Raw genomic sequence first — 144,179 nt, forward strand, 5'->3', positions numbered from 1 at the left:
TCAATCACGCATATCCAGACAACATCGGTTTTTCTCGATTTTCTCCTCGCCTTGGGATTTAGTTTGTTGAATTCCTTATACAATAACCTTTCCAACGATATATGACACGTATTCCTTAGGAAAAGGACGTAAACTAGACTCTTACCATTTCAGAAAATTTAAGTTGTCATTTGGATTATAAAAGAGAGCACTTGCCCAAGTATAGTATTTTTTTTCAAAATTTCCGCACTGCTCACTGACGAGAGACAAATTTAGTATAAGAACTTTCTCTTCATCTATTGTTTGCAAAAAATAATGTAACAATGGACAGACTTTTGTAGTGTAGTAAATAAAATGGATGACCAGCAGGAACTGAGTTCTGGCACAAAAGTACCAGAACGGAGTTCCAGCTCACTTTAAGCCCTGTTCATGACATGGCATTGTAAAGGACTTTCTAGATTTGTATGCATCCATCATTGGTTTCAAATTTGAAGCATTATGCTTAAGTAAGAAAAACACATGTTTCTGTATCTCAATACAAAAGAGGAGCATTTGCACTAGTTTCATTTACAACCTAACAAGACTGTTGCATGGATATATTTAATCCAGGATAACCTGTGTATATAATTGTTACAAGTGCTCAAAGTGACGGGTAACATGGAAAATTTTCCATAAAGCATCCCTCAGTTTGTATAATTTGCACAGGCATCTTCCCACCTACTGCATCATTTCCATGATGGTTCACACAAGCACCCTCCTACCCCCAAGCATTCCACCAGCCCAGCTAGGAATTTCCACTTCAAGCATTGATGATAGGGAGACTTGGGAGTACCACTAGTAGCAAGATATTTTCTATCTTATTTTCCATCAATCTTTGTTTCTATGATTACAATTATTATGAATTAGAATGAAAGGCAATTTATAGTCGATTTGATTGCTGAATATATTAGGTGATCACATTTCAAAAGTGTCACTGAAATTCCCAGGTTTGAGTCCCAACCTGTTCATAGATGTTCTTCGTTGGTGTGTCTCCATCAATTTCATCCAATAATCACTTATCCTCATCATGATTAGCCAAAATGACACAAGAAGAGAAATTAAATAACAATACAACAATAATTTGAAGATAATAAAGGGTGTTCCGTATAGGATGCCGAATTTGAATTGAGTGCTATTGTTTTGTTTCGATGTTGTCAGACCTGTTCTTACCAATGTTGGTATCTGTTGTTATGCAGATTAATGTAGCCTCAATGTTCTGACTCGTTTCTTCTGGTTACGATATGGAACTCCTTGAAAAGAGTGATCTCTTTGCACGGTGCCCAGGAATGGCCGGCAAAGTCATGTCATTTCTTCTTATGACGGTTTGTGAAATCACAGGTGTACGCCAACAAACCACAAAACCTTTTGGAACTGAACGCGGAAATCATATGGGTGATTGGAGGCATCAGGACAGACATCTGCGAGAGGGTTATCAATAATTTTGTGGAGAGTATAAATGCATCCATACTCAGTAGGGGTGGACATATGCCCGACATTGTTTTTCATACATAAATGGGAAATACACTAGACTTCTCGCTAATTCGGCCATTCCTTGCACATATGGGTGCCTGATTGGCGGAAGTGCCGGATTATTGAGAGGGTCGGAAATTCTGTACTACTATGTAGTTTAAACACATAGGGACTATACTGGCTGTACTTTACGTGTTTCCTTTTAGAAACCATAGTATGTACTGACCTACTGAACTTTACTGCAAGAAAGTCACAATTTCAAATACTGTACGTATGTATAGCATTGTTTAACATTTTTAACTAACAACATTGTTGAACAGGATAATTCATTGTTGTGGGTGTCATTTCTGCTTGAGTGACTACAGGCCGGATGTGGGCCGGATTAACGAGAGTCTAGTGTATAACTATTTTCATGATATTTTCCCTACTTTTATTTAATTTTCTAATTCAGCATCCTATACAGAACACATATATATATGTACACCCAACGGCGAAAGAAACAGTAGGCGAATTGTCCACCATCATTTTCATTCGGTCTGAATTACACAATGTGATGAAGACGAATTGAAATAATGACTTCAATAAGCAGAGAACAATGCCTGCTTCGAACCAACGTAGTTTCATTCCTTCAAACAACACAGGATGTAGAATAAAGAAGAAAATGAAAATGGCAGTGGACAATTTGCCTAGCATTATCTTTGCCGTTGACTGTACATGTAATGTATATGAATCGCTAGTAACAATCTACCAGCTGCGACCACATACTATATAAGCAAAGAACAAAAAGATGTATAACTAAGTAAACTTTTCCCCAAAAATATTATAATGTTTAAGAAGAGTGGATGTACATTTTATGCATAAGTGAAAGTCTCAAGAGTAGCACACTTTAGGTTTCACTTACTTTTGGTTGTTTTTTTTTTATTTTTGTTAGTGTAAATTGGAATAAGGGTATGGGGAATTAATTATTTTATTGGGTTATATTTATCAAAGTGCGAACGTAAGAAATTTCAAGGTGACAAAAATTAGCATTTTAAGTTAGATATACATTTATACTAAAATTCTAACAGACATAGACACAATCACCAAAGCAGCTGAAATATTAACATTTTATCCACCCCTTGACAAATTACCATCCTAATTAACACACCCAAAGAACACAAGACGCGGAACCCTTTAACTGGTTTATTGGACTTTGCATACATGACCCCCTGTAGTTTATCCTTATTTCCTGATTTGGTTTCATTTTACGACACTTTTATCCGCAACTTTGGCTAATCACGAAGATGGACATGAATGATGATAATATGAGAGCGATGAAGGGATCATCACAAACACATATGCATGACACAAAAACAAACTCCTGGAAATACATACCTGTTATAACATATTGTGAAGTTTAATTGTTTGGTTTGCAATAACAAATTTCTTCACTCGGCAAATGCATACCAAATGAAATCAGAAAAAAAATCAGAAGTTTATTGAAAATTAAAGTTCTTGTCTTTGTTAATTTAAAAATATTGACTGGATTTAATGAGATCTGTCAAATGTAGTTTGTATATATTTGGAAATAGATTAGTTTTTCCAATGACTGCTTTTTTATTTGCACAATTTATCACATCGTTTGTAAACAAAATACCATTCTTGTTCTAATGTTAGTTTGGTATGATATATTTAACCATAATATTCAAAATTAAGAGCATGCCTAATTTAGAAATTGAAACCAGACTTGAATACCACAGTGTTAAAACAGATAATGGATAGAATAAATATATCCTTTGCGGCAGTTTATCTGGCAATGGCTATGGTAACATGAATGGAATGCTGTTTAAACCTTAATCCTATTTTATACTTTGTACTTTATATTTCCTACCACCTAGGTGGCTATGCATGGTGAGCAGTCAAATCACAGCCTCGCTACCAAACTTCCCTTGCTTGAGATCAAGCCTGCAAATGGAAGTTACTTTGTAGCTATTCCTTAATCTATTTCATGTCATCACCATTTCATCTTCATCACCACTATTAGCCAAAAGCGACAGAAAATCATTGTCAAATGAGAAAAATAAAACTACAATGCATTTATGTTCCCTATCTGTATTGTGACTGTGACCAATAAATGTTAAATACTGAAATATACAATGAACACACATTAAGAAACAATCATGTCTTATATTTGTTGAGAATTGTAAGGAAGAATTCCTGGCTTCACAGCCCACAGTAAAAGAAACAACTCGCCTAATGTGATTTGGTAGTGCACCATTAAACTTAAACTCTTATTATGCACCATTTCATGGTGTTTCACATTGTAGACATGCACACAACATGAATGGGCATTGTCTAGGCATAAAAATATAACATTTTTTAGTGGTTTTTATTTTTCATGCAATGTTTCGTCTGGTTTCCCAGAACTTTATCAAGCTAACATCAAAATTAAATAAACACACACACATGGCTAGCCATTCTACACTTCTACATAGTGTGCTACACTGAGCATCAGAAGAACTTTCCATGTACAATGTTTTCACATCAAAACACAACAGTGATGTTATTTTTTTACTTAGAATTAAATTTTTTAGTGGTTTTTATTTTTCCTGCAATGTTTCATCTAGCTTCCCAGAATGTTTTCAAGCTTACATCAAAATTTAATAAACACACACACATGGCTAGCCATTCTACACTTCTACATAGTGCGCTACACTGTGTATCAGAAGAACTTTCCATGTACAATTTTTTCACATCAAAACACAACAGTGATGTTTATTTTTTTTTACTTAGAATTAAATAACAAAGCTCCCAACACACATGCATGAACTGAAGCTAAAACCACCTATCAGTTAAACAGGCATATACTGAACAAATTAGCAAATTGCTTTTTCCAAACTTGAAGCTTACTTCTGCACACGGTAACACTTTACTATACCAGAGATGGATTTCTTCAAATTTACAGGAGAAAGTACTTACGCAAATCATTTTCTGTAGCGTTGTTGATGTTCGAGAATGTAGTTTTGATCCATTTTAATGCGAATGCATGTGGTTTTCTACGAAAATCTATTTCCGACGCGCTATTGCTGCTGCCGCAATTTGCTTTCTGCAGGAGAGCACAATACGCGCTATTGCTTCTGCTAACAGACGATGTTGTCCGTATATGCTAAATTGAACGAAAGGAGTGCTAATGGAACCTAACCTAACCTAGTAGGCATACCTCGTCCCTGTGATGGTTCATGGGGCTATCATGAATTTTTGGGCTAACATCAATGGTTTTTGGGGCTACCCGTGGATGGTTTGTGGGAAATAACGAACAACAGTAAGTACTCGTTAATGTAAGAAACAGACATTATTTTCGTTAGAAATTCATTATTTCACCTAAAGAAATGTTCCGCAATGCAGAATAGTACGTTAGCAATGTAAAAAATTGTGAAATAAATCATTGATAGGTGTCTCTAGTATAGTAAAGTAGTACCCTGCACACATTTCCAATATTCTAAATGAAGTGACCAGGTTTCTAAGCTGCACATGTGCATAATCTACCTAACCTGGCCTGTTATATGCATAAGTGTACTCTTTAGTTGTTAGCATGTATCAAGCTAACGTCAGTTTGCATTTATTTTCGTTTGGGTGACAAGTACTACTACTTCTGCACACCATGGGTTTGGAAAAATTACCACAAGGTGTTCCAACATTCACTGCTACTGCTATGTCACTTGACATAGGTACGAACGTGTACTTAACACATTCCCAAATGCTTTTGTTGTTAGGTTAGACAGGTCAGGTTTAGAGTTAAAAATACTTCTGTAAATACTTCCAATACCTGATAATCATAATGTGATTTGTGGTATTCAGCACTTTCCACTGTCCCATATGTTATTCTCAGAAACTGGTGAAAATAGCTCCACATGCTATCCTCACAACCTGGTGACAGTAGCCTCATATACTATTCTCACCACCTGGTGAAAATAGTCGCGACCTATCTAAATGCATTTTCCACCCTTCTATACAAATTGTTAAAATGATTACACAGTCAAAACTTGGACGCATTTTAGTGTAAAAATAGCAAGAAAAAAATATTTAAAGGATAAAATTAAAGTTATCAAGAATACTGCTTCGTACTTAACGTGTTTTTATTTTCTGCACATTACACCATTACAATATTTCTCTGTTGTATGAAACTAAAATTTAGAAGGTGATAAAGAATTTCATGGTTCACTTCAAATGTCTACGTTTTCGCTTGTATTGATTTTTTTAAACTGATATATGTTGCAATTTTTCCAAAAAATCGACAAACACCTTTCGTCATTATTGTAAACTATTATGTTAAAAATACATACAGATATCCTTCTTGCTTTGATTTGCTCTTAACTCAACTAGCACTATAGTTTGTTATATCTCCTGTTTACAGTACGAAAGTGGCTTTTTTTTGTACACACTACACACAATTTCCACCGTTGTTACATTAATATATATATATATATTTAATGCACACACGCATGTTTGTTGTTTATCAATTCGCATTATCCATTCAATTGTTTTTTGTTGGTGTGACGTCACATCCGCAAAATCAGCCAATCGGAGAGGAGAATCAAATCGCCTATCCTGAACTGAGTGGGATTGGCATATATGCATGTGGATGGGAAGCAAGTTTACTTATGTACAGAAATGGTGTTTATTTTGAAAGTGAAATAGATTGTACTAACTATTGAGTGTATGTTTTAAGGTAAGTTCAGGGAACATGCTATTAAATAGTCGTGTTCATTTTCATTCCGTAAATACGGAATACGTTTTTCTAAATCATCTCAGAAGAGGTGTAAAAATTGACAATGTAGCTGAAGTAACCCAAGCGAGTACAAGCTACTAATTGCGTATACTGAAGTCTCGGTAACAGTTTACGGGGTACTAATCTGGGTACTAGTTTACTATCCTTCGGACAGATTTCTTCATTTTTACAGAAGAAACGGAACGACTTGAGATGACCGGACCCCTCTCCGATTTTCTTCATATTTGGCATACTCACTAATTGAGGCCACGAATCTGAAGATAACATTTGTCGGAAACGTCTAGAAATTGCAAAATAAGCGAAAATAAGGCGTTAGTTTTCGGAATGGAAACCGTCGATTTTCGCGAAATTTTTTGTTTCACAAGGAAATATATATATTCCTGATACTACCACGACACCAAATTTGATAACGATTGTATAAGTCGGAGACGGATTTCTTCAAATTTACAGGAGAAAAGACGAGAAAGTACTTACGGAATTGCGTTCTTGAAGACTTTCTGAAGCCGGGGAAATTGTTTTTTCGAATCGTGCAACTTATTTGGCCTGTAAGTAAGGTATTTTTCGTCATTCGTGCATCTCCGTTGTACGATAGCTCGTGCCACCATTACGACTACGTGAATCAAATGTTCCGTGCGTTCGATCATGTAACCCCCTGTCAGTGTAGCAACCACGCGGTAGTTTTACAAGATGACGTGTGAGCACTTGTTTTGGTTTTTAATGTGTCTCCGGCTTATACTACTGGTAGCGTTTTGTATTTTTTTCAATTTAAGGTAAGACTCTAGTTTACGTCCTTTTCCTAAGGAATACGTGTCATATATCGTTGGAAAGCTTATTTTATAAGGAATTCAACAACGTAAATCCCAAAGCGAGGAAATATTTCCTGAAGGAGTAAATCGAGAAAAACCGATGTTGTCCGGATATGCGTAATTGAACGTACTGAGGAATTTTTTAGATGCTGAAGCGGAAATTCAACCATTGACGTATAGCCTCACGAACCATTTCCGGTAAGGTTAGGTTAGGTAGGGTCACGTATAGGTTACAATAGTTAAAAATTGGTTTCGAAAAAATATGTGTAGCCCCACGCACCATTCTCGGATAGCCTCATGAACCTTTGACACATAGCCCCACAAACCATTTGCGGAAACGTACGTTCTTCAGTTACAAAAACACTTTTTTTAAAAAAAATTGCAATTACTTTCATCAAAAAAACGTGAATGCACCTTCAAGAATGTTCTGTGAAGCAGATGGGTAAGTACGAATGTCAAAAATTCACAAAACGGAAAAGTTATACGTGTCCGGGGACTATCAGATTTTTACCGTTTACGGTACTACTTTACTATAGGGGTGACGTGACACCTATACATTATGGCTATAGTAAATAGAAGAGCCCAACAACGATTCTACTGCACAGTGTTGCAAACCAGCAGGAGGGATTTTCCTGTGGATTGCAACACTGTTCAGTTTTATCGCTTGTCGCTATCTTCCGGAACATGTAAATAATGTGTTTTTCACGAAAAATGGTAAGACTCTACTTTACATCCTTTTCCTAAGGAATACATGTCATATATCGTTGGAAAGGTTATTGTATAACAGCCATTCCAGTTGTCACGGACGTTACAGTTTTACTAATTTAATGCTCTTAACATTAAAATTAAATGTATTTTGTGAACTTTTTTAAACATGAAACACAGTAAATGGTGATGACCTCCCTACAGAAAAAAACTATGTTGAGTAAAATGTATTACTATTCCGAAAACTGAAAAAAATGTTCAGTCACGGATGTCACAGAATTTGTGAACTCACTTTACAGGCTGTGAACTAAAATTTAAAAATCCAGGTTACTGCCTGAAACAAAATTCATTTTATACTCATTGTGTTGATCTGCAAGCTTTACAGGTTCTATTTCTGATCTATTAATTCACAAAAACGAAAAGGAATTGATTTTATAATTGCTTTATTCATGTCACGGATGTTACATGGAATTCGTCACGGATGTTACATCTGACATAATATATGACAGAGAGTTAAGATTTGTACTGTTCTACATGGTATAATTAACACAATTATGCAGTCACACATAATTAAGTCTCTAATTAGAAATCAGAGCAAATAATTTTATTTATTGGAAGAAACCATGGATTGAAGAAAAGTCTTGTGTGGTCATTATCCAACTTGTAATTATTATAACACAAATAGGATTTTAAAGACTTTTCTTAGAAATAAAAATCCTACAAGCAGATTTTGCTTTTGAAATCATAGATAACTCTACTTCCATTTTCCGTTATAGTTGGATTAGATAGAATGCGGACCACCTGCTTAATGTTTATTTATTTTTCATCCTCTTTATTAGGTACGAATAAATTGCCAGTTTTTCCATACTGCTTCAAGAAGATCACACGTAAATCACCACTGTTTCGCAAAACACTTGTCTGACACACTGCAACATAGTTATGGCTAACCTGAGTCTTTCCATGACCAGTGATGCAGACTTCAACGTATACTCAGGTACAATATTCACATTGAGTTCACATAGGTCTAATTCTTCGGTTTTGGTTTGTTTTGAGTTGGTGTTTTAAGTCCACTTTATGCACAGTAAGGCTAATCGGGACTGGACCTACAGTTTAAAGTGGGATCCGAACCACTGTGCCATGTGCCTCCACCGGGTATCGAACCCGGGACCCCTTGACTACAAGGCGACAATGCTACCACTGTGCCATCGGGGAGGCCCTCTCTAATTCTTCAGTTTTCGAGTTATGTCCAAGTTCATTTATGTTGTTTTCAACAGATGCATCATCATCATCACAGTCATCAGAATATGATTTAGATCAATTTTCTTGATTTGATGTATTTCTTGTATTCCTGGTGCCGTTCGCACGTACTCCCATCGTTTGTTCAAAAATACTGAAGTTTCTTCTGTCTCTTGGTTACAAAAAGAACCTCAGTTGACTTACATTGAGCTTCAGTGACTTTGAAGAATTCTTCAGCATTTTGAACAGTACAAAGTAGTGATTTTACTTCTATTGAATAATATGAGCCCAAAGCTGAAGGGTTTGGAGGTGTATTGGTCTTCATCGCTTCTGCTTTTTTCCTCCTCCACTCCTGTACCCTCAATCTAGTCTTTTCTCTCCTCAAATTCAAAAGGTTTTTTTTCTTTTGCACACTTTTCCTTCCTGCCTTTTTAACCTATTTCTTTCTCTATCCTTTTCCAAATATGCAGCCCATCTCTCTGGATTTTCAGATTTCATTTTAGCTCTCATTTTTGCCATTCTAGGAGCAGACTTTGCAGGTGGCATTATCTGCAACAAGAGAAAACATAAACTTGGACCAAATTATAGGTTATTTTATGTTTCTGTTAGCTACCACTGATTTTAAGGACATTTCATTATAACATAAAAAATAAATTCTAGATGGAACGAAGAAAAATAATTTCATTTTACTCTATGACTTAATAAAATCAAGTTCTACACATCAATAATATATTTTATATCTCTCTGAATTATACCAGTAATAGGTTATGTAACATGGACTATAGTTCATAAAGTTAGACAACCCAAACCTAAAAGTATCAGTGGTGATAGAAATGTAACATCCGTGACTTGTAACATCCGTGACATCTATTTTATTCTTATTTAAACTCAGATAATATCTTTAAGATGGTAGGATGCAAGTATTTTACTAGAATGTCAACATTATCTACTTTTGACAAAAACAAATTTAGTTCAATTCTGTATTTTTAAAAAAGTATCTTCTTTTTGTCACGGATGTTACACCATGTACATCTAATTACTGTTTTACATTTAATTCATAAATTTACTCACCTTGGTCTCTGAAATTCAGTGTGTAGACTCTCAAAACATAAACTCAGCAGTAAACTTCCCAAGAATGGAGTTAACAGTTGAACTGCATGTCTATAAGGGAGCTGCCAACTTAGTGAATGCTACTGGCCATGTATTGCCAACTAAAAGCAGCTATTTCTTGTAACAATAAAACATATCAAATATATTATTTTTCAAAATATCTCAGCAGAATGCTTAAATGAGAAGTTTTATCTACTCATTTCATGCAAATAGAACATATTTTTCATTATTAATTTTTTTGGTATAATTCCCTCTTTACCCGGAATGGCTGATAAGGAATTCAACAACGTAAATCCCAAAGCGAGGAAAAATTACCTGGAGGAGGAAATCGATAAAAACCGATGTTGTCCGGATATGCGTAACTGAAAGTACTGAAGAAATGTTTCGAAGATGAAGCACATATTTAGGGGTGATATGAGTGCTAATGGAACCTAACCTAACCTCGTAGGCATACCTCATCCCCGTGAATGGTTCGTGGGGCTACCCTTGCATGGTTTTTGCAGCTAACGTGAATGGTTTGTTGGGCTACCCGTGCATGGTTTTTGGAGCTAACGTGAATGGTTTGTGGGGCTACCCGTGCATGGTTTTTGGGGCTATCGTAAATGGTTCGTGGGGCTACCCGTGAATGGTTAGTGGGGCTATCGTGAACAGAAAGTGTAAAAAGAAAATGTTACTTACCCGAAGAGATGTCGGCTGTCTGCAAGCACTGTTTTGAACGATGCACTAAATTATTACTGGGGATAAACGTATTTTACACTATCTACAAGTTTTTGGACCCTGTTCTTCTTCACACACCATAGACACGCACAACGCACCGCGAACACAAAAGCAATCACCACGCAAATGAGCAAAACACACACATTCACAACGCTGCAGTGTTGTTAACTCCCTTCGGTTACCACCAAAAGGCAATAAGGACTTAAAGTAGAGTCTAGCCCGAAAAATATATCTCCGACGCACAATTGCCATTGCTGTTCCTTCCTGGGTCTACGTGAACCTGATGATGATGACGTAATCTCCTGTCAGTGTTTCCAACGATGTGGTTGTTGTAATACATTCTCGATATTACTACGACCCAAAATTTTAACTGTTTACCTAACCAAACCTAACCTAACTTTACTGTGTATGGTTTGTGGGGCTATGCCTGATTGGTCCGTGTGGCTATGCGTGATTGGTCCGTGGGGCTTTTTTTGTTAAGAAAATTGGAAACACTGTATACCCACTGATGCTACTGAAGCTGTAGCCGCCATATTGTGTCTTAAGGAAGCGAGAAAAGGACGAACAATAATTACTGTTATTGACATTATTTTCGTCAGAAAAGCAAAATGTAACCTTAAAGGATGTTTCGCAAAGTACAATAGGTAAGTACGAATATAAAAAATGACAAAATAAACGAGTGAGAGGTGTTCGGCCGATCGACAACATTTAATCAAATAAAAACCCTCGGAGCGAATGAAGAATATAGAAAATGGCTCCAATTTCGTTAATTTTTGGTATACTAACTAAATTTGGCCTTCTAATCACGAATCTGTTGTTAAAATGCGGGGGTCACGTGTGAAAATAGGGAAAATAGCTGATATAAGTGGAATTATTTTTTTTTTACAGCTGTATCGCATTGTTTTAGGAACAAAATTTTAACTAAGCTTGACTAACATAACCTTACCGGAAATGATTCGTGGGGCAATCCGTGAATGGTTTGTGGGGCTATCCGTGAATAAATATAAGTTTTGTAGCACTAGCTTCCACACTGCACAAGATGCCATTTTTGTAGAAGAACGCTCGAACACCATTGCCAAACTTACCTCTAATCAAAGTCTGCATTCCACATGCTCTTCTACCTCGTTCAAGTAACGAAGCAACAATTAATGCTCTGCAAGTAACAAAGGAACAGTGTGGCAATGCTGTAGACAGTGCAACGAATTCCAAACATCACTTGTTCATATCATCAAACATGGTTCCTATGTTTCTGTATGGAGAATTATCGCCGTAATCAAGAACATAATTTTGCAACATATATAGACGTAAGTGTACAATTTTTTCACGTGACCCCCAAATCTTAACTCCAGATATGTTACCAGGATTGCATATTTAGTGTGTATAAGAAGTAAGAAACAAATTGGAGACATTCTTTGTATTCTTCATTCTTACCTAAAGTTTCAGCGGTGAGCGGTTTTTCGGCAATTTTGTGAATTTTCAAATTTCAATAACTCAAAAAACGGCAACATGAAAAATAAAAAAAATATTTTCTATGTTTCAGATGATAAGAAACGTGTATACCAAAAATTAGTCAAATCCATGACATCAAATTCCAAAATTTATTTTTTCTTGGTTGACTTGACATATAAATCCCTTCCCTGGTAATTACTTACTGCTAATTTTCTGGAGAATGATTTTTCCCTTTGTTTGCAAGCACCCATTTGTTTACTGGTGTCTTGGATACGGACTGCTACTACTGCCATCTAATTCACATGCATGGGGTGGGAAGGGGTATTTCGTTGATAAATGCTTTCGTTGTTAGGTTAGGCAGGTCAGCTTTATGGCTCTTACCATTAATAAGATATCATTAAATCATTTCGTTGTTAGGTGTGTCACTTTAGGGCTCTTAGCAATAAAACAACGGCCCTTTAGAATATATGATCACGTCCCTCGAACCTACTATCAGTGTCAAAAATATCGAGCCTTCTGTTTATATTCTTCTAAAATTGTACCCCATGGGAGGAAAAAATTCACATATACCTTAATGGAAAGCTTCAAGTATCTTTTTTTTTTTTAAGAAGCATTATCTGAAAATTAATTTTAATTCAATTTTCTTATTATAACGAAAAAAATCACTGAAACGTAGTTTTTTCTTTCAATTTTCAAAAGCTTAACACCATACAGTTCATAATCAACTGTACATATAATACTGAGATTTGGTGTACTTGAAGGTTGATTATTTAGGCACCTCTGTGGAGAAAATCAAATGCAGATCTTTACTAGATGCTTCAAAAATGGGTAATTTAGTGAAACATGCAAACTTGAAATGCATAATTGCAAATTCAATGAAACTGCAAAATACTGTTGCTCTGCAACACATTTGCTGCAAATACAGATATTTCACATGTCTGCTTCAAATATGGCCCTGAGATATTAATTATTATTTCACACACCTAATATGATAGAGGCACATGACGTATGGTGGGGTGCAGCCTATCTCAGACTCCGCGGATTGGATTGCAGGCGATTTTCACAGTGTTGCCACTTTGCTGTGGGAATTGTGGAAGTGCATTCCCAAAGTATTTTCCCAGCATAAAATAATGAATAAAATATTTGTCATATTGCAACTGGAAGCCATAGTTCTGTACTGTAGTTTTTGTTGATTTTTTCTAGTGTTTATACGAACGTCATTTTATGTCTCACATTTAAACAGCTAGAATGAGTGCAACGAGTCAAGTGGATGAGAGAACTGTTACATCAACACATAAAAATTGTCAAAAGATTTGACAATTAGCAGATAGGCTAATCGGGACTGGACGTACAGTTTAAAATGGAGTTCAAACCACCGTGCCATGTGCCTTCACCAGGTATCGAACCCAGGACCCCTTGATTACAGGGCAACAACATTAAGTTTTCACGTCAATTTATATTTTAAAATGTATTTTGAACAAATATTCATCTAAATTGTGTTATATCTCGCAAAATTCTCTCAATGATTGTGTCGAGTCATGGTGGTGGTTTCAACATTTACGTCCCACCCAGCAGTCTCTCGTGACTAAGATGCGTGCTACAGATGATGTTCTTTCTTACATATACAATGTGTCCCCCTCCCTCCCCCCCCCCACACACACATACATACTCACTTGCAAATGCTAGCGTTCGCAGGAATATTTTTTTTCACAGGCAGCTGGAATTGTAAAATGAGTATCTCACAGCTGCTTTCTACAAAATATTTTGCAATTGCTATTTTTAACCTTCATTTTAAAAGCTCTTCAAAGACAAAAATGATAATCAGAAGTCATTTTAAGGGGAGTTTACATTTTACCGTTTTTTTTGTTTTTTTTTTTATACTGCTGCTTTCATTTGAAAGTTTTGATTTTCTCAAAAATTTGAGAGGGGTTGTAGCCCTGTCAGCTCCCCCAACTCAACGTACGCAAGTGCATAGAACAACAAAACTTAACGGATCCTTCTCCATGACTGTTTCATATGCCACGTACCTGACAATGAACCGAGCAAATAATAAGACCGCCTGCAGTCCCTCATTTGCAATATTTTTCATGCATTCATAAGTGGGCAAGCTCGCATGCCTTCCTTTTTAATCGAGGAAACCAAATCTTCTGGCTGGGTAGTTCATTTTGAATTTGTACTTTTTCTTTTTCAGAACACTACTACAATCATAATATGGGCCATACGAAGCAGTATTTGCGATACGTTCCTGCAGGTTCATTCAACATTATTGCCAGCCCATCGTCCAATGCTACATTCGTCACTTTCAAAGGGCAGGAAGGCCGATTTGTTGCTGTCGCAGCTTGTGAGAATGTAATAATATGGGACCTGCGTCTTTCGGAAAAGGTATACTATTCTTGTATATATTATATGTGCAATGCCAATAAAGAAAAACTCTAGAAGTTTTATTCTGCTTAGCCGATGCTCCACCAGGATTGCCAGTGTCGCAAAATGGCTAATGGCCACTAGAAGAAATATTGTGTGTTGGAGCTATCGAGAACTGATTCAATCACAAAGACATTTTCACATGCATTTCAGTAGTAATGCATATGTTTCACCCTTTCAAAAGATTTGCTAGAGTTACAACTGTGAATTGTTAGTGCCTTCAAAACCGTTGATGACAACTTGCTGTCTCGTGCATAGCAAGTTCTTGATTATTGTTTTGATCTTATCCGTGTTACACGTGGCTCCCATGTTGAATCTTTATAATGGGAGTGATGTGAGTAAAACTTCCAGAGCTCTTCTTTATGTTGATGCTTTGTCTGATTTTCTATCATAAATAGTAACATCATAATTAATAATAAAACAGGCACAATTAATGTGTGCCATACCATCTCACCTTCTCACTGTGGTCACTTCGAAACATCTTAAATGTACTTAAACAATCCTTCACAAGTGGTCGGCCATCACAGTCTAAAAGCAACTCTTCTCTTCTGCAGCTCTTCCAGTCCTTGCTTCAAAATGTGTTACAATCTCCAACATTGTAGACACTGATTTTCTGTTATATTTGTTATCTAGAGGTATGTAAGCGAGGAGCTCAGAAATATTCTGCGATGATGTGAAATAAGCATACAATTGTGTTTCCAATTGTGCATATGAGGGTGTATGTTTTCATCTTTTTCATTTTATGTCACTTTCCTACTACATAGTTTCAAACCCATAGTCACTTGTTGCAAGAGCTGGACCCTCCAACATGTCATGTTTGTAATGTTATTTTAAGTATTTACATGTCAGAGAATTTGGCTTGTCAGGGAATTTTGCAAATTGTGTGGAATTTACGTGCATTTTGGAGAGAAGAGGTTGCAAAATTAACAAGCAGTTCACTTCCACTTCTGGATTCGGTTCTTGTGATTCCACTCCCAAAAAAGATTCCATTTAGAAACTTGTTTCTTTCGTTCATATGATTCCCAGTCTTGTGCAAAATTATGGTTCCTTCGAATTTCTGTAATAAATTTTCACTTTTATAATACTAGGCTAGATATTAGAAAGAATATCAAAGTAAAACTTGCAATCCAGATATCTGATTGATAACTAAAGTACATTGACAACATGATCCTAATTATTGGAAAGGTTGGTGAAGATGAGGTTATGATCTATTATTTTATAGATCTTAGTCTTGTTGGCATTTCCTATAGAATTTGTATGTGCAACAAAATTTTCTCCAGATTCTGTGTACGTATAAATGTAAGCAAAAGCAGAATTTTCTACATTACTATAACTCTGCCATAAAATGAAAAATTGTGTTTGGTTTTGAACTTTTTCTGTTGTTTTTATATTTTGTGTGGAGATCTCTTATGGTGAAATATTGTAGCTCTGTTACCTTAGCCTGAAGGCTAGAGGCACGTGATTGTAGCACCCAATGCATTTGATGCTGATTGTAATTTTACATTTTACTCTTCGAATTTTCACATGTTCTTGTTTGTGTAGAATTAATTTGCTAAAAAAAAAGTTGTTAAAGTGAATATTCATAATAATTAACAGATTATATATTTATTTATTTGAGAAAATTTCAGATACAGCACAGGTGGCCATTTTACACTGAAATTGTCAACAATGAGAAAGCAATAATTATAATAAGCATTAAGATAAAAAAGAAATACGGAGAAAACTAGTACTCACTTTTATCCGCGAAGCTGTTTTTTCTTCTTTTTCGATTAATTTCAGTGGCCACTGCCACCATCCTCGTTGGAACTTGCTGCGCTGTTGCTTGGCGTGCGTCTTTTGTTCGTAGTTCTCTGGCTGCCGTTAGGTGCGCTGCTAGGTGCGCTGTGCGTCTTGGTGCGTCGTCTGCTATTTCCGGGCGATAACTGCTGCAGTAGTGGAATCCAAGTATGGTGCGCTTGCCCGCTATCGATGTTTAGCTCGTGCGGGAAGTGCATTATGGCGTGCGTTTCCTTGATTTTGGTGTCTATGAGCGTGTGGGCAGTGTGTTTGACTCGAACCTTTTGAATTTTATGGCTATTGTATTTGATATGTCTAGCAAGACCAGTAGTGGGTTGGGCTTTTTTTGCATCTGCTAGGTGCTGTTGGATTCTTTCATTGACAGATCTGATGGACCTGCCGATGTAATGAGCCAATGTGTGGCTAAACTTTTATCGAAGAGCCTTCTCCTACTGTGGCAAAGAAGAGGATCTACGAGAGGAGATAGCCACCATCACAGAAATAGCCCTGAAACATGGCTACACTGAATCACAACTCTCCACTTGGTGCAGTAAGGCGGAAATACAGGTCAGACACCCTAACCTACCACAATCAACCCATCCACAAGCAACCCAGCCACAACCAACCCCCAGTGACCAATATAAATGGTTTGCCTTCCCCTACCATCCCACCACTTCCAACCGCATAGCCAAAGCCCTTCTCCCATTTGGCATCAAAGTAGCGCACAAACCCAACTCCAAAATAACTGACAAACTGAACAAGCACAAACGGTACTTCCTCTCCCCCCTTGACAACCCAGGTGTATATGATGCAGAGTGTGAATGCAAGGCTCATTACATCGGCAGGTCCATCAGATCTGTCAATGAAAGAATCCAACAGCACCTAGCAGATGCAAAAAAAGCCCAACCCACTACTGGTCTTGCTAGACATATCAAATACAATAGCCATAAAATTCAAAAGGTTCGAGTCAAACACACTGCCCACACGCTCATAGACACCAAAATCAAGGAAACGCACGCCATAATGCACTTCCCGCACGAGCTAAACATCGATAGCGGGCAAGCGCACCATACTTGGATTCCACTACTGCAGCAGTTATCGCCCGGAAATAGCAGACGACGCACCAAGACGCACAGCGCACCTAGCAGCGCACCTAACGGCAGCCAGAGAACTACGAACAAAAGACGCACGCCAAGCAACAGCGCATCAAGTTCCAACGAGGATGGTGGCAGTGGCCACTGAAATTAATCGAAAAAGAAGAAAAAACAGCTTCGCGGATAAAAGTGAGTACTAGTTTTCTCCGTATTTATATACTACCGCGTCTCTCTTTCCCCAATCATGAATAAAAAAGAAAATAAGATAAATAAATAATAATAAATAATTAAGAGTAACAAAACAACATACAAGTGAATAGCAAATGAACAAAAAAAAATAAGTAAGAGATGGCACTATGTGATATTAATTACAAGTATTTCTTCTGATAGAAGACCGAAAGGCAAACTCGGAGGAAAATATATCAATATTTGAGGGGAGATCATTGTATTGTGTGGCAAGTCTATAAAAGAGAGATCTTTTTTGAATTTCCAGTCTAGGTTTTTTTGTATAAAATAACCTTGTATTGCGAGTTGTCCGCATAGGTACTCTAAAGTGGAATTCCTCAAGGAGTGTGTTGCAGCGGATTTTGCCATTCACAATTTTGTATAAGTAACTGAAATCATTCTGCAAACGTCGCTGATAAGCAGTTTGTAAGTTTAGAAAAGACAAGAGATGCGGAGATGAAAAATTGCGTAATGAGGGAACCCTGTGACGGACTATAGCTAGGAAGAAGTTAAAGACTGAATCGATTCTGGAGAGGTGAGTGGGACATGCCAGGAACCAGACGGGAGAGCAGTATTCTATTATTGGGGAGATGAATGATTTGAAGTACAAAGTGAGGGCTGAGATGTCACTAATTTCAGTGAAACGGTATAGTAAACCTAAGAGACGCATGGCCTTTTTTGTTGTGAATAAAATATGTTCCTCAAATGTGAGCTTTTGGTCGAAAACAATGCCTAGGTCCTTATGAGAGGATACTGCTTTGATGTTATTGCCAGAGATGGAGTAAGATGACTTTAACAGATTCTTCTTGAGAGAGATAGTGAGAGTAGTACACTTGTCAGGATGTAATGTAAGGTCCCATGTCAGGCACCAGGAAGTAAATGTTGCTATGTCATTCTGAAGAAGATGAGTATCGTCGGAAGTGGAGATTTCCCTGAAAATTTTACAGTCATCTGCGAAAAGAAGGTAATTGCTAGAGGGAGCTGTGAGATGGTCGGCAAGGTCATCGACGAATAATATGAACAAGAGAGGTCCTAGAACACTACCCTGTGGAACTCCAGAGAGGACTGGAAGAAAGTTAGAAACAGTTCCAGGAAGAACGACACGTTGTTGGCGATCGCTAAGGTAATCTGTGAGAAGGGTGAGAAATTTGCCATGAATGTTGAATCTATTGCATAATTTGTGAATCAGAAGACGATGACTAACAGTATCAAGGCTTTGGCCAGATCAAAGTATATTACATCTAATTGTGAATTATTTGAAATGCATTTCATAGCATGTGAGAGTAAAACAGACAGGTTTGTAAGACAGGAGCTACCAGGAAGAAAACCATGTTGCTTAGAGCTTAAGTACGGAGAAACAAATTTGTACAGTCTGTCTTTGATTACTTTTTCACAGATGATGGACAGAGGAGAGAGTAAGGAGATTGGTCTGTAAGATGAAACAAAATTTTTGTTACCACTTTTGTGAATCGGTGTGATGTTAGCTTGTTTCCAAGCGTGAGGAAAGATGCCTTCCGAAAAACATCTGTTCAAGAGAATGGAGAGGGGATAGCACAGGGATTGCACAGTTTTCCTGAGGAACATGGTGTTGATATTGTCCGGTCCTAGGGCATGGTGAGCTGAAAGAGACGACAATAGATCCTTCACCTCATCGGGTGTAGTGACAAGCGTTGTTAGGGAGGAAGAACAGACTGGTCTTACGTTTGGCAACACTGCTTGGGAAGACGGGGGCCAGAAGTTACCATGAAAATAAGCGTTGAAGAGTTCTGCCCTTCGGTCCCCTATCGCACTTTCACTATCATGCGTAATTTCAGCTGGAATCCTACTGTTATTTTTCCTCGTTTATTAGATTAAAAAAGTTTTTTGGGTTTTCTGGGATTGTTGCAGTGATATTGTCTATATGTTCCTTATATTTTTTTCGAAGGAGATACTTTGAGTGTCGTCGCAGAGCAGCAAAGGTATTGTGCGTGTGTTCACTCGGGAAGCCCTTCCAAAGTTGCCATGCTCCTGTCTTGTTGGCCAGTACATCCCGCACTTCGGAGTCGAACCAACACGGAAATCTACGAGAAGATATTTTCCCTGTAGGCACGTGGTCCGTCACTGCTGCTTGAATGACACCTGTAAATAGGTCAGCTGCCTCGTCGACGGTCCCGTCTTCCAAGATGCACCAGGGGAAGGAGGCGAGGGAAAGTCTTATCTCCTCCCGCGGCGCTCGGTTCCACAGGTAGCGTTTGTTCTGGATGGAGGGGCGATGACCTCTTCTAGGGGGTGGGGGGATGAGAATAGAAACATCCAAACTGTCGTGGTCGGAGGTCAGGAGGTTCTTACGTGGCGTGATACTAATATCGTTTAGGGTGGACAGAACATAATCCAGGTTGCTGTCCTTCCTGGTGTTGAACAAATTATGTTGTTTCAGGTTTAAACCACAGATGAAAGTTTCAATAAACCATGCGTCGTTCGTACACTTCGCTGTTCCATTCACAGGGTCTTGCCAGTGAATTGAGAGGTTGAAGTCGCCGAAAAGCGCAACGTCTCCCAGGGCAACTGCCGCAAGTAAAGAATCTCTACATTCTTCGAGGAGGAACAAAGGACTGTTTTTATGTGGCCTATAGTAAGAGCCAAGGAGAAGCTTCTTGGCACCGGTCACTGAAACTTCCACCCACAGTATTTCACAGTTCCGTTTTAAGTCGTGGCGTACTTTGCTTGGCCATTTTGAGTTAACACAGGTCATAACGCCCCCACCACGAGTCGCACGATCGTTCAGATATATGGTGAAATGGCTTGCGAATGGCAGCTCACTGTCACAAACGTTTTTTGTCAACCACGTTTCAGTAAAAATTAGGCAGTCATATGCCATGAGTTCACATGCAAAAATTGCACAGTCGCCAAGCTTATTCTTAATGCTCTGTGTATTTTGGTAATACACAGAGAAATTTGCCACCGTTTTCACAGGCCCCGGATTCACATGTATGTCCCCGCAGATCAAGGCCATGCAGAGGAGGTGAAAGTACTGGACCGGGGTTCCCTTACCTACCTAGCGTTGTTCCCTGCTGCTGGGCGAAGCCATGGCAGAGACACGCTCACGTGTCGCCGCGAGTGCCGGAAAAGAAAATCTCCTCTGAGCACATCTCCACCGTAATAGTTCATTAGAATCCTTTGACACAGCGGAAGGAATGCTACACTGAAGCCACGAGTACACTATGATTAAACACAGGCCGAGAAAAACCACTGAAAACTCTCGAAACACAGGACGACGATTAGCACCACTACTACAACTTGCCGCCATCTTTAACAAAACGGAAATATCTTTAGCGTTTCACGCAGAGGAGTGACGGAAAATTAAAAATATATTCCTGCGAGCTTGATTGAAAAACACAAGGTTCAAAGCAAAAATCATGATAAACATGTATGGAAAAAAATATAACAGATGCAACAAGAGTCCAGCACACCTCTGGACTTGCCGAATGCATCAAATACAACAAACACAAAATTTGGAAAACACCCTATATCCCTGACACATGGCTCACAACCTGATTGACACAAAAATAAAGAGAAAACGTGCCATCATTCACATCCCACATGAAATTAAAGAACGACCTGTAACCCCTTACTTTTCTGAGTGTGCTGTTTAGCTAAAATATAGTGTCTTTCTTGTACAAATGCATAAATACATAAAATGCCTTAAACACTTGGTCTGGAAGATTTTTTGTTTTTTGGTCTGGAAAAGTCAGGGAATTTTGTTTTCAGAAAATTGTAGACAACCTGAATATGCATCCCAATATAGAATTCAAGCAAGTACGGCCCCCTCTCGTCGAAAATTGGAAACAGCAGCATAAATGGAGCAAAAATTAGTACAGAATTGGGGGGGGGGTCCCTAGAGTAATTGGTTAATGCACCAGTCTGCCGTAGGTTCGATCCCCACCTCTGGGAAAAATTAAATTTGTTCACCTAAAGATGAGTAGAGGTGCTCTCTCTCTCTAAATGTAGCTTTACAGTAAGTGTAATACAGGGTGGCACGGAGCCGACTAACACATTTGAAAGTTGAATATATTAGGCATGAGCGATAGTTTAAAGTGAATTGCGTTGGGGGATGAGAAAAGGATAGGATGCCATTTCATAAGAACACAGCAACAGTCATAATGGAGCATTGAACATCGCATTTTCTGTGTTCGTAGTTATTGCAAAAGAAGTCAGTGGTTAAAGTGCAGCGATTGTTCAGAAAACAATTCATTGTTAGCCGACATGATAACATACCGTCTCGGAATACCATATTGGCTTGGGTGAAGAAATTTGAAGAAACTGGCAGTGTATTGGATGTGAAACATGGAGCTCCAACAACAGTGTGTACACCGGAGAACTTGCAGAGAGTGAGGGAAGCATTTGAACGTGGGCGACAACGCTCGGCATGCCAGCAGTCTCGGTAGGTAGGAAAAGTGTATCTTTAATGCTAAAATATATCAAATTTCACCCATACAAACTGCAGGTTGGTCAAAAACTTTACGACACAGACAAGGAAGCAAGAGTTACATGCTGCACTACCATGATTAATTTGCATTGATGCCGAAGGAGGCCACCTGTCTGATGTAATTTTCAAAAAATGAACTTGTAAGTTGTTAGTAATAAAATTGCATATTTCAATGTACAATTACATACGGTTTTCCTTATTCTCCTTCCTTTCTTTCATCATCTATGAACATATCAAATGTGTCAGTCGGCTCCACGCCACCCTGTATTACATTAAAATTTGGCATGCATAGGTGATGTACTATGAAGAAATTTCAGCGAAAAATGTGAGTTCAAAACAGGACTCAAACCCATGTCATTTCTCTACAAACTGAGCTACTGAGCCAACCCTGGATTTGCCTGACTTTTACTCTGTCGATGTTTTACCTGTGTGGAATTGTATCTGCCAGTGCTACCGCAATGGGTTCTGTTGCCTTGAAACATACTGACTTTGCCTGGTTTCTCCCAGCATAGAGATGTAAATTACATTAAGATTTGGCACACTCACAAGATGTATAATGTACCAGGGCTGGCACGATAAGCCAGAGACCCGGTGTTCGAGTTCTGGTCAAGCCTGCATTTTTCGCTCAAATTTCTGTTAAAAGCACTTGATCAGGGCTTCTCAAACTTTTTCGTTTCACGGTGCCCTTAGTGTTTCAAAATCTTTCCGAGGTGCCCAAGTCAGAATGTAGGTCTATCTAACACTTGCAATGCTCTGTTAGTGTGGTTAGGTTGCTTGTCTTAACTTAAAAAAGAAACGCATTATTTCAAATTCAGAAACATTTTTATGTGTAAAAAGTACTAAATTAACGCATATTTGGAACAATCATAGCTAATACCATGTGTAGACTGTCAAGTAGGTGTCATTTTAGTTAAAATACTGGAATATTTTGCGGCACACCTGTAAGCCAGCCACAGCACACACTTTGGGAACCACTGCATTAGACAATGGACAATGTCCAGTTGGCATGGCATGCTACCCTTTTCTTCTCAGTATCAAAATGAAATGTCAACATTGTACTTCCTCTAACGGCCATAGGTATCCGATCCATTTTTTTAAAACACGTCATTGGGTGTCTTTTCATGTCTAGTGCAAAATGCATAATGCTTTGTATTGTATTAATATCACTTACAATTCATCATTTTGTCATAACGAAGAATCTTCTTTTCCAAAGGCATTGGTACTGGAAGGAGAGAAGCATGTAGTGACTGCCGTGGCTGTGGGTCCATCCGGGAAGAATTTGTCAGTAGGATATTCTGATGGCACTGTCAAAATGTTTCAGTTAGAATCACCAGAGGACGTTATTGTTTTTGCTGGACACAGATCTGCTGTTACCTGCTTAGCATATGATACCAGTGGTCACCGTTTGGCTTCAGGAGCTAAGGTATTGGTTCCTTTCTTACCTCTTTACATTTATTGATTAAGTTGTGTATGGTCTTATTTGAGGAAATAATAATTTGTATTGTATCTAAAGATATCTGTTTGCCGGTTACAGAGAGTTAGATTTAATTCATTGTAATAAGTTCACATTTCATTTTGCCGCATACTTTTTATTCGCGATCGATTTCGCCACCAGACACGTGGCAAAATCAATCGCGAACAAAAAGTGTGCGGCAAAATGAAACTTAGATTCATTAGAATGAATAATAATTTATGTTCATCTCTTAATTTTCAACCTGAATCTTTTATTATTTATTTGCAATTAATGTAGTATGTTTTTTTTTTTTTTGTTCGTCTTATGCATAAAAGGTTGCGAACTTCCTGCAATTTGTGCAATGGCATTACTGTAGCATTAATTTTTGTAACTTGTGGTATCAATTGTTGTATCAATATCATTATAATGAACAGAACTCCTCTTGTATTGATTCAGTCTGTGGAAATGCAATTGTCCTTGTAGAGTCACAGACACTTCTGGGTTGGAATAATTCCATTGAAATTTAATGGGAATGTTACAACCCAGAAGTGTCCATGACTGTACAAGGGAGAATCAAATAAAAACCTTAATTTGTTTTTGTTTCTTACCTAGTAGATTTCTTTATGTTGTCACCACCCTAGTATTTTCACATATAATTTAGATTAGTCCTCTACAATTACATATACTAATGGCTGACAATTTGACTACCTTGCTTATTGAACTATTTACCCGACTCGGAGGCCTTTGTGGGAAGTATAAAAATTAAAAGGTTAATTTAACAATTTATTGATGAAATAACTACTAGAAATTGGTCATATGTAACAGCAGTAACGTTAACAATAGAAATCTTCCAATAACAAATTTAGTATAATATACACATGTCCGATTTACATTAATTTAAATTACAAATACAACCAACCCATTTCATACAAGGCCAAATAGATGTACCGGACTTAGATTGTGTTCAATATTCGATATTATTGTTCCGTATATAATATATTAGTCAGCAATTTTGGATGGGGAAATTGTCAATCTAATTGGATACAAAATATAGAAGACTAGTAAGTATCGGCCAAATCTGAAATGACCATCTGCGTAATGGTAGCATTAAACATCGAATAACTAAATAGTGCACAAATGAAACTAATTAACTAAATGAAGTAATATAATTCTTAAATTAAACTTAAATCTATTATAATTATACTACCAGTACACAGATGATAACTTCAGCTAACCGATTCTACCGGTCCAAGGTAGAGCTACGACAGGTAACCCCAACCGCTGCCAGAGTAAGAGAGAGAGAGAGAGAGAGAGAGAGAGCTCCACAAGCCACGCGAGAGCCCGCCCTTTCCATAGTCACATGATTGGTGACGTATTACTTCTTCGAACAAGGGAAACAAATGAATATCGAACCACACACAATCTGACTTATGTTCCTTTGCGAGCGAGGAATAGCGTTACAATGTAGAGTTGCACATGTTTGCTGCATTTTAGCGCAGACCTAGTGCTGATCTACGTATATTTTCCACTTTGAGTTAGAGCCTGTATATCTTAAAAAGAATAAGTCTTTAGTGCAGTCACTTGTGAGCCACTGCGAAGGCTTTTCTACCCATTTGCCTCCGAACTGAAGCCATTGTTGAACTCTCTCCTCCATTAGTAAACTTGCTGGTGTGGTAATCATTGCTAGAGATATTGAATTTTCATTTGCCAATTTCTGCAAGTTTTAGGCTGACAGAGGGCAAGGAAACACTCCTGTTCACTGTTGCAAGTGTGTATAGGAGGCACCATTTTAAAATAACCAGAATGACATTTTGGAGCTCACTTGATTAGTGTTGCAGTCTTGAGGTTATTTTTTTGTAAATTAGAGGGGTGTAAGGGGTGACCTTCCACGTAGTCCACCCTGGACTGCATTTTGCAGATAAACGAGTCTCTGGCATCTAGCCCTATGGCCACTATGATGTTGTGTGTTGTCCTTATGTGTGCTGAGTGCTCGTTTGCAGCCCCAGCTTTTAACGGAAGTCAGAATATTTTAAGATTTTAGATATGCAACATTAGAGTTGTTATTTGTAACAATAAGGAGCTGGACCCTGTATAATGTGACAGGTGCAAATTAGCCTAAGTGCTGACACACCCAAAATTTTAAAATCAAATTCAAATTCAAAATATATTAATAGTTTACTTGGATTACTGCATTATTTTTATTAGTGTTGAGTTGAGTGTAACTCCATTGTTCCTCCTATTTTGGACGAACCTAGGCCTAATCAAATACAGTAGAACCTCGATTTTACGTTTTTCAGGGGACCAAGCTGAAAGAACTTAAAATGCGGAAAAATATAAAATCGGGGAACATTTTATAACATTTTGCTACGTTGGGACCATGAAGATTGTAGTTAATGATTTTTATTCTTAAAATATAAATAATAGAAATGTAGAATTTTTTCATGGCATTCATGTTGAGAAATAGCCAGCCAGCTACATAGGAAATATGGATCTAAGCATTTATTCATGGGATTATGTGTGCAAGTGTTGGTGAGGACATAAAGCATAGGGAGTGGGCATATAATAAGCACAATATTCTTTTTTTTAATGATACACTTGTTTTTTAGTGCATGTAAATCTTTCCCTAGTTATAGCATATGTTTAATATTTAAAATTGGGATGGGGCAGTTTAACTGATACTAACTAACTAACTCTCTAGCCTTCTTAAACCCGAAGGTTCATGGCTGCAGAAACACAGGCCTTCCATCTGTCTCTATCTTGAGCAAGATCTATATACTCTTTTCCATCCCTACCGATTTCCCTTAGGTCCATCTCGACGTTGTCCCTCCATCTTCGTCTTGGCCTTCCTACAGGTCTCTTACCATCAGGTTTCCCAACAAGAATCCTGTAAACTCCTCTTTCCCCTCCCATTCGTGCCACATGGCCTGCCCACCTAAGTCTTCTTGATTTAATTATTCTAATAATGTCTGGACATGAATACAAATTATGTAGTTCTAAATTATGTAACCTTCTCCACTCACCTGTCTCCTCATCCCTTTTAGGTCCAAATATTTTCCTAAGGATCCTATTTTCAAATACTCTCAATTTATGTTCCTCTTTCAATGTAAGGGACCAAGTTTCACACCCATATAATACTACAGGCAAAATTACGGTTTTGTATATTTTAACTTTTAGTTTCTTAGATATTAAACGAGAAGACAAAAGTTTATGAAGAGAGAAGTAACATGCATTTCCTGAATTAAGCCTACTTTTTATTTCCTCTTTAATATCATTTTCATTTGTTAATATTACTCCTAAGTATTTGAATTTGGAAACTGGTTCAAACGAGTTGTTATCAATAATTAGATTTTGATTATTACCTAACACTTGGTTTCGGCCTGTAAGCATATATTTAGTTTTCTCTTTGTTAACTTCCAAACCTATCTCTTTAGCAGTTTTGAAAAATATTTTAGCATTATTCTTAATTGTATTCACATCATCCCCCAGTAAGTCTACATCATCTGCATATGCTAACAACTGAGTCACACCATTTAATTTTAGTCCTTCTTTAGTTTCTTTTACCTTCCTTACAGCATATTCTAAGGCAAAATTAAAGAGCAATGGAGATAATGCATCTCCTTGTTTTAACCCATCATGAATTGTAAATTTGTCAGACATAGTAATACCCACACGAATTTTACTTTCTGTTTCACTGGTGCATATTTTTATCATACTAACAAGCTTCTTAGGTATTCCAAACTCTACTAATATATTATATAATTTATCTCTTTTGACTGAATCATATGCTTTTTTGAAATCAATGAATAGCTGATGGACATTTTGATTATATTCCCACTTTTTTTCAAGTGTCTGTCTGATGTGAAAAATTTGATCTGTAGTTGATCTGTTGCGTTTAAATCCACATTGATAATCACCTATAATTTCATTAGCATATGGGGTTAGTCTTGTTAAAAGAATGTTAGATAATATTTTATATGTTGTTGAGAGTAGAGAAATTCCACGGTAATTATTGCAGTTCATTTTATCACCTTTCTTAAACACAGGAACAATTATGGATTCTTTCCACTGTTGAGGGATTTCTTCTTTATTCCATATTAAACAAATTAATTTATGTATTTGACATATTAATGAATTTCCACCATATTTAATTAACTCGGCTGGTATTAAATCAATGCCAGGTGCTTTGTTATTCTTTAGCCTTTTAGTAGCATCTTTAACTTCAGTCAAGTTAGGTTCTGGAACTAAAGGTTCTGCTGTGTGTACTTCATTCACTTCTGATTTATCTCCTACATGGACATTTAAAAGGTCATTAAAGTAGTTCTTCCATCTATTTAGAATATCGCTTGGGTCAGCTAGAAAATCACCGTCTTTATCTTTTATCAAGTTTACTTTAGGTTGCCACCCCTTTCTAAACTCATTTACACCTTTATATAAATCTCTGATATTTTTATTTTTGCTGTTTGTTTCAATTTCGTTAATTTTGCTTTTCAGGTAATCTCTTTTTTTACTTCTAAACGTGCGGTTAACTTCTTGCTTTATTCTATTATAATTGTTTAGATTTGTATCATCAGAGTTATTTAACCACCTAAGTCTAGCCTGATTTCTTATTTCTATTAGATTATGACATTCATTACCAAACCATGGCTTACTTTTTCTCGGTTTATGGTATCCTATACTTTCTTTAGCTGCTGATTCTATTGCATTACGTATGTGCTCCCAATTCTTATTTACGTCTGTTTCATTCATATTTTCATCATCATTTAAATCCTGCAAAACATCAAATCTATTTGACAGTTTAATTTGGTAATCTTTCTTAATTCTTTCATCAGTAAACTTTCCTGTATCAAATTTTAGAACTTTTAGATTTTGTTGCTTATGATTTATCACCGAGAGTCTTTCTCTTAATTTAGCAATTACTAAATAATGGTCACTGGCACAGTCAGCACCTCTATGTGTACGAACGTCAATTATACTAGTATGCCTTCTCTTATCAATGAGAATATGATCTATCTGATTATGAGTTTTACCATCTGGAGAAGACCAGGTATATTTATGGATATCTTTATGTTTAAAAGTGGTACTTTTCACAATTAAATTCTTTGAGGTTGCAAAAGTAATCAATCTTATACCATTATCATTACTTAATTCATGAAGACTTTCTTTACCAATTGTGGGTTTAAATGTCTCTTCTTTGCCAATCTGTGCATTACAGTCACCTAACAGAATTTTCATATCATACTGAGAAAATTTATCAAAGACCTGTTCTAACTCTGTATAAAAATCATCTTTAGTATTATCATCTTTATCTTCCGTTGGTGCATGTATGTTTATTAAAATAATTTTACACCACCTACCCTGTAAAACTATCAGTATCAGCTGATCCAGGTATATCGTTTGATTTACCAATAATCTTCAACTATAAATAGCCTGTAATTTAGAGCAAAATTCTTTTATTTTTTAGCAGAAATGGACTGATATGATACCGATAAAGCACTGATATAAAATTTACCAGTAACAGATATTCTACTGAATTAACTCACTAACTAACTCTCTAGCCTTCTTAAACCTGAAGGTTCATGGCTGCAGCAACACAGGCCTTCCATCTGTCCCTATCTTGAGCAAGATCTATATACTCTTTTCCATCCCTACCGATTTCCTTTAGGTCCATCTCAACGTTGTCCCTCCATCTTCGTCTTGGCCTTCCTATAGGTCTCTTACCATTAGGTTTCCCAACAAGAATCCTGTGAACTCCTCTTTCCTCTCCCATTCGTGCCACATGGCCTGCCCACCTAAGTCTTCTTGATTTAATTATTCTAATAATATCTGGACATGAATACAAATTATGTAGTTCTAAATTATGTAACCTTCTCCACTCACCTGTCTCCAAACAGTTAACAAAGAGAAAACTAAATATATGCTTACAGATATTCTACTGACACAATATAAAATTCCAAGTGGTTCATCAAGCTCATTAATAAATGTATGTTACCAGATGAACCAAGCTTTTGCTACATATTTAGACATTAACTTTAAGAAAAAAGTACAAAATGGAGATTGCGTGTTTACATTTATAATATTATGACAAAATAGCAACACTGCACAACTGCAGTCCGTTGAACTATGGACTGTCACTGTAGGTTCGTTGAATAAAAATCTCTATAAAATCAGTTTCACAGTGTAAATGGTCAATGATAATGGATTTTAAAAACAGATGCAAAGAGCTTCAAAACAATACCAATGTTGTATTTGTAGGACTACCCAATACCAAGAGAAAGTTGTTTCGCAAAATTAATTAGAACAGTTTTTTGACAAATTTTAAAACTAAGAATAAGAATTGTGTTTGTGTTGAAAATATTTCTGCGTACACCCTACTAAAATTTCTAAACTCCATAGTCAGTAGTTATAATGATTTCCAACAAGCCTAAAGATCAATTGTATTTTAATCATTCATCAGGCCTATTTTAATGACTTATCATGTATACTTTAATGTTTATATCATTCATATTTTGTTGTACCTCTTATTGTCTTTAGTATTTCCTTTGTACTGTCACACCTTTATCATTCAATCTTGTATTATAAATGTATGACTTTTATGTATTTACATGTATACGTACTGCTGTACTAAGGCCAGCCAGCTGTTTTTCAGCAGGATAATACTAGCATAAATAAAATAAAATAAATAAATTACTATGGGACCACCCATTTTTCCATTTTTTTATTTATAGAATTTCAAAGAGAGAGATCATTTGCAAAACTCGAAAAAAGCGCCTCTTTTTTGTTCTCAAGACGATAAAAAATAGACGGCATTCTCGAAAAAAATTGGTTAGCACAGATTAATGCAGAATTGAATTTAAGCTAAATTTTGATGTAACTTTTTTTTATGTAGGTCCAATGGTTAATTTTTTATTGGGAGTCCAAACTGGAGCATCTATAATTTTTAATCAACAGTATTTACATCTATCCTAATCAACTTTGCACTTATAATGCTTTTAATTTTGTTCACCTGGAGGCAAGAGAAGAGGTGTTCTCTCGAATCATAGTGCTAGAATAAGTATAGTTAAAACACTAGACAATTGATAATGTGTAATTAACATTGCATGCTTACTTAGCACTAGACGTAACACAATAGATATTCACCAGAAATAGAATTAAGCCTCTTTTTAAGACAGTTGATAATAAATGGACCATAGATGTGCCTCGTCCTGCACCATGGCCATGTGGTCATCCTCATTGCCACACCTCCAACCGAACACCATTCACATCTATGCATTCCTGAAATCCCATCCTGAATCCGAAATGCCTGTGATAACAGCAGATACCTTTGCTATGATGTCATCCAGATCTCTTGGCTTTTCCACGTACACGCCATGATATGTCTCTCTTGACATATCTCCACAGCCAAAAGTCACACGGAGCCAGGTCTGGCAACTTTGCAGGCCATGACATGGGTCCTCTGCAGCCAATCCACCTGCCTCCTGAATCAATGCCATCTTGGAATCACCTGATTGCTTGTAGTTACGTGATCCTCTCAACGTGCTGTGTTGCCAGGGAAAACTTTAAAGACTGCTGCACAGTACAAGCTTTATTTCACTGAAATATCTCTGTTCACTACAAAGTTATAGTGAATTTAAATGTTGGAAGGAATTTAGCAAAACCCTGTTTATTAATAATTGTGATGTAGCTATTGTTTTTCATGTATAATTTTTACAGGATACTGACATTATTGTTTGGGATGTTATTGCCGAAGCTGGATTGCAGCGGCTCACTGGACACACAGGGAATATCACTCAGCTGGTGTTCATGAAGAAGCACAACATACTGGTGTCCAGCTCCAAAGATTCTTATGTTAAGTTGTGGGATTTGGATACATGGCACTGTTTCAAGACAATCGTTGGACACCGAAGTGAAGTAAGTAGTATTTTATTACACGATAAGTAGATTCTGGACTGTTATAAAGTGGAACCCCGATATGAAGTTCCTGGATTTTACATTTCTGTGCCTTATGCATTCAACCTTGATGGTTCCAACATAGGAAAATGTAACAAAATTTTCCTCAACTTTTACATTTTCCCACATTCTAAGTTTTTCAACTTGGTCCTCTGAATAACGTAAATTCGAGGTTCTACTGTATATGTTTAAGGTGTGTTTGTGGAAACCAGATATTTTTTTTTCTTTTTTTTTTTACAGAGAAATTCTATTATCGCTGTTCAAAATAGTCCCCATCTAGTTACACTTATGCTTGAGAAGTGTACAGATACTGTGGGAAAACAATTCTTTTGGATAGGTACAACCACTGATGCACCATTGACTGAACCTTGTCATCCCGGAACTGCCTTCCCCTTCAGTGCACCCAAGACAATGAAATCCAATGGCATGAGTTCATGTAAGTAGGGAGGGTGGTGTGGAATGTACTCAAACCTAGGCTCCTTAATGTTGTTCTGACCTCGCATTCTTGTGGAGGAGACAGACACACTTTTCAGAACTTTAGCTCGTCTTGAATGATGAGATCAACACTAATGTCCAATAGTGATGCTACCTACTTCTGACGTGCTGGTTTTCCCTTATCACATTCTCAACGGCTGCAATGTTGTTTCCATGACTGCCGTGAATGCTCGATCCCTACAAGGGGAATCCTCTACACTAGTGACGCCATTGTTGAAATTCTCAGTCCATTCATACACTTGTGTATTGTATCATGCCAAAGGTGTGACTCGAACCCGAGACACTTGCCAAAAGGGTCCGGCTGAAATGCTGGAGGTAGCTTCTTAAAAGCAAATTTCACCAGCGACCTTCAATGGATCTGAAAAATCCGCTGATACGAATTCTACCAGTCTTATGCTAAAAAACACCGTTGGCGGAGGACTCGGCTCGCCATTATTTCTAACGACCGGAAATTCAATTCCACATAAATTGTTCGAGAGAAGATTTCTCAGCCCAGTTGTACTCAGAAATTTATAGCGTGAATAGTCCGTGCCTCCAATCTATGGGCTGATTATCAAAAAGAGTTACCATGGAAAGCAGTTCACGAATCGGGAGTTACCATGGGAGTTGCGCTATCGAAACAAGTTTATTTCATGAAAGTGCCTTTATCTACGAATCAGCGAGACGATCTTCGCATCGAGTTCTGCAGGTAAACGAACGCTCCTATATCCTTTTCTATCATTCTCACAACCCCGCCAGACCAGTCAATTGAAGTGTTTAAATCGAATGTTTAAGTGTTGTTCTTATTTCACAGGGGCTAGCCCCTTTTGCTTAGTTACATGTTCCCGTTGTTTCTCCGTGGCAGTACCCCAGACTATAAGTTTACCTCTCGCAGCCAATATCCCCTCTCACTAGGCTCTCACGTAGCCTGAGAATTGATCCCCCAAATCTACTTAAGATTTATATGGTATGACTCATACACCAGTCACCGTAATGAATTCTTGTGTATGACTTGTACACCAGCCACCATAATGAATTCTCATATGATGATGAATCTCTACAGGTTTCATGCCTTCACTAAACTAAAATCTCATAACACTCATCTGCTTTTGTTTGATGCACTGTTGCAACACCCCCATGTTGACAAACTGTTTCCCAGGTTCCTATGCATGCAGCAGTGCAGGCATACCAACGACGGCTTTTGGTAGTTTAAGGTCACCACCGTCTCTGCATACCCTACACACATCTGTCATACATGTGATTTTTAATACACGTTTTCCTGTTTCCCACTTGGGTGTATAAATATATACTGTATATATAAAATTTTCTGCACTTTGCCATTTTATGAGAGAGATAATAATTACAGTAGAACCCCACTTTTACGTTCCTGGATTTTACATTGTCATTTTAAGTGTTTACATCTTGGCCCTTGATAAATGTGAAATTGTGGTTCTGGTAGAGTATAAGCAGGAGTAGAAAAATACATGGTGCTTGGTCACCATGACACCTTAATTTCCAAATTCAGTTCTAAGAAAAAAATATTTTTTTAATATTTCGAGTTCACATATGGAAATTCCGCATTACCTCTTTTTTAAGTACTGATTACAGCAAAAGTTTTTTTTTTTTTTTAATGTTTCTTTGTTTACTGCATAACATCCCATTGTAAATTTTGCACTATTGGTAACCGAATTTTAAAATCATTGTGGTATAGTCTGTCATATATTAGAATATACTAGCTGATTACTTGTCATTGCCCGGAGCCCAGGTATTTATTAATCCCAATCTTCTAATAGACAGGAAAATAATGAATTTTAACTATAGTGTAAAATGTAACTAATTTTATTTACAGGTATTTAAAGGTATAATTACAGTATACAAATTATGAAGTAAAATCTTTTACAAATTCACTATAATATTAATTTAACTCAAAACTTGGTTATAAACAACATTTTTAGTTTCACCTCCAGGAGCAAGAATAAATAAATTGAACGGCATTGAGAGTGTCACTATTCATCTTAGCAACCCCGGAAGCTATGGATTCCACACTAATATCGGTCGTTTCCGATTATTTTTACATGTCACCCCCTTCCCACCCCCACCCTTGGGGTGCAAGGGGTGTCTTACCCCCACAGTATTTCTTTCCAGATTGTAAGTCATATGTGTACCAAGTTTGGTTGAAATTGCTCGAGGTGTTTGAGAGCTAGGTCATTTTTGACAAGGACCTCCCCGATGGTGCAGTGGTAGCGTCGTTGCCTTGTAATCATGGGGTCCCGGGTTCGATACCTGGTGGAGGCACATAGTGGTTCGGATTCCACTTTAAACTGTAAGTCCAGTCCAGATTAGCCTTACTGTGCATAAAGTGCACTTAAAACATCAATCCAATCCAATCATTTTTGACAATTTACTTTTTCACCCCCTCTCACCCTCGATGCAGATAGGTGGTGAACTTGGAGTTGAATGGCATTGGGAGTGTCACTATTCAGCTTAGCGAACCCGAAAACTATGGATTCCACACTAATATCGATCATTTTCGATTATTTTTACATGTCACCCACTTCCCACCCCCACCCTTGGGTGCCTGGGGTGTCTTACCCCCACAGTATTTCTTTCCAGATTGTAATTCATATATGTACCAAGTTTGGTTGAAATTGCTCGAGGTGTTCGAGAGCTAGGTCATTTTTGACATTTTACTTTTTCACCCCCTCTCACCCTCCATGCAGATAGGTGGTGAACTTGGGAGTTGAACAGCCTTGGGAGTGTCACTATTCAGCTTAGTGATCCCGAAAACTATGGATTCCTGCTCATTGTGAATATGCATTGTAATGTTATCAGGAATTCATGTACAAAATTATTTTAGTTAATGAATCTTGTGAAAACCATATCCGAGCAAGTGTCGCTATTTTTTCTTTACAGTGTATTCGAGGATGAGGGTACTTGAGTAAATACGGTATATTGTTTCTTCCTTAGGTTTGGAGTTTTGCTCTTGTAAAAAGTGATAAGTACTTGGTCACTGGTTGCAACGATAATGAACTGCGAGTCTGGCATGTTACTGAGGAAGAAAGTGATGAGTCGACAAAGAAAAATCCTGTTAACATAGATACAACAGGCTTCACCGAAGAACTAGAAACTGAAATAAATGTAAGTATTATTGTTCATAAGTAAATCACATATGAAATGCATGATGGATGTGATAAAGCAGGGTGTTTACGAATGAAGAATGTCAAGAAATGAACAGGTAGATCAAGAATGTAAAGAAAAGTTAAGAAATTGTGCTTGTGGTCAAGAAGTTTTGCTATTTTGCAGTATAGTGAATTTACATCGTTATATACCTGGATGGGATTTGATAAAATTGAATATTTGGAAATCTAAAATTGTATTGAGTTGTGGTTAGGATTTGTTCACTTTGTTTCTTAAGAATTATTCATGATTGGGGAAAGAGAGACGCGGTAGTATATAAATACGGAGAAACTAGTACTCACTTTTATCCGCGAAGCTGTTTTTTCTTCTTTTTCGATTAATTTCAGTGGCCACTGCCACCATCCTCGTTGGAACTTGCTGCGCTGTTGCTTGGCATGCGTCTTTTGTTCGTAGTTCTCTGGCCGCCGTTAGGTGCGCTGCTAGGTGCGCTGTGCGTCTTGGTGCGTCGTCTGCTATTTCCGGGCGATAACTGCTGCAGTAGTGGAATCCAAGTATGGTGCGCTTGCCCGCTATCGATGTTTAGTTCGTGCGGGAAGTGCATTATGGCGTGCGTTTCCTTGATTTTGGTGTCTATGAGCATGTGGGCAGTGTGTTTGACTCGAACCTTTTGAATTTTATGGCTATTGTATTTGATATGTCTAGCAAGACCAGTAGTGGGTTGGGCTTTTTTCGCATCTGCTAGGTGCTGTTGGATTCTTTCATTGACAGATCTGATGGACCTGCCGATGTAATGAGCCTTGCATTCACACTCTGCATCATATACACCTGGGTTGTCAAGGGGGGAGAGGAAGTACCGTTTGTGCTTGTTCAGTTTGTCAGTTATTTTGGAGTTGGGTTTGTGCGCTACTTTGATGCCAAATGGGAGAAGGGCTTTGGCTATGCGGTTGGAAGTGGTGGGATGGTAGGGGAAGGCAAACCATTTATATTGGTCACTGGGGGTTGGTTGTGGCTGGGTTGCTTGTGGATGGGTTGATTGTGGTAGGTTAGGGTGTCTGACCTGTATTTCCGCCTTACTGCACCAAGTGGAGAGTTGTGATTCAGTGTAGCCATGTATATAAAAAGGCAGAAGAACTCAACCTCCTAGTAGACAAACTAAATAGCATCCACCCCAGGCTCAACTTCACCGTAGAGCATGAAAAACTTGGTAAAATCAACTTCCTGGACATCACCATCAGCCGTGCACTTAACAAATTCACAACCACCGTCTACAGAAAACCGGATGCAGGCAACCAGTACATACATGCTCTCTCTAGCCATCCCCCTAAGCAAAAAGCCAATGTGTGGCTAAACTTTTATCGAAGAGCCTTCTCCTACTGTGGCAAAGAAGAGGATCTACGAGAGGAGATAGCCACCATCACAGAAATAGCCCTGAAACATGGCTACACTGAATCACAACTCTCCACTTGGTGCAGTAAGGCGGAAATACAGGTCAGACACCCTAACCTACCACAATCAACCCATCCACAAGCAACCCAGCCACAACCAACCCCCAGTGACCAATATAAATGGTTTGCCTTCCCCTACCATCCCACCACTTCCAACCGCATAGCCAAAGCCCTTCTCCCATTTGGCATCAAAGTAGCGCACAAACCCAACTCCAAAATAACTGACAAACTGAACAAGCACAAACGGTACTTCCTCTCCCCCCTTGACAACCCAGGTGTATATGATGCAGAGTGTGAATGCAAGGCTCATTACATCGGCAGGTCCATAAGATCTGTCAATGAAAGAATCCAACAGCACCTAGCAGATGCGAAAAAAGCCCAACCCACTACTGGTCTTGCTAGACATATCAAATACAATAGCCATAAAATTCAAAAGGTTCGAGTCAAACACACTGCCCACACGCTCATAGACACCAAAATCAAGGAAACGCACGCCATAATGCACTTCCCGCACAAACTAAACATCGATAGCGGGCAAGCGCACCATACTTGGATTCCACTACTGCAGCAGTTATCGCCCGGAAATAGCAGACGACGCACCAAGACGCACAGCGCACCTAGCAGCGCACCTAACGGCGGCCAGAGAACTACGAACAAAAGACGCATGCCAAGCAACAGCGCAGCAAGTTCCAACGAGGATGGTGGCAGTGGCCACTGAAATTAATCGAAAAAGAAGAAAAAACAGCTTCGCGGATAAAAGTGAGTACTAGTTTCTCCGTATTTAAGAATCATATTATTTTATGCGTAAAAATATTTTTAAAAAAAAGTAATGTTGCCATCCCCCATCAAGGATTAAGTCTGAAACATTAATTTTTACATGCATTAATAATTACAAAAGTCTAAATCTCTTGTTAAAGTACAGCTTCAATTTTCATCTTAACCAGCCTTGTGGTAGGGGTTTTTCATTGAAAAAAAATATATATTCTTAATTTCCAACCATACCTAATTGGGGGCGATTAAATAAATGTTAAGAAAAAAGGTCGAGAAGAAACAAAGGTCGAGAAGAAACAAAGGTCAAGAAAAACTCATAAAATAGTCAAGAATTTTGGATTTGTTATTTTGGTAGACACCCTGTAAATACAGTTTTAATATGGTGTAGGCAAAATTTCATGATTCTGCATTGGAAATTTGATAGTTTTTTAATATTAATGTCGAAGGCTCACTGCCTTCATTCACTGAGGATACAGACGCTTCTGAAATCACACTTTTTTTTTACCATGACGAGTTTTCTCTGAGCCATGCAGCAGATTGGTATTTAGTGGTTGGGTCATCAGGCAAAACACCTGGTTTCATTGCCGTATGATCAGTTAATGAAGGCCGTGAGTCTTCAAAAATTAATTTTAAAAACCTATCAAATTCGCAATGCAGAAACATGAAATTTTGACTACACAATATAGGGAATGGTTTCCTATTTGTTTTTATCAGATGTTGTGTGAATTTTGCTTTTCCTGTAGCACATATGTTACACAAATTACCAAATTGTATATTTATGACCAACTGAATTCAATTTATGAGCCTGAAACATGTCTTACAATTTTGCACAGCCAGAAAAGGGTCTCAATTTAAATTTAAACTGAATTAAATTATATCAGTCTAATCTTATCCAGTTAATAAAATTGTCACTTTTATGTGCTGTATGGAGAAAATAAATTGTATTTACAATGGACCTAAATTTTCCAGGGCCTCCCTGATGGCGCAGAAGTAGCATCCTCACCTTGTAACCAAGGGGTCCCAGGTTCGATACCTGGTGGAAGCACATAGTGGTTCGGATCCCACTTTAAATTGTAGGTCCAGTCCCGATTGGCCTTTCTGTGCATAAAGTGGACTTAAAACAACAATTCAATCTGCATTTTCGTTATCAGATTTTGCCTTTTCCTCTTTAAACATTCAGTCTTCATGGTCCCGCTAGATCAAAATGTTGTAAAAATTTTCCATTTCCTACATTTAATTTTTTTTTCTTACAGTGAAACTTTGATAGTGGAATTTGTTATTCAGAGAACTGTGCCTAAAAATCTTAAATGCAGAACAATGTTTAATAATTGTATGTAATGAATGTTATCCTGACTGTTATCTGTTGAGTCTGCGTAATAGTAGTAAGATCATCGATGCTGGATGCATGGTTCGAAGAGCTCATTCCACAACATCCCACACATGCTCTATGGGATTAAGATCAGAGGAGTTTGGGGGCCAATTCATATGCTGCATCGCTGTGGAATGTTCCTCCAGCCAAGCAAGTACAGTCCCGCCTCGGTGGCACTGTGCATTGTCATCCTGAAAAATACTGTCCCCGTGTGTGTAGAAGTGTTGCATTGTGGGATGTAAGTGGTCTCCTAACACCTCCCGATACACAACGGATGTCACACGGCAGTCCATACACACCAATGGCCCCAGTCCATGCCAACAGAAGCAACCCCACACCAATGGCCCCAGTCCATGCCAACAGAAGCAACCCCACACCATATAGCCATCCCCACCTGCCTGTACAGCACTCACCATGCAGGAAGTGTCCATAGCCTCGTGCTGTTGGCACCACACATGCACAAGTCCATCACAGTGGTGTAGCAAAAACCATGATTCATCGAACAAACACACCTTTTTCTAATCGTCCACTGTCCAATTAGCATGCTTGTGGGCCCAAGCGAGACAAAGTCGGCAGTGACACATTTTATGAGGAGTGGGTGACGAGTGCATCCTCTGCTGTGGAACATCATGCATGCCAGTGTGCACCACACAGTTGCGTGCGATGTAGGTGTTGTGCATCCACTGTTGTATTGTCCCATAATTCCTGAATGCGGGTGGTGCGTTCAGCTGTCACGAACCATTTGACTCGACGCTCTCCCCGTGGTGTCATCTTTCGTATGCCCTTGCAATTCTGTCTTTTGGTGGTCGTTGTCCCATTTTCTTGCCACTCTCTGTACACCTTCACTACACAGGAACTGTCACGTCCGACCAGTGTCAATGTCTGGGTTATTTGACGCACCTGTTGCTCGCCCATCCACAATCATGCCCTTTTGGATCGTCGTTAAATTCTGACCACCTCTCATTTTAACATATGCTGTTCGACTAACATGTAGCGTTGTGTCTATACATTCACCACGATATCCAGTCGGGGTGGTCATGTGATCAGAGCAGCTGCTGGCCCTTTCCTTGTTTGAAGGGATGGTTGCAATTCAGTGAGCACTCAGTGCATAACCCAAATATAAATATTATATGATGGTAAAAAAATTCTTACTTCACATGCCAGCACCATACTAGTTAAAAACAACAGAAAACACATGAACAGCATGATTAAACACATTTTAAAGGTTTGTCCAAGCTTTCGACCCAATCTCGGAATTATCATCAAGGCTGGTTGAGAGATGGTGAAGAAGACACAGTTGTAGTTTCACATACGCTGCTTGCTGTGTCTGCGGGAAGATGTTGCTACAATCTTGCACTGTTTGTAAGTTTGTTGTTGATTGATTGATAGATTAGGGGGATGGGTTCGTGTTGTTTTTAACTAATAAATATTATAGTTAAGCATGTGGCTTTTTCTCATCTGCCTCCTCTCTCTTCTCAGTACCCCATTCAGTGCAAGAAAGTTGGTTCAATTCTCCGAAAAGGCAAAGGAAGAGTGCAGGCTTTGGTATCAGACCCATCTGGTGAGGTTCTTGGGTGTCATAGCAATGGTTCATTGGTAGAATTGTTCTACTTCTGTGGAGATGGTGAAGTAGAAAGGCGACTGAAGAAGCGGATGAAGAAGGAGAAGAAGAAAATGATGAAACAGTGAGTACTTCTGATCAATAATGTACTATTTTTTTCTAAATACTATGTTTCCTTTTTGTGAGGCAAAGCCCATTTCATTCGGTAGAATTACATGTTTGTGGTACATAAAAAGAATAAGAAAAATTGGCGCAAAAGTAGACTGAATTCCAGTTTCAAATTTGGTATAAGAAATGACCATTGAATGTTGTTGGGTGCTTTTTTTAAAATTGTGCTTTCTTTTGATTGGTTGATTTGGTTTGTTTTACTTTGTATTTCTGCCACTTTTGGCTAATTATGATTTCTTAAGGCTTGGCCAATAACGACTGGTGTATCAGTATCAAAAAGTATCCGTTGGAATTCATCTACTGATACCAGCATTTTGATCTTTCACAGGATCTGTGAAAATGCTACGAAAAAAATCGTGGAGTCTATAATTATCCTAGAAATCATGTAAAATTCAAATTTTCTTTTTATTTTGCACAAATTATGCAAGAGAAACTATTTTAGTATTGTGTTGAATTACAGGAAATTGATTCGTAAATTCATGCATATAATTTGAGAAGATTATTTACACACCAGTATTGAGCAATATTTTGAACAAATTTTAATTATGCAATTTTCAAGTATCTGTGGGAATTGGTAAGAGTATCAGTATTGGTTCAAAGTGGTATGGCTCTTATATGTATATTCATACAGTAGAACCCTGATTTTGTATTCCGATTTTACATTTTCCTGTATTGAAAGTTGTTTTTTTCTTGGTCCCCTGAAAAATGTAAAATTGAGGTTCCACCATGTATGTATATACCGTATTATCACTGTTAAGCCTTGTTTCCATGTTAATTAAACAGTAAAATGCTGAACAAGGCAAAATTTATAGTATAAAAATATACACTAAAAACGTAACGTTTCCACCCTCAAACAGGGTGTTTTTCAGACGAATATTCACAATAAATTGAAGAAAGATACAACATTCATCTTATATATACGCTCCCAAACCAGGTCCATAGACAAGACAAAAGTAAAGCACCAGTCCTTATCTTAGAACATTCCTGTCAGGAATTCCTGAGTGTGGAATCTCCTGACAGGTAATTGACACTACCTGACAGGTGATTGACAGGTACCTGGTGAGTGTCTGTGCCTTATTAGTTCCTCTACTTCTGGACATAAACAGATTCCTTATCTCCTGAACTCCTTCCCTCCTCTTTTCTTTCTCGTTTTTCTTCCTTCTTCTTTCTCTCATCCTTTCCACTCTTTCTAACACAACTTTCCATTCTTTGTTGATTTTCAGCCCCCATTCCAGTTCATTATTTCTTCCTCTTCTTTTTTCTCTATTTCCTTGGCCTGTTTCCACTTCCTCACTATTGTTCTCTTCTCCCTCCCTACCCTCCTAGCCTTATCCCATTCTATGTCGTGTCCCATTTCTTTTTGTGCTTTAGTCTTGTCATCCTTATGTTGCTTCAATCTGTCTTTCAGTTTATTTTTTGTTTCCCCTATGTACACACACTCACATTCCTTGCGCTGAACCTCATATAATCCCTTCCTCTTCCTCCTCTCCGTTTTCTTCCTTCTTGTTCGCTATCCTTAAAATGCTGCGGCCTCCCTGTCTGTATGTTTTTATGCCTGCTTTTCTAAGTACAAGGGTCGTTCAAGGTTGACCAGGACTTTCGTGCGTAAAATATTAATGAATCAATGTAGCGCTGCATTACTAGGGCAGGACAGACCATGATTCCTTGCGAGTCACCATGATCCTTTGCGACACATTTGGCGCATGCGCAGTAGTGTAAACAAAGATGGCGGCAAGTAGTGTATCTGTTGCTGTGGAACAGCGGTGTATAACAAAATTTCTCGTGAAGGAGAAGGTAAAACCTGCTCAAATTTGGCGTAGACTGCAAGCACAGTATGGTGAACAAACACTATCACTGGCAAGAGTGTACGAATGGTGTCGTAAAAGTTCCCCTCCACCCAAGAAAATCAAAGCGCTGCCGTCTGCCGGTAAGATTTTGGGATAAGTCTTCTGGAACATGAAAGGTGTTAATCCATGTGGATTTTGTGGAGAAGGGTGCCACAATTAATGCCAAGTATTACTCAACACTGCTTCACAGTGCTGTACGTGGGGCTGTTCGAAAGAAAAGACCTGGAATGTTGTCGAAACACGTCATTCTTCTCCATGACAATGCCAGGCCCCACACGGTCCATTTGACTCAAACAACACTGGCCAGCGTGCACTGGGAGGTTTTACCACACAGTCCTTACAGTCCAGATTTATGCCTCAGTGATTTCCACTTGTTTGGGGCACTTAAAGAGCATTTGGGCGAGACGCACTTCCAGACAGATGAGGAACTCAAGAACGCTGTCCTGCAGTGGTTACGACACCAACCTACTTTTTTCTATGCCAAAGGCATCAAGGAACTTCCACAACGACGGCAACGGTGTCTGGATGTTCAGGGGGAATACTTTGAAAAACTGACATAGTTTGGTGCTTCTATGTATGTATATTTCCTGTCTAGAAATAAAAGTCCTGGTCAACCTTGAACGACCTTTGTACTTTGCTTACTCCTTTACCAGACCACCTATCATTTTCTTTCTCTTCCCCCTCTCATGTTTTTTTTTTTTTTTTGTCTTTTTTGTCTATGGACCCGGTTTGCGAGTGTATATATGAGATGATGGTAGTATCTTTCTTCAATTTATTGTGAATATTTGTCTGAAGAAGACCCTGTTAGAGGGTGGAAACGTTACATTTTTAGTGTATATTTTTATATTATAAATTTTGCCTTGATCAGCATTTTAATGTTTTATGTATTTATTAATTTTGCATTTGTTATATTCTAGAAATGGTACGGATTAACTATTACCTGATTAATATTGGTCAATAAATAAATTATCGATAAAATTAATGATCAATATATCTGTAAATGGCATTAATTTAGTGCAAAACTCATTTTGTTGCTGTCTTGGTGAGCATAAACCTGCAATTCACATTTAATGACTCATCCCCATCTTTGCAAATTAGCCAAGAGGCACGAAACTCGAAGTAAAATAAACTAAATCAATCAATCAATCAAGATATGTAGTTTATTTTTCAAGGGTGAAACCCACTTCAGTCACCTGGTTACAAACATAAATGGATGTTAGAAAACATTACTTAAACAGTATGCAATTTTATATCAGTACTTTATCGATGTCAGCAAAGATTTCATATCAGTCCATACCTAGCATGTACAGTGAAACAGCAACTAAACATTCTTGAGGAGCATGTTTTTAAAGAACTTAAAATGTGAGAAAATTTAATAGTGTAGAAATAATTCTAGTAATTTACTGTATTGCAACTATGTAAATCTTGGTTCCGCTGTATTTTTGTATCGTTTTTGTGACAAAGTGGTGAGAAAATGCTCTTAATTGATTACTTTTGGAATCATCTTAAACGAACATTCCCACAAAGTGTAATTTTACATTTTGTGTGCAAAATATGTATGCCTATTTATTGATTATTATAATTTAGTTGATCGGTTAATCCCCTGTGCTACTATTACTACCACCATCAATAATAATAATAATGAAGAAAATTGATGAGGTATACAGGGTGTCACAAAACTCTTTCAACAACGCTTGGGTGCTGGTAGATATCATAAAAACAAGTAACTTTTCCCTATAAAGTTTACCTCAAAAGTGCTTAGTTTTTGAGCTATAAGCGCTTAAAATCTATCCTGTACGTATGCAACCCAACACAGCAAATGCTTTCTCAAACATAACTACCAGGGGCATGTGGCAGGGTTGCCACTAGTGTTCTTCGTTAAGAGAGACGACTTGAAAACAACAACTCGGGAGTCTTGCCTGAGCAAAATCCAAAATATTAATGATACTTGCGATGTTATAAAAAGCATTCACAGTATTTATAAACTGACCAAGACAAATAATGGACAGACTGAAATTCAAGATTACTCATTCTAAAATATCTCCATAATTGATTGATTGATTTGGTTTATTTTAATTCGCTTTTCTGCCACCTTTGGCTAATCGCGAAAATGAGGATGATATGACACAAATGTCTAGGCCAGGATTTAAACCCGAGACACCTGGCGCCATAGCGAGCTGTGCTAACCACATCACCACAGAGTGTTTCGTGTATCATGCAATATCAACAATTGGAAGGGACACGTGAGATAGGGGAAATCCACGAACGAACAAATGTAAACATGATGCGTTTGCTGCCTTGGTTTGAACACGCAGACTGTAATGTTATTACAATTTATTTATTAGAAAATTATTGCTATCTGTGCTAGCGTTATTGCTAATCATGTTCGTCTCATAAGGAAATAATTGCAAGGCTCTTTTAATTTAATGATTGATTGATTTGCTTTATTTTACTTTGCTTTTTTTGTGCCACTTTTGGTTAATTAATCATCATTAATCTGTGCGATTAGTAGAGGCACATATTTTTTGTAAATAAAACAAAATTTTGATATAAAAACTGAGTCATTTTCGGGTTCAAAAGTGGTAAATAAAATAATATATCGGTGTTATAGTGGTGAAAAATTGGATCAAAAGTGGTATATAAAAAGACATTTTGGTTTTAAAATTGTGAATATAATCCTAAATTTGATTTAAAAACTACACTTATTCCACAGAATTAACATTTCACTTCTAATAGCCCATTTATGTAGTTATCAGAGTATTAAGTTTATTTCTGTGTAAAGGAGTCAATTTTTGTTTCTCCAATATTAACAGCAGAATTAATCAATTTTCCGGGAATTGCATAACTCTCAGGATAATTCAGACCTCAGAAGGTGCCGCGTTGGTGAATAAACCCTACATTTCGTGTTTGAGTTAATTTCGCTTTTTGCAGTTCATTTCGCATTATTTCGTGGCAAAACATGGTCTCAAAATGCATCTCACACCTTTCAAAAACATGAAAAATTAACACTACAATGTGTTTTTTTCAAATTTCGTTTTTTCGTCAAAAACGAAATATGCATGCCCCTGGTAGTTATGTCAGAGCAAGCATTTGCTGTGTTGGGTTGCATACATACAGGATAGATTTTAAGCGCTTATAGCGCAGGAAGTAAGTGCTTTCGAGGTAAACTTTAGAGGGAAAAGTTACTTGTTTTTATGATATCTACTGAAAGAGTTTTGTGACACCCTGTGTATTGAAAGTCTGGAGGAGACTGACTTGTCCACTATGAGGTAATGAGAACTTCCTCTAATGATATTAATCAAAATTGTTATTATCAAAATGTAAGAAGAATTAATACAAAAATAGACCATTTTAAGTAATATTGATCTAGAAAATTTTGAATTAATATCAATAACTGAAACGTGGTGTAAGCTAGGCTGGGATTGCTTCACACATCTTGATGCAACACACAGGATGGTCAGAAGAGCCCAAGAGTTAAATTTTACCAATAAAAAATGTGGAGGTGGCTGTATTTTGCATGTGAAAAAAGCATTTCTTGTACAATTGAAGTACCTTTTCCAAACCTTGATGTTATCCGGATAAAGTTGTCGACTTTCAACTCTGAACAAATTTTATTTGGTCCTGATTGTTACCCTTCCCCCCTGAGATTTTAAAAATGAGACATTTATTAAATATCTCGATTGGGTCTAAATAGAAATTTTAATGAAGTATGCCAAAGTTACTTTAATGTGTGATTTTATTGTAGATGGTATTTACTGGAGCACAGGCTACATTATTTGTACTTTCTTATTTTAAGAAGAGAGCAGAAAAGATTATTGAAGTAACTCTTTTTCATCTTCTTCCTCTTCTACTACTATTTTTGTTTTTACTACAGCTAGCAGAATCTTAACTAATGTGAGTGTTATGTTCTGAACATCTGGATGTATATATATACCACCCGACCCACAGCCGAATCTAGTCCAAGCAAACACAAAGTACACATATGCGGCTTCCACACTTAAGCAATGTGTTGTGAACTGATTGTAGAAATATTCGATGCTGGTGCTGCACTGATTATTATTATTCAGACTAGTTAATGAAAGTTAATTCTTACAGGTCTGGTGCCCAAGAGGACCAGCAACCTACCACTGAGGATGTACCTGCAAGTCTCCAGGATGAAGTTAGAAGGTTGTCAGACCTGAAAGCCGGAGGATTTTTGAGATCTATGACTCTGATTCAAGGGAAGGGAGAACTGAGGGTAAGAGTATTTGCCTCTTTAGGGTATTAATGTTATAAACTAGAGATAAGGGTAGAATTCTATTTTACAATGATAAGTATTTGATAATGTAAGTACTTGGTGCAGTAGATGGGGAACAGGAGCCCTAATTGATGAAGGAAGTGGTGTGGTTTTTTTGGCAATCAAGACAATGCCAGACATTTTAGTTGTCCATTTACCTTCAGCGGAAACCAGAAAATGTTGTTTTCTTTTCAATTATTTCACCGTGTTTTTTAGCTTGTTGGTAGATAAATGGAAACAACTTGTGCAAAAACAGCAGTATATTGGTAAGCTTCTTCAATTGTGTGTATGGATAGTTTGGATGAATTTAATTATGTAAGGAAATTATTTTGAAGAACCTATTCATAAGTGCAGTGTCCTAAATAAAATAAAAAATATTTGCTGTAACATTTAAGAAGTCTGACCAACAAGGTGTCGGTTAACCCCCTTTTCCCATTTAAAATTTTTGAAGTGTATGCAGGCAAGAGAGGAGGTATTCTGGGCACAACAAGAACTTTTAAGTATTTTAATACTCTGATATAATTCTTGAATATTTTGAAGCAAAACTCTGATATTTTGATGCTTATAATTGAAGTGTAACATACACACTAATATAAATCAATATTTTCTACAACTTTTCATTGTTAACAATTTTCAAGCATCTGCGTCAGTATCTCTGACAATCGATAAGTTATGGGTATCGGTTTGAAGAGGTGTCAGCCAGGCTCTAAATTAAAGTAAGTTCAGATATTACAGAGTATAGTCAACTCTTGATTCTACGACCCCGGATATAACGACCCTCTCGAAGAAATAACCTTTTTTTCCCCAGGAACCGTGAAAAATTTGGGAAAAAATTGAAAAATTTAAGGAAATCAGCCGAAAAATACTTTTTTGCACTTGTTTTATTCGCACTCATTCCCTTCACAAGCGCTCAACCGCTCGCAAGTGGGTCTGATCTGAAAATAGACACCACCACACCACGCTTGAGTGATATCCAATAGCACTTGACCCTTACCCTCCCCTCCCCCAGGTGTGCCAATGTTACCCCACCCCCGATGGCCCCTACCCAACGTGCCAGGCTTGTTTTGCCATTGTGATTTTGCTTCCTCTTAGATACGCGAGAAGAGAAGATCGAATGTGCTTGGAAGTTATTTTAAATCAACCTTGACTTGTTTCATTGTCCTAAGAGCTGCTGACAACTCGCGAGGGGGGGGGGGAGCAGCCCGAAATTACTGCTGGACTTGCAGTCTTTGTCATTGTGTATGGCAGGTCAAGCTCTTTCATCGATAAATATACCACCATGAGAAATGAGAGATAAGATTGCAGGAATGTTCCAAAATACAGACGCGTGGTGCTTGGAAGTCTGGCCCATCTGTCCAGCTTTGACCTAGAGTTCAGCAGATTCCCGTGAGTGAGCAACTCTTGGCCTTGTAGCCGACAACTTCCGATAGCCCCTTTCATTCAAAACGTGTTATTTGTTCCCTGTAACACTTCATAAAAAAGCGAAACTGTTGGAGATAATCAAAGCCACATAGGCCAACTAAAGATCGTCTACCTGCTTAATGTGTTGTCATCCAGGTTTCCGCAAAAGTTTACTTCAATCTTACGTGCATCATAACTCTCGTTTCCCTCTTCATTCGTTTTCATAACTGTGCCAATGTCCTAATATTTGTCAAAACAAAAAGTGTTCCGTTGGCTGAGTGACTTCTCCCTCTTTTCCTCTCAGCAAACGTGTAGCGGGGGGAATCCGATTTTTTCTTGCTCGTGTGTGCATGGGCTGATTACAGGCGAGGGTGGAAGTGGACCCCTCTTCGTTTCCTTTGACGTCTAAAATGGGCAACCAGTTCTGGATACATTCTTTAAAACTAACAAAAACCATAGGACAAGTAAAAAGAAAAATGCCCCCCCCCCCCCCCCCATTGTTTTGAATTTCTGAAAGCTGTTTTGATTTGAAGATAACGAAATTCGATCTCCAGAAAGAAAAACAAGAGTTAAAACAACTTCATGTTCTGCACCTTCTGATAAACAAAACTGTACATTTTATTTTGCATCTGACACAAGGATAAACTTCCTGAACACTCAGAGCAGTGCTGGAAGGAAATGCACACAATATAATCGCCACTTTTCTTCAGAACCATTCATGTTTGAGGTGCGGGGAGTACACAATATGTATAAGCTGAGACCGATTAAAGAAATAAAAAAAAAGTCAAGGGAAAACTTTTGGAGGAGTGGGTGCTTGACATCGAGAATACTACTAAATCCAACATTAAATCGTCGATTAACGTGAGAGTAAATAACGATCTCCCATTTTGATATCTGAAAATGCATACGTTTCATAAAGCTTGGTTTGAGTTCATTTTATGCTTTTCGGCTAATCGTAACTAAATATTAAGTTTCACTAGTGAAATCTAATTCCAAACCCAAATGATTATCGAGTGTGACGCTGTTTAATGTGTCCTAGAATACGCATTGGGTGCAAACAGATCGCAAGTTGTGCGTTTCCTTTTTCAGGCTGGATTACAATGCAAGTCGAGGAAGAGTTTGGACTGCTCACTGGAATGGGGGAGGAGGATGAATATGAAGTTGGTTGAAGCAAAGAAAACATGACTTTTTTACAATGTATTTTACACAGTCGAACCAGAACGAAATTTACAGCCCCATTTTTTGAATTTTTTTTTTTTACTCTGGTGCCCAGAAAGGTTGTGTTGTGTCTCCCGAGACATCTTATCTTTACCAGTTAATTTAGTAATTTAGTAACAGACAATGCTAAATGCTCTAGTAGACCCGTATTAAATCCAACATTCATTCTGCCCGATTATCTCCCAACTTTTGCTGGTTCCAGTGTGACAGTTGTCAAGATTACTCGAGTTTCACTTGCAATAAGCGAGATATGTTTTCCTTTCCGTAGATCACAGTTGAAACAGGTTTCCCATGAACTAGAATTGTAAGAATTTCGTTGAAGAGCAACGACTGTGCACAATTAAAAGAAAATAGCGTTATTTTAAATCTTTTTTTGTGAAAACGTTTTCATGTTCTATTTAACTTCTCACAATGAAGGTGAGAAGTTAAATCCTGTGCATAACAGGTTGTATAACTACCAGGATAAATGGTTAGTCTCCGAGGAATCTTTGTGTCTGCTTGAGCTCCATTTAAGCTGAAAATTGGTGCAAATTCCAATAACGACCCCTTCAAAATAACGACCCTTTTCCCGGGATCTGTGAAAGGTCGTTGTATTGGGAGTTGACTGTGGTTTAAACTTTATTTAAAACTACTTGAAAATGTCATCAAATTTTTTTAGGCAAGACTAGTTTTACTTTTCTTATTTCTCATAGTTTACTTGACTGTACAGTGTACAATTTTTAATTTATATATGATGATAAAATGCAGTGCAATGATCCATTGTAAACCACATTTGATTTTCTCACAGGTATGTGTGGTTCTGAAAACTAATTCCATAGAATTGCACACCATGCAGATGAGTATAAAAGGTGCAGAGGCCCAATGTGTGCGCCAAATTTGCCAGCAAGGCCACCGCTCTGAAGTTAGAACAGTTACATTCAGCTCTGACAACTTGGCTATCCTTTCAGGAAGCTCTGAATCTGTCAAGATGTGGAACAGGTAATGCAAGTAGATAGGTACTTAGTTAACTTTCTAGTGAGTTATATTTTGTTTTTGACAGTAACTCGAAATGTGAAATAATGTGCTGTAATGTTCATTTTTGTGTTTCCGAAAGATGTGAGATAAGTTTTCCTAGCATGTTTCATGCTAAATGAAAAAGAAACCCTTAAACATGAAATTTAGATTTTATTTACCAACAAAACATTTTGTGAAGTCTGAATTATCCTGTGAGTTATACAATATCACAGGAAATTTAATATTTCAGCCATAAAAACTTAAGAGGAACAAAGCTTATACTCTGATAGTTACCTAAATGTGCAATTAGATAGGAAATGTTTATTTTGTACATTAAGTACAGATTTTAAATTAAATTTAGGATTATATTCATCACTCGGTAATGCGTCTGACTACCATGCTAAAGGTCCCGGGTTTGGTCCCCGGCCGGTTCAAATCCGGGAACTTTTCTAACGATGGAAGCGGCCCCGGCGTCCACCCAGCGTCGAATAACATGGGTACCTGGGGGAATCCCTGGGGGGTAAAGGTGGTCAGGGGCGTGATGCTGATCACATCACCCCACTCACGACCCCCACACCCCCTATACGCCTTCATGGTGTGGTGCTATGCACAGGGGAACACTTTACTTTTTTACCTGGATTACTGCACTAATCTGAGCACATTTCCAGATCAGAATTAGTGCATACTATGATATTTCGGTTAAAATGTTTAATAGAATACAAAATTTGACTTAAAAGTTACACTAGCATTTCTGAATGCAAGCAGGGAGTCCTTAGATTCTCCAATGTAATGCTGATGGAGACTGACAAATATGAAATTGTTCCCATCATTCACTACACAAAGTAAGATGCTCATTATGGGTTGGATGAATGGAGCTGAAGAAAATGTTAGCCATGAGATGGTGATGAATTTGTTCTGCAAGTACAGTGCAACTTTTGTCAACTGTCTGGAAATGATACTCCATCATAAAACACCATCAAGGCATGGAAGAAACAGTTGCAAGGTAAGTGTGATGGAAGCTCACACATGCACCAAACCCTGAATTTGGCAATCGGATATGAAATCAGCACAAAAAATACTATGAGAATCAGATCAATTTAACATTAAAAAGGTAATGTTGTAATTGTAAGTTTAATTTTCATTTAGTTTGTGTGTAGTATTAATTTCTTGCATTCTGTTTATTGCAGACCGACATTGTCGTGCCTAAGAACAGTGGAAACAGGGTATGTTTTGTCAGCTGTTTTTGTACCTGGGGACCGACATGCCATAGTTGGTTTAAATAATGGCATACTCCTAGTCATAGACATAGCAACTGGTGATAAACTCGAAGAAATACAGGCACATTCTAAGGAAGTATGGGCTCTTTGTTTGTTACCAGATCAGGTAAGATGCTTCTTTCCCTAGAAATAATGTTACCATATGATATTACACTGAAGTCAGGAGAATCATAAATCCATTCCCTGTGTGAATATTTATTTTAGTGTTTTGTGTAAGTCTTTTATAATGGTCATTAGTTGTCTGACTACCACGTGATACATTTTAATTACACTCCTCACAAAAAGTTTGGAATATTGTTACATTAGGCAATACGTGATAGGCAAGATCTTAGAATTCAACAACACTTGGTATCTGTCTGCTACACGTTCTTGTGTTTTTGCTGACATATCGTCTGCCTATCGTCAAATTGCTGTCGTCTTGTAATCAAGGGGTAATCAAATTTGATTCCCGGTGGAGGCACATAGAGTTTTGGTTCCCACTTTAAACTTCAAGTTCGGTCCCAATTAGCCTTACTGTGCATAAAGTAGACTTAAACACACCAAATCAATAAATCAATCAAAACCTATTTCCTAATATAGCAATATTCCAAATGTTCATGCTTAGCATAACAATATTCCAAACTTTTTTTAAGGAGTGTATATTTGTATGATAACTATATTGCAATTAAGTACCGTATTTACGCGTGTATAATGCGCACCCTGGTTTTTGATGGGTAAAAGTTACAAAATATTATATCTCATATATAATGCGCAGTACAATCCAGATTCAAGAAATGGTTTTCTTAGTTGTAGGTCATAAATAAAGCCCGGATTTCTATGTAATTACATATTTTTTCCTTTATATGTACAAGCGTGGAATTAAAATATATTGACGAATTACGTCAGTAGAGATGTCACAGTGAAGTTTTATATTACATATTTTTACATATTTTACTAAATGTTACATATTCCTAAGATATGAAATATTTTTTACATGAAACAATCCTTAAGAGGAAAATCCAATGAACTTTTGGCTTACTAGTTAAAAAAGTATCTTCTCACTTCCCCTCCCCATTTCCAGGTCTAAAAAATATAGTAACTTAAAAGTGCGATTTGCCTTCGTTGTACGTACATAGCAGTTCGTTGATTCGCCGCATCGTAACAATTACATCAAGATTCGACAGTGTTTGAGTTTCCAGTTTGTAACATGGAGCGGCAAGCAACACACAGCGAACGAAGAGAACCAACAATGGAAGGCGGCAAGTACAACGCTGAGAGGCACTTACCTTTCATCCGTACATTGTTGTGATCGTTTTGATCTTTGCAGCCGGCGGCGACAAATCTTGAATGAAGTATTGTTAACTCAACCGTAGAATTTCGTATATATATTTCGTCGCCTTTTCATTTTAACCATTGGAGTTTTAAGAAGAGCTTGCCTCAGTATTTAAACAGTGTTTTAGCTGTAGAAAGCTGGAATGGCTCCGCCTACCTCCTCGTTATCTCAAAAGTTGCGATCTTGGATAGCAGTCGATGATGCATTTACTACGGATGGTAAAGTTATTTTTGTCGAGTGTGCGATAAAAAGTTGGGTGCACTATGAAGTCTCAATTAGATCAACATGTTCGCACTTCACTTCATGTGAAAAACAAACAACTACGGAGTGAAAAGAAGCAAATTTTACTAACCCAGATGCAAGAGGATTCTTCATTCAGTGTGTTTTACAAGGAAATATGCGAAGCAATGATTGCAGCAAACTTCCCTTGGTATAAAATTCAAGTACCGAAGTTCCGGGATTTTCTGGAAAAATATTGTGGCCGTAAACTTCCTGACGAGCCAACCCTTCGAAAGCGATATCTTCCACATTCCTACAAAGAAACTTTAGAATCAATTAGGGCAGAAGTAGGCAGTTCCTATGTGTGGATTTCCATCGACGAAACAACTGATGCTTTGGGACGGTATGTAAGTAATTTCATTGTTGGAACGCTAATTGCTGATTCTCCATCTACACCACATCTCATTGCATGCAAAGTTCTATAGCGTACTAATCATTCCACCATAGCACGATTTGTGAATGACAGTCTTAAATTGTTGTATCCGGATGGCGTACAAGAAGAGAGAGTTCTTCTCATGTTCACAGACAGTGCGTCATACATGTTAAAAGCTGCTACGGCACTTAAAGTGTTTTATCCTAACTTGATCCACTTTACTTGCTTGGCACATGCTCTCCAACGCATTGCTGAGGAGGTGAGAGGCAATTTCCCGGAAGTCAACCAACTTATTTCTTCTACGAAAAAGGTGTTTCTGAAGGCACCACAACGTGTGCAAGTTTACAAGGAACAATTGCCAAGTGTACCACTTCCTCCGGAACCTATTCTTACTAGATGGGGCACTTGGATCCGGGCAAGTAAGTTTTACAACGAACATTTTGAAGAAGTGAAATCTGTGCTTGACTCATTTTCGGGGGACTCAGCTGTATCGGTACGCACTGCTCAAAATCTCTTCAAGGACACCAAACTTGCTTGCGATATGGCATACATAAACAGCAATTTTGGTTGGATTGATACAAGCATAAAAAAACTTGAAACTGTTGGGCTTCCTCTCCTGGAAGCCATGGATATATATGAGGATGCAAGAAAGAAACTGTCTGCTGTTGAAGGAGATGTGGGAGAGAATGCTCGAAGAATATTTGACGCAGTGACTGAAAGAAACCCAGGTTACGTCAGCTTATTTACAGTGAGCCGCATTCTCAATGGTGAAACAGTTAACCCTCCCAATGATATTTCTCCCGACCACATTCACCTCCTGAAGTACGCTCCGGTTACTTCTTGTGACGTGGAGAGAAGTTTCTCTGCGTACAAGAACATATTATCTGATCGGCGACAAACATTTACTTCTGAACATTTGGAAATGTACCTGGTAACATATTGTAAGTTAAATAATTAAATACAGTGCCTGCCCCAAGATCAAAGGTAACCTGAATTTTTGTAAGTGCTTTTTGAGTGAAAAATTTGGGCAACGAAAATTTACTACTGAACATTTTGAATGGTACCTGGTGACATTGTATATTAAATATTGAATATATTCAAATTGTGGTTAATATTTTCGCTCTATAAGAACATAAAAAATACTTAATGTAAGTATTGTAATATTGTAACTTCAATTTTTGTAAGTTTTTTTAAATAAACATATCCATTTGTGAGGAAAAAATGTAACAAAAATAGGAAGCAACGTTTGGAATAAATATCTATAGTACATACTTCATTATGAATTTACATATTTTTTACATATTTTAAACATTTTTATTACATATTTATGTACATATTTTAGGGGTTGATATTACATAAAAATCCGGGCTTTAGTCATAAAGCTGTTGTTATGCTGATCAAGAGTGAATAACATCATACCTATTCAATGAGTCACCTGTTGCTATGTGTACCAAGAGGAGAATATCCTCTTGTGTAAACAATAAGTCATCAACCCATGCTACCTCCCTCTCTCCTTCCACTGTGTTTTGCATCCCAAAGCTTTTACTCTATAACCACCTTATTTATTCTGTAATAGTAGAAAGTGAGATCAAAATTATCTTATGGATTTGCAGTGCTCAGGAAGTTATTTTCTATTATTTCTCGCCCAACAAATACTGCTGATATATATATACATTCCATATGACGGAAGGTGCATGCTCGAATTTTGCCAGAGTTGCACTTGGTGTCGCAGAACATTACATTACACAGTGAAAATTTGTGTGAAATGGCCTTCAAACTTTTATACGTGGTGTTGCTCATTCCATCTTTACTTTTTCTAAAAGAACTTCAAAATATATACTTTTTCCGTGACTGATGTAACATTAATACAAGGCACATTCAGGACCTTCAAAGTAGCAATTAGCAGCAAAAGATTTATTCCATTAAGGAATTTACACACTCCATATATAATTATTTGGCCAGTAATACATTTTAATTATTGTTTTCTTCTCCATTATGTTTTCGGTCATCCAAAGCACCATAGAAATCAGAACGTTCCTTCATTTTGTGATGAACTTATTTCAACCGCATTTCACATTGAATGGAATACTGTTGCCATATTCAGAAACTGCAGGATTTAAGCTTTACAACGATATATAACATGATAGAGTTCCGTAAACATGAAAAATCAATGCAAGTGTCCCAAAATCATGGAATGACCCTGTATGGTTTCATGTTGGTTGTCTGAATTATTTCATGCATAATACGCACAACAGTTTTTGGGAGCAAAAATTTTGGAAAAAGGTGCTCATTATACATGTTTCATACTTTTGCCATTTTTCTGTTCACTTTGGTTTATCACAAGAGCTGTTAGGGCTCAACTCACCTTCTCTTCATTGAAATTTCATAATTCATGTGATCTCTTCATCATATCATCACTCATCCCCCATCATTGCAATTAGACAAAAGTGCCAGAAAAGCAAAGTAAAAATAAACCAAATCAACCAATGTGTTATTAGATATGACATTTGAATTTTGTATAATAGTGTTGCAAGTACAGTTTTTAAATAAAATTTTGGATTTTATTCGCCATTTTAGCAGCGAAATGAAATTTTATGCACTGCCTTTATGAAATGTTCCCATTTTCTGCACAACAATTTTGAACAAGAAATATAGGAAAACCTCGTTAATATGATATTGGTTAATTATAAGTACCCTTTAATCCGAAGTTCTTCCCATTCTCCAGCCGATAAGATAGGATTTATAATGTATTTCAGTACGGATAAATCTAAATATGGATAATTTTTAATACGAAGTTGTTTACAAGACCGTTCCGCAAAACTGGTTTCGCTTAATTCGAAGTAGACACCTGCGTAAGTCGACAAGAGAAGATCGAATGTGGAGAGAGCTTGGACGTTATTTTAACTTGACCTTGACATGTTTCCTTGTCCTAAGAGCTGCTGACTACTCTAGGGAAGCAGCCTGAAATGCCCGCTGGACATTGACATTCTTTGTCAATGTGCATGGCAGGTCAAGCTCTTTCCCCGCTGAATGCGCCACCTTGGAAACATTCACCAGTGCCAGATGAGAAATGCGAGATAAGATCGCAGGAATGTTCCAAAACAAGACGCGTGGCACCTGGAAGTCTCACCCATCTGTCTAGCTCTGAGCTTGAGATTCAGCATTTTCCCGTGAGCGAGCAACTTTTGGCCTAGTAGCCGACAACTTCCGGTAACCACTTTCATTTTGAGAAAATGCTTTCTGATAATAGGTCAAAATGGATTTTATAAATTTTTACAAATAATTTTCTACATAACGTTAGAAGCTAGTGCAGAAATGGCATTGAAAATACTTAGTCCAGTTCCCATATTCTATTATCCCAGCAAAACCCATGTCCTGTTGTTCTTCAATTTTTCAAAGAAAAAAATTGAACTTTGAATGAAAAATATTTGAAATTTTCGTATTTTGAGTCTTAATTTTAGAGTTTGAAGAGGGTTTCATACATATGTTCCTTAATAAGGTTTTGGAATAACTTTGAACAAGGTTTCAAATAAAGGTAACCGCAAGTCTGTACCATTTTTTTTTTTTGTTTTTGATTTATAGTGGTTTGAATATTACATTATTTTCCTTGCATAATTTTTTTTATAAAATAGTGTCATGAGCTTGTAGCACTGAAACAAATCAACAGAAAAGAAAAATATTTTATTTTTGGACATGTCATGTGGTCCTTAACATATATTGTTGTTCAGCTGATTTTGAAATTCGAAGGTGACAAATTTATTGCTCTCCTGTATGATTTGAGATGAAATGGCCCATCAGATTCATGTATGTTAATTCAGACAATATTGTATTTCATTTCTGTTAGCCTGTTTCTTTTGAATTATAGGAAATTGCTTATCAAAATATGTTATGCATTGCCTAACCTACTCTCTTCTACACTAACCTAACCAAAATGTTACATAACTCTGGATTCCATTGGCATCCCATTTTTAAATTTTGTACATTTATTGAGTAATAATGTTTGTATGACACATAATTTTTGAAAAAATTAAAAAGGCATGTTTTTGATAAAATTTCTACCAAAGTTTTATTTACACCATCCCTCAATTGTCTTTTTATCCTGTGATAAGCATGCTACAGCTTGCGTAAAAGAGCCATTCAAGTTACAGTATTTGCAACACCGTCCAAATCACTTCTATAGGTGCCCTGATTGCTGAAATTCTGCAATTTGAAGTTAACAAGATGTTGGGAAAAATGTCATAATCGCACAGTTTGCAACACTGTAATTTTGGAAATACAAACGATATGGATCTGCAACTTTGCATATTTTCCTACCTCAGGTGGCCCTTTGAATACGCCAAATTTCAAATGAATCAAAATATGCGAGGTTGAAAAGTGCCTCTTCATTGGTTGATTTCACATGGAATGGCCCGTGTAACAATATACAGGGTGTTCGAGAAGTCCCCGTACCCCTACTTGATCCTGCTGCAACCATGTTGAAAATTGACTGGCGTCCAGTTGCTTGGAAATTATTTTGTTTTCGTGCATAGCGTTCATGCTCTGAAGGTCACATGGAACGCTCGCTCAAATTCATATGTTAGTTGTTTCGCCATGGGTGATGTGAGTGGACATAGTTACAGGGCTGAGGAGCAGCTAGTAACGTGCTTGTGGATGCATGAACAATAACGCATGGGGCAAACTAAGTACTGTAAAGTAATTAGAGTTCCCAAGAATGTTATAATGTAAATAAATAGATACCTATGCCACATGGAGCTGAGCCAATACCAATGCCTATACTCTCACCGATTCCAATACTTGTATAATTTCAGTTTAAAATAACAAAGGCTTCTTACCGATGCTAACTGATCACATCACATTCCTTAAGTGGCTTTAAATAACCCCCAAGTTATTCTCATGTAGCATTATAAAACTTTAAAATGTCTTGCAACATTTGATAAAAAAAAATTTGTTATGTGAACTTCTCTCTAGACCCAGAGGATTCAAAGAAAGAAGTTTTTGAAATGTTGCAAGAACATTAAAAGTGTTGTAGTTACATAAGAAAATCTTAGTCAATTTCATGTAAACACTATTCATTCTTGTCGTTTGGGTTGATAGGAGGTGGAAGAAAGCTACTGTAATTAAAATAATGCTCATCTGGCAGGCTCTCTTTATTCCCTGCTCTCCCGTATTCTCTGTCACTTGAAATAAAAACAAGTCACTGCGGTATCGGCAGATACCATCGCATAAAAGACTTTACACAGAAGTGAAGAACACAAGAAGAAATTGTTGAATCCCACAACCCTCCCTTCCCACTTGAAGTAGATAAAACAAAAATAATTCCACGTTCTTCATCCACCTGAAGAACTTTGCAATCGTCTGACCCGGAAACAGCCCAACATGATAGTAATGATGGTTTTAGAACGTCCACCTTTCTCAGAATTGGAAATTATTGATTTAATTTATTTCCACACAACCTTTACCAGGTAGTTACATGCCTTCGAGAAGTTTTCGCAGCTTTCCCTTTACCCATGCCTTTATTCTATTCAATCATCTGCTTCCTAGGAGAGAGGGGGTTTGTTCAGCTTTTCTCGGAAAATGTCACAAGGAAGGGTGAACGAACCTTTGGAAAGGAACATGGTGTGACTCTTGACCAGGTTTCTAGTGACTCAAAAAGCAATGGTATCAGTGGAAAAATTTCAACCGATACTTAACCAATACCGCTGGTATCTGTATCGGTTCAACCCTATTGTCATATATAATATAGACTGTGTAATACAGTGTGTCCCACATAAAACTGAAAAATACATAATGATGTATACGTGTTTTATGTGGAACACGCTGAATAACCTAAGGGTAAGGTGACTTCTCGAACACACTGTAGAAGAGCTTTGTTATAAAATATGCAGATTTAGATTCATTAATGTAGTTATTGGATTATTTTTAAGTTTATTCCTGTGTGAAAAGTCCCGTTTTTCAGCAAATTAATAATGTTGCAGTATTTTGCATAATTCAGGCTGTGGAAATTGTTGTGTAAAGGTTCATGATTTAGAAATGTTGTATTATTTTGCATCATTTTTAGATGCACCTCACATGTAAAACGTGCAAAAATGAACACTATCCTAGTTCTTGTTTCTGTCAAAAATGAAATATGCATCTCCCTAAGCATAGGATATCCGACTAAAGTACAGTGATCCTCTTTTTTTTCTGGATTGCTTTAAGTTCTGTCTCAATTATGTTCCATGTTTTCTTCCAGAGGGGAATTATTTCTGGTAGTGGAGATGCAACCGTGAAGCTGTGGGATTTTGAATTAATTTCTGATCCTGAATCACCCTCAGATGCAAAAGTATTATCGTTACTACATACCCGTTCCTTAAAATTGGAAGAAAGCATATTGGCTGTAAAAGTTAGTCCAAACAACAAGTTTTTAGCTGTCGCTCTGATTGATTCAACTGTTAAGATATTTTTCATTGATACCTTGAAGGTAAGTCTATTGTAAGCATGTGTATTTAAAATTGAAGACAATGTACTGCTTATGGAACAGAAAAAATATTTTGTGATTACTGTGTGAACACTGTAATGATATAATTTCTGTATAATATGCAGGATTACTCAGAATAATTGTCAGCGTTTCAATATTTTGTTTTTTCTGAGCAAAATGTGAAACGTTTGGTATTAATAACCAAATCAATTAATGGAGACACACTCAAAGTTTTCTTTCATAATAGGCAGTGTCTTGTAGTTTTGCATTTGGCATCTAAGAGGCAGGTTTTACAAGATTGCAGGTCATGGCTCTGATAAGATGTTTTTTGTGCTCTAGTTTCATCATAGTCAGTCACTTACCCTTCATCAATTTCATATCATTATTCATCCTCATCTTCATGATTAGCCAAATGTGATAGAAAAGGGAAGCAAAATAAACCAAACCAAATAATCAATCAAAAGAGATGGCAGAAACAGAAATGAGTGTTCGACCTGCATTGTTTCCAGTTCTAGATTGAAGATATTACGGAAAAGTGTGTTTCTCTTGGTAGGCTTGTCGAAAACTGTAAGTGGTAAGATGTGATGTGAGTGTTGGGGAAGGGGGTGGGGTACTATACGTGAAGAAGATAAGATAGTTGATGTTTAGGGAAGATGGGGTTAATTGGAAAAGTTTTTGAGTGCCCAGGAGGTTTGATTGCACTCATAGCTTATATATGGCTTATATAGACCTTCAGCTATCTTTTCCATACTGAGGGGTGGATGATTGTTACTCAGAAGTAGTCGTTGAAAGGGATAACAATTGTTGCAAAATTTAGTATCTCTAACAGCTCAGCACTAATATAGTGGGTTTTTTTTGTTGTTTTTTTTAGTGAATGAATACATATTCGACTTGTTTCCTTGCCTTTTGGCACACGTAGGAGATGTTCCATATAGAAATTGAAACAAAATAATATGCAGCCTCAACTGGGACAAGAACTCAGGTCACTGGCATATCAGACTATTAACTAAAAGGGGGGTTAATTTTAAGTAGTGTTTACATTTACCACTCTGTTTTTTTTCTCCCCAAGTCTTCACTTCTTTTATTTCAAATATCAGTTTTCTCAATATATCGGATAAGCTGTAGCCCCATCAGCCCCTACCCTTCCGTATATTCCAGTACATAGAGCAATGTATATGTATAGTTTGCCTGGTTTTTTTGCTTGCATTTTTTGTAATTTCAGTTCTTCCTATCCTTGTATGGCCATAAACTGCCTGTTCTCTGCTTGGACATATCATATGATTCAACGCTGATAGCGACAGGTAGTGCTGATAGAAATGTGAAAATTTGGGGATTGGATTTTGGAGATTGCCATAAATCTATGTTTGCACATGATGATAGTGTGACCAGTCTGCAGTTTGTTCCAAACACCCACCAGTTTTTCACGTGTGGAAAGGATGGGAAAGTGAAACAGTGGGATGCTGACACCTTCAAAAAGGTCATCACTTTACCGGTAGGTTCTCTTTACTAGTAACAAATGTAGTGCACTTTACTTTTCTTTTAAATATTCATTATTTTTGTTATGTATTGTGCTTTCATACTTTCCTGAAGTAATTTGTTTTTCATGTTGAGAATGCTATCAATATTATTCTCCCCAATACTTGAAATTTGTTATACAGGGCTACTGTAAATGATAATCAGATTTCAAAACACTAATTTTCAAAGTATTACACATGCACTAATGAGTGATACGTAAAAAGAATCGGTGATAATCAGCAAGAGTAGTGACATGAATATTGGTATCGGCTCAGCCGATATTACATTTTCAATATAACCACCATTCCAGTGAAGTGACCTAAATCACCAAGTTTTAGTACAATAAATCTGTAATTCAATCAAAATGAGTCCAGCATTTGTAAACCACCCTGTAAACATATTTTGAATTAACTTTTTTTTATTTTTCGTGTGAGTATTTACACTTTTTGAAAAATAAATGTGCATGCTTGTTCCAGGGTCATCATGGTGAAGCATGGAGTTTGGCTGTGAGTGCAAACGGTCAGTATGTGGTCAGTTCGGGTTCCGACAAAGTCCTGCGTGTGTGGGAGAGGAGTTCGGAACCTCTGGTTCTGGAGGACCAGGAGGAGGAAGAGAGAGCCGAAGAAGACGAAAACTCTCTCGCAACAGGAGCACAAACCACAATCCCTGGCCTCCCTGGGCATGGCCTTCCTTCGAAGAAAACTGTTGGGAGTGAAAAATCGGTAAAGCATTCATTCTGATTTTTATTCGAACGGCTCTGGAGTAAAACCTGATAGCCCACACACTATTCAAAATTGAGACAATATTAGGTATTGATGTTTGTGAACAGTCTATTGTTGCTCACACATTAATGAACAAAGACTTATTCAAGTATTCAATAGAGGTAATTGGTAAATACAGACAGGAACATGTGTGTAACCCATAAGCCACAATGCAATGGACAAACTTCCACTTGCGTTCTGCTCAGCTTCAAACTTTTGCTGGTTATCAAGTTTTACTCCCGAACCTGCAATTTATGATTCATTATTTTAATTGTGCATGATGAAGGATATGACAGAAATTCAGCTCCTATGCATACCAAAAGGGTAAATATCTTTATTAAATATTCAATACATTTGAGAGGCTTCCTCGATGGCATATTGGTAACATCATCGCATTGTAATCAAGTGGTCTTGGGTTTGATATCCGGTGGATGCACATTGCACAGTGGTTCAAATCCCACTTTGGACTGTAGGTCTAGTCCCAATTAGCCTATCTGTGTATAAATTGTACTTCTACAACAATTCAATTCAAATGTTGTTATAAACTATTCCTCCAGACACACAGGGGAGTGTGGGGGTAGGGCCTCATACATTCTTGATCTCAGCCATAGTGGATGTGTTGTTATCAGCACCACACTCCAGACACCTTTTCCTTCTGGGTTTGTGTCCAGATATACCCTATTGAGTAGAGGCTAGGACACAAATTACAGACACACGTTATGCAGGGACATTGGAAAAATTCCCATAGGTCATCCACTGTTACAGGGTCTGTATTTTAAGTAATGAGAATAAATCCAGAAAACAAAATTTATTACAGATATCGCTACAAATCTTTAGTAGTCTTCAAAGTATGCCCCTTGAGCGTCAACACACTTCTGCAGGCGAGTTTTCCACGCGTCGTACGCTCCCTGTAAGCCAGCAACTAAAACAGCCTTCAGAGCACGCGTGCAAGCCGCTTTGACAGCATCCAGGGTTCCGTGGTGGTGTCCTTTGAGGGCTGTTTTCACTCTGGGAAAGAGGAAAAAATCTGCAGGGGCAAGGTTGGGGCTGTAGAGAGGCTGAGGAATCGTTGTGATGCCAGATTTCGTCAGGAACTCTCTAACCACGAAGCACGTGTGACATGGCGCATTGTCATGATGGAGCTTCCAATCAGCGGAAATTTCTGGTCGCACTCGGTTGACCCGTCTGAACCGAGCGGTTGTGCAATTGCTCGTTCGTCAAAACTTTCGGGGCGAGCTTGGTGCAAATTTTTCCCATCCCAAGATCCTCGGTGATGATTTTGAGAACAACCATTTTATCGAGTCCTAGCGTATCCGCGATAAACCGCACACTGACACGCCTGTCCGCGTTCAGAAAATCTCGCACACGTTGTTCGTTGTCTCTGGTTCTTGAGGTTGACGGTCGCCCTGCGCGGGGTTCTCCACGCTCTCCTGGCCTTCTTTGAACATTTTGTGCCACCGAAACACTTGCACTTGTGATAAACTGTCACTGCCGTACGCTTTCCGAATCATTTCCAGCGTTGCTGCACCAGATTTTCCAAGGCGCACACAAAATTTGATCGCGTACCACTGTTCCATGCTTTGCTGCATTTTGCTCTTGCACACATAACTTTGCAGACGTCCACGCCACGCGTGATCATGCCTCAACGGACGCCAGCAGGCAACTGCCGCTTGGAGCGTTTTCAAGGTCACACACCCCACTACCAACTCCAACCGGTCCCAGCGGGCTCTGACGTCTAGTCGCGGCAGAAAAAAAATATTCTCATTACTTAAAATACAGACCCTGTATGATCGAACTGTGATCTCCTGCATGTCAGTCAGAATTTTGGGTATAGATAATAATAAGTTGCTGTAAATTGGCATAAAATGACAGGGCATTCATACGAGAGTTCCTCAGAAAGAGATGCTCCACAATTTTTTCTCGGAAACTATTTATTCAAAATGTATGAAAATCACTCACATTATAAGTGAATATTTCCAACATCTATGGCCTTACACCTGCATGAAGCAAGGGTATGCTTTCCTTCCCGGAACCAGCTGGTGTCCTGTTCACGTAGCCATGTTCTCAGTGCATGAATCATGCCCGCGTCATGCTCAAACCTTGCCCCAAGCAGGCCATCCTTCAGTGGCCCAAACATAAAAATCTGACAGCACCAGATCAGGACTATAGGGGGCTGGGTGGCAGTGCACAGTCCAACCAGTTTGGAGGCTTGTGCTCGGTTGTGAGACTTCGAGGAACCTATCTTGCACAAACCTCTGCATCCAGCATCCAACGGCGCACACTCCTATCGACCGCAGAACTTCCATACACATGACACAATGGTTTCTGAATGTTTCCCACACTTTCTTTCTCTGCCACTAAGAGTTCAATTACAGCTCGTCGTTTGTAACGTGTGTCACTCCACAGATGCCATTTTCATGGACTGCTACCACGGCGCTATCTGTCAGACGACCATGTACTTACGCACATGTGGAGACATTAAACTTGACTGTTCCTACCCTTCCATTTGCACACTGCTCCCTACATTCTGTTATGAGTAATATAATATGGGGCATTACTTTCTGAGCAACCCTCGTAGAAGTATTGCATCAGTAATATTATCATGAAATTCACCAATTGATCTACACCATTAACAACATTAAGGGATAGAATTTAGAAGTGCGTTATTTACTTTTCAACCCGAACTTTTTGTTGATATGTTTTACTTTTCTATGTAATAATGAAAACATAAGAAATACAGTATTTACGCATGTAAAATGCGCACGTTAGATTTTGATGGGGAAAAGTTACTAACAATTATATCTCATATATAATGCACAGTACAATTTAAGTTCAAGAAATGGCTTTCTTCATTGTAGGTCATAAAGATGCTGCTATGCCAATCAAGAGGCTGGCAAATGTGTCTAACATAACAGTGCTGTGGAGCCTACATGTTAGCCACAGTGATGTGGTTATATTAGTGAGTTTTTAGTAGGGCTTCGGAGCAATATTTCAAAATATATTTTATGAGGTATTTTATTGGTTATACAGTCAACTCTCGATTCTACGACCCTCTCGAAGTAACGACCCTTTTCCCGGGAATCGTGAAAAATTTAGAAAAAAAGTTGAAAAATTTGTAAAAAAAGTTAAAAAATTGAAGGAAATCGGCCGAAAAATGCATTTTTTTTTCACTCATTCCCTTCACGAGCACTCTACCGCTCACAATTGGGTCTGAACTAAAAATAGACACCACTACACCATGCTTGAGTGATATCCAATAGCACTTGACCTTTGCCCTCCCCTCCCTCAAGTGCACCAATGTTAACCCCGCACCCGAAGGCCACCACCCAACGTGCCAGGCTTGTTTTGCCACTCTTGCTCTTGGATACGCGATAAGAGAAGATCGAATGTGCTTTGATGTTATTTTAAATCGACCTTGACTTGTTTCCTTGTCCTAAGAGCTGCTGAAAACTCGCAGGGGAGGGGGGAGAACAGACCGAAATGACCGCTGGACTTGCAGTCTTTACCAATATGTGTGGCACATTTCATCGATAAATAACACCAGCTTGAGAGATAAGATCGCAGGAAGGTTCCAAAATACAGACGCATGGCACCTGGAAGTCTGGCCCGTCTGTCCAGCTCTGATCTAGAGTTCAGAAGGTTTCCGTGAGTCAGCAACTCTTGGCCTTGTAGCCGACAACTTCCGGCTTTCATTCAAAACGTGTTCTCTGTTCCCTGTAACACTTCATAAAAAAGCGAAACTGTTAGATATAATCAAAGCCACATAGGCCAACTAAAGATCGTCAACCCGCTTAATGCGTTGTCATCCAGGATTCCATAAAAGTTTACGCTTACGTGCATCATAATCCCACTTCATATGTTTTCCTAATTGTGTCAATGTCGTAATATCTGCCAAAAAATTGTTCCGTTGGCTGACCGAATTGTTTCAGCCACAATTTTCTTGCTCGTGTGTGCACACGGGCTGATTACAGGCGAGGGTGGAAGTAGACCCACCCCTATTCCTTTCCTTTGACGTTTGAAATGGGGCAACCAGTTCTGGATATATTCTTGGAAATGAACAAAAACCATAGAACAAGTAAAAAAAAAAAGAAGTTTCTCCCCCCCTTTCCCCAGCTCATTCTCCACCACTGGTGTGCACGGCAATATTGATAATTGCAGAATTCAGGTCCTATTTTTTTTTATGCTGTTGTCTGCATAGGAAATATTGCCCGTATTATTGTCTGTTGCATGGTAAAATGTAAAGCAAGGGTCATTTCTTTCTTCTTTACACTGCTGTTAAAAGTTCCATCTTCGACAGTTGCGTTATCTTTAAAATGCTAGGATTTTTCTCTTCCGCCACCTGTTGCTCGAGCTTCCAACCGTTCTCCTTGTTTTTATGCTGCACCTGGTGCCAGTGTTTTGTCTAGCGTCTGCAAAACTCTTGCTTGCTGATAACAGCAATGACTCATCCAGCGCAAAGGGAAAAGTTATTGCTTTGAATCTAGCAAAGCTGTTTTGATTTGACGATAACAAAATTCGATCTCCAGAAAGGAAAACAAGAGTTAAAACAACTTCATGTTCTGCGCCTTCTGTTCTGATAAGCAAAACTAAATTTAATTCGCATCAGCCTTTTCTTCAGAACAAGTCATGTGAGGAAAAAAAAAGTGTTCAATGTAGAAATGTTCGCTGAGACCGATTAAAAAGACATTATTCAAGGGGAAAACTTTTGGAGGAGTGGGTGTTTGACATCGAGAATACTCCTGTATCCAACATTAAATGGTCGATTAACGTGAGAGTAAATAACGATCTACAGGGTGGGAAATAACCTTTCGCTAGGGGTTTACAGTAAAAAGTAACAACAATTAAGAAATTATGGTAATACCAAATGTTTATTGCGACAATTGTGGTTACAAAAACAAAATTAAAAGTTAGTATGTCCGCCATTTGCTTCTCTCACAGCACGAAGACGATCAGGTTAGGAGCTCAGAAGATTCGCAAACAGTCCGTATTCCATTCCATGTCATGGAGAACTTGTTCCAGATGTGCAAGGAGTGTTGGACGGGAATAGCGGTCCGGTCCGCGTTTCACTATCATCAAGGACTCAACTGCGTCCTTCAGAATAGCCCCAAAGTGCTCTGTTGCATTCAGGTCCGGTGATGCACCCGGCCATTCAGAACTGCTGAAGAAGTCAATGCCACTTCGCCGAAGAAAGTCTTGGCTTTAGCATTTGCCTTGAAGCAAGGTGCTTTGTCGTGAACTAACTTTTAATTTTGTTTTTGTAACCACAATTGTCGTAGTAAACATTTGGTATTACCATAATTTCTTAATTGTTGTTACTTTTTCCTGCAGACCCCTAGCAAAAGGTTATTTCCCACCCTGTACCATTTTGATATGTGAAAATGCGCAGTTTCATAAAGCTTGTTTTAAGTTCATTTTATGCTGATGGGCTAATCGGGACTAAATATACAGTTTAAAGTGAAATTCAATTCCAAACCTGAATGATTATCGACTGCGACGCTGTTTAATGGCTGTTTAATAATGTGTCCTAGAATACGCATTGGATGAAAACAGATCGCAAGTTGCGCGTTTCCTTTTTAAAATGCTGGATTACAATACAAGTCAAGGAAGGAGTTTGGACTGCTCCCTTGAATGGGGGAAGGGGGGGGGGTGAATGAAGTTGGTTGAAGCAAAGAAAACGTGACCTTTTTTTAAAGGTTGTGTTGTTTCTCCCGAGAGATCTAATCTTACCAGTTAATCTTGTAAGAGACAATGCTCCAGTAGACCCATATAAAATCCAACCTTCATTCTGCCAGATATCTCCCGACTTTTGCTGGCGCCAGTCTGACTGGTGTCAAGATTCTTCGAGTTTCACTTGCAATAAGCGAGAGATTGTTTTTTTTTCCCCTTTCCATAGGTCTCAGTGCAAACGGGTTTCTCATGAACTAGAATTGTAAGAATTTCCTGGGAGAGCAAGGACTGTGCACAATTGAAAGAAAGTAACATTATTTTAAATCCTTTTTTATGAAAACGTTTTTATTCTATTTTCCTTCTCGCAACATGCATCATGTGCATAACAGGTTGTATAACTACCAGGATACATGGTGTTACCATCTCCTAGGCATGTTTATGTCCGTTTGAGCTCCGTTTAAGCTATTGGTGCAAATTCCAATAACGAGCCCTTCAAAACAACGACCCTTTTCCCGGGAACTGTGAAAGGTCATTGTAGCGAGAGTTGACTGTATTTAGGCTCTAACTTTGGTGTAAGAGGTTTGTTATTCCTTCTGTACTTTTTCTAATATAAACTTCAAAATATGCTTTTTCTGTGACAGTATAAGAGGCACATTCAGGATGCTCAAACTAACAGTTAGCAGCACACGATTTCTCCATTAAGGCATTTACACACTCCATGCATGTCATATTGCTTGGCCATTCATCCAAAGTACCATAAAAATCAGAATGTTCCTTCATTTTGTGATGATCTTATTTCAACCGCATTGCACATTAGTGTCACCATCTTGAATGGAATACATATTCAGAAACTACAGAATTCAAGCTTTACAATGATATATAACATGATAGGGTTCCGTAAACATGAAAAATCAATGCAAGTGTCAAAAAATAAGGAATGATTTTGCACGGTTTCATGTTGGCTGTCTGAATTATTCCGTTCATTTTTTAATATATGTTTATAATTCGTGATGGATGCAGTAATATGTTAATATGAATTGCTCTACAAAAGTATCACTACATAAGCAGTCGGTAAAGATTTAGTGTATTTCAGTAAAAAAGGTAAATTGCACATTGAATCTTTGCCAAGGGTAGAGATAGCCCCCACATATTCACAATCTCAGCTGTTTGTAGAGGTGATGTGATCAGCACTGGCTGCCTTTACTCTTCAGGGATATTCCCATCTGATATCACTCATGCCCTAGGAATCAAACCCACTTCTCCCACTTCACCACTTTTCACTCTCCCCTCGTAATATAATTTAAAACTTCACATTCACGTCAACACAAAATTATCACCCTGAGGGTCAAAGTTTGTAGTTTTGAAACATAGATTTTGAAATAGTCCTTTTTTTGCATAAGGAAAAATTAATATAATCAAAAAACATAAGTTCACACCACATGCTACATATAACAATACATCTAAAAAGGGGGAATGGATCGATGTGAAATCTTGATCAATATCAATAAAGTACTGTATAAAATTGACCAAACATATATAAAATTATAAATGTTCCTTGAACATAAATATTTTGTTAATCTCCTTAATTAATGTAGGAGTGGATTGCTACATACGAGGTGGTATCAAAAAGTTTCGAGGCTAGTTCTGTAACATGCTAACAGATGGCAGTACAAGGTTTCATGCACAGTCACAGGGTGCACCGACCTTCATGAGTCAGTGTGCCAAGAGACATCATCCTGTGTACATCGTGTGTTGTGCAAATGGTGCTTTTCTGACCACGTGCGTTACCACGTCTGCGATTTCATCATGAACAGCAAGTTAGAACAGAGCAAACGTGAAATTCTGCATGAAATTGGGCAAGTCTCCAAGGGAGATGCTTGACATGATTCGACAAGTTTACGGCAATGCTGCAATGAGTCCTTCGAGGTGTTTTGAGTGGCATGCGCACTTGAAGTGCAGAAGAACATCACTGGAGGGCGACGAGAGATCAGGAAGACCTTCAACGAGTGCAACCCCCGACAATGTTGAAGCCATTCAGCAAGTTGTGCATGAGGATCGTCTGAGAACAATCCACAACATTGTTGCCATTGTTCGTGTGTGTCATACGGAATCGATTTGGCACCTACGAACTTTGCCCTCTTCCTGAAGATGAAGATCCAGCTCAAATGTTACCGTTTTGACTCCATTGCGAAGATCCAGCTCGAATCGCGGAAGGTGCTTGAAATGCTTGAAAAAGACTTCCAAGACACATTCCAGAAATGGCAGGAATGCAGGAAGCACTGTATCGCTGTGCAAGAGGACTATTTTGAAAGTTACTATGTAAACCTAGGTAACTAAAGTACTTTTTTGTAATCTGAGATAGTCTCAAAACGTTTTGTTACCACCTTGTATTTGCCTTTGGGAAAGTAATTGCATATTTAGAAATTTTCTTTCCTATAATTTCCGCGACAAATAAATTATGTGTTTATGTTGATAAAAGTAATAACAGTAATTTGCAATACATTATAGGCTACTTAAGAATATATTAATCAGTTAAAATTTTGGAAATTTTAATGATATGTCTGTATTGTCCAATACTCACAGAGTATCATTGTCCCTACTGTAAACAGTCAAGGTTTAACACGTTGACTGCCACAATAAAAGAAATTACTATTAACGTAACATGTATGTTATAGCATGGTAGTGCAAGTTGCCCGTGAACCATGAGGTGTAAAGAGACGTGCGAGTTAAATACAACTCACATGGCAGTTAACGTGTTAAAAATGGAGGAAATGATATTAAAAAACAGGGAAGAAAGATATGGAGTCAGAAGGGCGTTGTAAAAACGTTGTTGTTGGAAACGTGTAATAATTACTGTGCTTGTATTTTAGGCTGAACTGCTCCTGGAAGCACTAGAGGAATGTTGCAAGTACAAGGAGCAACTAGATGAATACAAATTGCTAATACAGCAGTCGGACAAAAATATTGCACCACCAACAGTACCGCTATTGATGACCGCCTACCAGACCAAAACAATAGAAGAATTTTTGGTGGTTGTTCTTAACAAGATACGATCAAGGTTTGTTGATATTCTACATCTCTAGTCTTTCATCCTGTTCATTGCTTATATTTTGTTTCTTATGCACATCCTTTCTTATTTGTCCAGTGCTACTGAGAACATACAGGGTTTCCGAGAATGATTGTTGGGGTTTTGTGAGTAATTGTGAAAGATATGTTACAAGGTGTACCTTGTAATTTGTTTTATTAGATTCAGCAACTGTTTCTACGCATGTAATGCATTGTTTGTAGGCAGCACCACGAAGTGCAGAATGAGGAAACTAAGCAGAACAATTGCATTATGCACTATCTTGTAGGTAGTTGCAGTGTAAATTGGTGCATTAGGTGTTAGTTTTCTAGAAAGGTTGATTGGAAGAAAGGAACTCATCCTACAAGACCTTATCCCATTCAACTTCTTCCTGTTGGGTCATGTCAAGACCATGGTTTGCAGTGAAAAAAAAAAAATCAAAATGTGGACCCTCTAAAAGCAAGGATCAGGGCAGAAATTTACAGTGTTATTTTAAACGTTCTTTCTTGAGCATGGACTGAAATTGGGTTTCATTATGATATGTGTCGTGCTGTCATTGGTGGGCACATTGAAAACTATTGGCGTATGAATGTTGTCCAGAATGGTTTCAGTTAATGCAGAATTTGTTGTAGTTTCTAAATCATGTATGTTTGAGTTGATAAACCTAATGAATAAAGGCATGCATATTTTGTTTGTGACGAAAACACAAAATGTGAAATATCACATTGTAATGCTAATTTTTCATGTTTCTGAAAGGTGTGAGGTGGATTTTACTACCCTCTTTTGTCACGAAATGATGCGAAATGAACTGCAAAATGCGAAATTGACTCTTAAACACGAAATTTACCGTTTATATACAGACGTGACACTTTCTGAAGTCAGAAATATCCTGCGAGTTATGCAATTCACGGAAGATTGATTAATTTTGCTGGAAACATTTGAGAAGCAAAAATGGACTCCTTTATACAGGAATAAACTTAATATTCTGGTAATGATTTAATGTGCTATTAGAAGGGATATGTTTATTTTGTGTAATAGTGCAGTTTTTAAATCAAATGTGGGATTATATTCACATTTTTAAAACCAAAATGTCATTTTATGTGCTGCTCTTTCACCGCTATAACAGCGAAATTGCATTTTATTTACCGCTTTTGAACCCGAAATTGACTCTGTTTTTGTACCGAAATTTTGCTTTTTTATTTACCAAAAATATGTGCCTCTACTAATGAAACATCTTAGAATGTATATTTCACAATAACCTCACCAAACCTCATAATTTCTTCTCGGGAACCCTGTATTTTAAAGCTTATGACAATAAAAAAGAAGTTCCTTTGCATATCAGTTTTGAAATGTGTGTTTAGTGAGTTACAGCTATAGGGGGATACACTTTAAGTAAGATAGAAGTGTGACAAACAGAAGGAGAGCATAGTAGGAATGAAACTTTATGGGACTGATTTTTTTGACCAAATCCTTTATTGTCAAATACTTATTTGCATGTGTCACCCTTCCAAGTACTCCCCTCCAGAGTCCATACATTATTCAAAGGTTCTGGAAGCATCTTAATGCCCTTTTCATAAAAGTTTTTCAGTTGCCTGCATATCCACTCCTGAACACTGCAGATGACGCCATCGTTATCTGCAAACCGCATGCCTTCCAAGTCGGATTTAAACCTTCCAAACAGGTAGACATCACTTAGGGCCAAATCGGGGCTGTGTGGCAGAATGTCCCATTTCAATTTTATGAGGGTTGCCGTAGTTTGCATTGTCTTGAATGAAGGATACCCGCTTTCCACCTCTCTTCCGCTTGGATCGGATCTTTTCCTTCACTTCTGTTGTCAGGAGTTCTGAGTAATAAGCTGCAGTGACTGTTCTGGCATCTGTAGGAAAGTTTACATGTATATTACCCTGCCAGTCCCAAAAAAACATTGCCATCACTTTTCGTACCGAACGGGTCCTCCGTGCTTTCTTGGGTCTGGGATAACCTTTGTGCCGCCACTCACGTGATGACTGCTGCAACTCGGGAATAAAATAGTGAACCCATAGTACTTACACCACTCAAACACACAGGTTTGTGAGAGAGACTCTTCCCCGTACTGTTGTTTGAGTCTCTGCAAAATTTCAGATGGCTGGATGTTTTCTCCAACAAGAAATTTGATCACAATGCGTTGTTCCACACTCCGCAACAGCTTCTGTTTGCTCATCACTCTAGCAACACTCAGACATGACTGAGCAGGTTCTAACCTGCACGGGAGGGAGAGGGGGGTTGTAGCTATATTCTCCCAAGGATGCACAACTGCTGCGCATGGCAGGTTGTTTGAAAGAAAATCAGTCCCATTCATATTTGAAGGACCTAGTAATGTGAATTAGGCAATGATTTTGTTTTTATGATAAATAATGTAAATATCTCACACTTTGTTTTATTGATATTCCTGGCACATATTTGGTTTTTACACAATATTTCAATTATTTAAAACAGTCTTCTTCAGGTGAGTAATAACAAAGATGCTATTGTGTGTTGATTTGGTCAGAAACTGGTTTGAGGGGGTGTAATACTTATATTATTTATCATAAATCATCTTGGGGCAAGTGATAAGCTATGGTTTAATTGAAGATTTATTTATTAAGCCACGGTAGCTCAGTCGTTAGGGCATCTGACTACCATGCGAGAGACCCGGGTTCGATCCCGACCTGTTTAAGTGGCTCCGGCGTCCACCCAGCATCGTATGAAGTGGGTACCTGGAGGAAACTCTTGGGGGTAAAGGTGGCCAGGGGCGTAGTGCTGATCATATCACCCCCAACTTCGGCCGTGATCAAGAAAGTGTGGGGCCCTAACCCCACACCCCCTATATGCCTTAATGGCATGGTGCATTGCACAGGGGAGCACTTTACCTTTACTTTATTATTTTGAATTGGATATAGGATCTTAAAATATTGTAAAGTGATATTTGTCTGTTATGAATTTTTATCATGTCTTGTCAATCCTATAGTGAAAATGCAGTGGAATCCTGATTTTACATTCCCAGATTTTTTACATATTTTCACTATAAGTTTCCTAGCCACAGACTTAATGAACTGTAATTCTAACAATATACAATAGTTTCAAAATTGTAAGTTTTGTACAGGTTACTGCAACAATTCACCAGCTGAATGCTGTTTTGTCAAATCTCGACTTTCTGTTGGAAGTGAGACACTATAGTGTTCCATACATTTTAATGCATCACGTTCAGAAGTGATGTATGTGGATGTCAAGTAGTGTTAATGAACTGTTTGCGCAAATTGTGTAATGAATTTAAAATCCATATAAATCCAACATCAATCAGCTCTCCTGAAGAGATAGTGCAGATGGACATTCAACAAAACAGTATTCAGCTGGCCAATTCTTTGTAAATGTGTTTAAAGAGTTCCATTTTTTGGGACATAATATGCATGAGAAGAGGATTTGAAGTTCCTCAGCCATGTTGTTATAAAATACCTAATATTTGCACTTTTCTTAGTGATCACTTTGCTTATATATTTGAATTTGAGAAATTGTTGCCCTACTTCTTCATTGTGCTACGATGTTATTTACAGCATTTAATGGCAGGGTGGGTTGGCAACACAGAATTGGTTTAGATACTTAGAAGTGAGGGTGACTGGTATGTTAGTTTGTTTCTCTCAACAGAACCAACAGTATAAAACATTTGGCTTTGTTTAATAAGTGTATCATTTGATTACCATGTAGCACGACCAACTCATTATTAAATAACAGCATTACACGTAGACATTGTCAAGAAGGATCAAGGTGTTTTTGCCTTAGCTGTACCAAATTTCACCCCTGTATCTTGGAGGGTCGATCCCGTTAAAGAGAATGCTATGAATCAGAAGTAGAGCAAATTGCAATGACACAAAGTTCTGAACATGGATACGTGTATTCCAGTTATCGAAACAAAGTTACCTGACTCACTTATAATACAACTTATGAGAGAAGATAAGCAGTGGTGAGCACTGTAAAAGGTAAAACTTCCCATACACATTCACAATCTCAGCAATTTGCGGAGGTATACCCCAGGCTCCATTCAGGTTTTTCAATGACCGTTTGGAATTTTATATCAAGTGACCAGAATTTCATATTGGCCCTCCCTAATAAATAGGCACTTAGGCTTACATACTGAAAAGTGTGGAAATAAGAAGTAACAGCAGAAAATTTTGTATATGAAACTGGAACAAAATATAATCTGATGTAATCGGCACTAATATTGAGTCTGAAATCTTCAAATTTCCCGAAATTTTGGTGTTTCTTACCAAATTTCCCTTTTCACTTAAAATTCGGCTTGAATTTACCTGCAATAAACAAAATTTTCCTTCATGTGGTAACACTGCAGTGAACTCCTTGTGAGTTCCTCTCTAGTGTTTTTCCTTCTTCTATAGAGTTTCAGAGTTGAATAATACCTAGGATTTCAGTGTAGTTGTAAAGATAGGGATGGGCCGATATGAGATCTTGGCCGATACCGATAAAGTAACGATATAAAATTTACCGATACCGATAAACGATATTCTACTGATCCGATATAAAATTAGAAATGGTCCTTGAAGAACCTGAAAGTTTCATTGACCTCTTTAATAAATGTGTGTTTGAAGGTGACTGCAGTGAAAAATAAATTGCATATTTAGACATTAACTTTCTTAAAAATTAGGGCTTGGAGATTATCCATAAAAAATACAACAAAATGGCAGAATTTTGCACTAAATTATCAGATATTTATCGATATATCAGATCGGTAAAATAATCGGTAATTTTACCGATAAACCGATATGCCTATATCAGTCAATACCGATAGAGTACCGATTAATCGGTCCCATCCCTAAAAGATATTAATGGTAACATTTTTGCATATTTTTTTCAACACCTTTCCTATCATAAATACATAGAAACTTAGAACTCACTTTTCCACGAAAGTGCTTTTGGTTGTTCTTTTAATTTTGTGAGACTTGCTCTACTGTAGTGTACCAAAAACAACTTAATGGCAAAGTGAGTACTTTCTCTCTATTTATTTCCTACCCCACATCTGTCTTTCCCATCCTTTCAAAACTAATGTGAGACGAACAAAAATATTAGAAAGTTTTTTAAGTAAGAGTACATTTTTTTTCAACATTGTGAAACTGCATGTACAGTCATTTTTACCATTGTCAGAGAGAAAATAATCAGTAGGTTTAGACTGTTCATTGTGTTTTCCCTGGTTTCAGTGACCTGGAAGAAGCCCTGCTTCTCTTGCCCTTCTCTGCCGTCTCTCAGCTGCTAAGTTTCCTGGTGGGTGTGTTGGAGCGAGGCTTGGAGACCGAGTTGGTGTGCCGCAGCACCATGTTTCTTCTTAAGGTTCACCATGGACCCATTGTCAGCAACCATGCTCTGCTGGATGTCATCACTAAGTTGGAGAAGCTAGTTTTGAGGAGGGTCAATGAATTTAGGGTATGTAACTTTTCACTTTAAAATACTTACCTTGTCGAATTTGATGTATTTTTACCATATTTGGCAGTCCACCATCCCAGAATTATGTATTTTAAGCTGACATAGAATGTACCAAAATATATTTTCAGATATTTTTTTTTGGGGGGGGAAGGACATTAAACACTACTCTATCAGCATTGGCATATATAGGCATATCAATTTATCAGTAAAATTGCCAATAATTTTACTGATCCAGTATATCTATATACAGGGTGTTCATAAAGTTGATTGATTGATTGATGGTTGCCAGAGCAATTATTAATCCGGATTCGAATCTTACTTGGATTACAAATCCTTTAAATTATAATGTTACAATTAAGAAAGACACTATTATCAAGGAAGATGAAACATGGGATAGGCCAATCATTAGTAACAATAATGATGAGAATAAGGATGGAATTGGTGAACAGGTACAGGTTTTCGCGACGGAAGAGTCAGGAAACATCAATGTTACACGGGCAGACCCTAGTCGGTTTGATGCAAATCCGAATTTAGAACCCCAGCAAAAGGAGCAACTTTTGGCTGTTTTAATGAAATATCCACATGCTTTTGCGTGGTCAAAGGATGATATAGGTAGAGCCACGAATTATAAACATAGAATTCAAATAAAAGATGGCACAGAATTTCACTTAAAATCCTACCCAATTCCAGTTCACCTTCGTGATGAAATTAAATATCAGATTGAGACTTTATTAAAGCAAGGGGTTATTTCTCCTACACAATCACCCTTCAACTCTCCAGTTATCCTTGTAAAAAAGGCAAGGGGGATTATAGATTATGCCAGGATTATCGCAGATTGAATGTATCGTCTGTATTTGACACTCTGGGGGTGAATAATATCAATGAAATATTATACAATATGGGGGCAAGAAATATTACTGTACGGCAGACTTAAAAAGTGGTTTCTTTAATATCCCTCTCACCGAGGACAGTAAGAAATATACAGCATTTACAATACCAGGAATGTCACAGTATCAAATGAATGTAGTCCCACAGGGCTACGTCAGTTCATCAAGTGCAATGACCCGCTGCGTTCAGTTAGCATGCTCGAATATGGATCCGAATCACTTTGCCCATTATATAGATGATTTGTTCTGCTTTGGAAACACCTTTGAAGAAATGCTCATTACTCTGGAGAAAATGTTACAATGTTTACTGGCCGTGGGATTGAAACTTGCAGTAGAAAAATGTCACTTCGGCTTCACTGAGATTATCGCTTTAGGACATAAAATTTCGAAATTTGCCTATCTGATCAACGACAAAATCATTGATTCCATCAAGAAATATAAGACACCGACAACTGTGAATCAAGTTTGCACATTTCTCGGATTAACATCTTATGTCAGGAAATTTTTAAAATCATACTCCGAGATTGCACTCCCTCTTCAAAAATTGATCGGGAAAAAGAAGAAATTTGTCTGGAATGAAGAACAGCAAACAGCGTTTGAGAGGTTGAAAGAAACTTTACTTACAGCTCCTGTATTGATGGCATATGACCCATTCAAAGAAGTAAGGGTATTTACGGATGCAAGCAGTAAGGCTATTGGTGCGGTGATTTTACAACCAAGTGCAAATGGTGATTTTCAGCCTATTTCATATTGCATTACGGTGTTAAAAGACCATGAAAAGCCAACATTTTGATTTATTTGCCCATAACAAAGCCATCACATTCATTCGGTCCTCAACACAACTTTCAAATAAATTACTTAGGTGGTCGATGCTGATGTCTGAGTTTGATTTTACACCAATTCACTGTAAAACCACACAAAATATGGCAGATGCTTTAAGCAGAGAGACAGAACATGATCCAATTGATGTTGCTGTGCACCAGCGAGGTGATTCTTTTTTTGGAAGGAAAAGAAGATGAGGGGGGGCAACAACCCACCCAACCCCTCCCTACAGAGACAAGCCTGTTATTATGTTATGGAAAATGGACATCTTTATAGACAACATAAACTGGGAGCTACGAGTAAAAAATTGTTATGCATACCGAAGTCACTTTGTAACACTGTTATTGAGACATTGCACAGTTTACAAGCTGGAGGAGTGCATTATGCCATCACTAAAACATACAAAAATGCACTGAATAGGATTTACTTTCCATTCATGAATAATCATATTCAGGAAATGGTCAAGAAATGTATGATCTGTTAACAGAATAAGCGAATTAAAGGAGCACCATATGGGGAACTTTTAATGTTCACCGAAACCATTTGATAGAATTGCCTTAGATTTTAGTGGACCGTATCCACCAAGTGGTTTGCTTCGCCATAAATATATAATAAGTGCAATATATCATGGTACTTGACTTTTTATTGCTCAATCAGTAGCAGATACTCCAAGTGAGACATCAGCCAACTTTATTTTCAAAAATGTAATTTTGCGATATGGTTGTCCATCTCATATAGATACGGATCGTGGAAGTTCATTTACGTCTAGTTTATTTAGAGAATTATCGGAGAAATTATGACGGTTATTGTCATACGAGGGTCACTATTTATATTTTGAGCCTAACAATGAAAAAACAGGAATTTGGCATTGAAAACTGCTTTATTGTTTTTCGAAGTATTCTCCTTTATGGTCAATACACTTTTGCATTCGTTCGAACCATTTGTCAAAGCAGTTTTTCCAATCTTCTTGAGACACCTCCATAATATGGTTTTTGAACGCATCAACGGCATCTTCCGCCGACGAAAATCGTTGTCCACACAATTTATTCTTGACATTCGGGAACAAGAAGAAGTCATTGGGTGCCAAATCAGGACTGTACGGCAGATGACCCATCAATTCGATTTTTTGACTGTTCATAAAGTCGGTTGTTAGACAAGATGTGTGACAGCTGGCATTGTCTTGATGAAGAAAGATCCGACGGCGTTTGTTTGTTTTCCGTATTTGACCGAAGACCTCTGGCAAACAAATTGTTGTGTACCATTCAGAGTTGACCGTTCTACGTTCCTCTAAAGGCACAGTTCCATTTGACCAGTTTTCCCGAAAAAAACAGGCAACCATTTGTTTCGATGTGCTTCGAGCGCGAACAACTTTTGTTGGATTAGGTTCATCTTGAAACACCCATACAGTCGACTGCTGTTTACGTTCCGGCTCATATGCATATATCCATGATTCGTCACCTGTTACAATCTTATATACGTCTTTTGAAGCACCACGATTGTATTTATTGAACATTTGTTTGCATCAATTGACGCGAGCGTCTTTTTTGAGTTTTCGTCAAATTGTGTGGGATCCAACGAGAACATACCTTTCTCACAGCTAAATGATCATGTAATATTTTATATATGCTGGTGGAACTAATACCTATGGTTGCCTCAATCTCACAGTATGTCACATGACGATCTTGCAGTATTAGGTTTTGCACAGCATCAATGTTTTCTTGAACAACAACTGATTTTGGACAACCTTCGTGAATCTCGTCGGTGAGCGAATGGCGGCCACGATTAAATTTGTTATACCAGCGTTTCACAGTGGCAAAGGATGGGGCTTCATTGCCAAATGTGGAAGCAAGTTGATCGATGCACTCTTGTCTTGATAATCCACGTCGAAAATCGTAAAAAATCATCGCACGAAAATGTTCACGAGTTAATTCCATTTTATTGTTGTCGCGCAATCTCCAAGGCAACATAAACAACACAAATGAAGCTATTGACAAAACATTTGAAGTACGTTATGGTCAATAATGCCAGACGATTCCATACAAACGTCAAATCGCGCCTAACTTCAATCAGTGTTGCCAAGGCTCAAAATATAAATAGTGACCCTCGTATGGTTAATACAATGCAATGTATGTTGAGAACATTTAGATAATCAACGCACGTCCATAAACTCGTAAAATACTAATTTCAGAGAATTCACGATAGATTTAGCGTAACTGCTGTAAAGTATACTTTTACTCACATTAATTCCGGATAATAATGCTAGATGGCACCATTTGAAAGTTATGATAAATTGTACAATTCTTGAATTGTGTGTTACTTGAATGTTATATTGAAGTTAAACTCAGTCATTCTTATACAGGGTGACTTGTAATTAGATGTATTCCCTGAAAGGTGTTAAAGTAGAGACAATTTGCAATAAATTTGACCATATGATACCTCGTCCGAAAATTAGTAGTTTTCGAGATAAACGAATTTCTATTGTTTTTTTTTAAAAAAATGACAATTATTCACATAAGATGAATTGAGAAAAAACTGCTCATTGTATGGAACTTATTTCAGCATTTTCTGATATCTAACAAATAAGTGATTCGTTGAAAAAAAAAAGTTTTTCATAAATAACAATCACATGTAAGTAACGGGTGGGTCTAAACTTACAAATGATGATAAAAAAATGCACTCTTAGTTTACTTGGCAACATATTAATAACAAAAATGATATGACATGAAGCGTACAAATTACTTTAATTACTTCCTTGCGTCATCTGCTATCAAACAAGGTACAAATGTTGCTAACATTCACATTTGTGTACAAGAAATAATACTTCATTCATCTTCATGTGAATGGAATCAATGAACAATACAATATGAACATTACACGGCTTGCTCAAAGTGGGCACATCCGTTATGAATGCAGGCACACAGTTTTTTACTGACATTTGGTCTCGTAACTCGTGATGTGATGGTGTCCTTGATGTGTTGACCAGCTTTTAAGATCCTCTCCCTGAGCTCTTCTTGTGAGTTTACCAGTGTCTTGTAAACTAATTCCTTCATGTTGCTCCACCCGTTACTTATATGTGATTGTTATTTAGGAAAAACTTTTTTTTCAACAAACCACTTATTTGTTAGCTATCAGAAAACGCTGAAATAAGTTCCATGCAATGAGCAGTTTTTTCTCAATTTGTATTTTTATGTGGAAAATTGTCAGTTTTTAAAAAAACAATAGAAATTCGATTATCTCGAACTACTAATTTTCGGATGGGGTACCGTATGGTCAAATTTATTGCAAATTGTCTCTACTTTAACCCCTTTCAGGGAATACATCTAATTACAAGTCACCCTGTATAAGCACCTTTGTAACCAATTTTGATCTATTGTTGTTGAAGATCGCATTGTCATAAAATTTACTGCGAAAAAGTTTGCTGTCGCTTATGCACAAGGACATTTTGATTTGACGGCAGCTGCATGCATGGACAATTTGCAGTTATGGCGATAAATTATAAAACTTACAGCGTGTTATTCTCCTTTTTATCGCATAAATAAAGGTAGAAAGTTTATTCAAACATTTATTGCAAAAGGATCCTTGACACATACATATGCAAGTTATTGTGATGATATATAAATATGTAAATTGACAAGTTATCCGGGATAATTGTGTTGTGCACAAAAGGACGGTGGGAAGGAGTAGAAGAAGAGGAAGAAAAAGTGGGAGTTGGCTGACAAAAATGGTGACTAAAAGAGCATTGTGGTGAAGAGTGAGGAAATTAAATATTTCCGTGGATTTCCATGGTCACACGTTTGCGGGACGAAAAATGAGGTTTTTTTTCCATACCGCTAATGGACGATGAATGTTTGCAAATAATAATAGAGAACGGTAATGTTGTAAGTTAAATGACGAAATCATCATTGACAAATAATTCGCATATGGACTGTTATTTGGCATCTTTTCACAAGGTAAGCTGCTGTTATCTAAACATTTCTACATGAGCTCATGTCATCACATTATAGGTAGATCTACCAAATTGACATTGTCAGTAAATGCATGCAATTGTGTGAAGTGTGTGTCGCAAGATTAACTACGCAAAGTTCGTGTTGAACCGTATGGTGCATAGTAAATGACGGGTGACGCTTTCTTCATTTGGATCAAGTACACATATAAAACAAGCAAGAATCTTGTTCATTTCTATTAAAAATAGTTGAACTTTGTCTAGCATCTTACTCAATCGTTATTACATTGAAAACCATGAGTGGTTAAGGAAATTTGGTAATTTCAATTTTCTTGTGGTCATGTGACCATATATGGGTGTAATTGTAGTAAAAACAAAACTAAAAGAAATCCAGTGGAATTTATCGTGCAACTCGCAAGTAGTTGAGTAATGAAAGTTGAATATCTCTTTCATTGTTTGATTTATGGTTCTGTATTTGGTAGAGACCAAAACCGGTAACTAGATGCGGTGTTGCCTAGTGGGTCAAGCCATACACAGTTTCGATCCAGTTTCCTTGAAGTGAAAGGAATTAGCTGTTCATGTTGAATATAAATTGCAATGTTAGTTCACAAAGTAGTGGTGTATCTTGCGTATTCCAATGCAGTGGATATGTAAAGTTTCATATCAATAAATATGTCTAAAGAAATTTAATGTCTATTTCAACCCAAAATACACGAGTCATGATATGTATAACACCATTAAACCTTGTTTCCATGATTATGAAAAACTAAATATGCTGACCAAGGCAGTAATTTATTTTATTAAAAACATAAACTAAACGTAATGTTTCAACCTTCTAGCAAGGTCTTCTTCAGACTCTGTATCAAGTACAAACTTTGCTAGAAGGTTGAAACGTTACGTTTAGTTTATGTTTTTAATGAAATAAATTACTGCCTTGGTCAGCATATTTAGTTTTTCATGATATGTATATTTGGTGAGATATCCTGTTCTATTGTTATTATGTTCCTTACAGAGGTATAATGCTTCGAGTGTGCTGTGTTCGCGACTAAAGTTGTTGCTTGCTAACATTTGATGTGTCTATTTCTTGGAAAGTATTAAGGGTAACAGACGCTCTGGTTCTTGGGACGTGTTAACGGGTTCGAGTCATAGGAAAGGGTTAGGTTGAATTAGGGGTATTCTGTACTTAGGCAGTTGGCTTGAAGGATTCAATTATATTTTTCTCCCAAATCGCGCTTTCAGGTGCTGGGAGTGTGACCTGTGGGTGGCTTCCTGCAAAATAAGGTGATAACAGTGAGAACTCAGGTTTAAAAAAAAAATGTAGTGGATGTCGCATAGAGATGTCAGGTGGATTGTTTAAGCCTACGGGGTGTCGTCTTGGTTAAGTTAGGGAAAATACTGTTTGGAGTTCTCAGGTCTCCTGGAGTGTCACAAAATGTGGAATCCGTCTGAAATTAGCCCCAGCAGCTAATCACAATTTGATTGGTTTGATTGAAAGATCACATGGCATTTTACAGGGACTTGTAACGAGTGCACTCACGGTCCCAGAAATGACGTGTCTTTCATACCCCGGCACGGGGCCAAACGTCGTTATGTGTACGGGAAACCGGTCATGACTCTTACGGTCCAGGTTTTTAAGTTCGGTACTGAGACTGTCGTTTATTGTCGTACTAATGCGAGGCGGAGATAAATACCTTGAAATATTACACTGTTTTGTTTACCTTAGATATGTAGATTCGAACAATCATAACACACTAATAGCATAATATCAGATACCTGAAAAACATCAAATAACAACACTGACGAATGGTAAAAACGTGATTATATTGTAACAACAAAATTATATTGCAATCAACAACTGTTTACATCGCCTCCTCAATCGCTCACTCATTCACTCTCTTTCATTCGCACATCTGAGGTATTTTTACATGTGGATATACATACAAATCATGAATCTGATCAACATACCCTTCCTTTTTAGTTTTGAACCTTTATATGAATTTAGGTCATTTGTCTGCCCGCTCCTGTGCTCTTTTAATTTAAATTATGCGCCAGCCCTCGGAAAAGCAGTTATCTAAAACAATTGAGTCGGTGTGGTTAAATCTTTCGTTCGAATGAACGTACGCATCAAGTCATAAGCACGACATTTACCAAGTTTCTCGGACTGGGGTCATACACACAAGCCTCTCTCGTCCCTTGAGAACAAATACACCATAACATGTAGCGCGGCGATGCTCTCTCTACAAAATCTGGGTAAAAACTGTTTGTTGGACTTGTAGTACTCTCGATTTATACCGCTTTCAAATTTGTCCGTTGAAAATCATGCTAAAGTGGCTTGGCTTGGGTTTCCGAAGAGATGGAAATGACCTCTGTCCATTGTCTTGAAACGCAGTCACAAGGCACGTCCTCGATTCTTGCAAGCTTGGGCTCCAGCTGATTATCCTGGTCATCCGTGAAAAATAGGTTCGCCCACCCGCTGTGACTCCTCGGCCGGTCCCGACGAAAATAAGTCTTCCTTTTCTCCATGACATCCCGTGTTGGTGCAAACATGTCATGTACTAGGCCGCAATGACAGTTCAGCTGTCACTCAGGAAAAACCCATCTCCCAACTCCCGATGTCTGTCTCGGATACAAATTTATCCACAAAATAAATCAAACCTCACACTTTTATATTTGAACATAAAATGAATCAATAAACAAAAATAATTTATATCGAACTGCGTTTCACATGTCACTGGATACTGTGACAGACTTATGAAAAACTTTATGAATTCAAAACACACAGACTGGCTTTTATATTTACAATCAGCTGTGTGCTGATTGTAAATATAATGTTATATAATGTTAACTACCAGGAGAATTTGAAAAACAATCCATTTTTTCTTCTTCATGAATTTAAGCCCAGATTGGTTTTGGAAAGCAGACTATATTTAATGGCCAGTGAGAATGTAAACAACGAGACAAGAATCAATATTCTTGAAAAAGTGCGAGAAGCCGCCCATCATACTCTACAGAAATGTCACCAACAAGCAAAGAAATACTACGATAAGCACCACCAGTCCATTGATTTTGTGCCAGGAGAATTGGTTCTCATTTTCCATGGGAATCATCACGTACATAGAGCCAAATGTTTTTTGGGGGTTTACAAAGGACCTGCTATAATTATAGCAAAGGAAAACCCTAATGTCTACACAGTGGAATTTAAGACGAAACGAGGCAAGACAATCGTAGATTCTATCTCAGTCCAGAGATTAAAAAAATACTACGCTTTGGAACACAGTAGCAGCGATGAGAATGTAAATTGTGATGATGAGAATGAAGAACAGGAACAGCAGGAGTGAATAAGTGAGAACATACCTTTTACACTGTATATAACTTCCTTTTCACTACTCTAATGCACTAAATAAATTTTACATCTTGCAAATATTTTCTTTAATGATAAAACACTAAATTAATGTGAAATATTATTGTTTAGCCCTTAATAATTGCACGACAGTGTAAAACTAGTTATTACCACATTAACATCATTAGTTAAAAGTCATAGACATCGAGGTTTCATATTTATGAACAAGTACAGTAACGCGCGAAAATAATAATAATTAATATTATGTATTCACGAATAGTGAAGGGTCCCAGGTTCGATACCCAGTGGAGGCACAAGTGTTTCGGATTCCACTTTAAACTGTAGGTCCAGTCCCGATTAGCCTTACTGTGCATAAAGTGGACTTAAAACAACATATTAGTCAATCAATCATGAATAGTGAACAAAGGGAATGTTGATGAATGTAAACAGCACATAAGAAATTTTCCTCACATTTCTGTAGGCCTTCAGAGAACTGATGGAAATAATATTTTGTGAACTACAAAAGATAAATAATGTAAGTCAATAATAGACTTTAGAATTTTTATAAATATAATGTGTTAAACACATTCAGTAAGATAAAATGAGAATTAAAATTCTCTATGATTTAGAGTGGTTAGTCAAAATAGGGTTTAAACAAGTACACATTTTAATATTTCAATTGTTAAATTTAAGTAACAATTACAATTATAATTTTATTAATTACATAAATGATAGATATATATGAGATTATCAGTTTTATAAGGTATAAACAATGTTAGAATAAAGAGAGCAGTTATAATAAGAGTTGAGTATGCGTACAGCCAGTAAATTATTCAATAAAATGAGTTACAGATCAATAATGACTAAAATAAGTATTGCGATACTAAGAATTATAATATAGATGATAATAATAATGAACAGAATAGTGAATATATTGAGTTCTTGGATAATTATAATGGCCAAATAAAATGTATCATATGGAAATAATGGAAAATTAAGATCGTCTTTATAATTATATGCATTCTACATTAAGATTTAATTATTTTGTATATCTTTCTTACATAACTTTACATCCAAACTAGATTTGAAATCTTAATGTGAAGATTAAGAAGTCAATTAAGAGCATAGGAGAAATAAGTAATATTTTACACATACAGTCATGCGATGAATTACGACAGCTTTGAGGAAGTAAAATATCTTTCATTAAACATGTGTATGACAATGATCCATCTAATTTGGGATATTTCATTCCAAATATCACTCTTATTAGTTTATTGAATGTTATAATCAAGTTACTTACTTCTTAAAATATGTTTTTTCTTCCGCATGGTAGAAATTTTCCATCTTGTAAAATTCCCACTTAAAATTTCCCTCACAAGTATTTCACACTTCTGAAAGTGATATCCAAAGTCAACTTCAAATGCCTTCATTATAAATGTCTTTCGTCAGCAAAAGGATAAGTTCAACTCGGATGCAACGGAAATTTTCCTTCCTCTTTAAGCAATGGAGAAACTTGAGTTACATTTAGGAAGACAGAACAACTGGAGAAATATGCAGTCAGGCATTCTATTTGTTTCTTGCTGCAACGATATCTCCCTACATCGGCACGAGGAAAATTCTTTCTTGACATGAAGTATCTAACACGTTGCAAATTAAACAGCAGATATCTCACATTCCACATTAGGCGGGGAACTGAATAAACTGCCGACCGAGCATTCTTTCAACTCAGGCTATCGGCTTCAAGGATACAAAAGAACATGTAATTTTATGTCTGTTCAGAATGATATTTCTTCGCCTGACACCATTTGGAATATAATTTGCAATTAAGTTTTCCTTTTTTTATGTCATTTAATGTTAGGTGAACATATAGTTAATATGTGGATTCTTATAGAATTTCAGCCAATAGCCTTTTATGAGTCACCAAAATTCATATACAAATAAATTATCTTTTTGCAAGTTAGGCAGTATTGTGTATTTTTGGAAAAAGAAAAGAAAACTTTTATTTTCAATGATAGAGATAAATTTATAAAATAAACATTGTTATCCTTTTCCACAAATCAATAACTCAGATCAACCTCACCTCTATTTGTAATGCTACCTGACATCACAGTTGATAAAAAATGGTGAAAAGTTCTATTGTACAAAATTGGCAGTTCACGAAAGCAACAATGTACCTCCACCATGGAAATGTTTATAAACAAATTAGATATTTGCAGTATAAATGCAAGCCTAAAAGAAGTAGCTTTTTCAGAATTCCCTTCCCTCAAAATCCAAGTATATGGAGAGATAGAAAAATATGTTATTTTTCTGTATGGGTTTTTACATAGAATGTAACATTCCAGGACTTTTCTAATGATACAACTCTTGCAGGACATGATTGGGTACAATTTCCATGGCTTGCAGTTCCTCCAGAGAGAGATTGAGATGAGGGAAGAGGTCCAGCTGTTCTACGAAGCCACTCAGAGCAGAAGAGAAAAGCAGAAATTGAAAAAGAAGAAGGAAAGGGCAATGAAACGTGCACTTATGACATTATAAATAACTGACGATAAAATTTACATTTTTGTAAATACTACTTTGTATTTTTTATGTGCCTCTTTTATACTATAGGTGTGATTTCTTTCTTTTTATCTTTAGCCTTTGTAATTAGATAATTTATTTTGAAGACAAACTTCATTCGATAATTTATTTTGAAGACAAACTTCATTCAGGAGACCAAGTTGAATGAACTTAAAATGCGAGAAAATGTAAAATGCAGGAAAATTTTATAGCATTTTGCTCTACTGGGACCATGAGAATTGAATGTATAATGTGAGAAAATGTAAAATTGCGGTTCCACTGTAGTGTATTAAAGTGCTGCATCGAGGGCCTTTTGCTCGAGCGTCTAATAGTTTGCATGGATGACAGTAGATAGTATGAAATTTGAGAGCTTCTTCACCCAATCTAATTAACACAAGAACAGGCAAAACGATCTGTATGTGCTCGAAGCCCACTAGTTCACGTATAACCGTAATTTATCTGTGGTACAGAGGTTGTTTGCTTTATATCCGACCATTGTCGATTCGGTGCTGCCACCTGGCGTATCATGCTGGAACTATGGGTCTGCTGGCAGGAGCAGTGTTGTGTCTGACCTTGTAGGTGCGGGAGTGTTGGTAGTGAATGTTATCAAATGGCGCCGAAAATCAACCGGTATTGTTAGGATTATGTAATGACCCTTTTCCATGATAAGTTTTCATATGTACGCATTGTGAAACACTCGGGGTGACTACTGCGAAAGCTATTGTGGCTCGTTACACATAACAGGCTATCCTTGTGAAACATTCACCCACGAAAACCACCAGGAGAAGGGCTGCAAGCAAAGTGTCACAAACCGTGACATTGACGGCAAGGGGCACAGCAACTTTGGGAAAGTTTCCCCCGTGGCTTTATGGTTGTGATGGGATTCAGATATGAGGGTAAGTTGATGATACGCAAGGTGGACAAAAACGTGAAGGTGAATGCCAGATACTTCCAAGACTCCATTCTGACACCTATCTATTGGAGAGACATCCCACAATTGTGTGGAATGGACGCAAACCAGGTGATGATCCATATGGACAAGGCTTCGAGTCATACCGCCAGAACATCACTACGTTTTTATCAGGAAATGGCAGTGGAATTAGGAATTCGTGTCATTCCGGTTGAAGGCATTCCTGTGAAGAGCGCAGATGCCAGTCCAGTTGATTTTTGCGCATTTGGACTGTTGAAACGTCGTCTTCAACATTGCCGCCCGCGCACCCTAGATGGTCTATGGAAAGCTTGCAGGGAGGAGTGGAACACAATTCCCACACCTGTCCGGTGCCGGAGCTTGCTACAATGGAAACTGCGATGCCGGGCGATAGTCCACAATGCTGGGGGTCCAATAGAACATGATCAGTGGTGGCGGCACGGTATCTCTTAAGGTGAGTAGCCGTCAGAAATGGTCAGATGTAAAGCGAGCAACCTTCTGTATTTGGCCCTCAAATAAGGATCGTTAAGTGAAAGATGCATTGAAATTGACACTTAAGAGAACATAGTCATCATCTCCTTGTATTTCAGTCTATCTTACCAATACATAATGATATATCAAAATGAAGTAGGGTCAATCCATATGAAATCATACCAGCTGGTTGCTTGACCATTTTTAAAAAAGTTTATTTTTTGAGTGGTGTGAGCCTCATATATTGACAGTTCAGAACCACTCTTATTTTATTTTTACTATCACCGATTTGAAGATGGCGGGCATTTTTTTATCATGGCGCGCGTCATTTTCTCCATTCGTAAGCATCAGCGGCAACTTTTTTTTCTCAGCTCTGGTAAGTCCTACGACAATGAGACAAAATCTGTGATGTTAAGCACATTATAGGCTACAATTATATTTCTGTGTAATTTTCTAAATATTATTCATTCATAATAAATTTTAAGGTTAAAATTGTGTATTTTGATCGCTCAAAATAACATTTTCGGACATTTTTTTGAGGGGGAAGGCAGTTTGTTTGACACTTGAATTTTTTTGCGCAAGTACCTGTGTACCAATAGAGTACGTCAAAATTATTTGAAGCTTGATACTTTAATATTTGTTTTTCTACAGCGTCATAAACATGTACTTTTTGTTTAAAAAATCCAAGTTCAGGGTTAAATATCTCTGGTGGGCAGTTGTTTAAAAATCTGAAATTTGTACACAATACAGTACTTCAGGATAAGTAACTTCAGTAAAAATTTTGAGTTTGAGATTTAATTGGTTTCGGAGATACAAAACTCGTGAAAAATGCAATGTTTTGCATTAAATATGGCATGCCTAATTTCATTTGTTATTAACATTTTGTGTTGAAATTCTGCAAACTGTAATTTGGAATGTCAATGAACAACATTACAATCCTGAAATGGCTCTGCAATAAAGTATATATACACGAGGGCATGCTGAAAAGTAACGCTTCCTATGTTTTTATTTTCTTTATTACCTTGTAAACGCATTTTGGATTTTGAGCAACCATACATTGCACTTATAAGACATTACCGCTTCTCAATTGAAGGTTTCAAACTTCTATCGCCAGGGGGTGCTGAACTATTGCGAGGAAAATGGCAGCATGTAACCATGCAATGTTGGTGAAGCGCCTGAAGTAGCGTGCAGTGATCGAGTTTCTAAACGCAGAAAATGTGCTACAAATTGACATTCATCTGAGACTGAGGGAATAATATGGGGATGAATGTGTTAGACATCAGTACTGCGCGATCTTGAGTTTATCATGCTATTAAAGAAAACCTCAGCTGAACACGAATCCGATGACCTCCATCAGTTCTAGTTCCTGGCCTTTCACTCCATTCTCTCACATAGCTGAGATTTTTTCAGCTGTGGGTTTTCTTTAAGAGCATGATAAACTCAAGATCGCGCAGTACTGATGTCTAACACATTCATCCCCATATTATTCCCTCAGTCTCAGATGAATGTCAATTTGTAGCACATTTTCTGCGTTTAGAAACTCGATCACTGCACGCTACTTCAGGCGCTTCACCAACATTGCATGGTTACATGCTGCCATTTTCCTCGCAATAGTTCAGCACCCCCTGGCGATAGAAGTTTGAAACCTTCAATTGAGAAGCGGTAATGTCTTATAAGTGCAATGTATGGTTGCTCAAAATCCAAAATGCGTTTACAAGGTAATAAAGAAAATAAAAACATAGGAAGCGTTACTTTTCAGCATGCCCTCGTGTATATATACTTTATTGCAGAGCCATTTCAGGATTGTAATGTTGTTCATTGACATTCCAAATTACAGTTTGCAGAATTTCAACACAAAATGTTAATAACAAATGAAATTAGGCATGCCATATTTAATGCAAAACATTGCATTTTTCACGAGTTTTGTATCTCCGAAACCAATTAAATCTCAAACTCAAAATTTTTACTGAAGTTACTTATCCTGAAGTACTGTATTGTGTACAAATTTCAGATTTTTAAACAACTGCCCACCAGAGATATTTAACCCTGAACTTGGATTTTTTTAACAAAAAGTACATGTTTATGACCCTGTAGAAAAACAAATATTAAAGTCTCAAGCTTCAAATAATTTTGACGTACTCTATTGGTACACAGGTACTTGCGCAAAAAAATTCAAGTGTCAAGCAAACTGCCTTCCCCCTCAAAAAAATGTCCGAAAATGTCATTTTGAGCGATTAAAATACACAATTTTAACCTTAAAATTTATTATGAATGAATAATATTTAGAAAATTACACAGAAATATAATTGTAGCCTATAATGTGCTTAACATCACAGATTTTGTCTCATTGTCGTAGGACTTACCAGAGCTGAGAAAAAAAAGTTGCCGCTGATGCTTACGAATGGAGAAAATGACGCGCGCCATGATAAAAAAATGCCCGCCATCTTCAAATCGGTGATAGTAAAAATAAAATAAGAGTGGTTCTGAACTGTCAATATATGAGGCTCACACCACTCAAAAAATAAACTTTTTTAAAAATGGTCAAGCAACCAGCTGGTATGATTTCATATGGATTGACCCAGTACTGTATTTACACATGTATAACGTGCACCATGGTTTTGGATGGTGAAAAGCAACAAACAATTATATCTCGTATATAATGTGAAGTACAATCCAGGATCAAGAAATGGCTGTTGTAGGTTGTAAAGCTGTTGCTATGCCAATCAAGAGCAACTGACATCAAAACTATTCAATGAGTCACCTTGTTGCTATGTGGGCCAAGAGGAGAAGAACATAGTATTCTGTATACAATAAGTCACCAACCCAAGCAATCTCATCTCCCTCCAGTCTTTAGGTTCCCAAAGCTTTCACTTCTGCAACCACGTTGTTTATTCTTTAGTAGAATAATGTGAGATGAAAATTATGTTGTGGATTTCCTATTATTTGTCACCCAATACATACCGCTGATACACATCCCTTGTGACAGGAGGTGTGTGCTCAAATTCTGAAAGAATGGCTCGGCACTGCTCTTGTCCATGTCACAAAATTTCCCTTTTTAGTTTTTTTTTTTTAATTATTATTACTGAAGAAATCCAACCTGCTACTTTGTATTTGCACCTGTTGATACATGTGTGTTGTACGCAGTGACATAGTAAAAAAAATAGTTGTAATGTTGGATGTCCAAATTATTCCATGCATAATACGCACTACAGTTTTTGGGGCAAAAGGCTGAAATTACCAGGGTGGATTTTCACATGTGTATATTGATGAAGGAATTGGGAGCATAAAGGTAGAAACATCAATTTTCTTAAAACATAGCTCTGAAGCTCGCAAGTTGAACACTCATTCACCCCAAATTCCACCGGATGCAGAGCCGAGCAATAAGAATTTTCCACTCGGCTCTGCACAGTCAGCAAGGCAACGGCCCTCGCCAGCGGTGAGTGCACCTCCACTGTAAATTTCCATCTGCATCCAGGGATACCTGAGGTTTACAGCTGGAGGTGCAAAGTCCACCAAGTCATAACTCAATTCCAAAATATAAAACCCCTGGAGACGGTAAATCGATCTCTCACTTCGCTCCAATATTACCAGCAAACTGATCAACGAGAAGACGACGACGGCCTGTTGAGAGATCGTGACGTTACGAGGTGGCAACAGCGAGAAACCCTGGAAGCAGTCTGGACTACAGAGGAACAACAGGCAAAGCCAGCCGGAGAATCTGCACTCCATTAAATCAAGTTGCCGAAGTTGCCTGCCGCCTCTTATCGCCACCTTGAAACTCTCCAGCGGGCAACCGTCGCCGACACCAGAAGCCGAGGGCCAGACCTACAGCAAGGGGTGAGTAGCGTTCAACATCACAGGCTCCCAACAATCATTCATCAGCTTCCTCAAGGGTAGAGGGGGTTAGCTAAATCAAACTTGAAAACCTATCTTATTTATCTGAGCTACGTCGCGGCATGACTCGATCCCGTAGCATACCCAACGTCACGCTACAATATCTATGATTATTGTCACATTGAAATGATAATTTGATTCTATACATTCCAGAATGGTAGACTCGAATGAGTATAAGCGAGCAGAAGTGGCCCTATGCAGTACTCTATAGTGTATCATTTAGGAAGCAAGTAGTAGTCAAAGTTGTTTTTTTCTGTCCTGCACAAAGATTATTAATTATCTTAAAAGTTATATTGATTGGAAACAGAGCAGTTGAAATTAGTTTTTAAAATCAGAAAAACAACTGTTATTCATAAAAAAATATCAGGCATACGGTCAGAAATAATTAATTTTCTGTGCTTACTAAGGCCATGATCGTAGGAAAATGAAAAAAAAAAAGTGGTTGTTTTTGTGTGGAAGAGAGAGAGAAATGGAATGATATGATTTTTTTCCCCAATATTGATGTGATACCAATAATCAATAACCAATGTATTACCAATCATATGTAACATTGATTCTTGAATGTTGATGACTTTTCAAGTAATGTATGTTTACAGGTGACAGAAAATAGCTTAACCTTGTACTAAATTCCAGCAATTTTTAGATATATTGGATGGATAAAAATTAGGAATGAGCCAATATGAAATTTTGGCCAATACCAAAGAAGTACCAATTAAAATTTACTGATACCGATAACCGATATCAAATCCCAAATAATACATGGAGACTTTGAATGGTTCATTGACCTACTTAATGAATGTTTGTTTCCAGGTGAATGCAATGCAAAAGATGGTGTATATTTAGACATTTACTTTTTTTAAAAAGGACATGGAGATTATCCATAAAAACTTATGACAAAATGGCAGATTTTTACACTAAATTATAAGATATTTATAGATGTATCAGATTGGTAAAATAATCAGTAATTTTACAGATACATTGATATGCCTATATTGGATAATACCAATTGTCAGTTTTACCAATGTCTCAATACTGAAGGAGTTTTGCCAGTTCTATGGCAAAGAGTAAGTGCTTAATTCTCGATATTGCCTCTGAAGTTCCCAGGTTAAAGCCATGACCTTAGCATGAGTGTTCTCTGTGGGTGTCCATCAGTTTCATTTAATCTAGGAGTGGGACGGATTAGTCGGTACTCTTATCAGTATTGGCCAATACAGGCACATTGGTAAAATTGCAGATTATTTTATCGATCCAATATATCTTTATATATCTTATAATTAGTGCAAAATTCTGCCCTTTTTGTTCTAAATTTTATGGATAATCTCCATACCCCCACTTTTTAAAAAAGCAAGTGTCAAAATTTGCAATTTCTTTTGCACTGCAATCACCTGGGAACAAATATTTATTAAATAGGTCAATTCAGGATCTTCAAGGACCATGAGGAATTTTATATTGGATTGGTAGAATATTGGTACTTTATCGGTGTCAACAAAAATTTCATATTAGCCCATTCCTAATTTAATCGCTCATCATGATTAGCCAAAGTGGCAGAAGGAATATATTGGCCAAAGCCTAATATATTGATGAGGGAATTTAGGAATTCAGAATACAGAACCCCACATTTTTCTGTCAGACATCACACAAGATCCAACCAGTCTCTTCCTTCATAAACTCTTCAGCATATTGCAGTTGCCTCAACTCACTGCCGAAACATCAAATATTTTGATATTAACATTTGTTTCATATTTTATGACATCAACATTTAAATTGAGACACAAACCTGTAAAATCTTGTTTTAGTCCATTTTCATGGTCAGATGTTCTCATCAGGATTAGTTTTAACCCTAGCTTACCCATGTCGTACAAGAAACTTACATCCGGGGGGGTTGGCTCTCGGGCCCACACTTTTATTTTCACTAAAATTCAAGAAACCATTTTATTATTGAATCTCTGCTTCCTTTGCTGATTATACGTGTGCCGTTTTTTTATTAATTAAAATAATTACAAATATTACTATCATTAATAAAAAATAATAACCAATTATTGCATGGGTGTGTCACATATATTTTATCATTCCCTAAAACTTACAAAATCCATAATAACTTTTAATGCCTTTTTGTTTGTAGAGGTGCAGTTGTTTATTAAATATAATAAATTACCAACTAATTGTTCACTGTCACTGGCAAGAGTGTCTCGAATGAGACGCATTGAAAGATTGCCACCTGATATGCCCACCAAGCGCATTTTGCCTCCTAATTATATTACATTTGTTTTTATGAACAAAAGTAATACAGAAATATTGTGAACATCCTAGGAAACCATATAATTTATTTTCAAACAGTTCAAAAATCTAAAAAAGTAGAAGTGATGGCTGCTACATCATGCAAATTTTTGTAGCTAATTGTAAAATATGTCATTACAAACCTGTAAACTCGTAACAGTAACTTCAAGTGAAATAAGTTAGCTGTAATTGGTAAAAAAAACATGTTTCCATTTTTTTTTAAAAAAAGCAGTCTTTTTATTCATTATCATTCAACAAAGCCGGCTTTTTTGCAACTCTATTGATAACCCATATATGTAACGAAAGAGAACCCAAAACAGTCGATTACAGATCCAAAAATTCTAAACTGCATATGGATATCCAAAAGCATCCAATGTTTTTCCATTCCAGAACTTTGCCACAGATATCCAAGATGCGTCTAATGCTTTGAACATTTTCACTTATCAAATTATCATTTCAATGTGACAATAATCATAGATATTGTAGCGTGACGTCGGGTATGGTACGGGATCGAGTCATGCCGGGACGTAGCTCAGATAAATAAGATAGGTTTTCAAGTTTGATTTAGCTAATCCCACTTTAAACTGTAGGTCCAGTCCCGATTAGCCTTCCTGTGCATAAAGTGGACTTAAAACAACAAATCAATCAATCAATCAAAACAGGTTGTGACCCTACACAGTAAATGTTGATATGGCGTTCTGAGCAAAATGCATCAACATAACATATCCCATGTTGTCATGTTCGGAACTTTAATGTATACAAAATGCTAATGAATTTTGTTTTCTCATGATTTATCATCATATGTTTCAGTTTGCCTTACTCGTATACAGCAGCGGCACCAGGATTAATCATCTAGGTGTGCTGAGGGGGCACGGAATGAAATTTAGGGGGTGCTATGTTGAAAATAAACAAAACATTAAACATGCATGTATATTTTAGACACTGAATCAAATACCAATCAGATTTTAGTAGGCATCTATCTATGATAATATGGTAATTACGGCTCGGAAGTTGAAGACCTATAAAAATACCTAAAAATATCAAAGAAAGTACTTAAAAACGTAAAAAAGGATGTATAAATGTGATCCAAATTAATTAATAACCAGTTTTAATTACATATTTTACATATTTAATGAATAAAAAAATAAAAAATCCTGGTGGTATGGAACACATAGTGCAAAAAAACTGAAAGCTTGAAAACAAGAGAAAGTTGCCACTTACAGCGCGACCTTCCAGACAAGTTACGGTTAAAGAACCTTGTACCGTACTTGCTATATATATATATATATATATATATATATATATATATATATATATATATATATAAAATTTATTTATTTACTACAAAAAGGATATTCAAGAGGTGATGAACTGATGATGATTCGAATTGAAAATGGGCAGTAAAAACGTAGTCGAAAGAAGGTGAAGTTGCAAGAAAAAGCCGTTAAGACCTAAAAAGAGGCTAAAAAAGGACCAATAAGCCAAAAAGAGGCAAAAAAGGACAAATAAAATCCACCTTTTTCTGGCCTACAATGACCCAAAATGAACATATATTATGTTGGGCCTCATCTTCGGACACTAAGAAAAACAAGGATTTTTCCTCAACTTCCGATCCCTAATGATAATAAAACTGAAGAATACTAGCAACTTGCTTTATTTTGTCATGATTTTAGCACATCAACAACATGTTTGAAAATTGCAGCTTGTTCAAGGGAGGCCAATGACATACACGGATGACCGAAGGATTTTCTTTCAAGGGGAAGCAAGAATGATATTTTTCCATGGGTAGCGGGTGCAAACTAGACATGTTTTCACTGCTAATATGTTGCTCTCTCCATTTTTGGTGGTGGTTAGTGCTGCCTCAATCTGGGCTATGCTACTTTGCAGTTTTTCGAAAACTTCGGAAGTCTTGAGTTGCAGTTTGATGTTAGCTATGCTCTGAGCAATAGCATTAAGTTCGCTGGAGTTGTAGTGAGTACATAGGTTTTAAAACAATGCTACACCTATTTGTGACGATTACATGTTCAAAAGCAATGCTACCCTAATTTTTATAATGTCACTAGCTTCAGTAGAGGAAGCGAACTGTCAAAGTACTACTATGCTAATAATGCTACATGCCCATGTTTACCCTTATTAAGGTCCCAAGGAAAATAATATTATCACACAAGATAAAAGAACCCTATTTCAAGAACGCTTGAATCTGGGTTAACGGAAACTTGTCGGAAATTGGGGAATCGTCTAGTTCCCCTTTCCAACAACTTGCGTACGCCCACAGTAACCATAGATATTCATATTCATACACTGTTTAACTTGCTTAATTATTTCAACTCTATTTGCTACCAGAAAGAACTTCTTAATTGATTCAAAAAAGATACAATTTTAACAGGCTTTTATTGTAAACTATGAAGTCTGAATAACAGTAGTAACAGAAATTCTAGGCCTCCCCAATGGTGCAGTGGTAGCGTCATCACCTTGTAATCAAGGGGTCCCAGGTTCGATTCCCGGTGGAAGCACACAGTTTTTCGGATCCCACTTTAAACTGTAGGTCCAATCCCGATTAGCCTTACTGTGCATAAAGTGGACTTAAAACACCAAATCAATCAATCAACAGAAATTCATGAGAAGGCTCTCTGTTCCTTTTTTTCTTTTTGTCTTTACATTAATCAAAGTACTTTACAGCCTTTTACTCATAACAGTAAATTGTCCTAATCACACTATAACGACTCTTACGTTAATTCAGAACCAAAATTCTGGTGCAATAAAAATTCCCTCTACAAAACAATTATTCCCACTTCAAATATTTCAAAAGAGTTCCCATCTGTTTTTGTACCTTTTTTTTATGCTGCCTGGTGATAATCGCAATTCTATTCTTAACAATCAAACAGTAACAGTCACTCGCTTATTCACACACCATTTCTCGCAATAGCACAAAATATTAAAAGAGATCTATATACATATTATGCAGAAAAAGAAAGATTCAACTATACTTACACTTACCACCCAAATCACGTAAATAAGTGGGCCTCCCCTATGGCGCAGTAGTAGCATCGTAGCCTTGTAATGAAGGGGTCCCGGATTCAATTCCCGGTGGAGGCACAAAGTGGTTCGGATCCCACTTTAAACTGTAGGTCCAGTCCCGATTAGCATTACTGCACATAAAGTGGACTTAAAACACCAATTCAACAACATAAATAAGTCAACAAATATCATGATTTTTTTAATCCATCTTTAACTGTTCCAGAGCCTCGGAGTAAGAAAATAGCCCACAAAACCTAATTGAGTTCTTAACAAATGAATAAATTCCCTGATACTCCAGTTCAATATCACAATCAAAAAAATCTTACTTATACAAATTATCACATAGCTTAATAAAAAAAGATTTGACAAAACCTGCAGCTAACTGTTTCCGTCCCTGTTGTGTAAGATCAGCAGATTCCACTTGCAGTTGGAAGAAAGGCTGCTCAAGCGAAAACAAGCCACTTCGGTGCCTTGTCGATTACGCAACAAGAAGGGAGGGAAAGAGTCTGAGTGCTACTCCGAGAACTTTCGTGAGTGAATTTGAATGCATGCGTGGTCAAGAATATCAGCAGACGCAGAGACATCTACGAGTTTCTTGAGTGCAGCTGGAAAGTAACTATTACATAAAGGAAATAACTGATTTTTTACGGTGACTTCAAATACTTCACTCGTACTAAAAAAGAGAGATGAAGCTGTGGCGGGTAGATATTAATATATAGCAGTTATCAATTTGCCACAGAGTTCAAAAGAGCAAGAGAAGAAATTCGACCAATGTTCTTCCATGATCGTCTGTCTGGTGGCAGAAACTTTTCATAAGTTTTAGACATATCCCATTGTGTTCATTGTCCACACCATGTGAAATGGAATTATTCTGAAATCCCCATTTCATGAACTGAAAAGTGGAGAAAAATTGGATAATTCTTATAAATATGAAAATTAAAATCATGGTTTTAGTGGTGTAATCGCAGGGAAATCACGTGGAAGGTTATATCTTGCTCTGAACTCAGCCGAAAGGCATTTCACACCGAGAATGTATTAGACTCGAATTTTAAAATTTTATTGAATATTTCATGTTTATAATTTCATCAATGCTTCAATTCTTGACCCTGAGACAATATTTAGTGCAAGTATCTCTTCTCCACTCCCATCTCTACTTCCCCTTGTCTTCCCTCCTCCTCCTTTTATCCCATATCACATGCTGTTCATGCCTCTTGTGTTCATCCTACTCTTATCTCCTCTCCTGTCTTCGATTTCTGATCCACTGCACTCTTCTCTTTTTAGCATAAACACTGCTGTTTTTGTGAGTTTTCCTTAACCAATTTTATCACATCATCATTCATCCTCATCTTTGTGATTAGCCAAAAGTGGCAGAAAAGCGACGAAAAATAACCTACCTAATCAATCAAAATCTGCTCAGACACTCTTAAGTGTTTTGTAAAAATTCACCGTTTCAATTATTTATCAGTCTGTGTCAAAATAAAATGAGGTCTTGATCATTCCCTCTCCGCCAGTGCCCTATTCTCTATGTTACTGCATGTACTGTCATTAAACCAACACATTTTCAACATTATTTCATAAGTGTAAATACTGAGATAAAGTTTAAAATAAGTGGAGTGGAACCCAAGATTCATTTCAGTCATCCATTATAATTACAGAAATTCTATTTGTATTTCATCGAAGCGACTGAGTTTTACCAAGTTAAAACTTGGTTACTACATATATACACAGAACAAAAAGGGTTTCGATTGACACAAATATGCTGACTCCAGTATTGTATCAAAGTACCCTTTTGTTGCATCAAAATACAGAGTAATACACCACACTGTACATTTTTCACTCATTCCCTGTGATCATACAGTAGGTTTTCAAACAAAACTAAAATTACAGGCTAAAGCAGTGGCGGCTGGCAGCTAGTATGATGGGTAGTGCCAACGTGATCAAGAAATCGAAAAATTTACCCTAGCATATGTCATAGAAATCTAATGAAAGAGGTAATTTTAATGGAACTTTGTTTACTAAAATCGCAGACAAAAATTCAGAGTTCCTCTCTGCCAGTGCCTTATTCTCTATGTTACTGCATTTACTGTTATTAAACCAACACCTTTCATCATTCACTTCTGGCTAATCGTGAAGATAAGGATGAGTGAACACTCACAAAGAACACCCATGCACAGACCGGGATTCGAACCATTGATCCCTGGCATCGTAGCATGCTGTGCACGGAGGCCGGCCAGAGTTTCTAGGAAATAAATGAGACTATTAAAATTTCGACGCCTGTCACCTTTACCAATTGTTTTTAAAAGAATAGAATTGATGTTTAAATATGGCGTGGCACAGCCAACTTGTTTAACTTTTAATTTAATATTGTATAGTACCTTGGAAAACGGTGTATGTAATAATGCTCTAATCTGAATCATCTTCACTCAGTACCCTTACTTTCACACAACATCGGACACTTTCGCTTCACTAAAAAGAAAAACACTGAACAATTAGACACTGAGTCGAGCACGGTATCCTCGCCTTGCTTTGTTTGTAATTTGCAACCCCAGTACGGCAGACGGTACATCAACAATCGGTGTTACCAACAACTAAAGTATGATTATCTGCTAAATGAACTGTGGATCTACAATTTTTAAAATTCAATGCAAGAAATTGAATTATATTTCCAAGTGAAATTCTTATACTGATAGATTTTCCATGTTATTTTTTACAAATATTAAAGTAAAAAATCCCCTGGTGATGCAAATTCCCTTTGATGTTTAGACAATTCTTTTGAAAAGAAAATGTCTAATATTGGCAACGTCAGTTGCAACCAGAGGGCTGCATATCGGTCAGAATCGCTTACTAGGCCCGCCTGACTGGTTGGGCGGGCGAGTAAAACTATATACCTGAGTTTTGACCCATCAAGCATCGAAAGCCCACGGGTAACTGGAAGGCCTTGCAAGACGAAGCTCACTTATCTTCAGCGAACGCTCATTCCAGTTTTGCACCGTCTCCAGTTACATGAGTCACGCAGTCACCGTTTCCAACTTTTAGATTCTAAACTGTTCTAGGAACACTCAAAATGTTCATCACTTTTATCAATTTGAAATTGCAGACATTTATTCCTTGCTAGAAAACATTTGTATTACTCACACCCAGTGGCGGGGATTGGGTTCCAAAACTAAGGTTTCAAGGTGCAAAAGTGTGTGTGGGGGGGGGGGCAAGGAGAGTTTAATTTCCCTTGATACATGAGGTTAGCGTGGTGTAAAAGTTTCAAAAAGTCGGGGGGGAGGCAACTGCACGCTCTCGGCCCCGCCCCTAATTGCCGCCACTGCTGACACATGCAAAGGAGTACGAACCAAGTTTCGCAAAAAGTGCCATCGTAATTATTTTGTACTTTGTGTTACTGGTGGTTGTTCTACATTATACTTTTGCGGGGGGGGGGGGGGGTGCTCCCCTATGGCACAGTGGTAGTGTCGTCGCCTTGTAATCAAGGGGTACCGGGTTCATACCTGGTGGAGGCACATGGTGGCTCGGATCCCACTTTAAACTGTAGGTCCAATCCCGATTAGCCTTATTGTGCATTAATTGACCAAATAAATGAATCAATCAAACAGATTTTCTCTCTGGTGTAATTTTGCCAATTCTGATATCTACAAATTTCTTGTGTACATTATTCTGTAATTTTATTTAAAGTGATTTTTTAAAAATAGAATTCCCCAATTTAAATTTTGATTTAAATCAAACCACCTTGCTTAACAGAAAGCTGGCTTCTGGTCAGCGAATGATACTTTTACATTAGATCTTGTCCTTTCTCGTTCAAGAGTGAGATTACTGAGTCCGGTAAATTTGGGTTGAATCATGCCATTCGACACTACCTTCCAGAAGTTTTTCCTAAGTTTCAATTTTGAGAAATATAGTTCTTTTTTCGTGGTTGTTACTTGAAGAGTAGGAAAAAACAGAAGGCGGTATAGGATACAGAGAACACTGGAAGCTAGTGTAGAGCGAATCAGGAGAAGAAAGTTTGCCAAAGCACTTGATTTCAGATTTAAGCACATTCCTGAAACGTAAAACTTTATCAGGATGTTCTGAAGATAAATCATATTCATGCCCATTACAGAGGGCAATAGCTGCATCTGAAGTTGTAGGAACGAAGGAAGAACTGCTAATATTATCCATACCCGTCCTCAGTTTAAAACACCGGAAGCATTTAAATGGCCCATACTTTGCTCCGTGGCAGTTTGAGGTGCTTTATCATTAACATATTAAAATCGGGTAGGCTATGAAAGGTCACGAGGCAGAAGAAAAGCCAAGACAAAGCACTTTCTATTCAAGAAAATAATAATTGGATAAAATTGTCCAAGCAATTTTTGCGTTAATGTTTCTCATGAGAAATGAGAATTGTTTTGACTTTTTGGGACTTTGGGACACCTTAGGCTTAGAGCTCCCGCCCGCCTCTGATTTGACGTATTCATTCAAATTATAACGCTAAACTAGAATATAAAGCCAGATAAAAAAATGTTTTAATTTTATTGTCCACAAAAATTAGCCTTTTCTATCTTTCTCACTTCCATTTATTATGTTTTTCGTATCAACCTCATAGGACGCGAGGCCCCTATATGCGCGAGGCCCAGGGTGGTCGCCCACTTCGCTCACCCCTTGCTACGCCAATGGTTATACAACCTCAAGGCACCTGCAGCTAGCAGAAATTCAAATATTTCCATGCGTAGTGAAATATAATGGCCGTTGGCAACACTGGCAGTAGTCCTCGCGTCTACCTGCAAGAACTACATCGAGTCTCACGGGTCTTCTTAAGACCCGGGTAATAGAAAAACCTGGCAGGCATCGATGCCTGTGCACAACTGTGACGTGAAGCTCACTTGCGCGATGTTGAACACCTGGGCTTGACGTGCGTGTTGCATATTATTGTAGGCTAGCCTCCACGCAGACGGGTTTTTTCCGGGTCTTGTGCAGGTCTCTAGTTGCAACACGTGAGTGTCTGTGTGCGTGGGATATATCTTTTTTTTAAAGGAAGAAATCAATAACAAAAGTCTGGATGGCTCTTTAGATGCATCTGTCTAAATGGTTATTTCATTTCATTTCTTTATTAGTCCATCACAGGACTGAAGTCCCATTTATGCTGAACATAATGTACACAAATACAGGGTGCTCAGAAATTCCCCTTACAAACTCCTAGGGCAAGTAGAGGGGACTGAGTAGACAATATTTGGAATACGAACCCATGTCCGGAAACGTACCGTTTCCGTGCTACAACCATGACATTTTTTTCGGATTTGCCTGTGTTGGTATGCAACCGGGTAGGCAGTACATGACGTCAGAAGATCACCTTATAACCTAAAGTGACATCATTTATTACAACCATGTCAAATGAGGTGTTACGTAAGGTACATAAGTGAATGACGTGTGACTCAGTCCATAATAGAAAAAAAAAAAAATTGGTAACAATGCCAAGGAAACAAGAAAGAAACGTACTATTCATTGATCAACACCTGTGTCGACAGTGGAACGCAATAATTTGTAGACGTCACGTGCCATCAGGTGATGTTCTGACGTCAAATACTGCCTACCCGGTTGCATACCAACACAGGCACATCCGACACATTGTCATGGTTGTAGCACGGAAACGGTACGTTTCCAGACATGGGTTCCTATTCCAAATTTTGTCTACTCAGTTCCATCTACTAGCCCTAGGAGTTTGTAAGGGGAATTCCCGAGCACCCTATATAATTTTAACAATGTAATTTTAACAAAATACACAAATGTTAATACTGTTAATGTTAATACATAAGATGATGTTAGTGTGACAACATATAAATACAGTTAAAACTCTTTTACAGACAAATCCGATAATTTAAAAAAAAAAATTGAAATGATTTACAAAATTTTGCGCCTGATCATGAATCAAAAAATATATCAAAATCATGCACTAAGGATAATTCATTAAACGATTCCTGAACTCTTATTATTGGCGAGTTTTTGTGTATGTTTAACCTTGAGAATGGCGTGTACAGTAGAAAGGTGTTCTGTTCCTCGTTCTAAAAGGTGTTACATGGAAGTTTATTCTCTCTAACAGCTCAGAATATAGACAATTTTGTCTTACTAATTTACGTAAAAACATTAGATCATTAAAAACTCTTCTGTCTTTCAAGGTATTGATACCAAAATGACTACATAAAGTTACATAATTTCTATTATGATATTCAATGTCGCTTTAAAAGCACAACCATTTGACAATTTGCATTTGTACCTTTTCCACTGCATCCTCCCAAGTTTTATGCTGAGGATTCCAGATTGAACTGCAATATTCTAACATCAAGCGAATTAGTGAGATGTATATCCTATTTACCGTTGAGACTGAAAAATTATGCAAAAAGTTTCTCCTGATAAAACCTACAAGCTTCACACTTCTTTTTATTATCGCTTGATAATGACAATTAATTGTTAAGTCGGAAGTAAAAGTAATGCCTAAATCTAAGACATTGTTTTTTCGTTGAACTATTTTATAGTCATAAGAGAAAACTCTTTTCTTATTACTAAAAGATACAATCTTGCATTTATCTACGTTCAGGACCATTCCTGTTTGTGTACACCACTCGGCAAAATTAGCTTTTTGCATCTTTAGGGACACATCATTTACAAATAATAACAACTATGGGCCTAAGTTGGAACCTTGGGGCACTCCAGAAGACACCTTCCTTTCAGAAAATGAAAAACCGTTCAATACAACAGTTTGCGTACGGTTTGATATATAACTAGTTAACAGTTCTAATAGCTGACCTGATACCCCCACTGAACGTAGTCTTTGTATGATAATTAAGTGATTCAGCTTGTCAAATGCTTTACTCATGTCAGTGTAAATAACATCCATTTGTTGTCTAGTATTAAAGCTATCAGCAATATCCTGTGTTATTACAGCTAAGTTTGTAACTGTTGATCTCCCACGTACAAAACCATGTTGTTGCAGTGCAATTGCATTTGAAAAAGAACTCCCTAGTTTTAAGTATAAATTTAATAGGGAAAGTAATGAAAACTTACATCAATGAGTACATATCATGAAAGAGGATTCCTTCAAGTTTTGTTCAATGTTAGTACACCTCAACATGGGATCCATTTGTTGCCCTGCACACGTCGAGACGATATTCCACTTCTCGCCACGTATTCACCAACACTTCAGGTGTAACTGTCCCAACCGCAGCGACGATTCTTTCCCGTAAATGATTGATGTCTCTGATCCTAGCACTGTACACAACATTTTTTATGTGGCCCCAAAAGAAAAAGTCAATGGGGTTAAGTCTGGGCCAGCCCTGCCTATCCACCTTCCTGGAAAGCGAGTGTTAAGAACCGCACGCACCTGTTTACTGTAATGAGGTGGGGTGCCATCTTGTTGGAAAAACACAAGCCACTTTTCCGCCTCAATATCGTCCATTTGGGGAAAGACGTACTCTGTCAACATGTCATGGTAAACGTCCCCGTTTATTGTTTTTTCTACAAAAATGAAAGGACCAACCACACGATCTTCCATCAAACCACACCAGACATTAAGTTTGGGAGAGTCACGTTGATGCTGAATAACTTCATGTGGATGCTCTGCCCCCCAAATTCTACAATTATGATGATTCACTGTTCCACTGACATGAAATGTAGCCTCGTCAGAAAAGAGAATGTTTGGTAAAAAATTGTCATCATCATCAATTCTGTGTAGAAAGTCAACAGCAAACTCATACCTTTGGATTTTATCAGTAGGTTTCACTTCATGCAACAGTTGCAATTTGTAGGCGCGCAACTTTAGTCTTTTACGACCAACATCATACACTGTACCTTTAGGCACTCATAATTGTAGACTACGTCTGGCCAATGACTTCTTCGGGCTCCAAACATACGAAACACAGATCTGTTCAACAACATCTTCGGAAGTTCTCGGTCTACCTCGTGATTTACCTTTTAAAACACTACTGGTTTGCTTGAAAGACTTTAGCCAATGATGGATAGTTTTTGCTTTAGGTGGTTCGCCACCATACTGACGTCTAAAATGACGTTGCACTGTTATAACTGACTCAGTTTTCACAAACCAAATAACACACTGCGCTTTCTGTTGCGGAGTACACATTGTTGCTGAGTTGCTCTGCAGTACACGAAGGCCGGAACTGAACTGAGGGAACAAAGGAAAAAACACAGCACTGGTGCCGTCTCAAGGTCAAGCAGACCTACCAACTGGAAGGGTGCCAAACTTGGAGAGTTGATGAATCAAACACCACAAACTAGAATACTGTATGTCACTTTGTACAGATTCTAGGACACATTAAAACTAGGGAGTTCTTTTTCAAACACGCTGTATATGTAGGAGAGGAAATTTAATTTGATGTTATGTTCGTGACTTCCCAAAAGAAACAGATCTTAAGAAAATACAAATGTAATCCCCTCCTGCCCCCCAACATTACTGTTTATTCAATTCATCTCAATTCTTACATTGCACTACCTCAACATGTGATCTCAGAGCTTCCACGCCCGTGTCTCTTGAATCGAACCAACTGAATGCAAACATCTGCAACGTCCCACGCTCCTCCCGTGAGAATGGTTGCATTTGGTTGGTGCATTTCAAAATGAAGTGTGAAAGGTACCCTTACAGCCCTCATGAGCGTGCACCCTTCCCGCCTTTTGAAAAATTACGTCTAGTCATGCAGCTAGTTACCTCATGATTCCCAATTAATTATACTCTGTCCCAAGAGTCTGGAGGAAGCGAGCAAAAGCAAGTCCTAGACAGGGCTCGAACAATGAACGCACCAGCAAGGAAGACAGTGTGTGGAGTGTGAATGGCCGGCTGCAGCTACCAGCCAGTTCCAACAGTTCAAATTAATTTTCTCCACCACTCGCTTTCTCACCTTTTCTACTTGTTATGTGCGACGTTGCTCTACAGACCGGTATGAAGTATAATTTTCAAAGGGTCACATGTGTCCAACCAGGGGTGCCTCAAGATATCAGAAATTATGTTTTACCACTATTGAATGGGACGCTACAAAATGCGGTGCCCAGCAATTAGTCCACCCCTAGGCTAGCGTGACAAGCTAGACACCCTACCCAACCCGCCGCTCTCCTCCCGCCCACGCCTTGCTGAGATCACATGTGAGGAGTCCCCTCCCCTTGCCAAACCCAGTGAAATCTACCTTTCCTTGTTCATGGAAAGGGGCCACAAAGTTATGACATCAGACCTAGCACCTAACACATTATACCATCCAATATTGGATGCTTTTGGATATCCATACGCCTGCCAATCAAGGTTACTGCTTATTTCAATTAATATCGATTTTTAAATTATGCAACTTGAAAATGTGACCTCTGGAAACTTCCAGACAGAAGTGACAGATATTTATCTATTCAAAAGGTGCCAAAGCAATGCAAGCACATGCAGTGTACCAGTGCCTTCTATGTATCACTGGGACTCATATGGAGTAACAATAGTAAATGCACACCTAAAATACCACTAGCTAACTAACACTCTCTAGCCTTCTTAAACCCGAAGGTTCATGGCTGCAGCAACACAGGCCTTCCATCTGTCCCTATCTTGAGCAAGATCTATATACTCTTTTCCATCCCTACCGATTTCCCTTAGGTCCATCTCAACGTGTGTCACTCCATCTTCGTCTTGGCCTTCCTACAGGTCTCTTACCATCAGGTTTCCCAACAAGAATCCTGTAAACTTCTCTTTCCTCTCCCATTTGTGTCACATGGCCTGCCCACCTAAGTCTTCTTGATTTAATTATTCTAATAATATCTGGACATGAATACAAATTATGTACTTCTAAATTATGTAACCTTCTCCACTCACCTGTCTCCTCATCCCTTTTAGGACCAAATATTTTCCTAAGGAACTTATTTTCAAATACTCTCAATTTATGTTCATTTATGTTTGTTCCTCTTTCAATGTAAGGGACCAAGTTTCACACCCATTTAATACTACACAGGCAAAATTGCTGTTTTGTATATTTTAACTTTTAGTTTCTTAGATATTAAAGGAGAAGACAAAACTTTATAAAGAGAGAAGTAACATGCATTTCCTGAATTAAGCCTACTTTTTATTTCCTCTTTAATATAATTTTCACTTGACACCTAAAATACCAAAATATGTTTTTGACTATGGACCCACATGGTCTCGATACTTGCCATATGTGATCAGAAACGCACTTAGCCCACTTTGATGTGCCGAAAAAAGGAAATTCGGTACTACTTTACTATACCGGAGACACCTATCAATGATTGTTTTCGGAATTTTTTACATTGCTAACGTACTCTTCTGCATTGCGGAACATTTCTTTAGGTGAAATAATGAATTTATAACGAAAATAATGTATATTTCTTACATTAACGAGTACTTACTGTTGTTCCTTATTTCCCACAAACCATCCATGGGTAGCCCCAAAAACCATTGACGTTAGCCCAAAAATTCATGATAGCCCCACGAACCATCACGGGGACGAGGTATGCCTACTAGGTTAGGTTATTCCTGTTAGGTTAGGTTCCATTAGCACTCCTTTCGTTCAATTCAGCATATATGGACAACATCGTGGCAGCAGCAGCAATAACGCATCAGAAATAGATTTTCGTAGAAAACCACATGCATTCGCATTAAAATGGATCAAAACTACATTCTTGAACATCAACAACGCTACAGAAAATGATTTGCGTAAGTACTTTCTTCTGTAAATTTGAAGAAATCCGTCTCCAGTATAGTAAAGTGTTACCGGAAATTCTAATGAGAAACTACTTTACTGGAGAAGATTGGTCTTGTTGTGTTCGGCATCTAACTATGCTGAAGTGAAATCTGGTAAAAGTTTATATAGAATCAATCTCACCAAAACATTTCCAAGCACCAATATAAACAAACAAAGGTGCATTGCCATGGTATGTATCAATATAAACAAACAAAGGTGCATTGCCATGGTATGTATCATCAACTGTAATTTGACAACAGACAAAATGCCTAGATATGTATGCTGTCTTACGATTATTGTTCAACAAAAATGTTCCAAGCACTTATAGTTCGACACAACAATGTTAAATTTATGAATTGTACTTTACCTTCTTGTGGCAAATGTGCTATTTCTGTTCCCTGGAGGTTGAAGTAAAGGACATAGCGGTAGACTTCTGGTTTCCTCTCTGCATCAAGAGCCTACCTAGTGGCTGAGTGTTTAGCATGGTGCACTATGAGTCTGTCCCCTACATCAATTTCATCAATCATCCTCCTCGTCACGATTAGCCAAATAACCTGATCACTGAATAAATATCTGCTCCAATGTGCATTGTAGTATTCAATCTGTGAATTATTTATCAGTCTGTGACAAAATAAAATGACGCCTTGAGTATTCCCTTGCTGCCAGTGCTATATTCTTCATGTTACTTCGTTTACAGTTGGTAAACCAACGCTATTTCACTGTTATTTTATAAGTTTATCTTTAATATGTGTGAAAATGCTCAAACAAATGTTAAAATAAGGAGTATGGTACATTTCGACCAAGTATGAAATAATTTGTCACCTCATAATTTTTAAAAATATTAATAATTTGACCACTTATTTCGACAACTTTCAAGTGTTGAAAACAGACCTTGATTTTTTTTTCCAGGCTTGCATTTGAATCTGGCAGCCATTTTCACACCTTTACGAAAATCATTGCAACTTCTGTTCTATAGTCCCAAATGTAAAGAATTAAAAAACAATTTTATTCATTATCTCTTTCTTTTTGTTCATTGTCATTTTTCCTTCCAGATTAGCAGTTTTCTTGCTAAACAACTTAACGGTATTTATTGTGTTTACCCTGCGGTGCCAAGTAAACCCGAAAATTGAAGAGGTTTTCTTGGGCAATCAGCCAGGTGATTTCCGAATAGGCTTCCAAGCTTTCAGGAGCTAATATCAATCTCAACTTCAGGGATTGAAGTGAAAATTTTTAAACATATGAGGTGCCTGGACACCTCTTTTTTCTTTAAGCTCCCAAAAATTGAAATTTTTAAAAAATAAAAAGTTTGACACCCTGTATCCCCAAATAAGGGACGGAGGAAAAATCTGAAATTTGCACCACAATGAGAACTCTTCAGGCTTAAAATAATATTAAAATTTGGTGAATGTGTTTTTCTGAATAAGACAAATATTTAAGATTAAATTTACCCAAAAATTGACCCTTCACAATACTAAATGAAGCACGTGTGGAACTGGAAAATTAGGAAACTGCAAGACAAAAGATTGAAACCTAGACTTATTAAAAATGTATATTAAATATGAACTCTGTATTATATGTAGATACAGGGTGAGCCAAAAGTCATAAACCACACAAATATCTTTAGAAATCTTGGAGTGAAAATGTTCAAAGCATCAGATGCATCTTGGATATCTGTGACGAAGTTCTGGAATGGATAAACATTGGATGCTTTTGGATATCCATATGCAGTCTGGAAGATAGCCATTGAATTTATTTTTGGATCTGTAATCGACTGTTTTGGGTTCTCTTTTGATATATATGTGTTATTAATAGAGTTGCAAAAAAGCTGGCTTTTTTGAATGGACGTTTCTTTTTTTTATATAAAAAGACTGCTTTTTTAAGAAGAAAAAAAATAATGAAAATTTGGGCTTTTTGCCAATTACAGCTAACCTATTTCACTTGAAGTTACTGTTACGAGTTTACAGGTTTGTAATGACATATTTTACATGTAGCTACAAAAATTTACATGATGTAGCAGCCATCACTTCTACTTTTTTAGATTTTTGAACTGTTTGAAAATAAATTATATGGTTCCCTAAGATGTTCACAATATTTCTGTATTACTTTTGTTCATAAAAACAAATGTAATGTAATTAGGAGACAAAATGCACTTGGTGAGCATATCAGGTGGCAATCTTTGAATGCGTCTCATTCGAGACACTCATGCCAGTGACAGTGTACAATTAGTTGCTAATGAGGGTAATTATTATATTTATTAAACAACTGCACCTCTACAAACAAAAAAAGCATTAAAAGTTATTATGGATATAGTAAGTTTTAGGGAATGATAAAATATATGTCACACATCCATGCAATAATTGGTTATTATTTTTTATTAATGATAGTAATATTTGTAATTATTTTAATTAATAAAAAAACGACACATGTATAATCAGAAAAGGAAGCAGAGATTCAATAATCAAATGTTTTTTTGAATTTTAATGAAAATAAACATGTGGTACTTTGTACGACATGGATACGTTAGGATTAAAACTAAACGTGTAGTCCTGATGAGAACATCTGACCATGAAATGGACTAAAACAAGATTTTACATGTTTGTGTCTCAATTTAAATGTTCATGTCATAAAATATGAAACAAATGTTAATATCAAAATATTTGATGTTTCGGGACAATTAAAAATCTTCGCTGTTCACAGCACACATACAGAAGTATACGTGTTACATGAATGTAACCGAGCTTTAAGATGGAAGCGACACATAGCTCTTGGAATCCAACCCTTAGAAGTAAATGCAACTATACTGTTTTCTCAATGGCATGCATCGTGCTGCTTCAGTCTGTTGTTCTTGCATGGATGGTGAATGTTTTGTTTTATACTGAAGGAGACTGCATTGCTTGTCATCTGTGACTTCAGTCTGAAAGCTCCTTCAATGGCACTCATCATGTTGCCTTGGTCTTGTTTTGCGCATACTTGCTTAGAGTGCTCTCTTTAATGTGACCCCCCCAGTCATGTTGCTTCGGTTAGAATATTCTCTATACTTATCAAGATTGTTAGCTACTTCATCAGAGATTAAGATTTAATTTAGCCTGTAAATCACACAGAACAAATTGCAAGTATTGTTGTTGGAAAAAAGCTGGCTTTTTTATAGAAGGTTCCTTTCATAATCATGAATGGGCCTCTGGAGTGGAATAAATTAATGCTGTTCAATCCTCAGTGGAGGTCAAGTGCTTCGGATCTCATTTCAAACTGTAGGTCCAGTCCAGATTTCTTAAATATATTTTTTTTGCCATTTGCAGCCAGTCTTATTTGCTTCTGCATCAGTTTTAGTGCCAGTGTTTTTCAACCACCGGACTGCAAAAGGTTTATTACACCCAGGGGCTGATGATTAATTTAAATCTAATTTTATATTTGACAGCAAGTCTATACATAATTGAACTATGATTATGCCATAGTTGATATACAGTATTAATACAGTGCGTCCTTTTCGATCTTCAGCCGAGAGATCGGGAGAAGCGTGGCGGGCGGCGCTGGCGGAGATGCCGACATTTGCGGCCTGTAATGCCCGCTTATTTTTATGGACATATGCAGACATTTATATAAATATTGCAAAACGAGCACTAACCTGTGTTATAATTTATCATCTGTAATTCATCTAAGTTCTGCCCTTATATACACAAAAAATACGCTTTAGAAACGATGTTAAGAGCCACAGATAATAAAACATTTTAATCATAGTTTTGACCAGTAACGTCCTGCTTAAGTTTATATCCTTGAAAGAGTTTTGTGTCGATGGAGATCGTTTGGAGGTTTCGAATGTGCAACACTGTTTCAAGATTACGCTGTAGACGAAACCGTTAAAAGTCAATGGTGTCCGTGAGCTTCCTTGCAATCCGAAATCTCCGAGCTCGAGTTTTTTGTTCCTTCGCGACAGAGCTGTGAATATAGTGGCGAGCAGATGTAAACCAAGAGCGTGTTAATTTCGTACTGTGCGCAAGAGTGTTATTGGTTACTTGCCGTTACTTGTTTGTGTTATTGCAGTGTGTATGTGCGTTGTGTCAGTAAGAGGATTGGAATGCCAGCCGCAAGGTTCACGTTACGAGGGGGGCTGATAAGTTCTCGGCCCGACCCAGGACTTTATCTACAGGCACGAAAGTTTCAGGCTATTCAACGTATTCTCCCCGAAAGTCTACACACTTGGCACTTGGTGGATATCAGTTTGAACAACTCTTATAACACAGGTTAGTGCTCGTTTTGCAATCTTTATATAAATGTCTGCATATGTCCATAAAAATAAGCAGGCATTACAGGCCTCAAATGTCGGCATCTCCGTCAGCGCCGCCCGCCACGCTTCTTCCGATCTCTCAGGCTGAAGATCGAAATGGACGCACGGTATTAATGAAGGGTGGATATTAATTTCCATATAAACTTTAAAGATCAGATATGTATTTATGAGTGAAAATTTTGGGCTCAGGGCATCCACTTGTAAGACATAAATTTACTGGGCTGCAGTCTCGCAAATGTTGAGAACCACTGCAACAAGCAGGCAAAATACATCACTAGTTGCTCCGTGACCAGGTTTAGTGGCCATTTAACCAAATTATACATGATGTACTGGAAAGCTAGAAAACACACATATTTTACAGAACACAAAATTTAATGTAGAGATTTGATACTAGATTTTCAAAAGGTAGAGCAGTATTTTCTTCTTTGCTTCATGAACGTGTTCGTATAACAAATTCAAACATTGAAAATCATATCATACTATTAGGTCCTATTAAAAACACATACAGCGTGTCCCACTTATACGTATAATAAAAGAAAAATTCATAACTTCTAAACAAACTGTCAGAATGATGTGATTGTTGTTCTATTTTAAAGAATTACTCAGAATTTTTTTTTAGCAACACATTCAGTGGTAGTTGCGCATGCGTAGTAGCCAGAATGTCTTGAAAACTGATATTATCAGTTTCTCAGTAGCCATTCCTCATGTGGTCGCCACAAGAAAAGGTGTTTTGTGTCTTAACGTTGTCTGAAGTGAAGTCTGTGACACTTGTGCAGAGACGATTTTGTGCACGTTATGGTTTGGGGGCTAAAGAAGTAGTTGCATCGTACATTTCAATAAATAAATGGGAAAAACAGTTACGCGAAACTGGTTCATTTCTCAAATCTCGTTAGAGACTTCCTGGACGAGCATTTCAATGGAAAATGGATAGGATGAGGTTCGGATTTTATTGAATGTCCCCCACGGTCACCAGACCTCACTGTGTGTGATTTTTTGTTGTGGGGGTGTGTTAAGGACAAAGTTTACTGTACACTGGTTAGAGATTTGCAAGACTTGCATGAAAGAATTGTGGTTGCAGTAAGCAACATTACCCCACCCAACAAAACGTGTGGCTTGAGGCTGACAACCGGTTTGACATTTGCCGTGCCACTAACGGTTCACATGTGGAAGTGCGCTAGTTTTCTTGATTTGTAAAAAAAAAAAATCTGAGTTGTTACATGTTTGTACAAAGTTTGGACAAAAAATATTGGTAAATAAAAAAGTTGTGATTTTTTCTTTTATTATACGTATAAGCCGGACACGCTGTACAAAACTACTCTAGTTATGTGAATATGTTTATACTTCATAGACATATTTAATAAACCTACCGTAATATGAAGATAACACTTGGAAAGAACAGCCCATTCAAAAGAGCCAGCTTTTTTGAAAACACAGTTTATATCGAACTACGAATTTCATATTGTAAATTGTATTTTATATTTAGAAATGAGTGTCTATTTTACAGTAGGGAGATAAACGAAAACCATGGAACAGGAAAATACTGCCACTCCTGTATTTTCATTGATTTGAGATATTTTTGTGAAAAAGCCGAAAAAAAGCTGTTGGAAAAACTGTTTTTTTTTTTCCCAAAAAAGCAGTTTTTTTCCCGACCACTTCCAACTCTAGCTATCAATGAATTATTTTATATGTGAACAAGACCACATACGGATGCTTTAATTTGTTTTAGATATGCTGTAGATAAGAAAACATATATTCTGGTCTAGAATTGGACCTAATCTTGATATTTATTAGGCATGATTTGTACTTGTAAAGCCTTTCAGAGGTAGACTTGTGATTCAACTGAACTTCATCAAATGGATTGAAGTATGGCTTGTACACACTTCGGAAACAATCCACTGGCTAATGGAGTCTTGCAACATGCTTGGAATACCAAATACTATCATATGGAACAATGGACCAACGTTCACTTAGTTCGAATTTCGTAACTTCTGCCTTAAGAACGGGATCAAACATATTACTTCACCGCTGTATCACAGCCTTAGCAACGACTTATCCGAACGATATGTTCGAACTGCCAAGACCACTCTTATGAAACTCATAACTGACAAACCCAACCTTAGCATACTAGAACTGGATATGTGAATCGCCAACCTCCTTTTCATTCTTCGGAACAGGCAACTAGATGGACAGAGAAATCTACGAGTAGTTTCAGTCTTGAAACACCGGCCGAGATTTTGGTGGGAACCAAAGAATGTACCTCTGAGGAGTGAATCTCCATTCAAGCCAAGGAAGTCCGCAAACTTTCAGAATGACTCTTTGTCGATGTATGATACCTTCACCATCAACTCAGCAGTTTGAGTTCAATCCAAGTTGCACCCCAGGAGTAGTTGTTCCGTCGTATCCGGGATAGTATCCTATATGAGATAATGCTAGAAGAAGGGGTTACACGAGTGGTACATCCCAGTAGTTGAAGAGACGTGTTTCACACGAAGCTAAAGACGACAGTGACGTTGATATTCCAATTCCCGATGGAAATTCCATCCATGGTAGAACAGTACCAGAACATAACCCAGGCAGAACCGGATACCCAGGACCAAGTACTAGTACACCTCAATCGTACAAGAAGGTCCACCAGGAATTGCTGCTCGCCATCGATATAGTCATCAGCAAACCTGGTTTTTTTTAAATGGGACACCTAGAGGAATGATATAGTCCTGGTATTAAGCGTACGGTTACAAGGTTTGGCCTTCACGGCTAGAAGAGAAACCGTAAGCAAATGTATTTACTGTATCGTGCTGCACTGCATGTGTATGTTTTGGACACATGTACGGTTTACAATTAAATATATTTTTTGTTCACCATCTGGTTTTCATCTTGTGTAATTAATACTCTAACCTATAGTATTCTTTGTCTGAAGAATGAGCACTCTAGAGAAAGGTTTCAGCTTACATATCGAAGAATATAAATTAAGATGAATACATATTACACAACATTTCATCAATACATATTACACTACATTTCATCAATATTACTAATATTTTTTTTTTATAACTCTGTACTGGAAAATCTCAAGAACACTCCTCTAACATTGCTTTCTCAACATATGCTTCTTCTGGGGGAAAAAATACCAACTACCAGCTGAAGACCACCACATTTCATTTTCCACATGATGGAATCTATGCACCAACATCCTGGAACATGACATTCATTTTGTAAGTATTTTTTTTCCCTAATTCCTTCATAATCGAATGTATTTACTATCCTTTCTAAGGCAATCACTTTCTTTAATAAAAAAAATATGTAATTTGAAATCAGCAATCTAACGGCTTTTTATAATAACTTTTAAGAGATTTTATTGTTCTGGATATAATCAAGATTAACACACTATTTACAATTTTCAATTTAGGAAGTACACATAAACTGCACATAATACAATGCATACATGTATCAAAATTGTTTGTAATAACTAGACCTCGAATATTAGGTTTTTAACCTATTTTTTTCCTTTGAAGGTAAGTAAGAAATAACAAGTTATGTCAACATTTCATTAAAAAAAATGCACCAACTGACGAAGTTTTATAGTGCCTAAAATAACCTATTTTGCTTGTTAGAACCTATTTTAGGTTTATGTGACTAAATTAAACCTTTTTTTAGGTTTTAAAGGATTTTTATATTTCACAGAGGGATTTACTAGGTTCAGTGGCAAACTAATTTCATCATTGGCGTGTTTGAAACATGTTTTCTGTCGATTTCTCTCCCTCCAAGTATATGATGTTTAACAAAGCTCTAAACAAAACAAAAATGTCTGATGCTACTGTCACTTGCACACAGTGGTGGCGATTAAACGGGGTAGTTCCCCCTACTTTTTACCCCTGCACTAAAGAGACTTAATGCTCAGCCTTGCCTACTGAGAGTAAGTAAACTGTCCCCCCCCCCCCCCACCTTTTCAGTTTTGGCACCCAATCATCTTTACTGCCAGCACAAACATCTGATCTGGGCGGCCTCGCAAATAAATGTTTCAGCATTGAAATTTGCACCACTGACTATGTTTCTGTTGAAAGATAATTTTCAGCACATGAAATGATCCTCACAGATTTATTTAGTGATATAAACAGAGTTAGGATTTTTAGGTGTGCACCTTTTTTTCGTAGTGAAAGTGAGACCTCTCTGGAAGGACTCAGTGTGTGAAATGTTGCCTCAACGTGAGAATGGAGATAATTTTCCAGAACCTTTTTTCCCCCTTTTTTAATAACCTTTCCCCTTCCCTCCCTTTTCCGGGACATTTATCTATTTTCCCCCATTTTCGTGTTCTTAATCTCCCTTCCTCCCCTTTTTGTGTCCTTTTACTGGTGTTGTTAAATATATTTCCTCAGCAAATCATTGAATTTTTCTTTTCTTTTTTCGCGATACTTTTCTCTTTAAGATGTTTTCACATTGTTAACTGAAATTTAATGTATTTAAACTGTCCTTGATTGTTGCCTATTTGAAATCAACAATGGAAATACCGCTACTGATATGCACCAGATCGCCATTATTTTTTTAAGATAGAAGGAAGAAGGAAACGCAGTTTGGTCTTGGAAGCAGTGAAGCAACAATGTGTTTCTGAGGTGGTGGATTTCACGTTTCATGTGTGCGCAGTGGACAGATATTGTTTGGTTTGTGGATGTAAGTTCCTTACATGCTTTTTCACTCTGTTAGATCCTGTTAGTGCATGTACTTTACCATGCCGAAAGTGCCCAGATCCCAATTTCTCAGTCTGGCTCAAGAATTTAAGCACGAGAAAGTGATGGAACTGTTATTCGATGCACGGTTTGTGATACGGGAATCACATTAGATGAAAAACACCAGAGAGATCGCATCCAGCAACATATTTCCAGCTCTAAGCATCAAAAGAACAAGAATCTGCAAGGAAGTAAATCTCAGCAGCCTCTCTTACGCAATGCATTTGAGCAGTGTTCTTCCAAGACCCAAAATTTAAAAGAATTTAATGTCCGGCCTTGAAAGGGTTCCTTGAAAAGTACACACGGTTGTCAGTGCCCGATGAGAGTACGTTAAGGAAAAACTATATTGAACCTGTGTATGAAGAAACTGTTTGTAAAATTAAGGTGAAAGTGTCAGATTGCAATATAGGTGTCACTCTGGATGAAATGCCAGACTCAATGCAACGATATGTTTTGAACATTTTGTTTTTTTCTCTGACAGGTGAGGAAGTTAAGCCCATGTTACTAAACATGTACGAGTTGCAGAAAACCAATGCCAGTACAGTGATGCAGTAATTTATGGATTTCTGTCAAAAAACTGTGGCCCGGTGGAATTCAGTTCGAAAAAGTTGTTGTTGTAGTTACTGACCAGGCTCCCTACATGTTTTTGGCATTTAACCAATTGAAGCCGTTGTTCCCTAAGTTAAAGCATTTAACCTGTTTGGCTCATGCCCTTCACAGGGTTTCTGAATCTATTAGGAACGAATACAACATTGTAAATGAGTTCATATCTGATCTGAAGAAAATCCTCCTTAAGGCCCGAGTCGAATTCTTGCCTACAGAGAAACTACCTGCCTGCCCCTGCCACATTTCCCCATCGTTACTCGCTGGTGATCATGGATTGAGTGTCCTGCATTTCTGTGTGAAAATTTTGAAAAAATAAGGAGTTTGCACTTTCCCTGGATTCAACCGACACAGGTGCAATTTCCAAGGCACAGCAACTTCTCCTCCCAGACAAGATAGATGATTTGCAAAAATAACTATTTTGTGTACATTCCTACAAGTACCTGTCGACAGCCATCAAAAGCTTAGAAGAACAAGACGTTAAGAAGGAAAAACAATAGGATATCTTTACTACTGTGAGGGGGCAGTTAGATAGTTTTGCCAGAGACAAACTTGAGGCTAGTCTTGACAAGAATCCGGATGTTGTGGAATTTGCCACTTCCACAGAATTGCCATTCCGAGTGAATACTAAGTTTGCCCCACTTGTTTCTGTGGATGTAGAGAGAAGCTTCAGCTTAAATAAAGATATTTTCTCTCCGAAAAGAAACAAACTCACTTTTAAAAATTTAGAAATGCTTAATGTTGTAAGGTACAACAGCTTTGTGTTTTTCCCCCGACTCTGGTGAATAACTGTAATACAGCCTATGTGTGTGATGTGTACACAGCTTCGAGTGAATAGCTTAGACTAATAAAATAGAAGGGAAAGTTTTAATAAGTAGTATAATTATCAGCACCTTTTTTTCCCCCAATCAGCACCTTTTTTGCACCTTTTTGGGTCTTATTTTAGCACCTTTTCCCTTCCTTTTTCCCCTAAAAATCCTAACTCTGATGATTATGATATTCCGGTTTCATTAACTGAAGTTCCAGTTATTCATGGAATTATTTGTCAAATACCTGCAGTTTGTATTATAGATTCTGGAAGCCAGGCAAATGTTCTAAGTTTTGATGTTTGTTGTAAACTATTGTCTTTGATTGGCAACATTAAATTGGATAATGTGGAAGACGTAAAACTCACCGGTTTCGCTGAATCCACGAAGTGTAAAGTTGTTGGTAGTAAAATTATTAATCTGCAGATAAAGCACAAATATTTCTCTATGGGATTCTTTGTTCTTAAAATAGTTGAATTTAGGAGTTCCATTTTTGAGGAAAGATAAAGCTGTAATTGATTTTAAAGAAGGGAATGTAAGTTTGCTAAATGATAAAGGAAAGGAAATTTCCTATGTTTTAGCTCGGCAATATTCTTCTACAGAAGATTCGAAGTATTGTACAAAGTCTAACTTTTGTTCCGAAGATACATTAAATGATAACGAAAGTTATCCATGTAGATTGTTACGTGATGAGTCAAGGGCCTCTCCCATGGCGCAGTGGTAGCGTCATTGCCTTGTAATCAAGGGGTCCCGGGTTCGATCCCCAGTGGAGGCACAAGTGGTTCGGATCCCACTTTAAACTGTAGGTCCAGTCCCGATTAGCCTTACTGTGCATAAAGGGGACTTAAAACACCAACTCAAACAAACAAACAAACGTGATGAGTCAACTTTGAATGATGATGTAGAATATATGCCATCTAAGAAATCCATTTATGAGTCTGTTTTTAGAAATGATAATTTAGACAATTCGCAGAAAGCTGATTTATTCAAACTTCTGTCTTATTATCACGTACAATTTTCAGATAAACCGAGAAAAGCAATTGTTGAACCTTACAAGATTCAATTAGATACTGTAACACCTATTACAAGCACAACTTATCCCATACCAATATCAAGGAAACAACCTTTAGATGAAGAACTTTCCAAGTGGGAGAAATGGGAAATTATTTACCAGAATTCTTCACCATATCTTAACCCTCTACATATAGTGCAATTAACAAGATGATTCATAAATTTATGGAATTATGGCTTGGACCATATATAGTTGATGCTGTGAAGAACAATTATGCAATTTTGATGTCCATGGACGGAAAGAAGATAACAACAAGACAGAACTTGTCAAATATCAAGAAATTTAATTGTTCTGATGAGAAAAGGGAGGAACTGTTTAAATTAATGTAATTGTTATTAAGTGATGCACAAATAACAGTAAGATGACATTTTCATAACTTAAGTAAAAAAAAAAAAAGTATTGTAAGTTTGTGAATTAATTCATTATTTTAAATGAACTTTCTCATTATATTGTCAAATGTACTTTCAAAGGATTCAAAGAAGGGAAGAGATTGAGACTGACTGAATTCTCAAACTTTATGTTCAATGTTAATGTTATTTATATTAATGTTGCTTTAAGTTATGCATGTTTGTTTTTATACAGGGTGTCTGTCATTTTAATGGCACCCACGGACCACAGATTCGTATAGAGGACATCGAATGAAACAACTTTTTTCAGTAACATTTTTCTCGTTGCTGCATCAATTTGACGCTACAGCTGTTCAAAAAAGACCGTTTTGCCGCCTGGATGCTGGCAACCCAACACAACATTTGATCGTATATGTGACGTCATTTCCTCAGGCGAAACAGGGCACGGCAGTGTTGCAAGGAACACACAAATTTTGTGAAAAATGACAAACTACCAACCACATTATTAGCTGTAAAAGGAAGCGAGAAACGCGTCCAGTAGACCAAACATCATAGCCTACCAGCCAGAAGATCAGCAGTCATCTCAGGGAAAGGGGGAAGTGAACCAACGATATGAGAAATGGTAAAAAAAAGTATTCAAAATGAAGTGTCAATATCGGATTTTGTCTCAGCCTACATGTCAAATATCAACAACAATAAATTTTATTGAACTTACAGCTTGCATGTGGCTGTTTACGCCCAGCTACATGTCAATTATATTTGCAAATCTCGTTGCAAGGTTGGTATCTACAGGTTTGTGTCCAGATGCCTTGTGGCACTTTTGTGCTGATAACGGAAGTATCCGAGGTTTACGTTGTTACATTATGGCTAAAACACATACAAGCACAGTAACAATCTAATGATGAATCAGGAGCGAATATACTGCCCTGTTCACAGTTGCAAACTATTACATGTGTATATCCGGTCGGTACATAGATAAACTTAGTCGTCGGAGAGCTTGTATTACTATTACTTATATCCCTGTATTTTCAACCATTTTTGCCACTTGCCTCATAATGTCCTGAATATACATTATATTATGTGTTACTTACCTTTTGGATTTTAAGTTTTTTCATTTCTATTTTGTCATCTGTTCAGTGTGTCACAGACAACTAGTATCAGAAGAATGAAGTGGATAGACTAAATTGTAGATGCCAACTTGGTAATTAGATTTGCAAATATTTGACATGTAAGCCGAGACAAAATTCGATATGACCACTTCCACTCGAATTCTATTTTCTTTCTATCATTTGTTTACTTCCTGTTAAGTTACAGAACGTGTTTTCTCATTTTGTTTTATGTTACATAATGTGGCTGATTGTAGGTATGTCATTTTTCACAAAATATGTGTGTTCCCGGCAACCCTGGAACGCATCGCTTCACGACGGGATATGACGTCACAAATGCAATCAAATGTTGTGTGTGGTTGCCAGAATTCAGGTGGCACAACGGGCTTTTTTGAACGACTGTAGTGCCGAAACGACGCACCAATGAGAGAAATGTTACTGAGAAAAGTTGTTTGTTTTGATGTCCTTTGTACATTTCTGTGGTCCGTGGGCACCATTAAAATGACACCCTGTATATATATTGTTATAATCCTCTTATCACGCTGTATAAAATACAAGAAATAAAATTGCTGTAACCATAGTAACGAAAATAATAAGTATTAAAAATGGTGATGGAAGTGGTGAGATTTCCTGTGCCTGTATTGTATTTATTTTAAATATAACAATTATCGTTAATTACACAATTTTATTTGCATTGGTAATCGTTCTGCAAGTTTAAGCGTAGCGATGGTTATCAGAGAACAAACAAAAGGGCAACATAATTCAACATAAGTACACGTAAAATTCAGCAAAAAAAGAAAAGCTTGACATCTAGCAGTTAGATGATGGGCTTATAACCTGTTGCTCGTCCAGGAAGGGTTAAACAGTGATAGATGGATATATGGAGGTATAACTCGAGTGATTTAAGATAGTCTCTATCGGTTCAGTAAATAGAAAGAGAAGCATGGCACAGACCTTCCTCGTTAAGATTCTTCTCTACAGCATAACTTCCTTAGGTTTGCTCAGCAGGATAACCAATCTAAAACTGTACCCTTCTTGGGTTCACCACTACATTTATTGATTCTTGTTGCTAGAGTATTTTCGAATAGTTTGTACCAGTTCCACTGCCAGGCTCAATTAGAGTGTACTGTCCCCTGCATGGAAATTACCAGGCAGTGAGTTGAGGCAACTGCAATATGCTGCAGAGTTTATGAAGAGACTGGTGGATTTTGTGTGATGTCTGACAGAAAAATGTGGGGTTCTGTACTCTGAATTCCTACATGCGAGAATATCCCTCATCAATATATTAGGCTTTGGCCAGCATTTACATTCCTTCTGCCACTTTGCCTAATCACGATGAGCAATTAAATTAGGAATGGGCTGATATGAAATTTTGGTTGACACCGATAAAGTACCAATATTCTACCAATCCAATATAAAATTCCTCATGGTCCTTGAAGATCCTGAATTGACCTATTTAATAAATATTTGTTTCCAGGTGATTGCATTGCAAAAGAAATTGCAAATTTAGACACTTGCTTTTTTAAAAAGTGGGGGTATGGAGATTATCCATAAAATTTAGAACAAAATGGTAGAATTTTGCACTAATTATAAGATATTTAAAGATATATTGGATCGATAAAATAATCGGCAACTTAACCAATGTGCCTATATGGGCCAATACCGACAGAGTACCGATTAATCTGTCCCACCCTTAGATTAAATGAAACTGATGGCCACTCGCAGAGGACAGTCACGCTAAGGTCATGGCTCTAACCTGGGAACTTCAGAGGCAAGATCGAGAATTAAGCACTTACTCTCTGCCACAGAACTGGCAGTACTCTTTCAGTATTGACTGATATAGACATATTGGTAAAACTGACAACAATGTTTACAGATTAATCAGTACCCTATTGGTATCAGCCAATATCGGTGTATCTGTAAAATTACTGATTATTTTACCAATCTGATACATCTATAAATATCTTATAATTTAGAGTGTAAAAATCTGCCATTTTGTCATAAGGTTTTATGGATAATCTCCATGCCCTACTTTTAAAAAAAAGTAAATGTCTAAATATACATCATCTTTTGCATTGCATTCACCTGGAAACAAACATTTATAAAGTAGGTCAATGAACCATTCAAGTTCTCCATGTATTATTTGGGATTTGATATTGGATTGGTAGAATATTGGTTATCGGTATCAGTACATTTTAATCGGTACTTCATTGGTATTGGCCAAAATTTCATATTGGCTCATTCCTAATTTTTATCCATCCAATATATCTAAAAATTGCTGGAATTTAGTACAAGGTTAAGCTATTTTCTGTCACCTGTAAACATACATTACTTGAAAAGTCATCAACATTCAAGAAAGAATCAATGTTACATATGATTGGTAATACATTGGTTATTGCTTATTGGTATCACATCAATATTGGGAAAAAATCATATCACTCCATTTCTCTCTCTCTCCCACACAAAAACAATCAGTTTTTTTTTTCATTTTCCTACGATCGTGGTCTTAGTAAGCACAGAAAATTAATTATTTCTGACCGTATGCCTGATACTTTTTTATGAATAACAGTTGTTTTTCTGATTTTAAAAACTAATTTCAACTGCTCTGTTTCCAATCAATATAACTTTTAAGATAATTAATAATCCTTGTGCAGGAGAGAAAAAAAACACTTTGACTACTACTTGCTTCCTAAATGATACACTATAGAGTACTGCATAGGACCACTTCCGCTCGCTCATACTCATTCGAGTCTACCACGCTGGAATGTATAGAATCAAATTATCATTTCAATGTGACAATAATCATAGAAATGCACATGTGAAAATCCACCCTGGTAATTTCAGCCTTTTGCCCCCAAAACTGTAGTGCATGGAATAATTTGGACATCCAACATTACAACTGCACTTTTTTTTTTACTATGTCACTGCGTACAATACACATGTATCAACAGGTGCAAATACAAATTACCAGGTTGGATTTCTTCAGTAATAATAATTTTTAAAAAAAACACTAAAAAAGGGCAATTTTGTCACATGGAGAAGAGCAGTGCCGAGCAAAACAATTCCGACCCCTGAAGTTGGGTGTTCCAAACTGAGGAATTACGTACGTACTGGGCTGAAAAGTTCGTAGGCTAACATAGTAAAAAATATTTTTTTGACAAAATTCGATTTTATTATTCAATATAGTTGCCTTCGAGGGCGATACAACGATTATAGCGGTCATACAATTTTTCGATGCCATTTTTATAGTACGATTTCTCTTTAGCCTCAAAATAGGCCTCAGTTTCGGCGATTACCTCTTCATCAGTGCTAAATTTCTTTCCAGCGAGCATTCTTTTAAGGTCTGCAAACAGGAAAAAGTCACTGGGGGCCACATCTGGAGAATATGGTGGATGGGGAAGCAATTCGTAGTCTAATTCATATAATTTTGCCATCGTTTTCATTGATTTGTGACACGGTGCATTGTCTTGATGAAACAGCACTTTTTTCTTCTTCAAATGGGGCCGTTTTTTCGTGATTTCATCCTTTAAACGCTCCAACAACGCTATGTAATAATCGCTGTTGATGGTCTGGCCCTTTTTGAGGTAATCGATGAATATAATACCATGCGCATCCCAGAATACTGATGCCATAACCTTGCCAGCCGACTGTTGCGTCTTTCCACGCTTTGGATTCGGTTCATCACGTGCAGTCCACTCGGCTGACTGTCGATTGGACTCTGGAGTGTAGTTATGGAGCCATGTTTCATCCATTGTAATATATCGACGGAAAAATTCGTGTTTATTACGGTTGAATATCGCTAAACATTGCTCCGAATCATCAAAACGTTGTTGCTTTTGATCGATTGTGAGCACGCGCGGCACCCATTTTGCACACAGCTTTCGCATGTTCAAATATTCATGCACAATATGTCCAACACGTTCCTTTGATATTTTTAAAGTCTCAGCTATCTCGATCAACTTCACTTTACGATCATTTAAAATTATTTTGTGGACTTTTTTGATGTTTTCGTCGGTAACAGCCTCTTTGGGGCGTCAACTGCGTGCATCGTCTTCGATGCTCATTTCGCCTCGTTTAAATTTAGCAAACCACTTCTCAACGGTTGATTTTCCTGGTGCAGAGTCCGAATAATGTTTATCAAGCCAAGCCTTGGCTTCAACAGTATTTTTTTTTCGCCAAAAAGCAATGCTTTATTAACACACGAAATTCTTTTTTATCCATTTTTTCACAATAACAAAAGCTGCTTCACTCACAATGCTATATCTCACGAACTAATTATCCGGCAGCTGTGAAATTTATACACGTATCTTTTGAAGGTTAGTACTAAGTAAAAATCAAATGGATTTAATTCTAGTAACGCCATCTATGAGTCAGCCTATGAACTTTTCAGCCCAACTGTTAAATAGCAAAACACAAACACTGGACAGAGTACATAAGATCCTGTACAAAGAATGCCAGTGGAACAGCTGTTTATTCGTAACAAGGTTTCTAAATGGTTACTGGTTCGCTACCATTCAGACCATGCCACCCGTCACATGTAACGTCTGTGTACTGAACGTCCGGGTGAGAGGTTTGCGGTTTCGTATTAGTACATGCCTCTGTGAGTGTACAACATGCAGTGAGTAGAACTTCAGGTCCATTGTGTACGAGTAGGAATAAGCATAAGCCCGCGTGTTGGGTAGGCTGCAGTACACAACACAGCATGCTGGCCCAGTTGATAAATTACAAAGTACGCCAATTGGTGGTGCATCCAGTTCCATTTGACTGCACGTACGCTGTTCCCACTGCCCGGTTCAACAAAGGCAATCGGAAAGTACCACGGGTCGAGGTGTGACGAGCTCTCCTGCATAGCAGTCGGTTCCAGTGTGCTTCCACTGATAACGCGAATACGCCCCTCCAATCTTGGTCTCATTCACCGTTGTCTGTTACAAGTGGTTGCATCGTCGAAGGCTTATGTGGTACCTCAGGACATTCTATAGTGCATTCCTCACGGGTAGTGTGCATTCCTGTTACTTAATTCGCAGTGGCAAGTTGTTGAATATGAACTAATAATGCCTTTCACGAATGAAGAAGCATTTGATATGCTCATGGTGTTGGGTGAGTGCCAACGAAATAGTTCTGCTGCTGCTCGCGTGTATGCTGCAAGGTATCCCGATCGGGAAACCCTTGTCGATCATGTACGCAGAAGGGGCAATGTTCAGCCTTCTAGCAGTCACAAACATGAACGCATTGCTTGGCCTATTCGAGATGAGAGGTCTGCTGGTGTACTTGCAGCCTTCCATCTCAATCCTCACGTGAGTATCAGGCAAGTTGCTCGTGATTCTGGTGTCAGCGCAAGTACAGTGAGAAGGATTTTCAAGGATCACAGATTTCATCCGTACCACGTGTTCTTGAATCATGAGCTACACGGAACTGATTTTCAAAGCAGGCTAGACCTTTGCATGTGTCTCAAGCTCAAGTGAATGCAAATGTTCGATTCTTTGACAAAATGTTGTGGTCTGACGAGGCTACATTTAAAAGTGATGGTCAGGTAAATCGGCACAACATGCATTACTGGGCCGCCGAAAACCCACGGTGGATGCATGAGGTTGATCCATCAACGTAGATGGTCTGTTAATGTGTGGTGTGGAATCATCGGCAGATGAATCATTGGACCTCATTTTTTTTCAAGCAAGGCTTACAGGTGTTGTGTACCACATATTTCTTCAAGAACAATTGCCCGGTCTTCTCGAAGACTCCCCCTCACACATCAGAACACACATGTGGCTACAACAAGGTGGCTGCCCAGCACATTTTGAGCTGACAGCGAGGGATCAGGTGAATGCAATGTTTCTTGTCGCTGGGAAGGTAGAAGTGGGCCTGTGCCCTGGCCTCCTTGGTCACCAGACTTAACATGTTTAGATTATTACCTTTGGGCACGACTGAAAGAAATCGTTTACCAAAATCGCCCTACAACGAGGGACGACATGATCGAGCGCATAGTTGCTGCATGCAGGCAGATTAGTGAGGCGGAAGTTATTGCAGCACATAATGATTTCAGTGTCCGTGTGCAGAAATGCATTGAGACCGAGGGAAGACATTTCAAACATGTACTGTAAGTTGGTAAATGTGCATCACTGGGTGCTTTATCTATTCTTCTCGTTTTCGTTGTTCATTGGTTTCTGATTACTCTTTCATTTTTCTTATTATCATTTCAGTTAAGCCTATTTCTCTTGTCAAACAATAGTTTGGCAATCAATTGTGAGAAAAGGACGTTTTTCGTTGGCGAAGCAGCCGTTAAACACGCCAACGAATTCCTTATTGTGCGTGACAGTAAACCATTCGTTGCCAGTCCTAAGCCTGGAGAAAGTGTGAAGGGTGGTCAAAGTTGCAGCTCAAACAAAGCTTACAGTAGTACGGTGTTTCAAGAGCGGACCCATTACCATGATTGTTTAATTATAACACCATTAAGCCTTGTTTCCATGATATGAAAAACTAAATATGCTGACCAAGGCAGTAATTTATTTTATTAAAAACATAAACTAAACGTAACGTTTCAACCTTCTAGCAAGGTCTTCTTCAGACTCTGTATCAAGTACAAATGACTTCTTCACCTTTCTTCTCTATTTCCTTGGCCTCCTTAGAATCTTCTAATAACCAGAAAGAGACAAGATTAGAAGAAGAACAGCAGCCATACTGAAGAAAAGTTGGAAAACAAGGAAAAGTAGATAATTTGAGTCAAAAAGAAAGGGAAGGGATGAAGAAAATCAAGACAAGAAATGATGTGGTGATAGAGCAGGCAGATAAAGGAGGAGCAATTGTGGTGATGGAAAGAGAATGGTACGAGAGGAAGTATGAAGACCTAAAAGAGAACGGATATGAGGAGATTTGTGGAACAGAAGAAGAACAAACTATAAGAGAAAGGGTCATAAAAGACTGTAGGAGGAGAGGATTCAAGAAGTGCATAAAGGAGACAGGAAGACTACCAAGATTGAAAGGCTTACCAAAGATACACAAAGAGGAGATAAAGTTGAGACCAGTAATGGACTGCAGAAACAATATTTTGGAACCCTTGGAAAAGAAGTTAGAAATTATTGAAGTGTTAGTAACACATTAAGAAAGCAGAGCAGTTAAGAACAGTGAACAAGTGGTGGACCTCATAAAAGGACTTAAGTTAAATGAGATGAAGACGACAATGTTTAGCTTAGACGTGAAAAGTATGTTCCCGAGCATCAAGAGAGGACACGTTTTGAACATTATTAAAAAGAGAATGGGACAAGAAATTATAGGAGAATGGGATAGTGAAATGGTAGTGAAGGCACTGGAAACCATTTGGAATAACTGTTACAGTATAATGGGAGATGAAATGATGTTAATGAGTGAAGGACTGAATATAGGTTCTAGCCTAAGCCCAGCATTGGCTGAATTGGTTATGAATGAATGGGAAAAGAAAGTGATAGAAAAAGGAGGTGACAAAATTATTCTGTTTTGCAGATATGTGGACGATTGTTTTGGCATATGGAAGGGAACGAAGAGGCAGCTCGACATTTTTGCCAAAGAAATACAAGATGAAGAAAGAGGGATATTATTGGAACTTGAAATAGAAGAAGAAGACAAGTTAAGCTACCTAGATATATTGATGAAAAGGAAGAGAGGACAAGAAATTGAAACCGCTTGGCATCAGAAGAAGTGTGCAGCAAGGGTATTCTGCCACAAAAGAAGTGATGTAAGTGAGGTGACAAAAAGAAATTTTATAAAGAATATGGTGGACAGAATCAAGAAAATATGCACGAAAGAATGTGAAAAAGAAGGCAAAATAAATAGCCTATGGAAACAGCTGGAAAAGAATGGCTATGAGAAGCAGGATAGACTGGACATAAACATAAGAAGGAAGAAAAGAGGAAGGGGAGAATTGAAAGAGAAAGAAAAAGAGAGAAGATTTGGAATAAGGAGTATGGGGAAGACCACAGAAAAGATATGCAAAGTGCTTAGGAAAGCGGGCATTAAAACTTACAGGAAAGGAGGGAGAAGCATCTTAGGAATAGCAAAGAATGCAAACAAGAAAAAGGAAAACAGAGAAGAGGAAGAGGAAGGGATTATCTACGAAGTGAAATGTAAAGAATGTCAGAGTGTGTACATAGGAGAAACGAAAAAGAGGCTGAAAGACAGGTTGAAACAACATAGGGATAATGTACGACTTAAAAGAGAGAGAAATGCGATATTTAAACACACGAGAGAAACAGGAAATGACAGAGTGGGATGAGGCTAAGCAGATAGGAAAGGAGAAGAGAATGCTAGTGAGAAAATGGAAAGAGGCCAAGGAAATAGAAAAGAAAGGTGAAGAAAACACAATGAACTGGAATGGGGGATTGAAGTTAAACAAAGAATGGAAGAAGGTGTTAGAAAGAGTGGAAAGGACAAGAGAGAAAGAGGAGAGGAGAAGGAAGACAAATGAAGCAAAAAGAGCGTGAGATAAAAAGTCCAACCACATTCTATATGGAAGTAAATATGTTTAGCCTTTTAGGTGAAAGTACAGTTGACAAGGGAAAGCCACCTGCTAGAAAGTTCCAGAACAACTTTCTAATAGTCTGGAGGGAGTAATGTTTGTGTGTGTATATAATGCCCTGTTTTTGTATCTTGTTGCATTTGTACTTGATACAGAGTCTGAAAAAGACCTTGCTAGAAGGTTGAAACGTTACGTTTAGTTTATGTTTTTAATCAAATAAATTACTGCCTTGGTCAGCATATTTAGTTTTTCATAATTGTTTGTACAGGATCTTCTGTACTCTGCCCAGTGTTTGTGTTTTGCTATTTACGTACGTAATTCCTCACTTTGGAACACCAACTTCAGGGGTCGGAAGTGTATTGGTCGCAATTTTGAAACCAGTCAGTGGATTAGAAAATCTGTATACGAGATATAATTGTTTGTAGATGTTCCCCATCAAAAACCAGGGTGCGCATTATACATGTGTAAATACAGTACTTCATTTTCATATATTGTTATGTATTGGTAAGATATACTAAAATACATGGAGATGATGACTACGTTCACTTCAGTTTAAATTTCACTGCATCTTTCACTTAACAATCCTTATTTGAGGGCCAAATACGAGGGTCACTATTTATATTTTGAGCCTTGGCAACACTGATTGAAGTTAGGCGCGATTTGACGTTTGCACGGAATCATCTGGCATTATTGACCATAACGTACTTCAAATGTTTTGTCAATAGCTTCATTTGTGTTGTTTATGTTGCCTTGGAGATTGCACGACAACAATAAAACGGAATTAACTTGTGAACATTTTCGTGCGATGATTTTTTACGATTTTCGACGTGGATTATCAAGACAAGAGTGCATCGATCAACTTACTTCCACATTTGGCGATGAAGCCCCATCCTTTGCCAATGTGAAACGCTGGTATAACAAATTTAATCGTGGCCGCCATTCGCTCACCGACGAGATTCGCGAAGGTCGTCCAAAATCAGTTGTTGTTCAAGAAAACATTGATGCTGTGCAAAACCTAATGCTGCAAGATCGTCATGTGACATACTGTGAGATTGAGGCAACCATAGGCATTAGTTCCACCAGCATATATAAAATATTACATGATCATTTAGCTGTGAGAAAGGTATGTTCTCGTTGGATCCCACACAATTTGACAAAAACTCAAAAAGACGCTCGCGTCAATTGGTGCAAACAAATGCTCAATAAATACAATCGTGGTGCTTCAAAAGATATATATAAGATTGTAACAGGTGACGAATCATGGATATATGCATATGAGCCGGAACATAAACAGCAGTCGACTGTATGGGTGTTTCAAGATGAACCCAATCCAACAAAAGTTGTTCGCGCTCGAAGCACATCGAAACAAATGGTCGCCTGTTTTTTCGCGAAAACTGGTCATGTGGCAACTGTGCCTTTAGAGGAACGTAGAACGGTCAACTCTGAATGGTACACAACAATTTGTTTGCCAGAGGTCTTCGGTCAAAACAAACAAACGCCGTCGGATCATTGTTCATCGAGACAATGCCAGCTGTCACACATCTCGTCTAACAACCGACTTTATGAACAGTCAAAAAATCGAATTGATGGGTCATCCGCCGTACAGTCCTGATTTGGCACCCAATGACTTCTTCTTGTTCCCGAATGTCAAGAATAAATTCCGTGGACAACGATTTTCGTCGGCGGAAGATGCCGTTGATGCGTTGAAAAACCATATTATGGAGGTGTCTCAAGAAGATTGGAAAAACTGCTTTGACAAATGATTTGAACGAATGCAAAAGTGTATTGACCATAAAGGAAAATACTTCGAAAAACAATAAAGCTGTTTTCAATGCCAAATTCCTGTTTTTTCATTGTTAGGCTCAAAATATAAATAGTGACCCTCGTATCACAGACAAATTACGATCATACGTGAACTACTGGGCTTCGAGCCTATACAGATCGTTTTGCCTGTTTGTGCATTAATTAGCTTGGGTGAAGCAGCTCTCAAATTTCGTACTATCTACTGTCATCCATGCAAACTATTAGATGCTCGAGCAAAAAGCCCTCTATGCAGCACTCTAATACACTACAGTGGAACCCTACTTTTACATTTTCCCACATTATACATACATTCTCATGGTCCCAGTAGAGCAAAATTCTATAAAATTTTCCTGCATTCCACATTTTCCTGCATTTTACATTTTCCTGCATTTTAATTTCTTTCAACTTGGTCCCCTGAATGAAGTTTGTCTTCAAAATAAATTATGTAATTACAAAGGCTAAAGAAAAAAGAAAGAAATCACACCTATAGTATAAAAGAGGCACATAAAAAATGCAAAGTAGTAACAAAAAATTTATTTTTTGAGATTTACAAAAATGTAAATTTTACCTTCAGTTATTTATAATGTCATAAGTGCACGTTTCAATGCTCTTTCCTTCTTCTTCTTCAATTTCTGCTTTTCTCTTCTGCTCTGGGAGGCTTCATAGAACAGCTGCACCTCTTCCCTCATCTCAATCTCTCTCTGAAGGAACTGCAAGCCACGGAAATTGTACCCAATCATATCCTGCAAGAGTTGCATCATTAGAAAAGTCCTGGATTGTCACATTCTGTATAAAAACCCACACACTTGGATTTTGAGGAAATGGAATTCTGAAAAAGTTATTAAATTTAGTCTTTGGGCTTGTACTAAAATATCTAATTTGTTTAAAATTTCATGGTGGAGGTACATTGCTGCTTTCGTGAATAGAACTTTTTTTTTTTATCAACTGTGATGTCAGTGGCATTTCAAAATAGAGGTGAGGTTGATCTGAGTTATTGATTTGTGGAAAGGGATAAGAATGTTATAAATTTATTTCTATCATTGAAAATACAAGTTTTATTCCCTTTTTTCAAAAATACACAATACTGCCTAACTTGCAAAAAAATAATTTATTCGTATATCAATTTTGGTGACTCATAAAAGGCTATTGACTGAAATTCTATAAGAATCCACATATTAGGTATGGTGTTGATAATAGGTCCTGATGCCTCGATGTATGATTGAGTTGTTATTTTAAGTTCACTTTATGCACAGTAAGGCTAATCGGGACTGAACCTTCAGTTTATAGTGAAATCCGAACCAGTATGTGCTGCCACCGGGTATCAAACATGGGACCACTTGATTTCAAGGCAACAACACTACCACTGCGGCATCTGGAGGCCCTTGAGAGTCGGTCAATAAAAATGAGAATGAATCTATTATGCAATATTAAATAGTGAGACTAATATGGATGTGGACCAACAGGGTGGCCGCTCTAGGACCATGATAAAATTCAAATAGAATTTCCAGTTTTCAAGGCAATCTTTCAAAAATTCAAAGGTAGGAGCAGATGTTTTCTCTACTTCAACCTTACATATTACTGCCTCTCACAACCCCCACACAGACACACAAATATATTAACAATATAATGGCCTGTGTGATTCCAATGTGTCTACAAATTATAATTCACTTAAATTAAACGGTATATATTTAAAACATTCAATTTAAGGTGTGGAGTTTACATTTGCCATTTCACATACTCCGACTCCAAATAGATCTACAAACACAAGTCAGAAATGTTACAAAATAATCTATGAAAAATTGTTAATTATATCAAAATTTCAGACTCAAATTTATCTAATCAACTTCAAAATATCTTGTAATAATCTTTTGTCTGCCAGATAGATTGTTCTGCAAAGGACAGTAACAAAGTAAACAGATTGAGAGAATTCTACTTTATTTTCCATCCAGCTTTCTTTTCTTTCCTCGAGTGGTGGTGGTAAGGGGGAAGAAGGCACTCTTCTGGAGATAATATCTGTGTTAAGGCAAGATATTGAAACATTGCAGGGTGAGAATGCACAGTTAAAGAAAGACCTGGAGGTGTGTGACCTGCAGTTTAGCAAGGGATTCTCTTGTGGTGAAGTGGTGTCGACAGCTGAACGTGATGAAAATATGTGGCAAATTGTTTCACATGGGAAGAGAATACACTCTATGAGCCAGAAGAGGAATAATATAATGGATGATGGTGTTGTTAGCGAGAATAGATATGCAGTCTTGGGGAGAGAGGAGGATACATGTGGAGATCAGGTTGGTGAACTAGGGCTCACTGGGAAAGTTGAAATAGGTGAAGTGCAACCTAACCTACAAAGAAATAAGAATAAAAGAATGGGTAGGATCAAGATATACTCTGATAGCCATGGGCGTGGTTTATCTTCAATGCTAAGAACTTCTTCAAAATGTGCTGAAAACCTAAAAATTGAAAGTGTTATGAAACCAGGTGCAACTTTTGAACAGGTGGTAGGGAACAAAGAATATTTAGAATTATCATCTGATGACTTTGCCGTATTAATTGGTGGTGCAAATGACGTAAGCAAAGATCAAACATTTGATGCTGTAACTACACTGCGAAAGACCTTAGGGAGGCTGACTCACACAAATGTGATTGTAATAAATGTTCCATGTAGTAAACCGCCATGATCTCAGAAGCTAGTCTATTGTCAATAAAGAAGTAGAGAAAGCTAATAGCATGTACAGTAATGTATGTAAAAATTTTGAAAATGTAACAGTTATTGATAGATCCATATTTGCTAGAGAAATTCATACCAGGCATGGCCAAGATTTGAATGCAAATGAAAAATTGGAATTGTGTAAAATTATACACAGGGTTATTCAGGATAAGCTAATTGTTAGACAACATATGAATATTGCTGTAACTGATCATATGGAGCAGGGAAACCTGTAATAGTGGCCAAGTGTAATACTAGTGAAACTTGGCCTATAACTATATCTACAAACCAATCTTACTTAAGTGTGCCTAACAATATCATCAGTAAACCCGAATGTGCCACTTCTTCATACTCTCAATGATCAGGTGTTAATTTCAGTTTTGAGAATTCTCATGGGGAAGTTAGAGCATGTTGTTCTAACTCCCACACTCCATTGGATTTAAAGATAGGTTATCTCAATATACAGGGATTCGGCAAAAAACATGAAATTATTAATGATTTTGCTAATGAAAATAGTTTTGATGCTGTTTAAGTGAACACTGGTGCCATAAAAGTGAAATTTCCTTCAAAATACTAGATGACTTCTATCTGGTTAACAGTTATAGTAGGGAACAAATTCAACATGGTGGAGTGTCTATATATGTAAAAAATGCATTTGTACATGCTAGTCATAAGTTAGATCTTGAATTCCTCTGTAGTGAATTAAACTTTGAAGCCACGGGTTTATTTATTAGAGACTTCAAAATTGTAATAGTTGTGCTTTATAGATTACCAAATGGGGATCCTACTGTTTTTCTTGAAAAACTTGAGGAAATGTTAGATTTTTTCAGTAAGTTTCAATGGAAACACTTTAGTATCGTAATTGGTGGTGATCTTAACTCTCATTTTGATGTAACAGAAGATAAACAAAGTGTGACTGGATTTAAAAATCTGCTTAGGCAGTTTGACTTTAACTATATGAATAATAAACCCACTAGGGGTTCAGCATGCCTGGACAATATATTCACAAATATAAAAACATCTCGTATAACATGTGATGTAACTGTATTTGCATACTCAGATCATGATTCTCCTTGGCTAAAAATACATAACTTAAAACCCTATGATTGTAACTGTAAGGAATCTAAAATAGTGATCTCAAGACCAATAACGGATGATAAAATATTAAACTTCAGGAATTTGCTCTGTAATATAAACTGGCTAGATCTGTTAAGTAAAACTCAGTCCTTGGATACAGAACACACATTGGCTGATGTAACATTTGAAAAGTTTCTAATGGTATTTTTAGATTTTATGATAGGAGTATTCCCCAGAAAAAGTGTAAAGTTAGTCTCAAAGTTAATAAGAAGAAAATACAAAAAAAGAATGCTGATTGGTACACTCCTAAGTTAGCCGGTATGAAATGTAGGGTTTTATTATACTTAGATTTATTTAAGAGGGATAAGACAGATCTGGCTAAATCAATCTACCTGAGTTCAAGAAAGGAATACAAATGGGCTATAAATGAATCAAAGAAATTGTATAATCTAACTAATATTGAGGCATCCAGGAATAAATGCAAGACTGCCTGGAAATTAATTAATTCGATTGCCAAATACAGCAAAAGAGATGTTATAGAAATCTCCCCTAATGACTTTAATATGTTTTGTATTAATTCTGTTGAGAAAATTCGTAACAACATTGTACGACCCTCTGCAACAGTTTCCGACTTACTTGAACAGTATAGCGTAAGACATTCTGAAATAAAATTTGTTTTTTCTGAAATAACTCCAGAGATAATTATAGATGTTGTGAAAAAGCTAAAACCATCAGATAGTGTAGATATCTATAATTTATCCAGTAATCTTGTGAAAAAAATCATAGATCCTATAATTCTTCCACTGACCTTTTGTATAAATATATGTCTTAGGGAAGGAACATTTCCAAATGTATTGAAATTATCAAGGGTTGTACCAATTTATAAAAAAGGTGAGAAAAATTGTTTAGCCAGCTATCGTCCCATCTCACTGACTCCAGTATTTTCAAAAGTTTTAGAATCAATTATGCATTCTCAATTATGCAATTACTTGGACCATATTAACTTAATTTGCAAATCACAGTTTGGTTTCAGGAAGGGTAAGTCAACAATTGATGCCATGGACTCTCTAGTCAAAAATGTACTTAAGGCTTTTGAAAGTAAGGACTTTGCTCAGGCCTCTTTCTGTGACCTGAGCAGGGCTTTTGATTGTGTAGAACACACTTCACTTTTGGTGGTACAGATCTTAAACTATTTCGTTCATACCTTCAGAACCGTAAACAAATTGTCTGCATAGGAATGGAGAGGTCAAATGTAGCTGAGGTCAAATGCGATGTACCTCAAGGTTCGGTTCTTGGATCTTTATTGTTTGCTCTCGTGATGAATGATTTACCATTTTGCGTCACTGCTCACACAATACTATATGCAGATGGAGTTCCGACATTTCCGACATCGTCATTTGCGACACTAAGGCAAAAACCGTTTTTTTCCCGTCATAAGCGACACTGATTGGATTTTCCCCTACGATTTCTAATTTGTTTACCAGAATTAGCGACATTTGCGTACGTGCAGCAGCAATAGCATCTCTGAAGAAAGTATTTCCCGAGGCTCAGATCAGTGGTTGTAATTACCACTTTAACCAATGTTTGTGGCAAATGGTGCAGGAGTTGGGATTGACAAACGATTACAAAACAGATCCAGACGTGCTGCTGTGCATAAGAATGTGTTCAGTTCTGGCTTACCTTCCTGTGGATCAGGGACGGCGCCAGAAATTTTCGACTGGGTGGGCAGAAGCGCCATATTGATAGATTAGGGTGGGCAGTATAAATGTAAGACCATATATAGTATATGTGTGTATGTAAGTCGTATGTATCACCCTCTCTCTTACACTCCCGATTTTCCTCTTACATCTTTTCCTTTTCCTTATCCTGTTTTCCTCTTTATTCTTTTCTAATCTATCCTCCCATCTTGTTCCATTTCCTTTCGCTTTGTCTTTGATGTACACAATTATTTCAAGGAAGTGTTTAGCATGTGCAGATATACATTCTAACCACATTATTTCATGCATGTTAATACAGTGAAATAAATGTGAATTAGGTTTAAGCTTGTGTTGCAAATACAAGGCACATACTTGATTTTATGATATTCGGCGACAGTGATAGATTGATTTGATTGGTTGATTTATTTGCTTTATTTTACTTCACTTTTTGTGCCACTTTTGGCTAATTTGCGAAGATGGGGATGAGTGATGACATGATGAAATTGATGAATGAAAACTCACTCACAAACATCCATGCCCAGGCCGGGATTCGAACCCAGGACCGCATCGTAGCGCGATGTGCTAACCACTCCACCACGGGAGCCGGAGCGACAGTGATAGAAAGTGCGATGGTAGACAATCGTGAAGTTTCTCGTAATTGAAGACATGTTCCTGAGCATAGTATTTTCATTGTATGAGTTTTTGACTAAAAGAGTTTTCTTACTCCTTTGGTGATCACTTTTCTTAGCTTACAAGGTTTGCACAACTAACAAATCTATCTGAATGTTTTTAGTAGCGGCGATCGGATGCCAACATTTGAGGGGCAAGGACAATATACTTTTTCTTGATAGAAAAGGCTTAGCATAAAGAGGACATAGTGCAGGTGCAAAAAGTGGCGTGGGAACTGCATCCCCCACTTCCCGCTCCTCCTAATCCCCGCCACTGCATGTTTGGATTAAAATGAACGTCTTATTAGGAATGATTTAAAACACACACGGAAATCCAATTCTTTGTTCATTGTCCATGAAGTATTCCTAGGCTAATGAAAGGCTATTTTGACAAAATATCACTAATATGTAATAAACAAGTGAGATTGAAAAATCTGTTCAGAATTGAAGAGATTATTAGCTAAATTGCTATTCGTTTTCTGAACTCTCATGTATCTAATGCGGGAGAAGCAACACAACACACGTATCGTTACATGAACTTTTTTGAGGTAACAAAATTATTTAGGAAAAATGAATTCATCGAAGTTGATCACCGTAACAGCAATAATTCATCTATTTTTTATACATGACTTGGGTTGTATGGCATGACCATTTCGAATACACTAGATTGTCAACCTGTGCAGCATACCCTGGAAACTTAATTCTTTCAGGCCCGATTGTATAAAACAGTTGATCCTCGATTAGCCAGTAAAATTGATCTGCAGGCACGCTGAACTCCGATTTTGTGTTGTATAAAAGTTGAACTGAGATTCAGTCCCTGCGATCAAAGTTGATCCGCGATTTTTCTCCGATCAGCAGACATTGACCGTAGTTCAGCTGTTGTAACATGGCTGTACTAACGAGTATTTGCTTGTAAAATGTGTTGCAAGTGAACGTATGCGGCAAGACGGGAGAATCAATTCATAAAATCCCGTTTCCATAATAATAAAAGAAGCATGCATAACGAGGTGAACAATGATAAATGTTTCTTCAATTTTTCTTTATTTCCATATATCGTGTGTCATTGTTATTTACTGTTTGAAATACTTGTATTTTTTTCTTGAAATTTGCCTTAAATGACTGCAGGAGCATATTTTAACATTGTTTAATTGCACGATCAGAGAAAAGTAATTTGAGAACAATCGAGTGTTGATACAAACCGAAAATAGACCCGCTTACATTTTCTTGTTGATATGATATCATTGTAAAACTTGCGTTGGGATGAAGAGGGAGTATAAAAATATTACCATTTCGCTTTACTGCATCCAGCCAAGTGTTATTGCAATTCAATGTTGTCCGCAGAATGGAACAGATCATGTAACTTTGTTTGTAGTGTATATATCTACTGCTTTATGAACCGAGCACGTTGCATTTTAGTTGGTAGAGCTTTCTCTCCCGATATATAAATTACACATATTTTATTTCGAATATTATTTGTTTTGTGCATAATTTACATCCGAGATGACAAGCGTCACTGTTGTTTCAATATTTATTTCGATTCGGGAAAACGCAAACACATTTTACATTTCACAACGTAGGCTATTCAAGTGCAAGGAAAATTCCGTATATTACTTACAGGAACTAATGGTCCACCTGTAACATGTTGTCGTGTAATCACAAAATAAATATAATAAACATCTCCTTACATGAACAAAGCTCCAAATCCGAGTATAAGAAAGTTGTTATATCTCTTTTTAGCATTAAAAAGAAATACATATTTTTTTTAAAAAAATCTATTTATGCAAGCATATTTTCTCCCCTTTGCAACCGAGAACCGATAGTTGCTTATGTTTTCAAGGACAAATCATCCATGTGGAACTTGCACAAGCAATAAATGGCCGTTTAGTATCTAATTTACGTGATTTTACTTAATTTGCAACATGTTCGAATATATACTACATCCAGCACCTCAGATTTATTCTTTATTCAAATATTAAATACATGCATTTTCCGAAACTGACTTTAAAATGTTTGCTGTTCAGTGTTGGAAAATTGGCAACATCACAGGCACACTAGCGACATGTCTGGTTTTGCCACGTTGCCAAACGTATTTCTTTGACCCAAGATCAGGATTTGATCTAAGATCGACAAATCGACAGTTAGCTTTATACAACATGATAGAAGCTTGAACTTAGTTCACTACCGGATCGTAGATCAAATCTGATCTCTAGTTAGTGATGATTATACAACCGGCCCTCAGGGTAACGAGTCCCTGGAGCCTGGAACCACTGTCAAAGTAATAATTTATGTGGGTTTGTATTTTGAGTGTCAGAATGTATTTGTTTTCGCCCCTTCGTTACTTTCATCTAATCACAATTGAAATGACTTAAAATAAAACAAATCAACCACGACTTACTCTTCCAAAAATGGAGTTTCATTAGCTCGTACCTCTTAGAAAGTTGAGGTAAAGGTAAAAAAAAAAAGGTAAAGTGTTCCCCTGTGCATAGCACCACGCCATGAAGGCGTATAGGGGGTGTGGGGGTAACACCCCACACTTTCTTGATCCGGTCGGGAGTGGGGGTGATGTGATCAGCATCACACCCCTGACCGCCTTTACCCCCCAGGGTTTCCCCCAGGTACCCATGTTATTCGACGCTGGGTGGGCGCCGGAGCCGCTTCCATCGTTAGAAAAGTTCCCGGATTTGAACCGGCCGGGGATCGAACCCGGGACCTTTAGCATGGTAGTCAGACGCATTACCGACTGAGCCACCGCGGCCAGAAAGTTGAGGTGCTAGTTCCAATTGCACAGCGTTTCATTAGTGGATCAAGGCAGCTAATTCCGTGAACAATGACGTTATTTTCCGAAAGTCTCAATTTGTCTCAGGCAATCACCCTCTTAAAATGGACGCATCTTCTGTGGTGATAAAATGACACGTTTGGTGCGAGTTCTTTCTGTATATTTTTTTCCCCAATGGCATAACGCTGTCGAATTATGATGAAGAGGTCATGTGTTGAACTCCCCCTCTTCTGGTGGAAGCACAATGCACACTGGTTCGGACTACACGTTAAACTGTAGGTTTAGTCCCAATTAGCCCATCTGAGCATAGAAGTGGGCTTAAAAACAAACTAACAAAATCGTCTTCTGGATACTTCGTGACATAACTTTTTTTCTTTACTTCAGCTGCATCTGCAGATTCTGTCAACATTTTCGTCTGATTCGTGTGGCAAACTTTGTGTGTCGAAAGAGGATAAATATGATAAGCCAGGCATTAGCAATTGAATAATTCTGTAGCTTTTTCCATACATAAGTGGTTTATTAAAATGTATTCACTTCGGTATTGTAGTGATTATTGTGATTCGTTCTTATTAGTAGAATGAACATAAAGTTGATATTTCGCATACCATATTGATATTTGAAGATGACAGGTATATAAAAATTGTAATGAAATAAAAAAGAAGTACACTTCTGGAATTTCAATGCAGAGTTAATTAAAACTATACTATACTCTCTAGCAACCCGAAGGTTTATGGCTGCAGAAACACAAGCCTTCCATCTGTTTCTATCTGGGGCAAGATCAATCCAATCTTTCCTATCCTTACCAATTTCTGTTATGTCTATCTCAACGTTATCCCTCCATCTTCGCCTTGGCCTTCCTACTGGTCTCTTACCATCAGGTTTCCCAACAAGAATCCTGTAAACTTTTCTTTCCTCTGTCATTCCTGTCACGTGGCCTGTCCATCTAAGTCTTTTTGATTAAATTATTCTAACAATAATAACAATAATATTTGGAAATAATTTATTGTGTTGCTGGAGAATTAACGCTAAGATGATGTTTTTATTTGTTTATTTGGAGATTATTTTAACCATACCCAGGCTGGGATTTATATACGTATGTGGAGGCCCGGAGGTTACAGCACCAAGGCCTCACTCCAATCCCCTCTACACAGTTTCAGTTATAACTTCTTGCCAAGTTACATGGTGTGGTTTGTTATTATATTTTTTACCACATCCGAAGTACCTATTTTTTTTCATTATGTGGTACTTTTCAAAGCAGTCTTTTCCAGTGAAGGCCCGGAGCTGCAGTCCTCACGTTTACCCTAAATTCTGATCTAATCTTGATCATACCCTGCAAAATTTTGAGCTTCCAAAGCCTACTAGCTGCTTTTAATCATGGAAGTATTCATTTGATCACAGTTTTTGTTTCAATAGCTCTAGTAATTACTTTCACTTTCTAATGAGACAATTGGCTTTATATAAGATGACTCGCGTACTTTCGACGTGGCCTTTGGCCACGTCTTGTACGCTCGCATGCATGACATTCGGCCACGTTGTGGGCGCAATCATGTTATAGATGGGGTTCTTCATGACTTTGAAAATGTCTGCATGTTGTATTGGATGATGGGGAACATATGTATAAGTTTGAAAAGTTTAGAAAGTAACTTTGTGTGTATGGGCTCTAATAAGGTACAAATATTCGAACTATTTTTGTCTATTTTCTTCATAATGAACTGAGTAAATATATCCGTTTCAAGATAAGTAGTTGGATGTTTTGCATCAACGAAATGAATAGAGACTAAATTGAAAATGCAATATTTACGTATTTTGTTATTTTCACATTTTTGAACGTAATTGGATAATAACTGTTCTCCGTCAAATCCCTACCTTGCCTCTGTAATAAATTCTGATGCTCGTATTTTGAAATTCGAAAAGTCTAGCATAATTGCCTTACAGTAGTTTCCGGGGTGAAAATAAACTTTCTTTAAGTTCCCTAGCAACGTAAGTTTCCATGGACAACAACAGTCACGGCAAGCTCTAAGGAATTGCATGTCATTATACCCCCTAAACATTTAGTTAAAACAAGCACGATGTAGATATTTACGCATTGAGTATAACAATATATACGTAATTGTATCTGGGCTGAAACTCCTTATCATGTAGATGTCACCCTTGTTTCAGGCACCTTTTCAAAACCATGAGTTGATTCATCTGTGTGCTATTGATCTGTGAGAAATATAATGCAGCTGGACAATTAAGAATTGAAGGAAACAATGTGTGCAAAAGAAATGCCCGTGGCAACGGTTGCTAAGGACGTGAGAAAAGGGCATTTTCACCCTTAAGGAAGGGCCGATTGAGAGATTTTTGAATTTTCTGGGCCTTTTGGGACGATTTCATGGGGGGTCGTAATCGGGTGTTTTTCGCCTCCGGGGCTTCCTTCATGGAGAACATTTATGTCAGTGAGTGAGTCAGTGGTGGGATTGGGGCTATATATATATTGGATATGTGAAAATTTCTAGCATAGATAATATTCACAAGTAAAATGTACATGTTATGAACACCAGAATACACTTATTTATTGAATCATTCATATATATCCAAGTATATGTACTTATTGAATTTGATAGGGTGGGCAATCGGGTGGGCACAGGAATTTTTGGGTGGGCGTTTGCCCACCCATGTCGCCGTCCCTGCTGTGGATGACGTCGATGATGGATGGCTGTGTGTGATGGAAGAT

General features: G+C 37.5%; 1 protein-coding gene across 1 annotated transcript; it reads left to right on the plus strand.

Annotated features, from left to right (window-relative positions):
• The first annotated feature begins 6,102 nt into the window (after window positions 1–6,102).
• Window positions 6,103–88,042, plus strand: LOC145982351 (WD repeat-containing protein 3-like). Its single transcript, XM_083115908.1, has 15 exons — window positions 6,103–6,196; window positions 14,471–14,661; window positions 23,474–23,683; window positions 31,424–31,621; window positions 35,102–35,272; window positions 40,337–40,542; window positions 46,529–46,670; window positions 50,116–50,306; window positions 51,509–51,704; window positions 59,795–60,022; window positions 61,242–61,511; window positions 62,011–62,256; window positions 70,833–71,020; window positions 76,249–76,471; window positions 87,834–88,042. The coding sequence occupies exons 2-15, from the start codon at window positions 14,491–14,493 to the stop codon at window positions 87,996–87,998; spliced, it is 2,805 nt and encodes a 934-aa protein (XP_082972034.1). The 5' UTR covers window positions 6,103–6,196; window positions 14,471–14,490; the 3' UTR covers window positions 87,999–88,042.
• The last annotated feature ends 56,137 nt before the right edge of the window (window positions 88,043–144,179 follow it).

Source organism: Lepisma saccharinum, unplaced genomic scaffold (assembly GCF_977018435.1).
Source record: "Lepisma saccharinum unplaced genomic scaffold, izLepSacc3.1 HAP1_SCAFFOLD_145, whole genome shotgun sequence".
NCBI lineage: Eukaryota > Metazoa > Arthropoda > Insecta > Zygentoma > Lepismatidae > Lepisma > Lepisma saccharinum.

Coding starts and splice junctions, on each gene's coding strand:
- LOC145982351 (XM_083115908.1), top strand. CDS start 14,491: ATGGGCCATACGAAGCAGTATTTGCGATACGTTCCTGCAGGTTCATTC. Junction 51,705..59,794: donor TTTGTTTGTTACCAGATCAG/GTAAGATGCTTC, acceptor GTTTTCTTCCAG/AGGGGAATTATTTCTGGTAG. Junction 61,512..62,010: donor AAAAGGTCATCACTTTACCG/GTAGGTTCTCTT, acceptor TGCTTGTTCCAG/GGTCATCATGGTGAAGCATG.